The sequence below is a fragment of the Aspergillus melleus genome, assembly GCF_016097325.1.
Source record: "Aspergillus melleus strain CBS 546.65 chromosome Unknown contig5, whole genome shotgun sequence".
Lineage (NCBI taxonomy): Eukaryota > Fungi > Ascomycota > Eurotiomycetes > Eurotiales > Aspergillaceae > Aspergillus > Aspergillus melleus.
Window position 1 is genome coordinate 2,864,841 of NW_025763374.1, and position 128,603 is coordinate 2,993,443.

At 43.1% G+C, this 128,603-nt stretch overlaps 29 protein-coding genes and 1 non-coding gene across 30 annotated transcripts; 15 read left to right on the plus strand and 15 right to left on the minus strand.

Annotated features, from left to right (window-relative positions):
- Positions 1-15,258: 15,258 nt before the first annotated feature.
- On the minus strand, positions 15,259-16,187 carry LDX57_009352 (uncharacterized protein; the record flags this gene model as incomplete). Its single annotated transcript, XM_046091079.1, has 2 exons — positions 15,259-15,935; positions 16,097-16,187. 2 exons carry the CDS (start codon positions 16,185-16,187, stop codon positions 15,259-15,261), a joined length of 768 nt encoding a protein of 255 aa, XP_045947056.1.
- Positions 16,188-28,983: 12,796 nt separating this feature from the next.
- On the plus strand, positions 28,984-29,110 carry LDX57_009353. The gene has a single exon. It is a non-coding gene; the product is annotated as a tRNA-Tyr (tRNA).
- Positions 29,111-29,812: 702 nt separating this feature from the next.
- LDX57_009354 (uncharacterized protein) lies at positions 29,813-31,129 on the plus strand (the record flags this gene model as incomplete). Its single annotated transcript, XM_046091080.1, has 1 exon — positions 29,813-31,129. One exon carries the CDS (start codon positions 29,813-29,815, stop codon positions 31,127-31,129), a length of 1,317 nt encoding a protein of 438 aa, XP_045947057.1.
- A 181-nt stretch (positions 31,130-31,310) lies between these two features.
- LDX57_009355 (uncharacterized protein) lies at positions 31,311-32,255 on the minus strand (the record flags this gene model as incomplete). The annotated part of the gene is made up of 1 exon (XM_046091081.1): positions 31,311-32,255. One exon carries the CDS (start codon positions 32,253-32,255, stop codon positions 31,311-31,313), a length of 945 nt encoding a protein of 314 aa, XP_045947058.1.
- A 508-nt stretch (positions 32,256-32,763) lies between these two features.
- LDX57_009356 (uncharacterized protein) lies at positions 32,764-33,153 on the minus strand (the record flags this gene model as incomplete). Its single annotated transcript, XM_046091082.1, has 1 exon — positions 32,764-33,153. The coding sequence occupies one exon, from the start codon at positions 33,151-33,153 to the stop codon at positions 32,764-32,766; it is 390 nt and encodes a 129-aa protein (XP_045947059.1).
- A 353-nt stretch (positions 33,154-33,506) lies between these two features.
- Positions 33,507-35,116, minus strand: LDX57_009357 (uncharacterized protein; the record flags this gene model as incomplete). The annotated part of the gene is made up of 6 exons (XM_046091083.1): positions 33,507-33,906; positions 33,963-34,085; positions 34,162-34,287; positions 34,356-34,526; positions 34,599-35,016; positions 35,071-35,116. The coding sequence occupies 6 exons, from the start codon at positions 35,114-35,116 to the stop codon at positions 33,507-33,509; spliced, it is 1,284 nt and encodes a 427-aa protein (XP_045947060.1).
- A 426-nt stretch (positions 35,117-35,542) lies between these two features.
- LDX57_009358 (uncharacterized protein) lies at positions 35,543-37,879 on the minus strand (the record flags this gene model as incomplete). Its single annotated transcript, XM_046091084.1, has 6 exons — positions 35,543-36,119; positions 36,172-36,510; positions 36,563-36,733; positions 36,791-36,948; positions 37,052-37,657; positions 37,736-37,879. 6 exons carry the CDS (start codon positions 37,877-37,879, stop codon positions 35,543-35,545), a joined length of 1,995 nt encoding a protein of 664 aa, XP_045947061.1.
- Positions 37,880-41,054: 3,175 nt separating this feature from the next.
- On the minus strand, positions 41,055-41,513 carry LDX57_009359 (uncharacterized protein; the record flags this gene model as incomplete). The annotated part of the gene is made up of 1 exon (XM_046091085.1): positions 41,055-41,513. The coding sequence occupies one exon, from the start codon at positions 41,511-41,513 to the stop codon at positions 41,055-41,057; it is 459 nt and encodes a 152-aa protein (XP_045947062.1).
- A 287-nt stretch (positions 41,514-41,800) lies between these two features.
- On the minus strand, positions 41,801-42,781 carry LDX57_009360 (uncharacterized protein; the record flags this gene model as incomplete). The annotated part of the gene is made up of 4 exons (XM_046091086.1): positions 41,801-42,150; positions 42,199-42,484; positions 42,531-42,556; positions 42,613-42,781. 4 exons carry the CDS (start codon positions 42,779-42,781, stop codon positions 41,801-41,803), a joined length of 831 nt encoding a protein of 276 aa, XP_045947063.1.
- A 912-nt stretch (positions 42,782-43,693) lies between these two features.
- Positions 43,694-44,774, minus strand: LDX57_009361 (formate/nitrite transporter family protein; the record flags this gene model as incomplete). The annotated part of the gene is made up of 4 exons (XM_046091087.1): positions 43,694-43,851; positions 43,906-44,262; positions 44,331-44,451; positions 44,502-44,774. 4 exons carry the CDS (start codon positions 44,772-44,774, stop codon positions 43,694-43,696), a joined length of 909 nt encoding a protein of 302 aa, XP_045947064.1.
- A 2,145-nt stretch (positions 44,775-46,919) lies between these two features.
- Positions 46,920-48,175, plus strand: LDX57_009362 (uncharacterized protein; the record flags this gene model as incomplete). Its single annotated transcript, XM_046091088.1, has 2 exons — positions 46,920-48,024; positions 48,075-48,175. The coding sequence occupies 2 exons, from the start codon at positions 46,920-46,922 to the stop codon at positions 48,173-48,175; spliced, it is 1,206 nt and encodes a 401-aa protein (XP_045947065.1).
- Positions 48,176-49,238: 1,063 nt separating this feature from the next.
- On the plus strand, positions 49,239-50,290 carry LDX57_009363 (tyrosine-protein phosphatase; the record flags this gene model as incomplete). Its single annotated transcript, XM_046091089.1, has 3 exons — positions 49,239-49,628; positions 49,722-50,029; positions 50,143-50,290. 3 exons carry the CDS (start codon positions 49,239-49,241, stop codon positions 50,288-50,290), a joined length of 846 nt encoding a protein of 281 aa, XP_045947066.1.
- Positions 50,291-50,661: 371 nt separating this feature from the next.
- On the minus strand, positions 50,662-52,202 carry URG1_2 (Uracil-regulated protein 1; the record flags this gene model as incomplete). The annotated part of the gene is made up of 5 exons (XM_046091090.1): positions 50,662-50,667; positions 50,718-50,854; positions 50,903-51,047; positions 51,127-52,083; positions 52,143-52,202. 5 exons carry the CDS (start codon positions 52,200-52,202, stop codon positions 50,662-50,664), a joined length of 1,305 nt encoding a protein of 434 aa, XP_045947067.1.
- A 666-nt stretch (positions 52,203-52,868) lies between these two features.
- LDX57_009365 (URC4/urg3 family protein) lies at positions 52,869-54,314 on the minus strand (the record flags this gene model as incomplete). Its single annotated transcript, XM_046091091.1, has 4 exons — positions 52,869-53,491; positions 53,543-53,716; positions 53,774-54,101; positions 54,159-54,314. The coding sequence occupies 4 exons, from the start codon at positions 54,312-54,314 to the stop codon at positions 52,869-52,871; spliced, it is 1,281 nt and encodes a 426-aa protein (XP_045947068.1).
- Positions 54,315-54,666: 352 nt separating this feature from the next.
- LDX57_009366 (uncharacterized protein) lies at positions 54,667-55,452 on the plus strand (the record flags this gene model as incomplete). Its single annotated transcript, XM_046091092.1, has 2 exons — positions 54,667-55,183; positions 55,260-55,452. Exons 1-2 carry the CDS (start codon positions 54,768-54,770, stop codon positions 55,450-55,452), a joined length of 609 nt encoding a protein of 202 aa, XP_045947069.1. The 5' UTR covers positions 54,667-54,767.
- Positions 55,453-55,875: 423 nt separating this feature from the next.
- Positions 55,876-56,793, minus strand: LDX57_009367 (uracil phosphoribosyltransferase; the record flags this gene model as incomplete). The annotated part of the gene is made up of 5 exons (XM_046091093.1): positions 55,876-55,918; positions 55,988-56,192; positions 56,252-56,352; positions 56,411-56,558; positions 56,616-56,793. 5 exons carry the CDS (start codon positions 56,791-56,793, stop codon positions 55,876-55,878), a joined length of 675 nt encoding a protein of 224 aa, XP_045947070.1.
- Positions 56,794-57,671: 878 nt separating this feature from the next.
- Positions 57,672-59,702, plus strand: LDX57_009368 (uncharacterized protein; the record flags this gene model as incomplete). Its single annotated transcript, XM_046091094.1, has 7 exons — positions 57,672-58,016; positions 58,082-58,252; positions 58,309-58,470; positions 58,522-59,320; positions 59,370-59,471; positions 59,530-59,580; positions 59,626-59,702. The coding sequence occupies 7 exons, from the start codon at positions 57,672-57,674 to the stop codon at positions 59,700-59,702; spliced, it is 1,707 nt and encodes a 568-aa protein (XP_045947071.1).
- A 661-nt stretch (positions 59,703-60,363) lies between these two features.
- On the plus strand, positions 60,364-62,123 carry HXT5_3 (sugar porter family MFS transporter; the record flags this gene model as incomplete). Its single annotated transcript, XM_046091095.1, has 2 exons — positions 60,364-60,678; positions 60,732-62,123. 2 exons carry the CDS (start codon positions 60,364-60,366, stop codon positions 62,121-62,123), a joined length of 1,707 nt encoding a protein of 568 aa, XP_045947072.1.
- A 178-nt stretch (positions 62,124-62,301) lies between these two features.
- Positions 62,302-64,665, minus strand: LDX57_009370 (Zn(II)2Cys6 transcription factor). Its single transcript, XM_046091096.1, has 5 exons — positions 64,203-64,665; positions 63,863-64,146; positions 63,665-63,789; positions 62,670-63,610; positions 62,302-62,619 (listed from the first exon to the last, which is right to left on the minus strand). Exons 1-4 carry the CDS (start codon positions 64,492-64,494, stop codon positions 62,773-62,775), a joined length of 1,539 nt encoding a protein of 512 aa, XP_045947073.1. The 5' UTR covers positions 64,495-64,665; the 3' UTR covers positions 62,302-62,619; positions 62,670-62,772.
- A 614-nt stretch (positions 64,666-65,279) lies between these two features.
- Positions 65,280-67,246, plus strand: LDX57_009371 (uncharacterized protein). Its single transcript, XM_046091097.1, has 4 exons — positions 65,280-65,476; positions 65,534-65,684; positions 65,758-67,006; positions 67,065-67,246. The coding sequence occupies exons 1-4, from the start codon at positions 65,308-65,310 to the stop codon at positions 67,098-67,100; spliced, it is 1,605 nt and encodes a 534-aa protein (XP_045947074.1). The 5' UTR covers positions 65,280-65,307; the 3' UTR covers positions 67,101-67,246.
- Positions 67,247-71,623: 4,377 nt separating this feature from the next.
- LDX57_009372 (cytochrome P450) lies at positions 71,624-73,294 on the minus strand (the record flags this gene model as incomplete). Its single annotated transcript, XM_046091098.1, has 3 exons — positions 71,624-72,515; positions 72,590-73,039; positions 73,116-73,294. The coding sequence occupies 3 exons, from the start codon at positions 73,292-73,294 to the stop codon at positions 71,624-71,626; spliced, it is 1,521 nt and encodes a 506-aa protein (XP_045947075.1).
- Positions 73,295-74,543: 1,249 nt separating this feature from the next.
- Positions 74,544-76,290, plus strand: LDX57_009373 (cytochrome P450; the record flags this gene model as incomplete). The annotated part of the gene is made up of 3 exons (XM_046091099.1): positions 74,544-75,723; positions 75,792-75,980; positions 76,049-76,290. 3 exons carry the CDS (start codon positions 74,544-74,546, stop codon positions 76,288-76,290), a joined length of 1,611 nt encoding a protein of 536 aa, XP_045947076.1.
- Positions 76,291-77,618: 1,328 nt separating this feature from the next.
- On the minus strand, positions 77,619-79,123 carry LDX57_009374 (uncharacterized protein; the record flags this gene model as incomplete). The annotated part of the gene is made up of 3 exons (XM_046091100.1): positions 77,619-78,481; positions 78,647-78,974; positions 79,028-79,123. 3 exons carry the CDS (start codon positions 79,121-79,123, stop codon positions 77,619-77,621), a joined length of 1,287 nt encoding a protein of 428 aa, XP_045947077.1.
- A 779-nt stretch (positions 79,124-79,902) lies between these two features.
- LDX57_009375 (uncharacterized protein) lies at positions 79,903-81,261 on the plus strand. The gene has a single exon (XM_046091101.1). The coding sequence runs from the start codon at positions 80,386-80,388 to the stop codon at positions 81,106-81,108; it is 723 nt and encodes a 240-aa protein (XP_045947078.1). The 5' UTR covers positions 79,903-80,385; the 3' UTR covers positions 81,109-81,261.
- Positions 81,219-82,938, plus strand: LDX57_009376 (DSD1 family PLP-dependent enzyme). The gene has a single exon (XM_046091102.1). The coding sequence runs from the start codon at positions 81,707-81,709 to the stop codon at positions 82,808-82,810; it is 1,104 nt and encodes a 367-aa protein (XP_045947079.1). The 5' UTR covers positions 81,219-81,706; the 3' UTR covers positions 82,811-82,938.
- Positions 82,939-84,427: 1,489 nt separating this feature from the next.
- LDX57_009377 (uncharacterized protein) lies at positions 84,428-84,754 on the plus strand (the record flags this gene model as incomplete). Its single annotated transcript, XM_046091103.1, has 1 exon — positions 84,428-84,754. One exon carries the CDS (start codon positions 84,428-84,430, stop codon positions 84,752-84,754), a length of 327 nt encoding a protein of 108 aa, XP_045947080.1.
- Positions 84,755-85,282: 528 nt separating this feature from the next.
- Positions 85,283-86,278, plus strand: LDX57_009378 (uncharacterized protein; the record flags this gene model as incomplete). The annotated part of the gene is made up of 3 exons (XM_046091104.1): positions 85,283-85,625; positions 85,691-85,864; positions 85,923-86,278. The coding sequence occupies 3 exons, from the start codon at positions 85,283-85,285 to the stop codon at positions 86,276-86,278; spliced, it is 873 nt and encodes a 290-aa protein (XP_045947081.1).
- Positions 86,279-86,929: 651 nt separating this feature from the next.
- On the minus strand, positions 86,930-89,079 carry LDX57_009379 (threonine synthase THR4; the record flags this gene model as incomplete). Its single annotated transcript, XM_046091105.1, has 10 exons — positions 86,930-87,447; positions 87,496-87,659; positions 87,717-87,729; positions 87,800-88,055; positions 88,113-88,277; positions 88,330-88,370; positions 88,449-88,520; positions 88,576-88,792; positions 88,872-88,958; positions 89,014-89,079. The coding sequence occupies 10 exons, from the start codon at positions 89,077-89,079 to the stop codon at positions 86,930-86,932; spliced, it is 1,599 nt and encodes a 532-aa protein (XP_045947082.1).
- A 32,384-nt stretch (positions 89,080-121,463) lies between these two features.
- On the plus strand, positions 121,464-121,697 carry LDX57_009380 (uncharacterized protein; the record flags this gene model as incomplete). The annotated part of the gene is made up of 1 exon (XM_046091106.1): positions 121,464-121,697. The coding sequence occupies one exon, from the start codon at positions 121,464-121,466 to the stop codon at positions 121,695-121,697; it is 234 nt and encodes a 77-aa protein (XP_045947083.1).
- A 3,831-nt stretch (positions 121,698-125,528) lies between these two features.
- On the plus strand, positions 125,529-125,751 carry LDX57_009381 (uncharacterized protein; the record flags this gene model as incomplete). Its single annotated transcript, XM_046091107.1, has 2 exons — positions 125,529-125,657; positions 125,722-125,751. 2 exons carry the CDS (start codon positions 125,529-125,531, stop codon positions 125,749-125,751), a joined length of 159 nt encoding a protein of 52 aa, XP_045947084.1.
- Positions 125,752-128,603: the final 2,852 nt, after the last annotated feature.

Consider the following 128,603-nt stretch of genomic DNA (forward strand, 5'->3'; position numbering starts at 1 on the left):
TGTAAATTTATAAATTTAATGTTATATCTAATTTAAATGTGAATCATTGTGTCACAAATATTCATTTTTAAAAATATATTACTATTCGCGTTGCATTAAATCAATTGTTTGTTGAATTGGATTTTAAAAAAATTTGTTTCAATATTGATTATTTATCAATTATTATAAATGAAATTTTCATTAATTTAATTTTTAAGAATATTATTTGTTTACAAAATATTTATTTTTCAATTATTGTATAAAATATTAATAAATCTTTTTACAAATTGATTCGCATTATTATATTTGACATCTTCTTTTCAAATTTTTAATAAAATAAAATCATAAATTTCAAAAAATTTTTAATAATTGTTCATATCATTTTTAAATTCCGATTCAATATATTAATTAATATTAATATATTGATTTTTAACAAAGTCAATTTTGATTTCGCAAAATGTGTAACAATTATTTAAATCAATAATTTCACTTTTTTCATTTTCGTGAATATTAAACATAAATAAATTTTTAAAATATTTATTTATTTGATATAATGTGTTATTGTATTGATGAAATTTACAAACAAAATTTTTATGTATATCAAAAAAAAAATTTTATTTGACAAAAACTATTTGTTCGAATTCATTGGTGTTATTATATTAATATATATTTTGTAGCCGCGACGAATGGTTGATGAAAATGATGGATTGAATTAGTAGTAAGTAAGATGATTAATGAAGTTAAAGGGATTGCCAAGTCGGCCACGGTGAAGTGGGCGGCTGTTAGGAAAAACTATACCGATCTCAATTGCAATAGAGAAAACGACATAGATCATTTGCGCAATATATTGTTTCGTTGCGAGCTTTATGAGAGATGGATGCAATAAGATGATAGGTTTTCAAGCGCAACATTTTTGTGAATTAGATATAATGATGAAAATATTATAAACGAGATGATGATGTTCGACAGAATTCATGATGATGAAAGAAAATAAGAAATGAAATGAAATGGAATGAAATGAAATGAAATGGAATGAAATGAAATGAAATGGAATGAAATGAAATGAAATAAGATGAAATGATATAACGTTTTCAACCACCGAGCGGTCTAAACCCCCGAGCGGTCCGTTTTCTCCACCATTTTCTATCTAATTCAGAACTTCAACTTCGACGCGTCTTTTTTCCACCACTATCATCGGAAATGCATCTTTCTAAGGAGAGTCGAATTCAGATGGCAGTATCTGCCTCTAAATCAAAAAAAATTCGATCAAAAACGCGTACAGCAGACCTATTTAGTGTTTCAAAAACGACTTTACTGCGACGGCTTAATGGAATCAAATCACGATCGGAAACACGCGCTAATGGCCACAAACTGACCGAAATCGAAGAGCAATTGCTTTTAAAGCAATTACTAGATGCAGATAAGCGAGGGTTCTCAATTCGGCCCGAATTTCTGCGTGGAATGGCTTAGGTATTGCTTGATAATCGCTTACAAGGCATGTCTGCAGTCCTCGGAATCAACTGGTCTTATAAATTCGTTAAGCGTCATTCTGAGCTTCGTACGTGATATACTAGACGTATTATCTATCAGCGCGCAAAGCAGGAAGATCCAAAGGTTATAAAACCGTGGTTTGAGACTGTACAAGCAACTATTCAAGAACACGGCATACATGAAGACGATATCTGGAACTTCGACGAGACTGGCTTTGCAATGGGACTCTGCTCTATTTTAAAAGTGATTACTGCAGTTGAGCGAAGCGAGCGGCCGTGTAGAGTTATTTAGGGCAATCGTGAATGGGTCACAGTTATCGAGACAATCGGGTCAAAAGGCGTACATCTACCGCCAGTCATTATATTGAAAGCAAGCGTCCAACAGGCTGCCTGGTTCCAAGAACCTAAGCTTCCTCGCGACTGGTGGATTTCTACTAGTTAGAATGGCTGGACGATTGATGAAATAGGCCTTCTCTGGTTGAAAAATGTCTTTGAACCGCTTTCTAAGCGCTATATGACTGGTGCTAAGCGGTTACTTATTCTTGACGGCCATAGCAGCCATTTAACTGCTGAATTCGATAATTTCTGCAAGCAACATGCAATAATCTGTCTCTGCATGCCTGCTCATGCTTCGCATCTTCTTCAACCGCTTGATGTGGGTGTCTTTAGTCCGCTTAAGAAGGCGTACGGAAAGCTTTTTGAATATCGTATGAAAGTCGGCAACAATCATATTGATAAAGAAGACTTTCTATCGCTATATTCAGATGCACACAAGGAAGTCTTTACTTTATCTAATATCTGCAGCGGTTTTAGAGGAGCAGGGTTTAAGCTGTTTAATCTAGAGCATATCCTCTCTACGCTTATCTTTCAACTGCGTACGCCTACATCACCACTAGTTGAAGGCTCAATTTCCTCTGCTTTTCAGATTCCGCAGAATACTCGCCAGCTAGATTGAAAGGTTCGAAGTCTGCAGAACAGTTTTAATAGAAAGTGGCAGTTTTCTAGCAGTCTTATTGCACATATTCAACATTTTGAGAAAGCGGCGCAAATGGCAATGCAAACCCAGCTACTTTTAGAGCAAGAAATTAGGGCTATACGTGTTGAAAATGGACGACAACGCCAGAAAAAGGCAAGAAAACGTGCTGAAATAGGAAATGACCGTCTTCTTAATGTACAAGAAAGTGAAAATCGCGTTCAGCAGCTTAACACGCAGCTTAATGAGCAGTCTGCGGAATCTATTTCGGCGTCTCGTCGACGAGTTCCGCAACGTTGTAGTGGGTGTGGAACAATTGGATATATAATTCGGAATTGCCCTAGTAAATAGCTATTATTTCATGTATTTTAATTAATCAATTCTAATAGCGTTGGTGGTTTTAAAGGTCGATTTAGATGGGGGTGCGGAAGAAAACGGACCGCTCGGGGGTTTAGACCGCTCGGTGGTTGAAAACGTTAAAAAATCATGCAGATTGATTATGTAAGATGATGATTTGATGATAAAAAAATACGAGAAAATTGCGAGAGAAAGAGAAATAGATTAGTTAAATGATATTTTGTATTTAACAATGAGATTAAAAATGTTGAGATTATTTGTATAAATTTATTTGTTTTTTTTGACAGAATAATTATGTCATATAATGAAATATTATATGTAAAAGATTTGATTGTGTTTAATGTGAATGACGTGTCAATCAATAATATGTTTAATTTTGTAATGATTTTTTTGACAAGAACATTATCGTTTTTTATTTGGACAGAATTGGATCGATTATATTGACATTTGAAAAGATCAATATTGGATTATGTAAATTCGAGTTAAACGATAGAGAATATAAAATAAATATGAAATGTTTGAAACAATTTTAAACGATATATGAGATGATTGATTTATTTAATGATTTTGAATGAATTAATGTATTGTTGTAAGAAACGACAGTCAAAATGTTTTATTGTAAAAATTATGTAATTTTAATATAAACGAATGTAAATCTCATTATTATGATTGAGATCGAAAAATGAAATGTGACATTAATTTTATTGATATTTTATTTTGATTTTGACAAATTAAAGAATTTTTTCGATATTATGTTTTCACAAAAAGTCTTGTCAAACAAAAAAAACAAAGAAAGTTTTATGATTTTTGCAGATTGATATTGAATAAGATTTTTATATGAAAAGATATTAATAGCAATATTAAAAAATCCATTTATAATGCTCACAATGAATAATATAAATAAAGATTATTGTTTGTTTATGTTGGGATTGATTATCAAATGATGTTGTAATATGATTTTGATAATGTAGATTATGCATTTTGACTGATAATTAGTCTAAAGATAATAAATAGTGAAATAAAATTATTTAGTTTTTATATAAAAGAATATATTATTTTAAAACTAAAAAATAAAGAGTCGATCACAATCAATGATAAATTGTTTAAAAAATCTTTCATCATGAAAATATGAATAATTGATAATGACAATGTTTTATTGTTTAACATTTTAACAGACACGTTTTAAGATCATATTAATTCATTTGATAAATTTGTTGATAGACATAAAATATTTATTGTTGTTGTTAATACCGACAGATAGTTTAATAATAAAATTTATGATTATAATGAAGAATGATTTAAAATTGATATCGATCAATTGAAAATCGTTGTAAAATAAATGATTTTGAAATTTATTAATTAAATATATCAGGCAATGAAATATGTATTCGTTTAAAAAAGTTTTGTTACAATGAATGCAAAAATCGTTTAGAGTTGATAAATATTTATTGATTTTGTTATAATTGTTTTGATCGTGGATTATTTTAAAGAAATCAAAAATTAAGAATTGTGAGATATAAGATTGATATTTTTTGAAAATTTCATCAATATTATTCTCATTTTTAATGACATGATGTTTGATTATATAAATTATGTTATTTTGCATAATAAACGAGGGATTTTGAGTGCCGATAAACTAATTTTTAATAATAATAAAAATCTTAATTGCCCGGAAATTGTTTGAATAAATGATTTATATGCGAGTTTTGAGTTCGTCGAATAATTTGATTGTGGATGTGAAAATATAAACAAAGACTAACGAATTGAAAACGGAATCTTCAATTAAAAAAACGTTGATAAATCAAATCATTGTGAAGGAGTTTAGAACTAAAATTGAGTATAATGGAAATAATATCCGGCAAAGACAGAGCGATTTAGAGTAGCAATATGGAGGCAAAATTTTCGAGAGTGGCATAAAAACTTTAAAAGATAATTTGATGAGAACAAAAAGATATAAAGTTAGTTTTTGTTACGACACCAACACCAGTCACTTAGGTGAGGACGGCTACGCTTAGACCTCGGCATGGAACTTCCACGGGTAGGCATTTTGGTTCCAGACCCGTGGAACAGGTAGACGAGTCCTATCCATTATCCATGATCCCCCTACCCATTACCCACCATGGGTATCCCGTGGAGTACCCGTGAACTATTCAAAAATGCATAACTAACCCTTTTTGGACGTGCCAAGCCGCATAAAACTGCTTATTTTTTTGGTTAAAATATTGGTTTTAATATCTGTTCTGGTCACTCTTCAATGCATGATGCGATATAATCATAATATCTATGTAAATTAAATATTGAAGTTCGAAAACATTATCAGAAGTTTTAATAATAATGAAATATGTTTATTTTCAATCGATTATATATTAAAGTAAGGGTGGTTTTAGATGGTATTATGGGAAATGCCTTGTCGAATGTCTAAAATATATTTTGATATTTAAAAGAAGTAAGTGTATTTTTTTATAAAGACTATTTTTATTCCTTTATGTAGTCTTATATTAGTTAATTATATTAGAATATTGATAAATTGAATTGTATATTCTATTTTTATTTTTAAATTATCTTTTATTGACTTTATATGCCTATAATATGCGTGAAAGAGGCTTAAATTATTAAATCTTGTTGCGAATTGATGGGACTGAAGTATAAAAAAAATTGTTAAAATGAGACGGGTATTTTGTGGATTATCCACGAGATATTTATTTATTCGCGAGTAGTTCACGAAATATTTGTGAGTAATTCGTAAAACTTATCAATTAAAATAATTTATTATTGATATAGTGGATCATTTATTTGTATGTCATTATAATTCAGAATATCTAAAGTTTTTAAGTTTAAAATTATTAGTCGCAAAATTTATTGTGGTAAATATTTGTTTTATTATATGACTTTATATCATCGGTCTGGTCTCATTTTTTTTATTATAATGTCTCAATTCTTTCAGTTTTTTGATGTGTACGCATCATCTTTATATGATGTTGATAATCTAAATAGCCTTCAGATTATTCAATTAAATAACTTTATTTTTAATTTTTTGTTTAGTTAACAAGCGTCACAATTAATCGTTAATTTGATTTTCATTTATTTATTTATTTTCATTTTTATATCTCTTTTTTTCGAGCATGTCTGTTCTGATCGAATTTTAATATATTTTGTTCATTTTGACATGACAAAGAACGATTTTATGAATTAATAGTTTCAAATTGATTTTAAATAAAAAAAATAAATATGTTGAGATATTCGGCAACAATCTGATGTTTGAAAGCATTTTAATCAAGTGATTAAAGTCAATGATGGAATGTTGAAGATTATATATAAATGATGTAAGAAAATGTTTGATCATTTATAACAGTATGGAAATGACATTATAATAATGATCAAGCATTTAAAAGAGATTAAATGTTGTAATTAAAATAGATTTAATATTAGACAATTTTTTCAAAAAATAGTATTTTTTTATGTTATAAAAAATCATTTAATTAATATCTTTTTTTTTACTAGATCATATCTTCTTTAGATAGTCTTAATTTCACTCAAGAGATTTAAAAAATAAATTTACTCCGTTTTATCACTGATTCTCGGTTATTATTTTAAATCTTTGAATATTTCGACTTTCATCATTTAATTTATATGACTTTTTATGTCTTAGAATGTTTACAAATCTTATTTTCAAAAATAATTCGACGTCGATTTCAAGGCATTATCATCGAATATCAGAATAATGTTTTTTAGAAATTATCAAAGAATGAAAAATTATTAGTAATTTTAAATTATTGAACGTTTTTTTTCCAACAAATGTTTATGGCAGTTATTGGTTACTTTTTCAATAAAAATTGGAATTATTGAAAAATATTTTTTGGTTTTGAATTATTACATAAAACACATTCAGAGGTCAATCTTAATGTCGTTTTTTTTTTGAATTATTTTAGAAATATCAGATCACAAATAAAATATTTGCAATTATTATTAATAATGCATCAAACAATAGTATTATGTTATTAAATATTTAAAATTTTATTTAGTTTTTTAAAATTGACAATCATATTACAATTATCAAGATTTTTTGTTTCATTCACGTCATTCAATTCAATTTTAAACAGTTTTTTGAACAAATAAAAACAAATCTAAAAAATAATATAATTGAAATGTAGTGATCTGAAATACAAGATCAATTGATCCGTTTAAAATAATAAAAACAAAAAATCGTTAATATATTTAATAAAGTCAATCTATAGCTTTGATATAATGAAAATCTATTCACTTATTCAATTATATATAGATATAAGATTTAGCTATTTTCATCAACGCGAATCTTTAACGCTTAAAGCTATTTTGCAAATTTTAAATTACATTAACATCTTTTGTGTCAATTTAAAACGTTAGAACACGCTAAAATTCAATCTTTTTTATATTTTGACATATGAAATGTTTATAGTTTATGTTCGATGAGTTCTGTATTAAATATAAATATTTGTATTTGAAGCTTGATCAAGAACAATAACGTTAAATCAATTATTTTTTTTATATTATTCAATCTTTTTTTCAATTCATGAATGCGCTTTCAAAGACAAAGGATGTCATAATATATTTTATTTTTAATATCTATAACAAATTTTTTGATCATTTTGAAAGATCTATTAATTAATTTAAATATAAAAAAATAATTTGAAAAAAGATGATGCTAAGTGTGTTTTATACAGTGAAAACAAAGCTTTTTCAATATTATAACAAGTTAAATGACGTTTTTGACAATTTCTTTGTTATTGAAATAATACTTGCGCTGCAAAACAAATTCCAATTCTTTTCAAAAAAAGATTAAAATAATGAATAGCATGATCGATATTGTTAAAGTTTTATAAATTATTTTGAATTTTATAAATAATGTTCATTACAAAATCAGATATCATCAAAAATTCATATATTCATAACACAAATTTCAAAGTTTGATCTTGAACTAATATTTAAAAAATCTGAATTTTAACAAGCAAGTCTAACTGAACAGAATGAATTTACAAGATATTTTAACTTTGATCGATATTATTCTAGCTATTTATATACTTTATTAATGAATATTTAGATATTATTAACGAAATAATTATTCAGACATTCTAAAAAGATCATTAATATGAATTTTTTGCACTCACAAATCTCGCATGCAATATTCTCACAATTTTTGTTATAGATACAAACATTAAATGTCTTTTTAATTTTGTTCGAAATATTTATTATTATCATTGAGATTTATTAAAGTCCGAAACAATTCAAAAATTCATGATGTATAAATTCATAACACAATTCGAGATCGAAAATAAAAATCTTGTTTTTAAAAAAGATTATTTTACAAACGGAGAAATCGAGACAGAAAGAAAAAAAATCTTTAATTATTATAAAATATTGATTTTATTAATAATAATGAAAAAGAGAACACAAAAATCACACAATAACAGAATATTATTCAAAATCTTTTTCATAAAATTTCATTATTTGATAATGAAATTATAAATCTTTTCTCAGAGACTCAATAACGGATTTCAAATAAAAATCAGAAATGAAGACGAAATAATAATCAATTTATTGAATATTAGTTATAGAATTAATTCTATTTTAATTCATTTAATACCCGAGAAATCTTGAGTCTTGACTAATTAGTAGTTATATATAAAATACTTAAAATTATAACTCAAATATGCACAAAATATACAAGTCACGGATTTCCACCTATTTGCATTTTTTAACTACCCGTGGGTACTCAAAAACTACCCACGGGTATTACCCAGCTACCCACTACCCACACGCGGGTAGGCGAACCCTACCCATTACCCGCCAAGAAACGGGTAATGGGTACCCCATTTGGGTAGACCCGCGGGTAGCGTTGAAATCATTGATTTCAACGCTACCCCACAGACATTCGCAGTTTATTGTGAAATAGGATATAAACAAAAGTTAAAACATATTCACTCGATTGGTGTTAAAACATTAAAATTGATAAAAGAGCATACCGAGGTTTGAGATCTCGAAAGATTGGACTGAGGCAGCTGGAGGTTGACGGAAGAGGAGGGGCAATGGCGGGGTCTAACTTGAGTAGTCACATGATTTTGGGCATGCGTTTTGGTGACGCTTGCTCAGTATGCTGTGGAGCAGGAAAATTATGCTTCGAAAGAGTTTTTGGAGTTCACCAAAATTCACCTAGCAGAGTTGTATATAGCGAAATCTGCTCCTGTCTGCACGGCCACTGAATATATCTGCAACTATGGGGAAAGACAACTTTCCAGTACATCTCACGAGGTGGCTTGTGACTTAATGCTCCCACGGCAAGTCCATGCAACGTTCTTCTTGCACGACTTATTCTTCTTGTTAAGTGAGATCCGCAGAGCCTACTTGGTATGCTTGGAAGGTGAACAGTCGGGCCTGCAGACGATACTACTCGGTTTCATCCAAAGCTTCATTGAAATATTCCGAACCCTGATAAAGTGTCACGGTGCGAGCCCAAGGATGACTATCGCACCCATTAATGCGATCACATGACCATATCATCTTCTATCTGCCCGCCGTCTCAAAATCCTGTTGTAGTTCTTTAAACTACATTTTGTTTATCAATCTATATATAGTTTGATCTTATAACAATTGAATATCTAATATTTAAGAATTTGTTTATTTGTTTGTTTGTTTATCATCAATTTTATTATTTTTTGTCGGCTCATATCTTGACATTATATAATTTTTATTTATAAAATTAATGTTGATTCAATATGTTTAAAATTTCAAAATCTTCATTTTTGTTTAAAAATCTTGAACAATTCATTCAACATATTATTGAACACATTGAAAAATGATATTTATATTGTAAATAAATTTATAGATTTGTTATTAATATAAATGTCGAACAAATTTGTTTTCAAAAAAATATAATAACTGTTGTAATTGTTATTTTTTATCAGATTTAACAAAATGAAAATCTAAATTTTCGATTAATCGAAATTATAATTATTCAAAAGATCTCAATAAAAAAATGTGATTAGATCATTCAAACTATCATTTTTAAAGTTAATATTTTGGGTCAGATCTTTGAATTTGTTATTAAAAAATTTTCAATTGTTTTGATGAAAACATTTATGTTAATTAATTTTAAATCTTTTATTTTTATTTGTTTTTTCGAACGTTTATTCAATTTTAATAAATTTAAAAATATTAAATTAGACCTTCGCTATTTCGTTTTTTAAATTAAAAAAAATGATTATGAATCGTAATCATTTTCTGATCTTTAAAATTTGCATAATCTATGTTATTAATTATTTAAAAAAATTATCTTATGTTCAAATTTTATCGTATATCAAAGATGGACAATTAAACAATTATATTAATATTCTAAACATATTAAACAAGGTTTATAATGATCTCAATCGTGTTTATAGTGTTTATAATGTCTTTTTTGCTCTAAAATAAAGAAATTAAGATTTTTCCATTTTTTTCGTCGAATTCTAATATCTGATTATAAAAAATAAAATGATTAAAAACAATTTTGTAACATTATTAAAATATGTGATTAATCAAAAATTAAAAAATATATTATTTCATCATGAATTTCCCGTCGGTTTTTATATTAATTTTGTTACTTTTTTACAAAAATTAAAAAATTGTTAAATTCAATATGTTTGCATTTAGTTATAAAGATTTATATCGATTAAAAATCTGGAAAATTGATTATTTGTTGATTTTTTTAAGAATTTTTTGGGAAAGATTTTTTAAATATTTTTAAAAATTAATTAATTTTTTTTAATCTTGAATTTATAAATTTATTATTATTTCAATATTAATCATTTAATTTATTTAATTTTATTCGTTATAATTGTAAGAAATGTTTCCGATGTGATTTGAATAAATATTTAATTAAAGATTATTTCAAAACCAATAATCACATTTATTAGATTAATTATATTAATTATTCTGATGTTTCTTTCACAATTTGAAAAATCTTTATTTTTAATTCAAATTATTTCTGATTATCACAATCTAGAATATTTTATATTTATTAAATTTTTAAATTATTGTTAAATTTAATGATTCAAATTTTTTTTGTTTTAATTTTAAGATTATTTATTGGTTTAAAAAATATAAAATGAAATCCAATAATTTAATTAAAAAATTAAAAAATCTTTTTTTAAAAAAAAATGAATGTCTGTTATATCAAAATTAGATTATCTTAAAATGCAAAAATCTTAATTTGTTTAATCCGTTTAAATTAACAAATCTGTTCAAATCAAATACTTCATTTAATTTATTTAAATCAATCAGTTTGTTTTTTCGATCAAAATCAATATTAAAAGATTGATTTTAATCAAAATTATTAAAAAAAATTTTTGTTTCGATGGTTTTAATTATTTAATTTTGTCAAAAAATTAATTTTAAAAATAAACAAAATTTGCAATTATCATTTGAAATTTAAATTAATTTGAAAAACGTTTACAAAAAAGATGATTTAATTTATGAAATCTAGAAATTTTTAATTATGAAAAAAAATTATTATTTAAAAATCATTTTAATTGTTTGTGAGAGACAAAATAATTTTTTATTTTATGAAAATTATTTATGAATTTTAGATAACAAACAATTAACAGTCGATTTAATTCAATTAATTCATGATAAGTTTGCTTTTGAACATTTTAAAAAAAGTTGAATTTACAAACATTATTTCGAAAATATTATTAATTTAATATGTATTAATATGTGATTCAATAAATTTAAACTTGTTATATATGTTATTATATTATTTTATTGTGAAAAACAAAATAAAATATTTTAAAATCTTTATTAATATTTAAATATGTGTGGCAAAATGTGTTTATAGATTTTATTATTTATTTATTTAAAAATCAAAATTATAACATTATATTTGTGATGATAAATCAACTAATTAAAATAAAATATTTGATTTTATGTAATGTGATAATCAATATTTAAAATGTGACAATAATGTATATTTAATATATTTAAAAATTATATAATCTATTTTAAATTATTATATTAAACAAACGTTTTTAATTTGCCGTTAAATTTTAAAAATATTTAATCAAATATTTTAAAATAATGAATAAATTGTCAATCGCATATTATCTTAAAATCGATAATTAAATTGAATGTGTGAACATTATAATAAAACAATATTTATAGATTTATGTAAATTATTTACAAAATAATTGAAATGTTTGATTTTTGTTAGTTAAATTTATATTAAATAACATCTATTCAAATATTATCAAAATCATTTCATTTTTTGCAAATTATAATTTATATTTTTGCATAGACTTTGAATCGATATTTGTAAAAAATTATTATATATAAAATTAATTTATTATTTGAAACATTAAACAATTCATTATCAGAATACAAATTATTATTGAATTTATTTGCGTAAAAATGATAATTATTCAAATCTAATATATTAAATAGATGGATTGGAAACGTTATTGTATTAAAAAATTTAAAAAAATTAATTAATATAGTTAAATATTCAATATATCAAAATCTTACATTTCAGCAAAAAACTTGATTGGAATATGTTAAATTTATATCAAATTAAAAAAGTTATCAATCCGCATATTTATTGTTTACAATTATTATTTAATATGAAAATCCATTTTATATTTAATGTAAATTTGTTTATATTCATTAGTTAAAATTTTTTATTAAATCAAATCCAATCTCTTTCATTACATGTGGAAGTTGAAGAACTCGAAAAATGAAAAATAAAAAATATCTTTGATTTTTTTTAGAATTGTCAAAAATACAGCCGTTTTTGTTTGATATATATTGTAAAATGAATAAAATATTTAAAATATATAAAACAGATTGTTCGCAATTATTATCGCAAATATTTAAATAAATTTAGTTTTCATTGACTTTGACAGAATTCAATTATAGAAAAAAAACATATTATTATAATGCAAATTCAAAAATGATTATTGCATTCATTAATACGATTATATAATTGCATCATTTTTTATCTGTCTGTTGTCTCAAGATCTTGTTGTAGTTTTTGAGCTATGTCTTATCTATCAATTTGTATATAACTTGACTCTGTAGTAGTCGAGTATCTGGTATTCAGGAACCTGCCTGCCTGCCTGCCCGCTTGCCACCAGCTCTACCACCCCCCGCCGGCCCACACCTTGACATAAAGGAATGGTCATGTCCAAAGCTCGACCCGATCCAATTTGGACAAGAACTTGCGTTATATTCACTTTTAGGAGTGGTTACTATGCTTTTGGACCATTTACGGAATGGAAATTCGGATCTTCTGTTCATGATGATAAGCAAGAGCGGGATTCGTGCTGCAAGGAGCACTAGTACAGTACCAATAGTTTTGCTCGAAGCCCGCAGCTGGTAATCACCCTGGAGCCCAGTCTGTACCTCCCGGCAGCATAAATCTGGAAGATTCTGTTGGAGCGGTGATCGGTTGGCCTCAGTCTAGTCCCGATGTAGTTGACGCGTCACGTGATCCACAGTGGATCGCACCTAGTTAGTTGCACCTCGCTGAGCGAGCCTTCAATGCAATTCAGACATTCCATATATTTCTGGCTCCACCGTAGCCGTCAGATTCTTTTTTGTGTAGAAGAAGAATGGTCAAGAAGACTGTGAATGGCCGTTGTTGACAGCTTGCCAGATCCGACGAAGAGATGGAACCTTCCAGCCGATTCCACCAAGTTTGTATGGCTAGTACTAGCTGTCACGAAATGTATTATATTGTCACGGAACAGATACTGTATATATTACTGAGTATGACATCATTATCTATATATAAATTAAGTTCTGTTTTAGCGCCTTGGCACTAGGGTTTGGGAAGAAGCTTTGGTTTTACGGGGGTGAATGAGGTTTCGAATCTCAGTGTAGAATGTATGAAAAAGGGAGCTACTGCATTGTTGATTGGATATCAACCACATTTATTGGAGTGACAGCGGGGTAGCTTTCCAGCGCAAATCGGCCACCCTACGCGCATAACTAAGAATCGCAGGAGCGTTTCGTATTATTTCATATGCTGGGAGGAGAAAGTCAAGCTACCCCGCGTCTCTCAAGGAGAGCCTAAGGTATAAGAAACACGCCTCTTCCTAACTTTCACTGACTACTGCCTCGCAATGAAGACAACGCTTTTGAAAAAGTCAACGAATCAGAGTATGAGCCTAATATATACCTATATCTCTCTCTCGTTTATGAGGTCATGTCCATATTGATAGTTAAACCGAAATTCGTCTTACCCCAGCATCCCTGTCAGTACACCATGCCTTCATTGGATGGATACCCACAGCCCAGACTACGACCCAAACGGCTTCTGCGCCAGAGATTATTAGCCTTCGCTATTAAGGGCTTACAGAGTACACCACCAAGGGGGGCCTACATTTACTTACCCACATGGGTTGGAATAATTTCTTGCAAGAGACCTGGGGGATGCTAAGGTATTAGGAAATGCACGGACCTACGATCTTGGCATACCCCCGTGGGTAAGTTCACCGCCCAGTTTAGATCCTGGTATACTCATGGGGGTATGCCAAGATCGTAGGTCCGTGCATTTCCTAATACTTTAGCATCCCCCAGGTCTCTTGCAAGAAATTATTCCAACCCACCTAAACTCTCCACTATATCCAGAAACACCGATTCCACAAGACTTATGCCGTCCTATTGTTTATTGTACTGTATACGAATATATTACATGGGAGTGCAAAGCCAGCTTTATTATTGCCTTCTACTCTCTCCTTTATTTGGGCTTAGACGATAATAACCACAGGTAGCCTTTAGCCTCCCAAGAATTTACCGATGGTTCTGGGAGCGGCTCGGACCTTCCAGCAGGATAGAGTTTATTTTATTGGATCCCCGATCGGATTTTGAGATCACTATACATATTCTTCGGAGTAATTTAGTTCCTATATAATACGGTTAAATTCTCAGGAGGGTAGAGGCTAGCCGTGGGAGCTCAATTTGAGTTTTCATGAGCGAAAACACCCTCAAGAACTGAGCTGTATGCTCGAAACGGATCTTAGGTGCCGAATTATCAACAGCGAAGGTAAAAGTTCAGTAGTTCCTTAACTAGAGATGAACAAAGTCATCTATCTCAAGGCCTTTAATGGTATCGTTTAACCCACCGAAAAGCGCTATGAATGTGGAGTCAAGGCAATTGTGCCGGTATTTAGAACGACTCCATCCCGGACCGGACCACTCTGGCGACTTAAATGATAGCAGGCTTTGCACAAGGACTCTATATCCTAAGCCTGGGAAAGGAGCTGCGGGCCCTGGTGCAAGCAGAGCATTCAGCTGCATTTGCTTTGTCAGAGCTCCATACATGATTGAACTGCATTCAAAGCCACACCCTTTACTGCCGTTTTGGAGTTGATCACGTATATCTTGAAGTTGGAGAAGCAGGCCAGTGATCTCTTCCTGTCTTCGATCATACATGGACCCTGCAATTGAATTTAGCTAAGCATATTTGAGGATTCGTGTGCCCATACTTATGATATCATCGGGAATTGGGAGCCCGAGATTCTCAACCCAGTCGTTACTCTGTGACATGGCGATTGCGGTAACTTTTTCGAATTCTGTAGGGAGGCGGAAATACCAGGCAACCCATAACCAGAGTATCAGGTTCCTAGAATATGTTGAGGGGATAGTTTCATCTAAGCTGTTGATCCATGTAGACACTACAAGATCAATAGCTTCCCTACAATCGTAGTAGTCGGCCAAAACAGCAATTTTCGCGAGCATCTCAAGTGTAAGTTTTCGAGGTACGTCATAGGACTGGCAATGTATAATGCGAAGCATAACCAAGAGGGCCTCGGTATTCCAGCCTTGTGCAGTGATTTCAACTGAGCCTTCTTGTAGATAAGCGATGCCTTCTTTCCAACTACCAGTGAGTATCTTTTTAAAAACTGATGAGGCGAGTATTAAATGCTTCGCGGATACTTGGATGTGGATGCAATTTTCCTCCGGCTGTCCCGCTCTTTCGGAATCAGATTCTTTAGCAAATTCATGGGCAGGCTCTTCTGTGTGTCTATCAACGGGTGCATCAACGCGTTCTTCGGCAGCGGATCCTTCGGCAGCAGGCCCTTCGGCAGCAAGCCCTTCGGTAGTGGGTTCTTCAGCGGCAGGCTCTTCTACTGATGGTTGAGTAAGTACAGACAGATTCCTATTTTTTTTTCTCCTTCTGTTTGGGACTCCGCGTGCGCTCATCTCCCGAATTTTTAGTCTCTTTTGCGGGGAGTATGGATATCATCACTTAGTCCGGGAAGGGTAAGGGTGGAATCGTTGTTGGACATACCTTCACTCATGTCTGCAAAAGGAGCATTTGGGCTTCTCAATATTATGATAACCTCGCCGTTCGGGTCAATAATATGAGTTGCACGGTCCATGATAGTTGCGCGTTGCGGAATCTTAATGCTCAAAACTATCTTGCTTGATAAGGGTGCAAGAATGAAGATAAGTTTGGAGATAAGTACCTTGGTTTCCTTTTCCTGCGAGTGAGATGTGGTGGTCTTTGATTGGTATTGATGATGGCAGCCTTACACATACAACGTGGCCATCAGTGCATCAATTCGCAGTTGAATGCGGGGTGGCCGTGTCTAACATTAATTGGCTCGATTCGCTGTCAGTACATAACCAAAGGCTTTAGGCTGGATAAATTGTGCTTAATGTGAAGTCTACTAACAAACACATACATGCACAACATAGATGGCACAGCCGCTTCTAGGATATACAAGTTACTTCAAGGCCCGTACTCGTTTGACTACCTTTGAATCTCTTGGACAAAGCGACAAGCCTATATACCCTATACAAATAGATCCTTGTCAATCAGAAGTGGTTAACTGGAGGGAGGCTGCGTCACTTGATCCAACAGACTATTACTATACCGCTCGAGTCTAGACCTCGACAAAACCCGTCATGGGTCCAAGGTCAGGACCCAAACCCACGGGTCGGGTAAAAGGTCAGGACCCATACCAATTATCCGTCAACCCGTGGGTTTTTTTGGGTAATCCGTGGGTAAACCGCCAAGAACCCAAAAATACATAAAAGTGTATAAATAACTTATTTAAGAAGATATTAGCGATAATCAACTGATGATTCATCTATTTATGTACATAATATGTTATGTTTGCACTGTTTATAAACCCACGGGTACCCAAGAAAAACCCACGAGTCGAAGTATAGACCCAAAACCCAACCCGCGGGTTTTAGTGAGGGACCCAAAACGGGTAAACCGCGGGTTGTGTCGAGGTCTACTCGAGTCAGACCACTATCTGGCAAGAACCACAAGGCTTCAGTGTATCCGTGGCCATTATCTTGATTTATCGGCCGTGGCACTCAAAGATTGGTCTACGCGAGTAGTCAGCCTTGTTCCCATGTGTGTGAAGCGAGCTGAAGCGGGTTTTCTGTTATCTGTCGCTAGCCTTTACGCTCGATATTGGCAAAGATCACGAATTAACAGCCTTGTCCAGAAAGCCTTGGGGCTGTGTTATCAGAGATTACTTCGTGGTGTACGTTGATTGGCTTCTGTACTTGCAATAATGCAGTCATGTTACTGTCTTCTTTGGGCTCATTGCATAGTAGGCTGCAGAAATTATTGCGGTCGGCCCGAAAGCTTTGACGCAGAATCTTGGTGCGGAGGGTGATGATGTAATAATTTTCAACGGGGTTCATTATCCATGGGTTTACCCCGTTTCAACCTACGATATGTTTCCTAATTTCTTGGTATCCCTCTACCACAGGAAAATCATACTAGTATCAAATGGAACATCGGTTTTGGACTAGCACTACTCTGATTAACCAAAATACAGGCGCTAAATCAAGCTCGTAATCCGTAAGCGCGGACATGTGGGCGCCAAGGTGCTTACACTTTTTCTTTTCGAACGGGACAAGGAAAAAATATACAATTAATCCAAGAGCTTCAGGTGCAGGCAGAGGAACATAATATTCTGAAGTGTCCTAATATAGTCATCATATGCTCCAGCGACCGGTGAGAGTGGAAAACAAGATCATGTAACGTTGATGTCATAACTACAGTTCTTCCAGCTCTGTCTCTTGTACCGAGCCCAATATTCCATAGGGAGAATGGTACAAGGCCAACGCAGAGACGTCTACAATGTGATTTTTGTTGTCAAAACTCGCCGTCACAAGATTCCTAGCGCCTATTTGTTGTTCCTGATTGGCATAAAATTACTTGGCAGGGAGCGGGGAAGTTTGCTACAACAGTGATAACATTCCATAACATAGAACCATTATTATTTCGCTCTCTGATCTCCTTGGGCACAAAGACATGGACAGGACAATGGACCCGAGAAGAGAAAGAAATTCTGCTGAAGTTGTGATAACTATTGATGCAAATGACAATGATACGGATGCTGGCATTTTTTCTTTACAATGGGCTGCCAGTGGACATGGGTTACATCGCTCGAGGTAAGCACATGAATGTCCAAGAGAATGAGCGATTAGCTATCTAATGATTATCCCCAGCTATATTGGAGCCCTGTTACTTAATGTCGGCGCCTTCATACTTCCTGCGCTATACAGTACCTTGGTCAAGATCTGGATTGTTAACATCGACTTCTTCTTGGTAGTCATAATAGACGCCTATATCTATATTGGCACTATCACGGAGGTCCTCAACGAAGGTTTTCCACGCGCAGTCTGGGTGACTATTGCTGACAAATCCACGCGGACATATGAATCTCGTTTGGGACTTGCATATACTCTAATAGCGTTTCAGTCATTTCTAGGACTTGCCATGAGCATTATATTTATTGATGTTGCTACGGCATTCGCTGCGACCTTTGTCCCACGTGAGGTCCAAAAAGCTAGTATCACCTATGTCCGAATTAGTGCGTTCTCGGCTTTAAGTTCCGTCATTGAAGTTGCGACGTCGAATGCCACAAGGGCTTTGGACAAGCCAGATGTTTTTTTTTTGATAAGTTCCGTCAAGATTATGGTGAACATTGTGTTGGATCTATTATTGATATCCAAGTTCCATGTGGGCGGCTGGAACCCTAACCTCAATTTGCAGGCCGTGGTTCGTCTGACCTGTGAAATGATCGCGGCGCTCTCGGGTTTGTTTTATTTCTTTAGTTCTACTAAAAGGGCAAGTACCAGGCTTAGACATCTCTGGAGCGAGAATATGTTTAGTCTGTCTGTCCTGTTTACGCTTCTCAAGCCAGGTTCGATCGCCTTTATGGAGTTAGCCATTCGAAATACGTTTTATCTCTGGCTGGTGGCCGGGATCGTCGCTATGTCGGCAGATTACGCCACGGCCTGGGGTATTTTCACCACGATCAGATGGGGATTAGTTATGATACCGGTTCAGGCTTTAGAAACGACGTCATTAGCATTTGTCGGACATGCTTGGGCAGCATCTAGAATTGCTGGTGTGCAACGTGAGAAATGGAAGGTTTTTTTCAGTATGCTCTAATCCCTTGACGTGAACGACTGTTTTCCCCGAGATCCTCACCTTCTTTAATGGTGACACGACCAGCGTTTCTTGCCACTGCTATTGCAGTGGCTATTGAGATGCCACTTTGTATATTCCTTGCCATGTTTGGCTACAAATCATTTGCGTTCTATCTCAGTCAATCAGAGTTGGTAGCTAAAATCACAACACACATGTGGCAAACGATAGATTGGTGAGGACTGCAACAGCCCCCTTATGCAGACTCCAATATCTTACAAAGGTATATACAGGTGCTATGTACTATATGCGATATCCACTCAGCTGGCGACCATACTATTAGCTACCTGTCCACCGTGGTATCTAGGGCAGTCTCTCGCCTCTAACATTCTCTATGTTCTCCCTTGGGCTGTTGCCTGCCAAGTTGCCAAACTCGATCCTAACAATGCGTGGACTTACCATAGCCTGGCTTTTGGAGGAAGCTTAGTGTTTACCTTTGTAGAGCTCTGCCTTATTATTCCATTATGAGCTTGGAGGGTTCTATAGGTTCTTCTGTAAGTGTATATATTGTCGCGGACACGCTTTTCTGTATGGTCTTATTGAACAGTACACCACCATGATAAACTAAGATTTGCTTTAACTTGATGTGTGCTCTTTTCCAATCCCGTCGTTCCACATTCTATCTTGTATCCCTTCTTCTATATGGAGATGAGGTATTAAGGAAGAGATTAGGCTTAAGCCCTCTAGAAGGGTCTTATGTTATTTTATGGCCTTTAACTATAAGCAGCTGCTCTTAAATAAGCGGTGCTAATAGATTTCATACTGAGAGTCATACACCAGAAAGCCAGAAATCAAGTAGTAACGTCAGACCTTTAATCGATCTTATTAGAGTTTCGGCCCTGAAATATCCGTCTCAAAGCTGTGCCTCCTCGGGCTAGATGGTTGGCCTTTGCATACCAGGTAGTGCATCGCTCAGATAGACAATCTAGAAAAATTAGTTACTATATTAGAACTCCCTGTAGGAATCTTACCTAGCCAGCACCAATGCTAAATCCTCATTCGAGTTTGGACAATGACCAACTTTACACCCTTCACACAATTCACTATCGTGCGGACCTCTGCTCTGGCCAGAATAATCGGGCCGCCGTACCTCAAATCCATTCCATTTTTTGAGCTAGTAGGTCACTCTTTCTGCATAGCACCCGCTATCTAGGACGAGCCGACCAACGGTTCTGCAATTTCTGCATCGCTGGTGATACACACGCGCATTGTATCGCTGTTGGGAGTACATGCGAATTGTAATCGCTATCTTTTTGCTCGACCAATCACTGGAGTTATATCTCCTGTTTTGGCAGATGAATCGGCCCATGACGTTCGTGTCCCGTTCCTCAATGTTGGTTTCCTCATCATTGGCGTCAAAGAAGTCTATTTAAAGACCTTCCTCGTCTAACAGCTGTGCTACGTCGTCATGAAGCTTCGGGTGAAGCGACCACAATTTCGCAGCTTTGCGTCCCTTGCGTGGCATGTTGAATCTGGTTGCCGGTAGTGGGACTATAGGATGTCAAAAGATTGCACTGGAAGCACGGAGCATGGCCTTGGATGGGTTACGAACACTTTTCTGGGACAAGGTCTACCCCGCTTCAAAGCAGCAGCTGTACCGCCTGAGGACAACAAATCGCTGCCACAGCACGAGCTGATTGGTAGATATATTTCAGCACTAATTTCTCAGTTTTCGCTATATCTAAGCGCTGAGACCTATGGGCACTGAAGCATGTACTAAACCAACTGATTCAGCCAACAGTTAATCACACTCTTTCTGTAACCGGGCAAGGGAAGAAAACGAAATGAAAAGCTTCAGGTACAGGTAGTGGAACAAAAGTCTGACGTGTTTGTCTAATGTGGCCATATGCTTCTTAGCGAGAGTCGAAAACAAAATTAGACACTAACTGGTAGGATATCCATAATAGAAGCGATGTCAGCGCGACAAAGAAAGCTCTAACAGTCCATGGAGACAGCGCGGACGGCTCGGCGCTGCATTTTTGGTAGCACGTTGAATCTATTTGGCAAGGTTTTATTCCTTCGAAATACTTCAAACGATACGCAGGCTTATGAAGCGGTCCAAAAGGTCGTCTGATGCCACTTCGAGATGACGAGTGGGCAGACGTTGTGATGATCAAATGATATCACCTGGCACATAATTCCGAGGGTTGGTCTAGTTATATGCTGTGGAGTGATTAATTTACCTTATATTCAAGAGGGATGAGGATTGTAGTGAAGTATCTGGGGATTGGAGAGTACCTGGGGATTGGAGAGTGCCTGAGGTCGTCTAGTCCTTGGACCTGGCTTTCCCGGACAAACTTTTTTTTCGTATTCGTCCCCATTCGTCGTCCCTATTGCGATTCCACTATATACTCGGCCAACTAGACTCACAAGCGGGGATTCAATGGGTTTCCTAAGTACATTCTGTTGCGAAGGCTCTAAATAATCACGACAAATAGAGTACGCTCTAATGAAACAGCCACCAATCCAACAGTATCTCCACCAATTAACTTTAAAGAGATAAACACGTAAACGAAATGGGCAAGGACCTTCAACATTGGACAAGTATAACCCGACACTCATGTTCGAAGGCCATGGACATCCCCAGCATGCCTCCGCAGGTGCATCTCGTGCAGGACGGACAGATCGCAAAAATTACATTTCCGATCCATCAAATGTGATGATTTGAAATGCCTCTTCACTTCATTATAATCTGAATATACCTTGGGACATTGAAAATATGCGAATATTTGCTCCGCATTCGGGATATCTTTTCTGCCAGAGATATGTTCCCTCTTCGACGAAGCAGTTGGCGACGCATTAATCTTTATTTTGCGAGCTGGCAGAAATGAAACTACATCGTCATTATCGGACGACACAAAGCGCTTCCGTCGTCCCCGAAGGGGTCCACCCTCCCGAAAACCGCAATATTATATTTCAACAACAACAGCTTTGTTACGTCGTGTCCACTCGTTCTCTAATGAATCGATAATGGGCCAAGTGAAGAACGTCTCCACAAAAAAAATCTGCTCCGATGGCATTGCAAACTCTTTCTGTAATATCTCGCGCGCAGGCTCGTTACTAACAGTTCCACCAGTCAGCTGTCTTTCAATGTCAATTACCGCCTGTTTTCGACTGAAATCATGACATATTTTCTTCCGTTGTTTTTCCTGCAGACGTCAACGCAGATTGTGAACTTTACATTTCTGATCCTTCAACATCGCTCGCAATATTGGATCATTAGAACGGCCATCATACTGAAAGTCCAGCTCCAATTGTCAACGTATAGCTAATTACAATTCCGGATCCTTCTTCACCAATTCCCGATCAACATCACTCAAATATCATAGTCGCCGCCGATCAATCCAACGACTCATTCAGATCACAGCCTTAGAGAATTCCTTATCAGGATCGAAGCTACATATGATTTCCTGTAAGCCAGTATGTCGACGCGAACAATAATGTTTAATAAACGTTTTGCTGGTGACGTGGGCCATGATCACATTGCATTATACTTCACTGACAAAATCTGGACAAAAGACTTAGTCTACCTGCTATTGAGAGAAGAGAACTTTGGAGATTTATAGTTCATTTACCACTCTTGTTAAACAAATCATCTCCTCCGTATCAGAACTGATAAAAAAAAAATGATTGAAAAAATCGTATATCTCATTGGATGTCCTGAGCTGTGCATCGAATGTGTTTTCATTTATGAGCGTTTTTTACAAAATACGGGGCTGATCACAGATCACATCGATCTTCGAGAAGACATAATAATTATTTATCTCTTTTTTTAAGAGAAGTGGCATTTCCTGTCGGCCACTTTCAATAAATAGCCTCCGTAGGTCTTCCATCGAGGTCAAATGAGGCGCTTCAAACGCATAAACGTAAAATAATATACTAAAAAATAAAATGTGCGGGCTCAAGACAAGTGATACGCCGTAGACAATTTCAGATAGCGAAAACGTGTTTTTAATTAATCAGTCAGTTCGATTGAAGCAGACAAACCAGATAATGGATAGATATATGATATCGGGTGGCATCTACAGCTTCGACATGTCCAGGACGCTTTTCACAAACTAAGACTCGAGTTCTATCATCGGTATCGAAGGTTCTCCACACGGATCTTGTTGAAACGATAACTGTAAATGCTTGAACTAAAGATGAAGCATTGCCTGTTTTCGGTTGACGGTAAATAGCCCAATAATATTATATAAATACAAAGTAATCCGCTGAAATCTCAGATGAAATTGCTTTTCCCGGATTTGAAAAATTGTCTCATTGAATGGGATCATATCTTCGATGTACACTGAGGCACTTGCCCGCGGTTGTTTGTTAAGGCCACGCTTGTCGACCAAGTGCCTCATGCCTTGTACGTTTTCGTCAGAGCAAGCCTTAGGGGGATATAAAAAGATACAAACCGTGCGAACTGCCTCACCCATCTCTTTGCTCATCTCATGTTGAGTAACCCGTATGTAATAAATTCGAAAGTACTTCCAATCCGCCTCCAGTGCACTAGCCTTTGTATAACCTTTCTGACGGCAACCATCGGGACTATACTCCAGCTTCAGACACCAATTAAAAAATCGATGCATGTCATTAAGCGACGCCTCACGCAGTGCGTTCTCTGCATCCTCCCATTTTAGATCAGCGGACCGCTCCTTTGCTTTGATTTGGCAGAATCTGAGATAAGGAATGTCAATCAGTTGATAGTACCTTGCTGTAATCTTTCAACAAGATCCTAGTCACCTACCAAGCCTAACGCTCTTTTAATCGAAGTTTCAGTTTCTTCATATTGTTGGATCGGCCGTAGTCCTCCGACACCTGAGCCAGATCCTCATCCGTGTCATCATCTGGGAATTGGTATAGGACCTGATGGGCACGCTCCACATTCGATGTGTCTAGTTGTGACAGTTCTGTTCTAGTACTTGGATTTGACTTCTTCTCAACAATATTTCGATCAGCTAAAGAGAAACACTCCGACTCAGTAAAACCGGTCTCAGAGGAATCGGGCTCGAACGGTTTGTCACTGTCGATATCGATGAAAGAAGTACAAGAGGACTCGCTGGTAATTTGGTGATTGCTGACAATGGGTCTCCGACAACGATGCATGATCAGAAGATTATGCTGACCGTGGAAAGGAACTGCCGAAGGACTTGAGACGTTTTAATGCACGACTGAATAGATAGCACGGAGGCACAAGGAGAGGAAGAGCTCCGGGATGGTGGTTGAGTCGGAAAGAGAGGATGTCGAATGAAGACGGTTGGGGAGAGGATATTTATAGCCATGGCGGCTGGGTACTGGCCAGAGTGCAGCGGGCGGGGTGAAGGAGGCCATTTTCGGCGCCCTCGTAGGGGTGTAATGAGCGACGATGAAGCGATGAATGAGCCCTCAAGGAAGCCAAGATGTAAGCGCCCACACGATGGCAGCCTAAGGCAGAAACAGTGAATGAGTTGATGCGTGGTCGAAGGAGACGGGAGCGTGGCGGAAAGATATTGCTGAAAGGCAGCCATTTTCGGCGGCACGTGCCGCCGAAAATGGCAGCGAAATAGCAAACCGCAATTCTTAGATCGAAAAATTAAAATAAATAAAGTTTTTTGCAAATTTTTTAACAATTATTTTTTGAAGGCTGTCAATTTCTTTTTAATATGTTGTAGAGTGGGTCGAATGAAGATTTTTTTTAATTTTAGAATAGTAATGTGATTGTAATCTTAGTGTGATAATAATCTTTTTGTTTCTTTAAAAAAAATATTTACAAAATTTTTGAATTTTTCAAATAATTCAGATTTGGATATATTCCGTGTGTTTTTAATAACAAGATTAATTTGTTTTACCATTGTGATGTAGATTTAGTCTTTTTAATGAATGTATGCAATATAAATGTTAAATAATATTTGATAGATGTTTTTATGATATAAAGATATAAAGACTTTTAGATTTTTAAAACAGGTTTAGATTGAGATGTTATGTAATGTTTAAAATTTTTTAAAAATGTTTTGAGATGTTGCAATATTTCTGATAATATAAGTTAATAAATTGGAAGATATATTTGACAAAATTCATTTATAAATTATATAATTTAAATTATAGTAGATCAATTATTATCGGAAAATAAACAAATTGTATAATTAAAAATAAAATATTTTTCTCAATATGATTATGTATCTTTAGAATTATATATGTGTAATGAATAATCTTGTTAATTTTATTTTTTGTGTTGTTAAAATTCATTAATAGTTTAGATCTTTTTAGAGAATGTAGAATGAAATAATAAATTTTGATTTAATTATTATTCATTACATGGGATATGGAATAGTCGATATTCAATAAAATATAATTAATAATTTTGTTTTTATTTGGATTCAATGTTATAATAATAATCAATAAATTGTTTTTTTAGAATTTTTTTGATTGGAAACCCTTTAACAACAATTTTAAATATTTAATAAAATTGTATAGATTCATTTGTTTGATTGTGATTTAAATTAAATGGATTTTTTTAATTGTTTGTTTGAATTAAATAAATATAAACATTTAAATTGAAACTTTGTTCGGAGTTGAAAAATATGTAATGAAAATAATTAATATAAATTTTTGAAAATATAATAAAAAAAGAATATCAAAAAAGATAATTTCTGGAAAGAAAAGATTGCTTGTGAAATGTTAAAATAATTAGTATAATTGATTTAATAAATGCGATTATTAAATTTAAGATAGTTTTTAATTAAATGTTTATTCAAATCACATTAAAAACATTTTTTACGATTATAACGGATAAAATCACGCAAATTGAATGATTGATATCGAAATAATAATAAATTTATAAATTCGAGATCAAAAAAATTGATTAATTTTTAAAAATGTTTGGAAAAATCTTTTGTAAAAAATTTTTAAAAAAATCGATAAATGATTGGTTTTTTAGATTTTTAATTCATAATTGGATATAGGCGTATTAGATCCGGCAATTTTTTAATTTTTGTAAAAAAGTGACAAAGTTAATGTAGAAATCAATAAAAGATTTGTGATAAAATAATATATTTTTTAATTTTTGATTAATTACATGTTTTAATAATGTTGCGAGATTGTTTTCAATCATCTTGTTTTTTATAATCAGATATTGAAACTCGACAAAAAAGATGGAAAATTCTTAATTTTTTTGTTTTAAAACAAAAAAATGTTATAGACATTATAAACATGATTGAGATTGTTGTAGGTTTTATTTAATATATTTAAGATATTGATATAATTGTTTATTTGACAGATTCTATTTTTGATATACAATAAAATTTAAATATAAAAATAATTCTTTTAAACGATTGATAATATAGGTTATGTAAGTTTCAAAAATTGAAAAATGATTATGGTTTATAATCATTTTTTTTTAATTTGAGAAGCAAAACAATAAAAGTTTAATTTAATATTTTCAAATTTATTAAAGTTGGATAGACATTCGGAAAGACAAATAAAGATAGAAAATCTAAAATTAATTGATGTAGATATTTTTATCGGAACAATTAAAGATTTTTTAATAATAGATTTAAAGATCTGATTCGAGATGTTAATTCCAAAAATAATAGTTTGAATGATTTGATTACATTTTTTTATTAAAATTTTTTGAATAATTGTGATTTTGATTAATTGAGAATTCAGATTTTCATTTTATTAGATCTAATAAAAGACAACAGTTACAATAGTTATTATATTTTTTTAAAAATGGATTTGTTCGATGTTTGCATTAATAACAAATCTATAAATTTGTTTATAATATAAATATCATTTTTCAATATATTCGACAACATGTTGAATGAATTGTTTGAGATCTTTAAACAAAATTGAAAATTTTGGGATTTTAGATATGTCGAATCAACATTAATTCTATAAATAAAAATTATGTAATGTCAAGATGTGGACCGACGGAAGATAATAAAGCTGATGATAAATGAATAGATAAACAGACAGATTTTTAAATATCAGATATTCGATTATTACAGAGTCAAATTATATACAGATTAATAGACAAAATGTAGTTCGAAAAGCTACAACAAGATCTTAAGACGGCAGGCAAATAAGAGATGGTACGGTCATGTGATCGCACTAGTGGGTGCGATAATCATCCTTGGGCTCGCACTGTGACAAATATTGTCATTTTATTTAAATCCAAAATCTTTTTAATGACCGTTTTGATTAATTAAAATTATTTTATTTTATTAATAATTTGTTTTCAAAAGATTATAAAAATAAATTTTGTTAAAATTATTATTCAAATTTTAAATGATAATTATTTTACAAATTTTGTGATTCATAAGTCTGTAAATGCAAACGCAAAATTTTTTCATTTATTATAAATCATTTATAACAATTTACAAAAATTTTCATTTTTATAAAATTTTTAAAATGTTCGTTTGTCATAAATTCAAAAACTTATTCAATTTATTATTATAAATTTGATTTTAACATTTCAAAATAATCATTAATATAAAATTAATTAATGTTTTTGTTAATTAATATAATAAATAACATTATTTGATTAAATATTATTCATTTTATTTATTTGAATCGTTGTCAAAAATTCATAAATCTATTGGTAATAAATTGATTTTAATTATTTTTTTATATGATTAAATAAAAAGATTTTAAAATTTTCAAGAATAATATTCAAAATGTTTAATAAATGCAATAAATATCAAATGTTTTATATATTTTTTTAGAATATATTTTCATATATAAAAATCTGATTTTTTCATTTTAAAATGTATAAAATTTATTTTTAAAATAGTGTTCAAGATTTTAAATAAAAATCATATATTAATAAAGATTTTTATTTTTGTATATAATCAATTTTTTTATTTTGAAATCTTTTTTTATTATTTTTTTATTTATTTTTTTTGAATAAATATACAATCATGATTCACAATATTTAAATTATATTAGATTTTGTTGTCATTCTGACAGAATTTTAAAATTTAATTAAATATTTTTAAATTTTAAAAAGTTATTTTGATTTATCAATTCGTTTTAAAAATAATCAAATAAATGTTGTTAATTGTTATTGATATAAAAAAAAGATTTGATTGTAAATTAAATAAAAAAATTTTGATACATAAAACATTTTTATTTATTATATATTTGTTTATTTGATGTCATTTTGAAATATAAAAATAAAATGATTAAAATTTATAAAAAAAGATTTTGCAAAAAATGGATTTTTATTCAAATATTTAATTTTTTTAATTAAAAATATTCAATATATTAATATGATTTTGAATATATCACAATTCAAATATAAAAACAAATACAAATACAACAAAAGAAAAAATGTTTATTGATTAAAAATATTAATTGTTTGATTTTTTGAACGATTAATCGATCGAATCATTATATAAAGAAGATATATAATTATCGATTCTATTATTTAAATCATTTGGTTATGTTATCGCTAAGCTGGCCAAGTTGCAGAGACCTCGGAGGCTTCGGCATTGCCGTTCTGAAGGCCTCCGGTGACAATAGAAAGCTTTCACTAGACAATTGATAGATCTTTCTATTTATGTTCTATGAGTAGGCTCTTTGCGTTCTTATATATAGTTTTTATTTAATTAGTAAGATTGATTAATTAATTCAATCATTTTTTATTTTTTTCTGTCTATATATGCAAATGTCAAATATCGTTAATAATTAGTCTAATTTTGTAGTTGTAACTAATAAATTACATTTTTCTTTTCATTTTCAACCAGAATGCCCGGCTAGCTCAATCGGTAGAGCGTAAGACTGTAAGTCTTCTGATTCCCCTTCCACACCTCCAGTACTGACCTCTTCCTCCTTAGTCTAATCTTAAGGTCGCAAGTTCGATCCTTGCGTCGGGCTTTTTTTGCTCATCTTCTTTTTTAATATATCGCTAGCTTTACATGTTAATCTTCTAAATGGTATCCACAATCTAGCGGCCCTACATTTCGATCAAGAATAAGCCCATTGTTAAATCCCGTAGGCCTTTAGATGTTATACATCTAGAACATATTAAAATATCCTTACACGTCGTCCTCGCCACACATCCGCTATGCCCAAAGTCAAGGCAGCAAAAGGCAAGCCAGCGAAGGTCGAGGTGAGTGACCACGTTCTCAATTTTGTTTCTGTTATTCTCCTTTTTATGTTCATTGATATTCACCGAGTCCTTCGGCTTCCTGCTGACTGGCCCACATGTCACGGTCGGTGGCAGGTGCGCTTCTACCACCTTCCGCTTTCGGTTTATGCCATTGAACCGGAACGTTTAACCGTTAGACTATCAAAAGACCAGAATACCAAGTCAACAGACTTGGCTGCGCATCGCTCTATATAGTGGATTTCTTCGTGGTCGTTCTTCAGTTCGTCACACCACAGAAGCAACAGAAAAGACGGCAGTCTTTGCGTCTCAAGGCCAAAGAAACCTCGAACTCGTCTCCGGCGTCGCCCTGAGAGAAAGCAACCAACCCGGGAGAATCAATCAACGACAACACGTCGGAACAACCAGCTGCCAACTCTTCTACTCCGCCCGAGCCCAGGAACAATATCACTCCCGCCGAGTGGCGGCGCATGCTTTACAATGACCGCGGAGACCCCGACATCCAATCGAATGGGCTACGCCTCTATGACCATCCCAAGTTCAAAGGATGCGCTTGGGTCTCCGGCATCCTGGACCCTCCTTACTCAGGTCTGTGCGGTTGGAAACTCTACGCAGATGACGATATTGAACTGCATTTCAATTTCATCTTCGAAGAACTCTGGAACTGGGTGTATGACTACGCGGGTGAGCCACTTGAGGTCGTCGAGCCCCGGCTGTCGGCGGCTGATAAGCAGCTCATCGTCGATAGTCTGGGTTCCTATTGTCGACCAAAATATCGCGACTGGGATAGTCTGGTGGATGCCCTGTCTCCCCTTTGTCGCCAGCGATTGCCGACCATCCTGGCGGAATGTCTCCTGAACAAAGCCATGTTCGATAACTTTGTTAAGCATCCGTTCTTTTACCTGATGGAGCCTGGATACGAGGGCTTCGAGGTAGATGGCGTCCCGACGGCGTTTGGGGAGGAGCTGTTGAGCTTCTGGAAAAGATTGACAAAAGGTATGTGGTTTGAACTTGTGCGTTCTTTCTTCCTCCTCTTTCTCCTCTTCCTCCTCTTCCTCAATTTTATACTGTCCAACTCAAGTGCCTCAACCGAGACTAATAAACCTCAAATTACCCACCATATGCGCACTTTGACCACGCGTCTCCTGAATGGTTTCGACGTCTGGGATGAGAACGAGGATGACTCGATCGGCATCCAAAGCCGCATGCTCCGCAAGTCAGCGGCCAAACACGTCGCCGCGTCGCTCCTGGACAAATCCAGCGCGTTGAGCCTGCTGATACGTCCATACGAACGAGAGGACGAGGTCGCAAACACCACGAGCCAGCATGAGAAGAAGAGCAAGAAGAACAAGAAGAAGAAGACAGAGAAGCAGCATCAACAGCCCCCACCTGGCATACCACACGACGGGCGCTTTGAGCGTCTGGTCACTTTATTCCGAGAGGCAGGCGAGCGGGCCACCTGTTTATTCACCCAGCAGCATTTCTATTACTGCATAGAAGACTGCGTCGAGGACCTGGGTCCCTTTGACGGGCCGGTCACGGGGAGGGAGGATCCTGGGAAGGCCACCGACCAGGGGAACGTAAAGATGATGGCGCATACATATTCGCGAGAGGACTATCCGGACGGCGTGCTAAATGGGCGCTGGCCGGTTCTGATGGTTCGGCCGATGATTGCGGCAGCTGAGACTAATGAGTATCGTCATTATCAGTTGCAGGAGATGGTGACGCAGAATTTGTGTCGGTCGATTGTCGTTCTGGATAAGCATGAGCCGATCTCGTTTAAGTAGACTAAGTAGTGGGATTGTTATCTGTGGCTATATCTTTTTGGATCTTTAGTATTAGAATTGTGGATGCGTAGGCAGTTCCTTGGCCCCTAGTTAATCTACGGCTTACTAGTTACATACAACTGCTTTGGACAATAAAAACAATCAACCCCAGATGTTCAGACCAACCAAAACCCACTAACATTTAATCAGAATCCTCCCACAGGTGATTCTCCCAACCCCTCCCATCATCCTCCGTCACCACCACCCACATCACCCTCTGCGCCACCTTCATCTCCCGTTTCTCAACCCGTTCCAACCCCCTCTGACTCTGCGCCAATTTCCTAGTCACCCGCTTCTCCCTCTCCTTGTCAATCTTCTCCCTTTTCTTCTCCCACTTCCGCATCTCCTTCTCCATATCCTCCTGCACAATCAACCGGCCCTGCATCGACTCCCCCAGCGGGCCCTGCAGCCGTTCCCGCGCCCGCGCTCGGATCTCGCCCTGCGCCGTCTCCACCTCCGCTAATTTCGTGTCAAGCTCGCGGGAGGCTTCTTCGGCCTCGAGGGCTAGTTTTGTGGCTTTGTCGCGCTTGCCGCTGAAGAGGGCGTTTTGGCGGGAGGCGAAGGCGCGGGATTGGCTTTCGGAGGCTCGTTTTAGCCAGTTCTCCGACAACGGCAGGTCGGCTGTGAATTCGAGGGGTTGGACGTAGCCGGTTAGGGCGGACATGCGCCGGAGCTGGGGGTCATTCCTATCGTCGTTGGATTCCTGGGTGGGTTGTTGTTTGGTCGTTTCGTCGAAGCCTGGGTGTGTGCTTGAAGACGGAGGATAGGGTGGTAGGGGTGAGGATGGTGATGGTGATGGTGATGGTGATGGTGGATAGCCCTCCTCTTTCTCACCCTTACCCTTACCCTTACCCTTACCTTTACCTTTACCTTCAACACCCTCTCCATCATCAAGAGGATCATCCTTGTCGTCAAAAACCTCCTCCCCTTCCCCATCCCTCTTCTTCCGTCCACCCCCAACATCAAACACCTCCCCGGGAACCCCCACCACCTCCATCATCTTCCTCGTCTTGAGCACCTGCACGCGCAACCCCCGCGGCACAAATAACTCCTCATTCGCGAGCCTCAGGTACGCCTGCGTCCGCATCTGCGAGAGCTTAATCGACCCATACTCGGTGGCCACTTGCACGCCCAGCGCAGCGAGCTGGACTTCCAGCAACGGCACGAAGCCGAAGATGCTGGTCGTGGCGCTGGCGGCTTGCAGGTAGGGATGGGCGAGCCAGACGGCGTTGAGGCCATCGATGAAGGCGAGGAAGTCGGTGGGGGAGATGGTGCCGTTCTGGTAGGAGGTGTTGGGGCCTTGGTAGGTGGTGCTGGTGGCGTTGTAGGTGGCTGTTGTGGTGGCTAGGGCGGGTGGGTAGGCGCGTGCGAAGGGGCGGTAGATTGTGCCGTGGAGGGTGTGCGATGTTTCTATCTTGCTGTTAGGGAGGGTGTGGTGCGTTGGGGTCCCGGATGTGGGTATATGGGGTAGGTAGATGAGATGGAAGGGAGTATGCAATGGTACAAGACAGTGGATGGACGGTTCATCACATCTACTAAACCACTACTCCTCATAATAAAGTAGAGTAGTAAATAGTAATAGACAAAATGTGGGGTTAAGGAACAACCCTAACCAAACAACCCCATCCAGTACCGTCTAGTAGATAAATGTGGAGAAAAAACATACGCGGAATAACACACGGCAACTTCCTCTCCCCGGGCCCATCCTCAATCTGATTCCGAATCAACGTAGGCGGTTCCGGATGCTCACTATACGCCGGCAGCGGAGGCGGGTCGAACGGTGAATGCGCATACGTGAACCCAGGAAACCCATCCTGCGTGGTATGCGTCGGGCCCGGCACAGGCGAGTGGGCGGAATAATCATACAGGTGTTTTTCATCAGTGGGGTGGGATTGGGACTGGGACTGGGCCTGCGTGGACGGGGTACGGGATGGCCGTGGTGGTAATGGCGGTCTGTAGCTTTCCTTTAGGTCTTTTTCGTCCATGATGAGAGCTGCTGAGGACTGGTTCGGGGGGATATATCTAGAGGCTAGAGGGCTGAAGGATGGGAACTGATAATTGATAGGGAGAGATTTTTGGATGTTTGTTTGGTTTGCGTCGCGAGGGCGGGGGAGATTACAATTAAGGTTGATGACTCAGCGGGGTTATTTTCTGGTTTTCTTTTGGGAGGTTTATTTGTCGATCTATTATTATACCTTGGTCGAGATATGCCTAGCTAGTACTTGTTTAGAAATGATTGGATAGGGTTGGCTTCACATATTTGCAAATACAATATACATATAAATGATATCAAATATACACAAGAAATCAAAGCGAATCAACCTGCCTCGGGACAGATCTAACCCCTATCAGCCGTATACGGAGGAGGTGGATCGTGCACCACTTCTGCCTCTCCCGGTCCCTGTCCAGGACCTTCTCTTTGCTGTCCCGTTGCAAACGTAGTCAACTCCACCTCCGAGGGAGTCTTCTTCTTCGTCACCCGTTTCTTCTTCCAGAAGAAAATCCCCCCAACGACGATTCCCAGTCCAACAACCCCCACTACGACTCCAATAGCTATCTTCGCCTTAGTAGCTAGCCCTCCCGATGGCTTCTCGTATGTCGATTTGCATCCCAGACTATATTTGCTATGAGGTTCGATTGATGTTTCGTTAATTCGATCGACGACCCTATCACAGTCGAGCGGGAGGTCGGATTCGATTCGCAACGTTTCGAACTTTTCGAGGTTGGGCATGGAGACACTAGGCTTGTTAGTTCCTTAAATGGATGGAGTATGTTACGTGCGAAGACGACCCACTCTTCAATCTGTCCTTCAAGAATGACATTATGGCTTTCGGTGGCTGGTAGGGTAACATTGAGAGGATAGCTGGACCTGATTTTCATGATACCGGCGACGTCTTGAAGGCGGGGCATAGAGAGTCTGCAGGGGTCAGTCATTTGACGATAATAGTGTACATACACATGAGAAGAGGGAAGACAGTATGGGGCCTGCGTACCCTGTGATACGACCCTCTAGATCGAGCCAATCGTCGCAGTGTGTCAAGTGCGGAAAATGGAATTGTACAGACGTGTTTGCCGAGTGGACGGATAATTCCGCAGTGGATAACTTGGGCGCGATGAGCCTAATCCAATGCATTAGCATTGCGCAGTGGATGTGCTTAGAATAAGGGTAAGCAAGGCAAGGACTCACTCGGATACATCTCCCGCGATAAGCACCTCCTGCGCGACTTCAAGATTTGGCAGAGAAACCTCCATTGCGCGCCGTGGACCCGGTCCCTTATAAGAAAAGCCCTTGCTACACACCTCTTGGTTGCAGATGTTTAAACCACGGGTGACATTCTGCAGTGAGTCGAAGCTTACTCTGGTATTGGTCAGCGACCACGGATCGGTTTGGTTGCCAGAGAACGGGAGATAGGTGGATTCAAATACATACTTGGAATAATTACCCCGCAGGAAAAGGCGATCCGCCTTCTTCAGTCCGCTGAAATCCAACTTCGCATGATCGATGTACTGTTTAAGATGCATAGACCGTAGATATTCGAGCTTCGGAAGGGATATTCTCTCCAGCGTGTTGGCTAGGGACCCCACCTGTATGTCGCTTTGCATGTACTGAAGGTCCGGTAGGTCGATAACCGTCACATTAGGCGTCGGTTTGAAATCCCACCAATCCAGCATGATTTCTCCTGTGATGTTGGTAATGTTGGGCAGAATGAACGGGCCGGTAAAATTGGTTGCTATCATGAGGGCACCGATCATGGTCGTGCAGGAGGAAGACAGGGCATCGATGTAGCGTTGGTCGGTGACGTTGAACCAACTAAGTTCATTAGGAGGAGTGCATTCTTGCGACTGGACTACAATTCATGGTTAATATGAAGCAACAGTTGGAAGATCAAGGAGCATGGTACCTCCATGAAGCAGGCCCAGAAATGGGAGCAGGGGCCACAAGTTCATCTTAACATCTATGATCATCAATCACACCTCGACACCGCACAGGTTCCTGAAGATCTCTTCCCCAGAAAAAGAAAGGGATCATCAGGTGGGTAACAGACCCCTATTAAACGGGTTGCCACATCGCCCGCGCTAGTCTAGCCTTGTGGAAGTGTGTTGCCCGGAAGATAGCACAGGCCACGGGGCGTGATAGGTAGGCGCTTGCCCCAAACTAGGGCGAGACTAGGGCGCCGCCAAGGACACCAATTCCACCAATTCTCCCTGAAGGTGCCAATACTGTAACATGGCTGCTAGCCAACCCGAGCCGAAGTTTCTATTTGGTTTTTCTCTTTAGCGGAGGGCCCAGTCCTAGTCGACGCTGCGCCGTAAGACTGGCCCGCTACAGGTGGCACTGGTCGCAGTATGTAATGTGGAAAATGTATGAAATCATTACTCATTATCTTCTTTCTCGTGCTTGTCGTTTAATCCCAACTGGTCCCATTTCTCCAAAAACATATCCATGGCAACATCAGGCTGCCGCGCCGGACCCTGCTCAATCACCGACGAAAAATGCGGGTAGAAGCTGCTGAATCCGTGCGCGTCGTTATTTCGCCAGCTCTGGCTTGCAAAATCCGTGAACAGCGCTCCCGTCTCCGCGGGTAAGGTCACCTGCTGCTGATTCGCCGACAACTGGATCATGCGCAGGATCCCCTTGGCTAGCGCGAAGCGCCGGGAGAACGACCGCGCCACGATGCACAGTTCGACGAACGCGGTGCGGTTCTCGGGCTCGTCCAGCGCTTCGAGGAGTGTGAAGAGACCGATGCTGATCCATTGTATTGTTGACGGGGCCATGCGATCGATGCCCCATTTATCACGGTGGATGCTGAGTAGGTAGGATATTCGACGGGCGGTCGAGATGCAGATAGTACGCGCGCGGTCGGCCATATCGGGGTCGAGGTCGGGACGTGTCTTGAAATTTGAACGTAAGAAACCGAAGATTTGCATTACTGTCGTGTGGTAGAAAAGACTGAGGCTGTGAGCTGCTGTTCATGGTTCAAAAATTGAAATGATGGACTTACTGGATGCTCAGGATGTGTGGTACTGTGGCGTTGTCGGCATCTAAGCACTCGGGCAGATTGGCGTGCCAGCCCTGAAGTTGCCGGTACGTGTCGTTGACAAAGTGCGTGACCGAAAAATCGGGCGATCGGTCCTCCACATTATGAAAAGCTTGGCTAATTCCAATATTGATGCAATTAAGATCGCACCATCGGTCGAAGACGCAGTTGTGGTGGCCGGGCACCGGTTCGGCATCTCTCGGGTATGGCGACCAGACATCGCGAGGATCGTGTTCGATGGAAACGCGAGGACGGCGTGGAGGGCTCACGTCGATATGTTTCATCAACGACACGGCAGCGGTACTTTCAGGTGTTGTTAGCCACGTCAATGAACCGGATGGACGGAAGAACGTACGCGGCTATGCAAAAGGCCCCCCACAGTGTATGACTTACCACCGTCTCCAACTCCCGTGCGGATTCACTGTTGGTCGGTCGAAGTGGATGGGCGGCAGCGTATTCGGTAGCTGATCGCGTCGCTAGATCCAGGTACATCCACCCCATACGGTCTTTTCCCATCAAAGTCATGCTACCCCATGGTTAGTCACGTTAGACAACAACCGTGTCAAGATTCCATTTGACCCACCGGATAAAGAGAATCAAAAGTCCCTGAATGGTCGGCAATGACGCAGCACCGTCCTCCTCTTCCTCCTCTAGCAGCCGTCGAGCCTCGTCGTAAAACTGTGTGCCTCGCGAAAGGGGGTCTCCCGGGACGGTATACACCTCGGCGTAATCGGAGTAGTACTGAGCGCTCAAATGATCAACACACAGCTCACCGGACCGAACGGTGTCGGTGCAGAGCGGGAAAGAGAAAGAAAGAAAAGGCGACATGTCTATGTCAACGTACACTGGCCTCTGAAAGAATGACGTTCACCAGAAAGGGTGAGCAGAATCGGCAGTCCAGGCTGCCGGCCTGCATGTCGCGTACGAACGCGTCCTTGTCCATCCAGTGGAAGAACGGATAGGTCCAGGTCAACCACAACGACACCAAATGTGACACCAGGTCGTCATCGTCGGTCAATTTCGTCCACGGTTTGGCCGGCACACGATAGGTAGGGATGTCGGTGAGTCGTCGAACGTCCAGCATTCGCCGGCCGTTTCGATGGCTGGCTTTCGGCTCCTCGTTCATCTCTGCCTCCTGTTGAGATAAATGCGTTTGGAATTCACGGAGTTCAGGGGATCCTTCGATCTCGGACTGGGAGAATTCCTGCTTCAGGAAGACCTGGAGCTCGCCGAAGGACGCGTTGCTGCGGATCAGGTTCAGCAGCTGGGCAATGCGGGTGCTCTGGCTTTCTCGCAGGGCGTTGACCAGACGCACCAGGACGTCGGAGGCTAGCTCGAGTCGGTCGAGTTTACGCTTCATGGCGAATTTGCGGCGCATATCGGCCATCTCGTCGACGTGGCATTCGATGCCATTTGCCACACAATGTTCGCAGGGCGGATCTCCTCGACACTAGAACGGTGGCAAGGTCAGTCTTGGAAACCAAAGCAGCAAAACGGCAGGGGATGAGGAAGAAGAATGCCCACTGACTTTCAACTTCTTCTGTTTACATGCCCTACAGGCAGTTGTCTTGTGCTTCCTACTGGGCACTACATCGTCGGGGGAGTTGGACTTGTTAGGGGGGATGGGGAACGGAGCGAGCGGACGCGAGGACGATGACTGTGAATCGGACATGTAGAGCAACAAAGAAGTAGGGGGGCTCACATCAACGCCATCACTTTGGCGGGACCCGTGATCTTTTATAGGAAGGAAAGCGTGGCCCTATTTTGGAATTTTGAATTTTGAATTTTTTTTATTTTTTTGGGGTTGGTGTGAAATATGATAGTAGTGAAAGGGACATTCTAAAAGTAGCAGTAGTTGCTCCGAGAGAAGGCCTTAGGTACTCCGTCCTAAGGTAAGCCAGGGAAGAGGTACCTACTCCGTACGTTCTCCCGTGCCGACAAGAAACGAAAAAAGGATGGAAAGCGACTTGGGCGGAAAAAGGTTCAGAGGGCGAGGCATCGATCAAATCCAATCACTACTGAGAGAGTGGATCCCGGCTTTCCATTCTGGGTCCGCCTGCAGATCGACCCACTCAATTCCGCTGGCCGGCTAAGACCTCCAGCCAATGACTTGGATGGCGCTTACCCGTCACGGACAGGGGCGGTCGGTCTAGGCCACGCATTGGCTGATTCCGCCACGCTAAGCGGGCTAGCAGGGTTCCAGAATCTGTCGGACCAGACATCCCATTGGGTCAGGGCGAGTGTGTTCGTCCAGCGGTCGAAAATTTGAAATCAATTAAATCATAATTACGGAGTCCGTCCTGAATACATCATACTGCGTTCGTTCACACGGCTATCAATGTCGGAACCACCTGGAAATCGGAAGTGTCTACCTACGGAGTAGGTAGTCCGTCCTGCGGATCTCTTCCGCCAGATTTGCATCCTTGGTCAAGCCTCATGCAACCTGGTCCGGTTGTCTTGCCCGGGTTGCGACGCATGCACTAACTTTTGACCACCAACCAGAGGTACATACCACCAAGCCATTTGCTACCCCGCGGAAATACATCACCCAGGGATTTTCATTGGACGGTGATCCTGCCAACACCCTGTCGAGTCAGTGACTGGACTGAGACTGCGATGTTTGCTCCGGTCGAATCCATGGATTGAAGACAAGGGACTCGGTAAATCCGACTCGGCTCGAGCAGTTGTCCGCCGTACCCTCCTATCCAATAAGCCTTAGCGACGTTCTGCGTCTTAGTCTGGCCGAGAGGGGGAGGCAGTTAGGGTTTGTCGGATGCAAGGATGTGGCAATGGTATCGTATCAAATGTCAACTGGACTATAAACTATAAAGTCTATCACCGGCGCCGACTCAACGTGGCCCGTGGCCTGTGTATCCTCGAGAACAGACACATTGCATGAACTAGCCGGTCTTAGTCACGGCTTAAACTTAATCTTGTCCCGGTGGTGGGTGAGACAAAGTGCGACGAGGCGTGGCTTGACACGCGCAGTGGCTGTCGGTGCTACTGTACACAGTACAGACATAAAGTCACGTATTACATGAAGTACATTCTGGATGACCAGGCTCTAGACCCGGCCAAGACATTCTGTGCGACCACAGTTACATGACCTGGGATCGCGTGATTGAAATAGATTATCATGGAAAGCCATCGTCTGCAAGCAAACAAAGAGACGAAACTCAGACATGCATGCATTGGCTCTGGATACTTCGGCCTCGGGATATGACACCTTTAGGGTTCAGGGATCTGGGATGTTAGCCCCTGCATGGCATGCCCCGGTGGTGCGCCTTAAGGTAGTACAACACTACAGTCCCTGGGGGCTTCCGCGGTTGCCGACTATGCTAATGACCCGATTCGTTTGGCTGTGCAGCACTAGCGAGGCACTGTGAGACACTTTGAGGCCCATCTATACGGTGGGCTGGCGCTATAATTAACCGAGAGAACCTAGAGTGTCTATCCTTCATACTTTCGCATGACGGGGAATACATAGAAAAAAACTAGTCCATGTTCAGTTGGAAGAATATACGCGCGCAAGGTCTAGGATCATACAATTCACATTCTTAGATGATACTACGGTGTCGCAAACATGAGCACGGCCATAGTGACGGCACCTATGCCCGTGTGTGCGTCGTCTGATCCGTGATAATAACAGCCAGTAGAAATACGATAGATTGAGTCTATCTCTAGTCCGTAAATGCTGATATTTCATGGTATGCTGGCCATATCCGCAGGCCTAGACCATAATCCCTGTTTCATTAACATCAGACTATCCATGGGTTACCCGAGAAATGGGTCAATTTCCGCCCAACTTCCTCGCCTACCCCTCTCCCCACCTCCAATCACCCACACCGTACCCATCCCGGTGCCTAGAATAGCAAACACCGATGCAACACACCCCTGCCTCAGCCTCGTACTATCCCAACACAGTAACGAGGGAAGCAGGGATTTTGTCCAGGGAAGGTACAGTGACAGTATGACACTTTCTGACACCTGGGGAGGGGGGATCTCCATATGGCGCACTAGCTGTACGTTGACTTGATTGGCATGTTTGCGTTTGTGGGTTTATTTGAGGGATTTACTAGATAACCAAGTACTGTGTATGCTTCATTCAAAGAATTCTCTCAATCTCTGTATGATTAGATCCCCGCACAAGTTGTGGTCCAGTGACCAACACGGTAAAGACCGGTCAATCGATTCTTTGTTTGCTTCTCTCCCATGACATCCTTGGCATGTCTTCGGCCGGATGTCCCAGGCATTCATGGGTTGGTCGATGCAGGCATAGCTAGTGTTATGATTGGACGGTTCAATCCAACTAGTTTAGAGGATCCAGAGAATGGCTGTAGAGGGAAATGAGGCCTCCAGCTTTCTGGACTGAGCCTATACGGTGGGGGTTCGAAAATGGTACAATGCATGGCAGATAGTCTCAGACATCCAGGCTTCCACAATATGTACAACTCTTATTTGACTAGCAACTCAATAGACGGAACAATAGGGATGGTCGAGCTATTGATGGGTGTCTGGCCTATTGAGGGTTTAATTTGATCTGGTATTGGGCTTTTTCATGTGTAACAAGCATGGAAGACGCACGTAATTTGTGACACTGTTGGGCAGTCTGGGGTAGGAAGAGGTCCCATTTTCACATGCTTCCTATGGGGCAAAGCCACTGCGACTACCAAGATCAAGAAGGAAACGTATGGACTGATTTTATTTCCGAACGAGGTTCAGGGTCGGCGACTGGAAAAACAAAGAAAGAACTTTTAATGGCGTTGGTTTAGGAGCTCCCGCCTCAGGCACCTATTTCTTAGGCTATACCGTCGGTATGACACAACCCAACCCCAACCACGCACCCCTCACAAGACATACCTGAAAAACGGATTCTGCTTATCCGTCAAATCCTGAAATGCCAACTTATCCCTCAAACTCTCATCCACATCCATCGCATCCCTCCTCCGATTCTCCCTCCACAGCACCACATACAACGCCGTCGCCGCCGCAATGGTGATACAATAGCAAATGATCAGCCCCTGCCATAGCTCCGGATAATGCTGATCGACCGTCTTGCTATTCACCAGCTGCGGCCCGATGATGTTACCCACCGTGTAGGCCACGAACACCGTCGCCGCCATGATGGTCTTCTTCGTGGCGCCGGCTACGTTGCTGGCGCCCAGCGTGATGATCAGGCTGACGACGGGTCCGAAGAAGCCCGTGATTGCGTACCCGGCTACCGGCGTGGCGGGTTGATAGCCCCAGGTGGATTTCCAGATCATAATGCAGCCGGCGATGACGGGGAGACAACAGGCGATGAGCATTGGGATACGGGTGTTGGGGATGCGGGACGAGATGTACCCGCAGAGGGGGATGAAGATGACGCAGACGGCGCCGACGGGGAATTGAAAGAGGATAGAATCGAGGGTGTCGAAGCCGAAGGTCGACACGATGAGGGGGCCGAAGCCGGAGATGGCGCCGTTGATGGTATATCTATGATTGTTAGGACGGGAAGCAGTTGGGCAAAGGTGAGAGGAAAGACGTACGCAGCGGCCATCATGATCGCTACAAGGTAGACCTTCACGTCCAAGAAAGCCTCTTTGATCTGATCCTATTTGATCTGCTGGCAGCGGACTCCTGTTTGGCCCTTTCGGAGTCGTTCGACGGCTACCACGCGCTCTTCTGGGGTCAAGAACCAGGCGGAAACGGGCGAGTTGGGCATCATGCAGCACCAAAGACCGAAGAGGAAGGTCAAGGCTCCCGCAAAAATGTAAATGTATTGCCATCGCGTCAACGAGCCCGAGGTGATCTGCCCGAATGCGTAGTTCAGCGCTCCTCCAATGATGGTGAACCATCCGGTGCCGGAGAACCACCACGCCTGACGCATGGCTTGCTCTTGCTGGGTATAGTACCCGCTGACGATGGTCATGAAACCAGTTGGCACGACGCTTTCAACGAATCCTACTCCTCGTTAGACATGTCCCGCCCAGTTTGGGGTTTGTTTCGTACCGAGGAAAAACCGCTGAACAAACAGGCCCTGCCAGGTTGTCACGCCTGCAGTAGCCGCACATGTGATGGCCCACAGCATAACAATCGGTCCGAAGACATATCGGATTTGGAATCGCTGGAGAATGAACGTCATCGGGTACAGACCCGCTAGCATACCGAAGTAAAAGATCGAGGTTGCCCAGCTGAGACGCGATGTATCTTTGGAAGGCGGCGAGGTGGAGTTATCCACCACTATCAGGGCCAGATCGGTCGTCATCCCGAATAAAGATGCACTTCCCAGAATAGCCTAACCAGTTAGACAAGTTGATGAGATCTAAGAGAACGCAGCTAACCTTATCCCAGTATACAAATCCATACCCTATTTACCGGTTAGCAATTGGGTACCATGGTCGAGTAGAATCAGCGAAAGCTTACCGATCAACATCGCCGGCATAAAGAACAAATCAATCTTGCGCAGCACACGCTTTTCTACAGCCGGATCAATTTCCCGCGCCTCGTCGCTCACCACCTCCAGCGCCTCATCCTTCTCGGCTGCGATGCCATCGGACGCGTGTTCGGCTGTTGCGCTAGGGACCTGGATCATTGTAAGAGCTTTCTAGGAGTGTCGGACAACAATCGCCATCAAAGGTCAGATCAGAATCTGAGAATATGTGCAAGGCAGACACTGAAGATATTGCCACTATTACTAGTCAATAAAAAAAATTCTCATGTAGAAATCCTTGAAGCGCCGGTGAACGTTACTCCGTAATTTCTTAGATTGGCGGAGAAACTTGCCGCTTGGGATTTGGCGGGGCCCCATTCCTACTCTTCCCGACATCGGATGGAGACAATTTCATATGGAGTCAAGACAGTATTTTCGAGGATTTCGCACACATTGATGGGTCTCAGAGGTTAGATTGTATGTTCCATCGTGATGTAATGAATGTATGGGACAGTTTAATGTCCGGATCTCTTATGGTCACGCTTTCAAAATGAGTTGAACATAGAATTATATAATCTCATCGGCTAGGCAGCTCAAATCATCGTTCAAACATCAACGATAGTTTCGGCTATCTAATATCAGCTTTTAATTGATTGTAATGAGTGAGAAAGCGAGGGAAAAAAAAAAGAAAAGAAAAAAGGGGGGGGGGGGAAGGGGAAGTATATCATGGCAGATAAAGCCCATATCCATATTCAGCGTTGCACTTGGAACATAACAGTCATGCGCTGAGCCGGAAGCAGTTTAAAAACCAGCGAGAGGGCCAGGGAAGCATCCGCAGTTCACAAGTATTGCCGCTGATTTGGCCGTCTGTCGTGCAAATTTCACTGCCTCAGCGTCGTCGGTTACCGTGGGTCATATTCATCGCACCGGGCCTGTTTTTAGTGGTCCTTGAAACGTTTAAGATTGACGTAGAAGCAATTTTGAGTAGAATGGCAAGCTGACTCTCATGGTCTGTTGATATTATCTGCAAGAATCAAGGATATCAAAATCTAGACAATCACCGGAGACAATCAACTATCGACCCTCCCCACTACTACTACCCCCAGAGGCCTCCAGGTCTTCTTTCCCCCTTGGAGCGAAGCTGCTCACTTCGGACTTATCCTGTCCCTTCCGAAGACCAGTAAGCGCGATGGTCTCGTCTTTGAGCAGGTACATATACCAGTAATATGTCGCTGAGTCTCGCATTAGCATATCCATCGTCCACCCCAGCACGAGACGGTACTCACCAACAAACAATCCACCACCCACAATGTTCCCTAGAAGGGTCGGAATTATCCCTTTCCAGATATACAGCCCCACAGTCAACTCAGGAGCCTTCAACCAGATCGCCATCGGAATGAAAGTCATGTTGGCAACGACGTGGTCGAATCCTAGCGATACAAAGGCGAAGATGGGCAGCCAGATTCCGATGATCTTAGAAGATAGTTCTCTTCCTTGGAGGCCGAGGAAGCAGCCTAGACATACTAGCCAGTTACAGCCGATGCCCCGGAGGAAGATCATGTGAAAGTCCGGGGTGAGTTGCTTTTTGTTGGCCATGGTGATGACTTGGGATTTGTAGGGTTCGGCGGAGAAGGCGTTTCCGTCTGCGTTAGAATTGGTGTCAGCATGCAGAGAAGTGAGCTGGGATTGATATACAGGGCGAAATACATACAGCCGAAGATGATAGCAACGATGAATAATGACCCAGCGAGGTTTCCCCAGAAAGTGACGAACCAATGTAGGAGCATTTTGAGCCAGGAGATTCGGCGTTGAAGAGCGGCTACTGTGGTATACTGCAACGGATTAGCGATGTTCATGACATAAATTGGGTTACGAAACGAACCATAAAAGAACCCGTGCATAGATCCGCTCCTGTCAAGACGATTATGACGAGCCCATACGGGAAGACCAATGCCCCGATGGTCCGGATGAGTCCTGGGGCATTCTCCTGGTACCACGACGCAGTGTTGGTACTCAACACCGTACCACATGCGAAGGCAAGTAGACAACCGGCGGAGAAAGCGCTGAAAAATACTTTATCAAGGCGCATATTACCTTTGGTGGCTCCTGCGCGGGAGACCAGCTCGGCCACTTCCGCGGGAGTGTAGGCGTCCATGGTCGTGGGAATAAATGAGCAGTGACGGTAGACGACGGAGAGACCAACACAGGGTGTACCAGGAAGAATAAGTATTATATGAAGTGCCAATCTCCGTGATGAGATAATATAAGATGATATACTCAACCTTGAGCGCCAAGATCTGGACAATGATCGCCAAGCGTCCCAGGGTGGCCAATCAGCAAGGGAGCCTGCTTATCGCGGATCGACAGACATTCCTTTAGCTCCAGGAATGGGCGAGTCATTGCATCTGCTGTTATCGTGGAGACTCTGTCCGCGGAAGTGCTTCAACCTGGGCAATCAGCATCCAATGCCGAGCTAGGGATAAGGGCCTGACTGTGGGATTATTGTCTAGGGGTGGTACGGCAGTATGCTAGTTCATGCTGTATCTCTCGTCAGAGTAGATCCAGGCCGATCACTTGAATATTGGGAAGATTGGGCGGAGTGCTGAAGTCATAATCTCATATCACATGCGGTCGATCCATGTATTATCATGTACCCCGTCACGCAGATGGCGTTGTCGGTGAGAGCTTGTCTTGGGTATGGCTGAACGAACCGTTGGGTGGTTCGTCATTGAGCATTGCTCATTGGTGACGGTCATTGCGACGACGTACTCCATGCATTGCCTTGAGGAAGCACTAGGTTAGGTATCATCTCAAGAGGAAGGACATTGGCCATGCCCTGATCGACTCCCCTCACTCGCGAGGGAAATTGTGCCGACTGCCGCAGCCGCAGTAACCAAGTTGATCTGGCCCTACAGGGTTGGACAGGAAATTTTAATGCGACAACTGATACTCGTTCGAGAAAAGATGGGCTTTAAACCTGACCGCTGCTAAAATCGCCAACGATGATTCCAACGTTCCTAGGTAAACTCCTACGTCATGTGTAGTACAGCCAAGCCGTTCGGCATGCCGATGTGTAGCATCCCCCCGGGGATAAGTAAGCTGGAATTGATCTTCGGTCGGAAGACTCGAACTAATGATCGCCATATGGATCGTCACACCAGGTTGGCTTCCAGGTCCAATCCTACGTAGTTAGGCACTGAATCCACCCCTGTGGCCGACTTGTCCTGGAGTGCTGACCTCGTTCGTCTTGGCAGCATGCACAACCATGCTATAGATTGGCGTGTGCTTTTAGATAAACTTCTTGCATTTAGGATTGAACCAAATAGGTTCGACGTGTCGGCCTAATGAGCGCTCTACATCATGATCATATCAGCCGCCTGTTTGATTTGTCTCGTTCTTTCGGTCATCTGGTTGAACCGATAGCTTCTGAGTCAATGCGACTGCACATCCACAATTGGACTTCACATGTTTTATTGATGCTAGCTTCCCCTCATTCAATATCTGCAGAGCCGTCTCCATCATCACTTGGCACTAAAACCGGATGTACGTGGTCTCGAACTCTGTGGAAGAACGTCTTATCTCAGGTGCCGAGATCTATAAAAACATTGCCGTCGACAGGTAAAATGTCGGCTAAAGGCAGGATATTTTGTTTGGAAAATTAGACCAGTAACATTCCAGGTTCGCCACTCCTAAACTAACACTTTAATTAGATCAAAAGTTCCCGTGACGTGCTTTCGCTGAAGAGATTGACCTATCTGCGCACAGCCGAGGATGATTATCTGATCAGACCGGATGAGCCGAGGGATCTTTTGGCGCTGGTCTGACATCTTATATGCCCCCCACCATGGGTTGTCCCCCACCGATGATATTCTCATCTTATATCTTTGTCTCTCTGTACAGTCTGTCGGTATTTGCTCAATTGTCAAAAGGATCGCCGAACCCCTAGCCTAGCCACCATGGTCGATCATGATTTGGCAAAGACCCTCTCGGCGCGTTATTATGTGCCGGGGCGCATTTTGTCAAATATCGAGGCTCAAGCTGGGCAGGATCCGCAGTTAGGGAATCAAAGTTGTGAAAGCTTTGTTTCCACTCGATCGGCATCTACAGTTGCTACTTCTAATCGCGTGAGTAAGCGTGGGAGGCCGAGGATGTCACCAGCGACAGAGGCAGCGTCTCATGTATGTACGTCCTTGCTGTATTAGATGAGACTATAATGAGCCAGCAAGACGCTAAATAGAACAAGGATCGTCGCACTCAAGTTCGGCACGCACAACGAACATACCGACAGAAAAAAGAAACAATGTTCCGAGACATGAAGAACCGGGTCTCCGAGCTGCAAGACACCGTTGATCGGATATCTGCCTCCCTCTCCGACTTCCACGAGATGGCTATCCAATCAGACCTTCACGTAACCCATCCGTACCTCTTTGAAAAGCTCAATGAGACGATCACTCAGGTTCAGCATGGAGCTGAGATTGGAGACCGCAATTGGGTCCACACCGAGCACACTCAACACGAACGAAGCAACCCATTCTATCCCACCGCAACAACAACAACCAGCGCCCTCGACCCATTCACATTCGGCTACATGATCAGTCCCGACGAGCAACAAGACCCAAGATCTCGTCACCCAACAATATCCCACGACAAGCAGCGCCCCGTCCGATTCACCCACTCTCTATACTCGTACCATTTACGACAGATCGAAAAGCCCCTGTCCGGAAGCAGTACACAAACGCACAGTTTCCACGAAACCGACTTCTCAAGGCGCCTGCAGCGCTACTGCCTCGAATACACCTGGCGCATCTTCGTCGATCCCAACGCCAACCCCCAGGAGTTCTACCGAGTATTCAGACTCGTTCCCTGCATCCGGTACAGCGACAAAATGCGCCCTTATCTGCAATGTCTCGTTCGTTCGGGGTCCCATGAATCGCTGGATATTGCCGCCGCGCCGTTCTACTGTATCGGGGGCGCGGGCACGCATTACCCCCGGCGACTGAACGGGGAGCCGGTTTATCCTGAGAATATGCGACTACCGAGGAGGATACTGAGCATATTGCCGCATTCGGGTGCAAAGGATGATATGGTGGACGCGTCGATTGACGATAGAGATACTCTGCTAAAGGCACTGGGGCTGCATGGTATATGGCTGGACTGTCATGATGTCCAGGGGTATTTGGAAGAGAAGGGGTTGGCGCTGGACGGTCCTTCGTGTGTCTATGCGTCTGGCTCGGGTGTCGCTACCTCCGAAGTATCCCATCCTAGGGTCGATCGTTCCGTGATGGATGTGGATGCGCAGAGCGAGGATATGGTGCCTATTAAGAAATTTCATGGCCGCGATGAGGAAAATCCAGGTAAATCCAGCAACGGCGATTTCACTTTAAATGTCGAAGAATTCTTCCACTGTGAGTATAGCTACAGAATCGTACATGTGCACACATGCTAATATGAACAGCACTTCTGAAAAACATGATCATCCTAGGTAGGGCGCCAGGCTTCCGACTAATCGACGTGGAAACGGCTTTCAAGTCGACTGTGAAACTGTCGTCTAAATGAAATTTCCGTTATGATTTCTGCAGTTGAATATTCAATGCCACTATTGCTGTATATAAGATGCATCCAGTTCTTCCAACACACGTCATATAGCCTAGAAACTTCTGTGCCTCAAAGCCTGTGCTCGTGCCTTCCAGGCAAAACACTAACTAGGAACAAGTAATGACAGTTGGTTTTTCATGGAACCAGGCTCTTTTGACTCCTGGAAAATACCTCATCACCCAAGGTTCCAGGGTTTTCTTGACCCCGAAAAGTCAACTTATGACATCTCTCAGCCCTCTGGGAACCGTTCCCCGATACTTTAATTGACTGATTTCCCGGGAAGATTGACAGAGAAATTTTCTGGCGCTCTTCTTCCCTTCCTGCAGGCCCGAGCCCCTAATAGAACAAGAAAGATACATAAAGAGAAAGAAAAAAGAAAACCATCCCTCATACCTCTACAGACAGCCATACGGCTCAATATACACCTCCCAGGTCCCTCCAAGAATCTCGCACGAACTATTTGTGATTCTCGCCGAATCATACCCAACATCTCAGCAACATACATCTACCTCCACCTCAACAATATGGCATCCCTCTGGGTACTTCGCGAGATCGCCTTCTTCTGGGGTTGTTGTTTTCTAGTTTCTATGCTCTTTCTTCTTTACTGAAATCATTTGTGTGCTGGGAAGTGATGGGCTTTTCTCTATTTCTTGGTTCTCCAGGGAGCTCAGAGCATCTGTGTGGATTCGTTTTTCGGGATAGAAGATGGAGGATTGTACTTCTTAGCAGTACTTATCCATAGGGAACCGAGGTAGATGCTATATTAATCAAATGGTAGCTTCGGGATCCTGTGTTCATATCCTACCTAAATAGACAGCTACCTGCTACACATACACGTATGTGGCGCATCCAACCGGTTCCTGACAGGTTTTGAGCCCGGGGTATGTGCTACGTGACCTCTTTCGGGATACTATGAGTACTTTGGGATACTATATAATATATATCAACCGAATTGCATCCTCAGAGATACAAGCCCTGGTATGACAAATCCCACTCAAGATACTTCCTCCCAACTAAGCTCATTATGAAACCATCCGTCACTTCCAAACTAGATCTCCTCCTTCCCAATAAGCTCCTCGACTACCCATCCCCCTCATCATCCCGCCTCCTCAATGTGCCCGGTGTGCATAATCTACGTGACCTCGGCGGTCTACCAACCCGTTTTGGTCGCATCAAACGAGGAAAGGTCTTCCGTAGCGCTCAGCCAGGCACCATCACGCCCGCCGGAGCACAAGCTCTACGAAGTCTAGGTATCAAGACGATCTTTGATCTTCGCTCCAAAGGAGAAGCCGAGGCCCTTGACCCTTCGTTGCGGGTCAAACAGGTAAACGGTATACGGAGGGTAGCGGTGCCTGTGTTTGCTCGACATGGTAGTTCAAGATCTAGGATCAAGAGCTATGCAATGGGGGAGACTGTATGCTTCGCCCAACCCACATCCTCCCCTCCTCTCTTTCTTCATCGTGCGTTGCAATGCGGTAGCAGAATTATAACAACTGAATATCACCAGGGCTTCCGAAAAAAATACCGCGATATCCTAACCTCCGGCGGTCTCGCATTCCGTCCCGTACTGCAGGATATCCGTGACAATGGCTCCTCCGGATGTCTATTCCACTGTACCTTGGGACGAGACAGAACGGGGATCCTGTCGGCAGTGATACTGGCTCTTGTAGGCGTGGATGACGCGACGATTGAGCTGGATTACTGTTTGTCGGATCAGGGATTGGCGGACTGGCGGCCTGCTTTGAGGGGGATTGTGCTCAGGATGGAGCCGGGGCTGTTTGGAGTGGGGGAGGTGGAGAACATCTTGAGCGTTAGGTACGTATCATTTTGCTCCTTTCTTTCTTTCTTTCTTTCTTCCTTTTGGGTCTGGGAGCTGAGGCGAGATTGTTTTCTGAAACTCGCGCTATGAGCAGGGCTGACTTATATAGAGCATTGAGGTTGACAGATACATTGGGGTTCATGAGGCGGAGGTACGGTAGCGTCGAGGGGTATGTGAGGAGCTGTTGTGGGTTGGACGAGGGTGATATTGAAGCCATTAGGGGGAATCTTCTTGAGAAGAGCGGGATCTCATTTTGAGTGGTTAGTTGTCACGGATTGAAGTACTTGCCATCCTTTCGAGACAATTCTCTATCCGATGGAAACACGAAGATGAGCTTCGATCTACATTTAGCTCCCCTGGACCCTCTCGCACACATAGGTCAAGTGAGCCAGCCAATTATAACGTCCAGAGAACCTAGATGTCAGAAATAGCGAAAGTCCACTCTGGTATGTTGGGCCAATAGAATGGAGATTGGAACGAGTTGGCACGACCCGCAGAGCATCAGTCACGCGGCTATATTTGCAGTCATAAGATAAGGATCTAGGTTCAAATTTGTATCAAGTACACATTCATGCAAATCAATAATCATTCCGCTCAATTGTTTTCCTTCTCCACACTAAGAGTGTTTCTAGTGCTAGAGTACAGTTAGCCACCCGGATCTCCTACAACGACAGAGATACTCACAGTAATATCCTCCCACGCATCCCATCCACGACCCTTGACTTGTTTCAAGTCCTCCTCGGTAAACTGCTTCCCGGTCGTGAAGTACCCCGAATGAATCTTTGCGTCAATCTCTACCCTCGAATCCTCGGGAATCATTTCTACTGGCGCGTCAGTACCATTCCAAATATGAATCATATACAACTCACCATCAGGGATCGGAATTCTCTCCAGGATGGGGATTCCCTGCTCCACAATAGCATCGTGCTTCATATTCGACATGGAGAGCATGCGATCCACCTTCGTAATGCCCAACCAATGCAAGATGTCTGGCATGAGGGCTTGGAATCGCATCTAATCCTCATTAGATATGTCTGACCGAAATTGTCCTGAAAGGACAGGGAACGGAAAGGAGGGGAGGAAGGGGCCTTACATCCTTCGTGCCAGCAATATTCTCCGTGCGCTGGAAATACTGATCCGCCGTATCACCACCTCGTTTTCGCGAGTTATAAACCAAATACTTAACCACCTCACCCAACGCGCGCCCTTCTTTCCGGAAGTATATCACCACCCCTGAGCCGCCGTTCTGCGCCTCCTTGATCGCTTCCTCGATCCCAAATACAAGATACGGTCGACACGTACAGATATCGGACTGGAACACATCCGACCCGTTACATTCATCATGAATCCGCAATGCCAGACGAATATTCGGATCCGATACCCTCTCCGGTGGCCCGAAGATGTACACCGTCAGTCCGCCAATTGGGGGCAAGAACACCTTCATATCCGGACGGGTGATAAGCTCGGGGTAGTTTCCACCTGTGTGCTCGAACAGGGCTCGTCGAAGAAGCACCTCGTCAACGCCAAACCGCGCCGCCACACCCGGTAGATACCAGACTGGCTCCACGGCTACCTTTGTCACTCGCACGTCGCCCTGCCCGTTCAACACGATATTCCCGTCGATCGGGAGTCGACCGATCTTAATAGCTTCGCTGATCTCGGAGACACGCATTGTAGCCCGCGTCACGGCGATGGTTGGCCGCACGTCCAAGCCCGACTCGATGTGGGAGGAATAGTGTTTGACGATATCGTGGCCGAAGGGGTCCATGGAGACGATCTTGGTCTTATCGCCCCATGCGGCCTGCGCGGGGAAGTTGAACGTCGGCTGCGTGTTGAGGAAGTTCGGTCGAAAGTCTGGATCAAGTGCCCCCGAGGCGATGGCCAGCGCACCGTAGATCGCGTAGCTGCCGCCGTGAGCGCCGATCGCGTTGCGTTTGCTGATGGTGCTTTTGGATCGCGAGACGATGACAGGTCCGCGTGAGGCCGGTGTCGAGGCGCCCCAGTTTAGGGGGATCGGGTTCGCGACGCTTTGGTTGGGGTAGGTTGTGAGCTGGGAATGTTAGTAGCTAGTTGGGTTGAGGAGGAAAGGGAGATGTGTGGATGGCATACGACGATGCGGTTGGAATAGTGCTCCATTACCGACTTGGTCGGGTTTGTTGTGCCTGTCATTTTGAGGTTTGGGGAGGATAGAGTGGGAGTAGACGATAGAATACGAGTGCACAAGATGAAGTAACACAGAACTACTCTTTTCTACTTGATGGACATCTGTATTATATACCTAAACGTCCCTACGGTCGGTCTCATCCAAATTAGCAGACAGAGTGATAAGCCTTGCGTGCAATCTGGACGGAGGTTGCGGATGCGCCGGACACCTATCAGCTGTCATCGTGCCCTAGTGTAGTCCGGAGATTAGCTGGCGAGCTATCGGCTGTGCCAGTGCAACATAAGCAACACGGGGAGGAGATCCTTGGTAGATAAAGCTACTGCGGTCGAATGAGGGGAGATAAGAGCTGCGGTGCGGGTTATCTTGGCTTATCTTCGGTGGTATCTCATCTAATCTTATCTTATCTCTGCTTGGCTGGTCTCTATATATGGGTCAAGGACAAAGTGGTTTCACGAAATTGAAGAATGATTGCTGGCTACATGTTTTTGTTGGAGCTTTCTATGGTGACAGGGCTTGGAGTCAGGGTACGAGCATTGCAGATAGGGAACATGCTAGAATATCAGGGCTACGTTTTTATATAGCTTGGCTCTTCGAGAGGGCTAAATCCAGAATGAATTCAATTGATCTGTCCTGCTCACAGCCCGAGACGTAGCTGCACGGGAGTTCGCCATTTAAAACAATGTACCATCGCCAGAGTTTAGAATCGGACTACACTTACTCTCCGGCCTCTTCGCAGCGGCCAACTCCCTTCCGGCTTTCCAAGATCCTGCCTCCAGTATCTGCGGCAGAGTCAACTTGGTCTCACCGAACCGACCACTCGCTAAGATGCGTCTATGCAACACGTCAAGAAGAGCGACCGTCATTGCACGCCACTCAACAATCTCATCATCCATAACTTTATAACAAGGCAGATTGGTCCCGGAGGTCTTCAACCCTCGCTGCAACGTATCGGGCTTCAATGTAAGGACACCCATATCCACGAACAACCCTCCATTTCGGTACTCCGGTAATCCAGTACCTAGCTCGGCATTGGTCCATTTGACAGACAGGAGGCGTTGGAACGGGACCATTAGCGAGTATGCCAGCCACTGAGTGAGTTTGTGGAATGGCTGTATGTTGCCCGTATTAGATTTGCAGGGGTTGTATGAGAGTACTTTCAAAGGCCATGCGTCTCCAATAGGGTTTCCATCAATGCGGGTCCGGTCGGATGGCCAGATTGGGATCAAAGTGGTTTGCAGGGCGTCCCAGAGCTGAGTGTAGTCGATGGTCTCTATGCTTTGAGATTTCAGGTAGTCTACGTAGTGTTAGGCAAAGCGTAACTCATGCATTAAGAAACGACACTTACCAACAAGCCTTCCTGGACGGCCCTCCGGACCATAGATATTTGACAGTTTTCGGAGGGAGGATCCCAGTTGTTGAATGATCTCGGCCCTCGCGTTAACCCCTACTAGAGGGTTGTCGCCATTGACTTGGAAACCACGAGACAGCTCTTCCGCAGTGATGTTCTGCAATGCCTCCCCTAGTCGAAACTGCGTCAGCCCCCTATGTAATAAGTGCCGAGGTCGGATACGCTTACCATGCACCACATCCTTACGCGAAGAACCCTTGTTTGCAAAAACCCCATCCAAAAACATATAAAGTGAGGCAACAGCAATGCCCTCACTTCTGTTATATACCTGTCCAGATTTCTCCTCGCGGAAGCGCCAGTGATCTCCGGCGCCGGCGTCCAAGAGAACCGATACGAAGAACAGGTCAACTAGGCTTCGTACTTTCTCTGCATTGTCGTATCCCTGTGAGTCCCATCGCTCGATCAACTCTGCGATCCTAGGTACTCCACCGACGTCGAAATGCTGCCAGCGACCGTGAGGGGGGATCTGGTCGTACTTGTCCGGTCCGAAGTCTCTCTTTACGGAGGAATGTGTTAGTAGAGTTCCATGTCCTTAGTAGGATGGAGTACTCACCTCGATAATATCCATCACATACTCGGCGGTTGCGTCTAGTTTCTCTGGATGATAGTCAAAATGGTTGAGTTTGCCTTGCTCCGCATTCTGGAAGACGATTTGCGCTCGTTCTCGGACGGCCTTCAGGCTAAGGAGATACTTGATTGTGTCTGACATGGTGGGTAGCTTGAATGTTGACAATGTGAATATTTCCCAGATACAGCCGAAACAGAAGAAAGCTTCGTAAGGTAGAGGAGAGGTTGACAACGCACCCAGAATGAGGGGTTGGATGCAGGTCAAGAGCAGGTGATTTGGTACGCGGCGAGCTGCAGGTGCCAAGCCCTTCCCGTTTAGGTCTTTGGGCTGTCTCCGAGGCTTATCGCCGGGGAGGGCTGATAGGGCTATCTTATCTGATGGGCTTGGAGTAATCTATAGCGTGAGATAGTCCGGCGATATCATGTCAAGTCCTGGTTATACCGAGTGTCCATAGTAACGGCTTCGTCCTATATCAACTCTGATACCTGTCCCAGTCATCGAACACCCATCTCCCAATAACATTTCTCTCCACCATCTATCCCACCCTTACCACTTCACATCCCAGCAGCACATACTAGCAAACCAGCCGCCAAAATGGCCATTTCCCACCTCTCCAGCGTCCACACAATCCAAGATCCCACATTTACCACCCTCCTCGACCAGCTGCGCGACCGTACCCTCACCCCCTCAAACGTCCGAGCCCTAGTACACGAAGCCGCCTCCACAATCGCCCAAAACATCACCCTCAAGGCCCCCGCCAACGAAACACTCGCAATCATCGTGGTCCTACGCTCCGGTCTGGCCATGTTCGAGGGCTTCATGAAGAACGTCCCCGAGGACGTCACAACGGCCGTCTATCACATGGGTATCTTTCGTGATGAATCGTCCCTGCAGCCCGTCGAGTACTATAACAAGTTGCCCATGAAACCGGCGCATATTAAACAGGCAATTGTGTTGGATCCGTTGATTGCAACTGGGGGTACGGCGGGCGCGGTGGTGGATATTTTGAAGTTAGTAATCTCCCTTTTCCATTTTCTTGTTCGTATCCTTGTTTTGTGTGGAGAAGCTAATTGTTCGGCATGGTAGGGAGTGGGGAATTGACAAGGTTACGTTCTTGTCGTTGTTATCGACGCCTGTTGGGCTGGATCGTGCTGCGAAAGTGTGGCCTGAGTCGACGGAGTTTGTGGTTGGTGCTGTTGACCCGGGTTTAGATGATAAGGGGTATATTGAGCCGGGAGTGGGGGACATTGGAGATAGGTTGTTTGGAACGGGATTTTAAGAGGGCCGGTATATGTTTCTTGATAGCAGATACCACTTGAATATGGCGCTTTAAGTGCTCGAAGCTGACAAGTTAGTTAAGAAACGTAGCATGTAGTCTTTCCTACACTATCTGCAAAGGCTTTGGCAATAGTTACAATAAAGGTGACCCTTTGATAGACGTGGATAATTAGAGAAACATCTCAGTTGCCAGGTCCAAAGTTATTCAACGCTTCAACGCCACCTTGTTTTACTACAAGTTCAATTATGTCTTGAACAAAACTCATAAGATTGGAGATAAGTGGCATGTCATTTAGCAGCCTATTCTGGTATGTATATGTTCAAGATGTGTAATTTAAGCACCAAAGCCAGATAGTCAAAACCAAACGCCAACACAGTCAAAATAGACGACATCAAAAGCTACCACCCAGCCAAACAGAAAACACTAAGTACCATAATACCGGTCTCCAAAGTCACCCACTCCAGGACTAATATAACTTCACAGAGCACAGTCAGCAAACAGAACAGCTAAAACCAACCGACAGGAGAACACTCACTTCTCAGCAGTAAGGTCCGAGTCCACGGCCGCCGACACAATTCTCAATTCAGGAAAGGTCGTCGACACAACATCAAGTCCTTTCTTCGAGGCTACCACATTGACGAGAACAATAGAATTTTCAGGCACGTCGTGGTCTTTCAGTGTCTGGACGGCTTTAATGACTGAACCCCCAGTTGCAAGCATTGGTTCCAGGAGTAGCACCACTGATTCATTAGCTCTACAGCAAAACGTACATGTGTCTAGATATAGGCGGTAGACTTACCATTATCTTTGATATGCCGTGGTAGCTTTGAATAGTACAGCTGTGCTTTACTTGTTTGCTCGTCTCGTTGGATTAGAATGTGTCCGAAGCTCAATGGGCCCCTAGATATCGAGATTCCTTAGCATGGTGTATAGCTAAGCAGTTGGGAGAAAGACCAACATCCATGTATTCCGCAGCGCATGCTCCATGCTAGCGCCTGCCCGGAGTACGCTCACTCCACATACGTCCTTGGTATGTCGAATTCCCATATAGGTCGCCCCTGTAGGCGTCTTTATGGTTTGAGGCTCCGACGGAACATGAGTGAGTGCTATCTCTGTTAGTGTAATCTAGATCGACAATTGGACAGACATTGTACAGTACATACCCAAAGTGATAAGCCGTTGGGCAATTCTGTCGACGGCAGAACAGAAGTCGCGGTGCGATGTGCTTGCGTCTCGGATTTTGGTCATCAGACTGAGAAGAGGTGCATCTTGCTCGAGTTGGGTGATTCGATTGATCGGTGGTAGTTGTTCCGTGGGAGTTACGCCATTGGATTGTTCCATCGTTATTGGCGGAAGTTGATTAGGTGTTAGACTGGAGGGTTTGAGAGCACTATCGGAACTGAGGCACTAGAAGGAGACAGGACTTAAAGTCGCTACTTTCCGAGGGAAGTCAGTGTTTTAGAGCGTCGAGGTAGAGACAACTGCTGAAACCTGTCTTTCGTATATCTGCACGATGCTGTTCAACGGTAGGTGCCGATTAGATGGCGCTGATAAGATATGATCACCCACGGACCGATTAAGCTTATCGCAGTGCATCAGCTGCTTTTTGATAGAGGCTCCAGCAGTGACTTGTTATCGGACACTGCCGCACGTTAGAGGTTTATCAGTGAGGGAGGTGCCATGTACTCCTCAGGTTCTTTGTATTCAGATGCTTCGCAGCCACCCCCTCACGGGAATATGTTTCCCCGCAATTGGGTTATGCAGGAGGTAAAGGGTCATGTGCTGAGTGATCTTTGTCTATCTTGCTATATTTGACAGTATTTCCATGAGATCATACAGACAGGAGTACGCTAGAGTAGGATTCATATTTTCCAGGATGATGTGCTCCTTCAGCTGGTAGTCCTTCGATACCCCCACCTTGAGTGTTATGATGTATATACCTAGGTCACTAACCACCCAAAGTCATTGAAACCCCTGAACCTCTATTTCAATGGAGTTTCAAAATGACAGTAATAACTAAATAACCATGTGTCCTCCTTAATGGTATCATCACCAACACAAGATGCTGGTATCCAGCCTTATCACCCTTACGTAAGAGACCCCCACACCTTATCAGTCTTCCCCGCAAAAAGGGGACCGAGGCGATAAGGCATAACCTCGCAATCAACAATCATGAAGATAGCCATCTCCCTGCTCAATTTTGCGCGCGATAGCTGACCATGCCAAAAGCACCGGTGACTTCTTCCAGACGCGTTAGATTCACGCCTTTTGCTAGCAGTGTATCGCCTAGCAGTGGTGAGGATAGTAGTGCGCCAGTTGCAGCTTCAGGCCATGTGCGGCGCCGATCGGACGATGGGCGCGATAGATCGAGTCGATCGAGAGCGGAATCTAATCATGAGATTGACCCCGTGATTGAGATTGAAGATCTAGAGGACTACGAGAATGAACGACGATCTCCGGATTTGGAAGAGTCTCCGCCCCCGCCTCCTACGGTAACGCATTTGTTTATCAATAATAAGCGTGTAATGTCGAGGGCGAAGAATTGGGGGAGTGTTTTGGACCCGGTATACATGACTCTCCTGCGATATTGCTTATTAAATTGGGTTGATAATAATGATATGAAATGTAGGTGTCGCAGCGATTGCTGTGCAGAGTGCCGACAAGCACACTTTTCGAGGTCCAGAGTGCAGTCGATGCCGCGGAGGATGCGCAGCCAGAATGGGCAGCGCTGGGATTTCAAACGAGAAGAGAACATCTTCTGAGGCTAATTGATGTGCTGAGAGAAATGTCTCCTGAGATTGTGCGAGACTTGATCCTTTTTCGGGGAGAAAGCAACAAGGTTAACTCCTGTTCCAGGTAACCTGCCTATCTCGAGAAGTAGGCAAAACGCTGGCGGATGCAGACGCAGAGGTCTTCCGGGGATTAGACTGTATCCACGCCGCATGTTCAGTTGGCCCTGAGATGGCGGGCATGTACCTCAACGACGTCACCTTGCTGCAAACCTTCTATGAGCCGATCGTGAGTCTCCTATCCATTAACCTCACATCCCTAAAACTGACCGAGGATCAGGGAGTCTGCGTGACGATCACCCCCTTCACCTTCCCGTTCATGATCCCTCTCTGGTCACTCCCGTATGCGCTGATAACGGGAAACACGACCATCCTCAAACCATCTGAACGAGCACCAACCACTTCATCGCTTCTTGCAGAGGCTTTCCTCAGAACTGGATTCCCGCCCGGTGTCTTCAATGTTCTCCACGGCGGCCCATCAACAGCAATTCAGCTAATCAACCAACCCTCTGTCCAAGCTATCAACTTTGTTGGCTCTGAAACCGCAGCTAAGCAAGTGCACGATACTGCCAGATCTCTCGGGAAACGCGTCCAGGCCGAATGTGGCGGGAAGAATCACGGCGTGGTCCTCGAAGACGCAAATATGATGCCAACCCTGTTTGCGATCGCGGGAAGTGCATTTGGCGCTGCAGGTCAGCGGTGCATGGCTTTGAGTGTCGCTGTTTTTGTGGGGAGCACTAGAGAATGGATTCCGAAATTGACCGAGTTGGCGAAGTCGATGGTTGTTGGTTGTGGAGGGGATCAGGAATCGAAGATCGGGCCGTTAATCGACCAGGCGGCCAAGAAGCGAGTAGATGCAATCATCCAGCGGGCAGTTGAGGAGAGGGCCACGGTTTTGCTGGACGGCCGAGATGTGCAAGTGCCGGATTATCCGGATGGCAATTTCATGGGTCCGACGATTCTCACTGGAGTGGAGACATATATGGAGTGCTATCAGATGGAGATATTTGGACCGGTGCTGATATGCATGGAGGTTGATACGCTGGATGAAGCTATTGAACTGATCAATCACAATAAATGTAAGTGTGCTTCCCTCGATGCGGTGAAATCCGTTGACTGAGAGAACAGATGGAAATGGATGCTCTATCTTCACGACGAGTGGAAAACATGCCAATACGTTCCAGCGAAGGGTCAATGTCGGCCAGATTGGGGTTAATATCCCGTTGATAGGTACGTGACTGACGAAAAATGGTTATGTTGCTTATAGTTCAATGTACTAAGTTGCTAGCGCCATATGGAACCGCCGTCCGCACAAGCAATAAGGACTCTTTCCTCGGTGGTAAGTAGTATCATCCCTGCAGCGACCACGCTAATGTAATATTAGATCGCCATGCTCCTGGTAAAGCATACTGGCCTTTTTTTACTGCAACGAAAACCGTGTCCTCAAGGTGGGATCAATAAAGTGGGTATCATTCTGTCAAGCATAGCGTGGCCGTGTGCTTTTTATTCCCTGTCGATATCCTTCAACCCCGTCCAGCCATTTGGGGATAGCTCTAATGGCAGCAAGATCCCAACAATCATAAATCCTCTTAGAACATGTTCCAGCCCAGGATGAACCTGTATAACCTGATCAGCTCACCGCATCTTTTCTCCACTTGTGCTTCCACAACCGTCCACCAACTAGAATTCCTACATATCGCCGCACCAACTGTCATGTTACACCCACGCCCTGCGTACCATTCAAATTGACCACCTACAAAATATCGAAGTCATGACGACAGTCTCGTATCCCGAACCTGGACCGACGTCACCCTGGCAGCTGACCTAAATGGAACAGGCAACCGGGGATCCCGGAGTGTGGGGGAGGTGTGCTATCCAGACAAACCCGGGGATAAAGTTCGGTACCGAGTCGCCATCCCCGGATTGATCCATGATCCAGACCGCGTGGTGGCACGTCGTACAATTCGACGCCACATGCGACAGTGTTTGCCCATCGATGGCATCATCGTCTTCGGGGGAAGCATTTAAGGCCGGACATGGTCTACTCTTGGGTGAGATTGGATTGGATGTTCTTTTTCATGCTGGTTAACCAGTCATCCCTGTAACTGACCGACTCGAAGAAATGAAGTTTTCAAGATCCAAAGGCCCCCGGATCAAGCCGGATGCTCATTTCCAGGATCAAATCCCCCCCGACCATGTCGCGCCTATCCCCGGCACTGAAAGGGAGGAGGTCGTCGATGGGCGCATTCCATTACTCACCTGGCGCTCCTTTCTCATGGGTATCTTTGTCTCCATGGGCGGTTTCTGCTTCGGCTATGATACCGGTCAAATCTCTGGATTTCTTGAGATGAAGAATTTCCTGCAGCGATATGGGCAGCTCGGATCGGATGGGACCTATTATTTTTCGAACGTGAGATCGGGACTGATAGTCGCTTTGGTATGACTACCTCCCTGATCTGCCTTCTTACAAGCTGATACTGACGGACGAAGCTCTCCATCGGCACCCTCATCGGAGCCCTCATCGCTGCCCCTATTGCCGATCGCATCGGTCGCAAATGGTCCATCACCGGCTGGTGCGGCATGCTCTGCATCGGCATCACCGTCCAGATTTCCAGCCCCTCGGGAAAATGGTATCAAGTCGCTATGGGCCGCTGGGTCGCCGGACTCGGGGTCGGCGCGCTCTCCCTGCTAGTACCTATGTACCAAGCTGAGTCGGGACCGCGACACATCCGAGGGTCCCTGGTCAGCACCTACCAGCTCTTCATCACGCTGGGCATCTTCGTCGCCAACTGCATCAACTTCGGCACCGAGGACCACAACAACACTGGCTCCTGGCGCATCCCCATGGGCGTCACCTACATCTGGGCCATCATCCTGGGCGTCGGCATGGCCTTCTTCCCCGAAAGCCCCCGCTACGACTACCGCCACGGCAAAGTCGACCGCGCCATCCGCACGCTCTCCAATATGTACGGGGTCCCTCGGAACCACCGCGCCCTACGTCTCGAATTCGAGGAGATCCGTCAAAAGTACGAGGAGGAAGTCCAGCGCGGCAAAGTCACCTGGATGCACCTCTTCCGGGCGCCTCGCATGGCCTACCGCGTCGCCGTCGGCGTCGCCCTACAAGCCCTCCAACAGCTCACCGGCGCCAACTACTTCTTCTACTACGGCACCACCATCTTCCGCGGCGCCGGCATCCAGAACTCCTACGTCACGCAGATGATCCTCGGCGGCGTTAACTTCGGGTGTACGTTTCTAGGCCTCTACTTGATCGAGAACTATGGTCGTCGTCGCTCGCTTATCGCCGGCGCCTTGTGGATGTTCGTCTGCTTCATGGTATTTGCCTCTGTCGGCCACTTCCTGCTCGACCGTGACAACCCCGAGTCGACGAAGACCCCCGGTGTGGTCATGGTCGTCTTCGCGTGTCTCTTCATCCTCGGCTTCGCGTCTACCTGGGGTCCCTTCATCTGGACCATCATCGCAGAACTATATCCGAGTGAGTATCGCGCGCGCGCAATGTCCCTAGCCACGGCGTCGAACTGGCTCTGGAACTTCCTACTGGCGTTCTTCACCCCTTTTATCACCAGTGCGATCGACTTCCGGCTCGGGTATGTCTTTGCTGGGTGTTTGTTCCTGGCGGCTGCGTTGGTTTATGTGGCTGTTATTGAGGGGAAGGGGCGTACGCTGGAGGAGATTGATACGATGTATGTGATGAAGGTGAAGCCGTGGAAGAGCTCGAAGTTTGTGTTTCCGGTTGATGAGTCGAGTGAGAGGGAGAGGGGTGGTAGTTCGTGGGAGAAGGAGTCTGAAGCTGTGGAGGGGAGGGCAGCTCATGTGTCAGACTTGAATGGGAGGGGAGGGCCCGGAGGGGAGTTTAGGGTGTAATGTAGGACTAGGTGTATATTATTGGTCTTTCTGTTGGCTTTGGGCTTGATGTATTATATGAGTTACTTTTTTGGATCGTGAATAGGCATTCATTTGTATCTTTACCATAGGGCTGCTCTAAATTCTATACATACAGAATACAATTGTCTGTCTGCTTGATTATGTGCGCTTCTTGCTAGGGTTAATATCCATGTGGTATTGTATAGATGCTGTCTAGAGCTATCTGGGAGCGGTTGACCTTGAACCTATGAAGCTCTGCGACAAGTGCCTACAATCATTCTGGAATACTGATCGAATTTCCCAAATTCCCAAGACGAATCTGGGTAGCACGCTGGAGGTGTGTATCCTGTGTAAAGCTCAGCCCTCAGAGATATGGGAGAGCGATTCACCTTCGACTAGGCCAAAGCGAATGGATGGAAAAGCCCAGAGTTGTACGCGTCGGCGCTGGTAATTCAGCAACAGTGATGCTGAGCGACACATATCGATTTCAGTTTGACTGTAGGACTGATAAGCATGGGGATCATGTGGCTCGGCAGGTCAGCTCACCTCTATCAGTTCTATGTCACGACCAACTCGTGCGTTGAGTAGCTGGTGAATTGTTACTTCCCACCGGTTGGTGGCGTTTATGTATTCAATCCTGGTTGCACCATCATGGTACCATTTCAATGTCCAATTTATCTTCCATCGACAGTGGGAGACTTTCATCCGTCGAGTAGTCCGGGTAGTCCGGATACCAAGAAGGTATATGCGGCGGAGCTTCATGGGTACTGCTTGGCGAGACACACATCATGACATCTGGCGAGACTGGCTGACTCGTCGTATTCAAAACCGTATCCCAATGAGGCCGGAATATATCTTCTCCCTGCATTGTTTCCAGCCACAGAATGCTCTTGATACGCACAAAAGCGTCATTCCAGTGGCGGATGGTTATCTGAGCAGCTAGTGTCCTTGCCCTGCTCGTGAACCATTGGTAGTGGGATGTACCAGTTGAAGCGACCATCCCGATTGCAAGAAACCATGTGTCTAGTGAGTCATTATGCCCACAATTCATCAGGTCGAGTTGCTTGAGATTATGCATGAATCGGGTAACGATCATGTTCAATATGACGGCATGCGAGTAGTATAATGGCCCCTGAATGGTGAACATATACAGCACAGTTGCGTAGCGAATACACTCGGTGATTGGTGAAGATGACTGGGACATTGTCGGATCCGGCACCGAGAGAAGGAGTCGGTGTACAACGAAGCATGTAAGGTCATGAAGTCGCGGGGAGGGCAACGGCGTTTGCTGCGCCCGCTGGAAGGCATTGCGAAGGCGGATGAAAACGTTACTAACGGCATACTCGACCTCAATGCTGCCGAGGTCGGATAAATCATAACAGGCAGTTGACTCCAGCTGCCATTCCGGGATGGTGGGTATGCCATTGCCAGTGCCGAAATCATCCTGCGTGTCGAACTGAGGGTTGCCTGTGACAATCATCGATACCCTTTGCGGATGTAAGCGCTCAACGCAATTCAAAGGATCCATGGACCCCACTTACCAGCTCACCATTCTGGCAGTCAGCGGACTGGTTTGCCGTACCGAGTTGATGCCACCTCTCATTTCAATCAGCCTTTTGACACCGTCGACATGCATCTCGCTAACTTTGATATTGCCTTTTCCGAACTGGGTGAGTGGGATCAGCACGATAGCTCGGTAGAACAGGGAATATGGGACCATTAGCGCGGGTTGATCTCACTTCGATAGCCGCCAAGGTAATGACAGAATTCATCGTGCCGTCTTGTACAGCGAGAGATGGATTTTGTACTTTGCGTCGGAGCAAAGCCACGGAGTCGGCGTTGAGAATCTCGGAGGCTTGAAAGCCCTTCTGCGCCAATAGCTCTTCATCAAGACATGCCGTCTGCAATGAGACGTGGAATAGCGCCGGATCGCCCAGAGCGAGGGGCCACCAAGAGATGAGAAATGGATTAGAGGTAGGGTTGAGATCCAGGGGATAGTATTGAAATGCGATCTTATGAACAACTGGAAGCAATTATGTAAGCCTCGCTCGATAACAAAGAACGACTACGGTTACCTACAGCTATGGATGAGACGTTGGACGCGCTCCCGGGGAAGTCTCGTCTGCGGATACGAATCAAAGGGATCCAGGGACCCAAATTGATAGGTAATGAGAGCGCCGAGGCCCTCGACAGGTCCTAAAGATCCGGGATTCCCCCGCCCGGGAGGTGCCGGCGGCGCCGTCAAGGGTTCGTTCGCATAGATGCACTTGACTTGACGCTTTTCGCAGCGAGAGCAACGCGGCGTGCGCAAGTCGCAACTATGTTTGGCTTTGGCACATGCGGCACAGGATCGACGGAGCGTTTGGCGCATCTCTGGGGGCACACAGCAGGAGGGACGAAGTCCTCTAAGGCGAAGTCGGTAAGAAGTGCAACAATCAAAGAAGGAAGAATGTTTGGTGGAGACCCCGGCTGACTGACAGCCTGAACCGTCAGGCGCGTAATCAGAGCCGCGCCAAGACTTCTGCCCTGTTACCTAAGCAGATCCACTTGTCTTCCATCCTTCTGGCCCGATCGATTTCTTTGCAATTTATCCGGGTCGATGCATGTCTCTAGGGGATATACCTACAGTGATCGCTGTCAACAGAGTGATATAGATAGCGATCGATCTTCCAGTTCAGTCAAGGGGCTTTCCGTTAAACTACTGTGGGAGAATTGGTGCATGATGCGTCACTACGGGCCAGTTGCTGATCCGGTGGAATCCCTCAGATTGAATTGGCTGACTGGACAAATGCTTATAGCTCCACAGGCACCGGAATGATTGCAAAGCCTCTCGTCTCATCTGCTCAGCGTGGGATGATAATTCATAAGAAAAGGGGCCGTCGATTCCTTTCGATGCCCGGTTATACTGCGGCCGCGTCGAATGGCGAGATCCGGCCAGACTCCACCGGCCCAAAGAGGACTAGTCCCCGATGCCTCCTCGATGCGGCATCCGTGCGTCGCATTCGGAGTCTAGTCCTAATCAGGCAGTCCCTATACAGGCATCCATCTTCTTTGGTTAGCGGATCGTTCCGGCCGTTTATGCGCTTCTCCTGGTTGATTTAAGCAGCTCGTCAATTACCTTTCCCTCCTCCTAACATGTTGCGCAACTCTACTTTCTGTTCGTCAGGACCTCAAGGACTTCACCATGGACGCTGAACTCGTCAATGCCACTTTCAGCTCACAGCAAGAGCTGCCACAGGCCGGCGCTTTCACCACTTCTCCGCTGAAAGACGCCGTGCCAGAGTTTCTTCTGGGTTGGTCAACCTGGCAGTATGTGGTGACATTTTTGCTGGGCGTGGTGGTTTACGATCAAGGTAATCGATTAGCATTGTGAAGTATACCGTCAATGCAGTTGGCTAATAGGCCTCTAGTCATGTACCTCAAGCGAAAGGGCTCAATCGCTGGACCGACGTTCAAGATCCCGCTCATGGGCCCATTTATCCAAGCCCTTCATCCAAAATTCGAGGCATATCTGGCACAGTGGGCGAGCGGGCCTCTCAGCTGTGTGTCGGTCTTCCACAAGTATGTGTCTCGTCCATTGGTTATCCGACTGAAGGAGATCGAAGGGTCTTTTACTTACGCGCCAGCATTGTAGGTTTGTCGTCCTCGCCTCCGACCGTGATATTGCCCACAAGGTCTTCAAATCACCCGCTTATGCCGAACCCTGCATTGTGCCTATCGCCAAAGACCTCCTTGGCCACAAATCATGGGTTTTCCTCCAGGGTAAAGCCCATGCCGAGTACCGAAGAGGATTGACGCCTCTGTTTACCAACAAGGCCATCTCCACCTACCTTCCAGTGCAAGAAAAGGTGCTGGGAGATTATTTCAACAAGTTCGTTGCTGCCAGCGAGGCGAACCAGGGACGGCCAATGGCGTTCATGACCATGTTCCGCGAGATCAATTGTGCGCTTTCTTGCCGTACCTTCTTCGGCGATTATATCTCGCAAAGCGCTGTCAAGAAGATTGCCGACGACTTCTACCTTGCCACCGCCGCGATGGAGTTGGTCAACGTCCCTCTGTCAATGTATATTCCGTTCACCAAGACCTGGTTGGGCAAGCGGACGGCTGACGCTGTTCATGTCGAGTTTGCCAAATGTGCCGCTGCTTGCAAAGTCAACATGGCAAAGAGTGCTACACCTACGTGCGTCGTGGATCACTGGGTGCTTCACATGATGGAGTCAGAACGCTATCGTGAAAGAACGGCAGCGGGTGAGACGGGATTGGAGAAGCCTACGAACATGATCCGGGAGTTCACCAACGAAGAAATCTCTGAGACTCTGTTCACCTTCCTGTTCGCTTCCCAAGATGCCTCCAGCAGTGCCACTACGTGGTTGTTCCAGATCCTCGCTCAACGGCCCGATGTGCTCAACCGACTGCGAGAGGAGAATCTGGCTGCGCGGGGTGGTGACAAGAACAAACCCTTCGATCTTCCCATGCTGGAGTCGCTCACCTACACGGCCGCCGTCATCAAAGAGCTCCTTCGCCACAGACCTCCCGTTATCTTCGTTCCCTATCTGGCAACGAAGAACTTCCCTGTCACGCCTGACTATACCGTTCCCAAGGGCTCTATGATCATCCCGTCCTGCTACCCCGCTCTCCACGATCCGGAAGCCTATCCCGATCCGAATGTTTTCAACCCTGATCGCTGGATCACCGGTGACGCCGAGTCCAAGACCAAGAACTGGCTCGTTTTTGGTGCGGGTCCGCATGACTGCCTTGCCAGAAGATACGTGCCGCTCTCCATGGCCGGTATGATTGGCAAGGCGGCGTTGGAACTTGATTGGGAGCATCACCCCACGCCCCTCTCAGAGGAGATTCGGGTGTTTGCTACCCTATTTCCAATGGTCAGTATATATCTTCTCCATTCCCCTGCTGCCCGGCATGTGCTGATATATAATTCAGGATGGCTGCAATTTGGTTTTCAAGAAACGATCATAGATGTGCGAATTTGCGTGCTTGGGCTAGACTGGCGGAGTAGGGGCCAAGCGATCCTGTAGAATACCAGCATGATATCATGCATAATGTTAATACTTATTTTGATACCAGGCGTTTCCGACAATCCATCTCGCAAGTCAAGTCAGGATATATACTTAACTTCGTGATCCTGTAGCCCGCACGATCTATTTCGTCTGCGTCCTTTTTAGTAGTCAGTCAGTGCACGTGAGGTCACCTGTTCCTCCTAACCCTTGCTGCAGTTGTTTGTAAATATTGCGATATTCATAATCGTTATAGCTTCATAAATTAACATTAGCAGCAACCATACCCTTTTAGCATGTCTGTAGAGTGACTGCTGTGCTGGGAGTGTGCCCGGCCCTAAGGCCTGCTGTCCTATCTACCTAACCTAGTCTTATTCACACCTTCCAACGCCAACAAATAGGATCCAAAGCGAGAAGAGAAAGACAACCCAGAAAACAAAATGAGTGTACAACTGGCTAGTTAAGAAAGACAAACAAGTGGACAACAGCTTCCTGGCATTCTTGCGTGATAACAGGTAAGAGACATATTTGAGTCAGTGGCCAATCAAGTGCCCCATTAGCTAGGAAAATCATGTACTATCAGTCTTCTATCTTAATACACGTTATTTGACCCTATCCCTGGTAACTCGTCATTGAATAGCAGGCGTGTGTACTTTCTCTAAAGTGCCTGGATTTCTCTAGTAGTCAGGAAGTTCGCCACTCTCTAGCTTCACATATCTTTCAGTTGGTCTAAAACACTCGCCATATCCCGCCCGGTAGAGTGTGCGAGATTAGCAAAATGTTCTTTAAACCAGGATTAGATATCGGCCTTGTGAGAAACAAAAAATATGATCCCAAACTTACCGTCGGGACTCGGGAGTACCATCGAGAGTAATTTCATGCATCTTCCCACTCAAAAACAATGTAGCGGGGCTAGCCTCTGACGTTGTTTGGGGCAGGATGCCTCTTGGGACATAGAGGCGAGGGTAGCCAGACAAATCTAATGTTCAAAATATCAGAACTAACTAACGTAAACCACAAGCGAGTCGCGAATCTGAGCGAGCCGCGAATTTGTATTCCCATACAAAATGGCGCTTTTGAACTCGGGATATCTCAGCCATTTCTATGTCGTATAAGATACTATTTAAAACTAGAATTATATGACACTATTTAACGATAATGTACTAAATTTTAATCTATTTATTAGGCTAATTGTCCAGGTATTATAAATTACACTGTATTATAAAGCTGGTTATGTATTAAAGACTCCCATAGGTTTCTTTATTATATAAAAAAGATATTATACTACTTACCTATATAATACTTCAGGTCTTTAATATATTTTTTTAGAATAGAGGTATGGTGGAGATACTCCAAGTTGAAAAGTGCCAAATTGTATGGGAATACAAATTCGCGGCTCGCTCAGATTCGCGACTCGCTTGTGGTTTACGTTAGTTATTCTTTATGGTATTACATAATGGATTCAACTTAACGTAATCCACAAGCGAGCTGCGAATCTAAGCGAGCTGCGAATTTTCAATCAAAACTCCACCCTCTTTATTCAACGCGTCATATCTTCAACACCAAATACAACATGCCTCCTTCTAAAGAATCACGTATTCAAATGGCTGTTTCAGCTTATCGAAAGGGCCAAATTAAATCGGTATTACGCGCTGCGCAGGTTTTTGCGATCTCTGAAAGTACCCTACGCAATCGACTCAACGGTGCAACACCACGATCAGAAACACGCGCCAATAATCATAAACTTACTCAGTTTGAAGAAGAAACGATTCTTAAGCAATTATTAGATGCAGATATGCGAGGATTTCCAATGCGGCCCGAATTCTTACGCGAAATAGCAGGAATCCTACTTCGCGCGCGTCTTCGAAATCCTACAGCAAATGTTGGTTCTAACTGGCCATATAATTTCACCAAACGTCATCCTCAACTACGTACACGATATAATAGACGAATTACATATCAACGTGCAAAACAAGAAGATCCAAAGGTTATAATACCATGGTTTCAACTGGTCCACAAGACTATCCAAGAACACGGCATACACGAGAACGATATCTGGAATTTTGATGAAACTGGCTTTGCAATGGGGCTCTGCTCAACTGCTAAAGTAATTACCGCAGTGGAGCGTAGTGAGCGACCACGCAGGGTTATTCAGAGTAATTGTGAATGGATTACAATCATCGAAACAGTCAGCTCAAACGGCGTACATATACCACCCATTCTTATACTGAAAGGGACCCAACAACAAGCTGCTTGGTTCCAAGAACCTAAGCTTGCTGGAGACTGGTGGATTGCAACAAGTCAAAATGGCTGGACTACCGATGAAATAGGTCTTCTTTGGCTAAAAAATGTCTTTGAACCCTCTTCCAGGCGTTATATGACTGGTGCAAAACGCCTACTCATTCTGGATGGCCATAGTAGTCATTTGACTGCTAAATTCGACGATTTTTGCAAACAAAATGCAATAATATGTCTTTGCATGCCTGCCCACGCTTCACACCTTCTTCAACCGCTTGATGTGGGTGTTTTTGGCCCGCTTAAACGCGCATATGGAAAGCTGCTTGAGGGACGTATGATTGCGGGTAATAACCATATTGATAAAGAAGACTTTTTATCACTTTATCCAGACGCCCGGGCTCAAGTCTTTACTCCTACGAATATCTGCAGTGGCTTTGCAGGAGCAGGACTTAAACCACTTGATCAAGAACGAGTTCTTTCGAAGCTTACCTTTCGACTACATACACCTACACCTGCACCGTCACTAGTTGAAGGATCAATTTCCTCTGCTTTCCAGACTCCACAGAATACTCGCCAGCTAGATCGAGAGATACGCAGCTTACAGAACAGCCTTAGTGCTAAACGAAAGCTTTCTAGTAGCCCAATTGCTCATATTCAACATCTTGAAAAGGCTGCTCAAATGGCGATGCAAACCAACCTTCTTTTACAGCAAGAAATCAAGTCTCTACGAGCCGAAAACGAGCGAAAATACAAAAAGAAAGCAAGAAGACGTGCTCTACTAGGAGAGAATACTCTTTTATCTGTACAAGAAGGCCAAAATCGCGTTCAGCAGCTGGATATGCAGTTTAATGAGCAGTCTGAGGAACCTACTCCGGTGCCTCGTCGACGAGCTCCTGCCCGCTGTAGTGGCTGTGGAATAGTAGGACATACTATACGAAATTGTCCTAGTAAATAGCTACTTTTTCATATATTTATTTAGTCAAATCTAATGGAGTTAGTGGTTAAATAGCTTCAAGTAGTGGTTGCATTGATTGAAAATTCGCAGCTCGCTTAGATTCGCAGCTCGCTTGTGGATTACGTTACCAAACCCAAAGAATCCAGGTTTATGGAAAAACATAAGTTTGCACTTGTCATCAATACTAGCCGCAGACGAGCCGGGACTTGCAGCACTGAGAGCCCTTCCAACTTCTGGATAAATCAAGACATAGGCTTCACCTGGGTCTCCGATGATGATAGGGATCTTTCTTGTGATCAACTTCCCTCGAGCATCGTAGTTAGAGAAATCTGTAGTGATGCGATGAAAGTGCCGAGTAACAGAAATTTGGCAACAATAGTTGGGCGAGCGCCGGAACACGAAACGATTCATGAATCCTTGTTGATCTGAGTAGTGAGTATGTTTTATTGTTCTAGATGACAATAAAAAGTAATTGTGCTGTATCTTGATACACATGAAGGTCGCAGTTACAAGCTAGAGAGTGATGACAAGTGCGCTTAGGCCCGTATCGGAACGGATATATACACCGGAGTTAAGATGGTGATGGCTCAAGTAATTCATGCTGGAATATCTCTTTTCCTGGGAATTGGCAGTTATGGATCAAGACTTTTCAAGGTAGCTATTTCAACTGAGCTATTTCAAACAGCCATTAGAGTTGATTGTATTGATTTTCTAGTTGCTGCTGCTCTTCGCACCTTCGTTCCATTCTCAGTACTCAAGCCCAGAGAAAGAAGGAAGGGCTGAAAAACCATCATACCCTAGCCATGGCCATTTCAGATACCACACTCTCGCTCACTCATCATGGTTGTACATAACTAAGCCAATTTCACCGCTCAAGCGCTCACAATATGTTAGAAAAACAACCTAGCTTGTACCCTACTAAAGACATGGAAACTCCGAACCCCGACAAGAAAAATATTAGGTTGGTCGTGTCGCAACAAATGTGATACTGGAAAACAATCATGGACCTGCGCTGATTGCCTAAAGTTTGGAGGAGTAGGGAACGATGTCTGCGCGTATCTCCTACTCCACACATCGAGACTCGTCAGCCCCCGCTTCCCTCGGGAGTTTCAATACATCCACTAATCTGTCATGCTGTAATAATGGCGAGTTGTGCTTACACCGTAGCGCGAAGGCTGTGCTCGGGAGAGACTTTCCAAATACTTACACCGGTGTACGGCTCAGTGGCTAATCCTATGATTGGTAATGGCAGGATGAGACATGACGACAGGTTTTGATTGATTTGGTCAGCATCATCCCGAAGCTAGAGGAACACGACTTTGACTTGGCGACATATGCAATACCCACTTCCCGACCCACTGATCTCTCACGCTGACATGCATTTGAACGTCCTTCTTCGGATTTAATACCGTGACCGGATCGTTGAAATCTAATGCCGGATCCTTCTCCCAAGCGCCACTCACAGGCCGTAGATCGGCTCGCATCGCCAGGAGAGCTACCAGAATCAAGATCTCTGTTGCAGCAAATTGCCTAGCAGGACACAAATGTGGCGGCGCACCCCATGCCAGAAAGTCACTGCCGGCATGCTTTTCTGCATTCATGAATCGAGACGGGTCGAATTCTCGCGCCGACGGGCCCCAGATAGTCTCGTTTGAATGGATCGAATGCCCTGGCATCTGAAGATAGTTTCCTTTCTTGAGGAGATATTTGCCATCGAGTAGGGTATCTTTCATCACTCTGCGAATGGCGGCGTGGATGTGTCGAATGCGCTGGGTTTCTTGGAAGACCGAAAGGAGAAGTGGACACTTGGACTTCAGAGCACCGACGTCCAGCGCATATCCATCGTCCTGTTTGATGATAGCTTGGGCTTCTAGTTCATGACGAACGTCGCGAAGCAGCTCGTCCCGCGAGAACAGTTCCCAGATGGTCCAGTAGAATGTCGGCACGGTGTTGCTCAACATTCCAATCGGCAGGGTGGCTTGTTGCTTGATGCAGTCGGCCTCTGAAATACCGGCTTCTTGTAGGACGCGCCAGCGCTCTTTGAAAAGGAACGATGCGTCTGCAGGGACATTCTTGCAGTATTTTACATGTGCGTCGAAGACCTTTTGACGAGCGGCATACCCCTTTCCGAGAATATCGAAATTCAGCCCCGAAATGTGTGCAGAGAGATGAGCGTGCCACATCCTATGATTCAGAGCCGGCATTGTTAGCAAAGCTCTGCCTGTACAGTCCAAGGCATTGGCAGAGGGGAAGTTTACCAAAATGCTTTTTCGACTTCAATGTCAACAAAAGGGTGCTCTGTTCCGTACACCCCACAGCTCGATGCCTGGGAAATAGCATGTCGCGCCCATTCCAGGAGCTTGATCTGATGTATTCCCGCATCTTCCACCTTCAACGGCTCAAGCAAGGCGTCGATATCTACCAGCGCCCTTTTCCCCATTCTTTCATTTTGTTCATCAAGATGTGGACCCGGAGCCAAACTCAGTTTCATGGCGTGGCTGAAATTAGTGACCAAATGCGGACCGCCAAAGATCTCTTTCGTCTCGTCGCTTGCGTCTCCCCATCGCCGTGCCACATGTTGGATGAGCGGTCGGAAAGAGAGCGTCTTCGATTGCCGTTGAATGGCTGGTAACAGTCGTGTTGAGACGCTTGTGTAGAGCTTGAAATTCAATATGCCCAAGGTGAATATTTCCTGGTCGGTGGCAGTCCTTTGAGTGAATGGTTAGCAACGGTAAGACGACTTTTCTGTCGACGATATCTGTCACAGCATGCGCTGGCTCATACCTCAACTGGCTATGGTATGACGGGCCACTGTTTATCAGTCCAAGTATATGTCCGATCAGCGGCACCTTAGGTCGGAGTCGTACGGGCTCTCGAGAATCATCTCTAATGCTAAACAGGTATTCGGCCGCATAGGCAAACAACACCACGCCTAGCACTCCGTAGGCGAATACCTGGATCATTCTGCTGGTGAACCACGGGCAAAAAGAAAAATGGCCGAGCCTTTCATCATATCCGGGAAGTCAATAGACACATCAACCATACATGTATAAACGGCCAAGTCATTGTTAGCAAGTCATGGTAAGACCTAGCAACGAATTACCAGCTGTATACGTACTAGGTTCTAGACTAGCACGCGGCACATGGGAATTGAACTCCGAACCCGAGCTGGGAAATTCTCCCGACGAGAAAAGCCAGCCTCAATTCCCGATAGATCCGAGTCCCGCCTTCTTGGTCCAGGTAAGACGAAGGATGAGCTACATCGGAGTAGCGTGGCTTCCATGCACTCCAATCTGACAGGATGTTGACCAACCGTTATCGAGGAGAGAAATATGAATCCTGCAGTCATCCATGTTGTCAGCACTAGAGACTGTCCAATCAATCTCGGCCAAGCACAACCTACATCTCCGTGTCGAAGCTGCTCCGACGTGTGTCCAGTCATCGTTGCGCACAGACCTGCTAGCCTGATGCCGTGGCCAGGGTTGAAGAGGTAAATTCAACTGACCCGGCTTTGTGTATACGGGTTGAAGCAGACCAACGTTACACTGCACTTTTATACTCGTGGTATTGTCCACATGACCCACTCGAGTATGACATGTATATGTTTGAAGGTTATCTGATACTTTCTAACTTCCTATGGTGAGGGCTAGATGTCTTCTATAGGCTGAGGCGGCAGCCGACCCGGGAAGCGAAAGTTACTTACCTGCTTTTCTATCTAAAATGTGGTAAGTCTTACCGCACTTGCTGCAAGCCTGCTGCCTACTCCAACTTTGCTGATACACGTCTCAAAAGTCTGAGTTATCTCTAGTCTATCAATGGCCGAAAATACCGCAGTGGGGTGTTGAAAGTCTCGCACCCCGCGCGATCCTTCGTGGATAATCCTGTAGACAGACACGTAATGGGCACTGGGCTGAAGCTCGTAAGCCCTACTTCTCTCAAGCATACCTACCTTTGCTAAGATGGAGCCATTAATCGTTAGCATGTGGGCTTCGGAGACAGAGGGATGAGCCGCTTGCCATGTTCTTGACGGACTCCGAAGCACGTAAGACCGATGAAACATAGACACTTGACCCATGTGAGCGTCGCGTCCGAGATAAGAGCCTGATGGACATATTTGGGTATAAAGCTGTCAGCCGCCTCGAGGGTAGATCCGAGTCAAGATCGTGTTGACACATCTGAGCAGTGTCTGCAAGATCGTGATATTGAGCAGCCATGGCTCTCGTCAACCTCACCACGAGCGCTTTTAGCCTCCTCAATCAAACAGAGACCCTGGGGACTGATGCTCCCGGGTTCCAGCCCCAGTTCTCAGCACCGGCTTCCACTCTGACTGCTTTTGCGGGTATTGCGGTTATCTGGTGGTATTTGATCACCGTACAGAGGAAGAAACACCCCAACATCTATGGAAATTATGACTTCGACGCCCCAATCATTGGGTACAAATACAATATTCCCGCACGACTGCAGTTTTTCCTCAATGGTCCTGCCATGATCAAGGAAGGGTACGAGAAGTACAAGGACACTTTCTTCAAGGTCTCCGGCAATGACCTTCTCATTGTCCCTAACAAATATCTTGCCGAGCTGGCAAGCATGCCGCCCGAGAAGCTGAGCCTCAACACGGCTATTGTGGATGCGTTCCAGCGCCTCCACTCCATCACTGCCGTCATCACCGATCACAGCCTGCAATCACGCATGCTAATGACCCGGTTGACACCTAAGCTCGGCGTGCATGTGCCTCTTGTTCAGGACCAGTTCCGCAAATACTTGCCCTCCGAGCTACCAGCGACCGAGAAGGAATGGACTAGCATGAACGCCTTGCACCTAGCACGACGTATGGTCCACCGCGGTGTGGCTACGCAGTTCGTCACCGAGCTTGCCGAAGACGAGGAGTACCTCTCCACTGCCATTGCGTACTCTGAATACGGTTTCAGGCACAACTTCATGCTCCGGGTATTCCCCGACTGGGCCAAGCCTGTTGTTGCGCAGTTCCTCCCTACGAGCTGGGGGGTGGATCGGGCTCTCAAGAAGGCCAAGCGCATGGTCATCCCCATTATCCACGAGCGCCGGCGCCGGGAGCGTGAGGATCCCACGTATGAGAAGCCCGAGGACTTCCTTCAGAATCTTCTAGACGGAGGAAAGGAAATCGAAGACGACGACGAGACAACCGTGCAGCGGTTGATGGTTACTTATCTGGGATCCGGTCCGTCGACCATCATTGCCGTGGCACAGGTTCTATTCGACCTTTGCGCTCATCCGGAATACGTGGAGCCGTTGAGGCAGGAGGCGTTGGAGATCCTTGCCCAGGAAGGTGGATATACGAAAAAAGCTTTGGCCGATATGAAGCAAATGGATAGTTTTATGCGGGAGTCGCAGAGGTTGAGTCCTCCTACCTTACGTGAGTGCAACCCTTCCTTCAAATTGTCCTTGTTATTGTCATCTGAATGAAGCTTACTTATTGTTTAGTCGGATTCAACGCTATCGTCCGCCAACCGGTGACACTACATGACGGCGTCGTCCTCCCCGAGGGCGCCCATATCCAAATGGCAACTTACGCTATCGGTATTGACCCGGAACGAGTCCCAGATGCAGACAGGTTTGACGGTCTGCGTCAATTTAACAACAGAAAACGTCCCGGGGAGAGTAACTGGCATCGTATGTCCCCAGCTCTCTCATCCTCAAACCCTCTGAACCAGGAGACCCACTAACTGCGAGCAATCTAGAATTCACAACCACCAGCGAGAACAACCTACACTTCGGCCACGGCAAGATCGTATGTCCGGGGCGCTTCTTTGCTGATCATTCGATGAAGATGATCGTTAGCAATATCTTGCTGAGGTATCATCTTCGCTTTGTGGGAGGGTCGACGCAACGGCCGTCGAACTCAAGTATGTATGATGTTGTTATTCCAGATTTGAGTACGTGTGTGGAGTTTAAGGTGAGGGAGGATGCGCGTGCTTTCTAGGCTATCTGTCTCTACATGATAATTCTTTTGTGATTCTCACTCCAATAAAATACTTGATAGCATTGCATAAAGGTGATGAATAAACTAGACGGAATGATTATACAACGAGGACGCGAAATGTTCCAAATTCACTACCTTTTTCTTTTCTTCATTATCGCTTTGGCTTTAGTTTGAAAAATACTGCCTTTTGGAAGGCTCCAGTCGTCAGCCTGTGCTTTTCATTTACTGTCCTGACTTTCAATCTTCATTCACCTTGACTATCAACCTATAGGCACTTGTCATTAATGGCTTGCTTCTCGCAGTAGTCACGGTACAGCAACCACCATCCCCTACAATTCCTCCCTCGACTTCGCTTTGATCTACTCTCTCCCATCTACATCCACTTCTTCCCTCTACACACGTTCTTACCGAACTCCAGCAAAATGATCAAAATTCCCAAATCCACCGCAAGCCGCAAACCCATCCCACTCCCCCTTGCTCGACGTCCTGGAAGAGCAAGCATCTTTCCTAAAATAAAACGCCTCCCTCATCGTCGTGGTACGTATCCCCAAATACCTGCGTGAAGCCAGTACATAATTGCTACATATCTTGATTGATTGCTCTTCTCACTAACCACAGCACTGCAGTTCGGTTTCCTAAAATTCAACGGCGATTCAAGACCAGCGCATTCGACCAAAAGCGGAGCAAGATAACCAACTTCTCAAAGACGACGTGCCCTTCTATGTAGGTGATTGTACAGGGCATGTAGTCAAAGCACCTTCAGGGTATGTCTCCATCCTCCTAACTCTGCCTCTGGTTTGGGGATATACGGGGTTGGAGCTAATATGATATGTGCCGTAGTTTTGCAGAGCACGAGAAGAACAGCATTGTGGCTGATGCAGATAGTTACTTAGCTCAATCTCTATCAAGTTACTGTAATGCAGAATGAGTTAGGATTTGGGCTTGAGAGGGAATGGAAAGATAAGTTCGAGGGTTTTTCTAACGGGTCAAGGTGTCTTGGGGTTTCTTCTTAGTTAACAGGGAGATTGACGAAGCAGGGACTTTTCTTAACATGGTATGATCTTCTTTTTCATTGTTACATTCTATCGTTATTTGCTCGATAAATTCTTTCGATGAACAGCAGTCATGAGTGTTGGTCCAACGGAGTCTTCCTGTCAGCTACGGGTGGTAAATTGGATCCTGATGTGTGGCCATCACGTCTTTCTTAGCTGCACGAATTCAAGACATGCCTTTGGTGTTGGTTTCTGTAGAGTTAACGAGGACGGAGGAACTGTATCATATGAAAGGGGGAGAAAGGTTTGCTGACTGAGAAAAACCTTCACTTTGTATCATTCATCATACGGCCATGCCTTTTCCCATGCAACTTTGTCCTGCTCAGAACTGGCGAGAGGAGCAACTATCTCAGCCTTAGCTTGGCTCATAAGCATTTTCACTTGGTCATATTGGCCAGGCGAGACAACCCCCTTCTCAGGCCATAAATTACCCAACGACTGTTTCACGCTCCGCATTAGTTCCATAGCCCTAATTGTGCCAACGACATCCTCTTCAATCGAGTTAGCCTCGTCAGCGGAAAATCTGATCGGTATCGGCGGGTTTCCTGCGGCCTGGACACCTGGCAAACATTGCCACTCTTCTTCTAATTCGAGCATCCTAGATTGATACAGCGCCTCTCCGTCGACCAAGATATTGTGAGCAAACAACATCATCTCAAAACTGGAGGTCTGTCGACATCCCATGGCTCTAAATAGTCTCTCGTTGTTGGCACATGTGAACCGTCGATATAACGCGCTGAGTGACATGTTCATATACAGGCTCTGGGCTTCTGCTTGCTCTGCGGGATCGAGTTGATCAAAGTTTTCGGGGAATGGCGGCGGATCCAATCCTTCGACAACTGGACCATCATAGTCGAGGAAATATGGCTGACGGGCTTGTTCAAAGAGTGGTAGCAGTTCACTCGACTGCCAGTCAATAATACCTAGTACTTCCCATGGCTTTTCGGGGTTTACAGATATATTCTCGCCGTGGAGGTCGGGGTGCCACAATACAGCACATGAGATTGAATGGTCCAAAGGAGAAAGAAACTTCACCAGACGTAGATAATTCTGAAGAGCGGCAGCCTTTTTCGCACGGGAAGGGTTATATGGCCGGGACCGTATAGGGCCAAAGGCGACCGGGGTAGTTGGGCCATATTCTGTACGCAACTGATCTCACGATGTCCGACTGCTAGTTTGTATTGCTCAACACTGTCCCCTGGAACGGACATAAGTAAGTCATCCCAATAGGCTTTCATGAGGCTTCCTACATGGGCCTCGGTCAAATTCTAGTGCGATCCGCCCATCGTCAAGAAATTCTCTACCTGTTGAATGGCCGACAGCAAAGAAATGCTCCTTGATTTGGGATCCATCCTCTTTCGTGAGAATGCATCCATCGGCATTAGGCAAATCGGATGAATAGTATAGACTCCCATATTCGGCAAATGCTGTTGACATCCAAGCTCTTTGGTATCTTGAGATTGATTTCACGACTCCAAATCTCTGCTTGATGTCTAAGCTTGCCCATATTTTATCCAGTGGGACACCTGCAACCTTCTCCATTATGATGTATTCCGCGCCAAAGGGGTTCTCTGTTGCCTTGGAACTCCAAGCTAGCACTCTAGGCACGGGGGTACCTAGGCAATTTCTAGCCTAAGGGACTACATTAGGATACAAAGAGGCGATAGGGGTTTTAAACGACTTACAAAGTCCATTGTGGCCACTTCACTAGCGGTGGTATTGTGAGCCCGCCCAGCGTTGGGATTTGGTACTTTACCAACTACCTGCGTGCCATCTTGCATTGTGAACAGAAAGGTCTTATTGAACATTCCATCGGGAAATTTCTCAACACGGGCGCATTGCGTGAGCGTACAGCCGACCGACTCAGCAGCACGCTTTGCAGTTCATTCATATTGAAGCTGACATGACGAATGGCCATCTCGTGAGCTTCATTAGCAAGAAAGCGGCCTCTTGTATAGCGAAAAAAGTCGGGGTTCGTGTGCCAATCTGTATGGAGTGTCTGATCCACCTTCATCCTTGATTTGCCGTCAGAAGGCGATATATGGATCCTTTTTTGCTTGGCTAAACCCGAAGCACATCTTCGAATCATGGTATGAACGTCTGTTGAGACCTTTAAACATACGATAGCAATGAAGAAACCAGCAAGACATTGGTGGAAGTTAGGATACTGTAACATGAAAAAAGATATATAATTGTTGTTTGGGGCTTCCAAGCTGGACTCAGCGACGCAATCGTATTTGCAGGCCCGTATCGTAAGCTAGACGGGATGTATGGAAGAATCCTTCCAAGCAAGACGTCTCGGATGTTGGTTATCGCAAGCCTTACTCTTTTCGGTTGGCAGATCTCCACCAGCCGCGAAAATCATATTGTCAGAGCAGGTGAGGCAGGACGGGATCGGAGGAGAGCCCGTCGAGGTCACCTGAATCAGCCGGCAGGACGGCCTCCGGATTCCGAGGCGGCCGTCCAGGTCCGGGGGCCAAAAGTCACGTGTAGGCAGACACCCGGGCCCGAGTGGAGACATCCGAGCGATGCCGTCATCGGCCAGGGATCTGCCGGTCAGCATCCATTCAGCTATTTAACATGTAAAGAGCCTCGTTCGGTTTTGCCTGGCATCAATCACAGTTTCCTCTTCTTTCAAACAGAAATAGGCTGATTTAGCTTTACACATATTTTACACCACAGCTCGATCCCACAATGGCGAAACTTGACCAAGTCCGCGCCTCCAATGCCGCTATCAACTCTCAGAGACCCGAGCTGGTGGCTGTCTTTGTAGGCGCGACCAGCGGCATCGGTGAAGGGACAGCCAAGGAGCTCGCCAACACGGTCAAGAAACCCACTATTCATCTCATCGGACGTAACGAAGCCACCGGATCCAAAATTTTGGATGAATTGAAGGCCGCGAATCCCGAGGGTTCTTTCCATTTCATCAAATCCGACGTGTCGTTACTCAAGAACGTTGACAAGGCTTGCGCCGAGATCAAGGAGAAGGAGGAGTCAATTGACCTGTTGTTCATGAGTACGGGCTATATGGGCTTTTCTAAGAATGGTACATCCTTCTTCCATTTCCACCCTTAGGTACCTCGCCGTGCTAACGAAAATCAACCTTAAAGATACATCCGAAGGCCTCGAAAACAACCACGCTCTCCGCTTCTACTCGCGTATGCGCTTCATCTATAACCTGCTTCCTCTCCTCCGCGCCTCGAAGGGTCCCGCCCGCGTGATCTCCGTCCTCGGCGGCGGGCAAGAAGGCACCATTTCGGAAGACAACCTCGATTTGCAAAAGAAATGGACGTTCCTGAATTCTCTCACCTACGCGTCGACTATGAACTCGCTAGCTGTCGAGCACCTTGCTGCCCAGAACCCCTCCATTAGCTTCATCCACATGTTTCCCGGTGTCGTGCGCACGCCGCTGATGAGCAGCACATTTGGGAACCTGGCTGGCTCGATTATGGGGTTCTTGTCGGCGCCGATCTCGATGACGCCTCAGGAGAGTGGGCAGCGAAATCTCTATATGGCGACGTCGGCCGCATATCCGGCAGCGAAGACGGAGGGTCAGACGAGCACTGGTGTGCCTCTTGTCGGTGGAGTGGGTGTGTCCAAGGGGTCGACAGGCAGCGTTGGCGGAGGCTCGTACATTTTGAACTATGATGGCAGCGATGCTACGAATCGGAAGGTCATGGACGGGTATCGCGAGAAGCAGTTCCCGGCGAAGATTTGGGAACATACGTTGGCGACGTTCGCGAAGGCGTTGGATCCGGCTCATTAAATTTTCCTATGTTTCTTTCGAGGTGCTCGCAAGTATATCCTTATCTAATCACCAAAATATAACTAACTAGAAATACTAATTATATTGAAATGACGTCATGTTGGGCTACTCAATTTCGATATGTGTACCTGGATTTTCAGGCACCAGAGTCTTCGCCCCTGCATTTTTATGTCTTTCATTTAGTGCTTGGATTTGTGCCATTATTGAGTCTCTAGGGGAGCATAGGGTAGAGCTAGTCCCTATTCTGCATGTCGATGGGTGGGACTCTTATCTTTCAACCCCGCATTTGTCCCGGTGATCACGGGATACAACGTGACTGATAGACGAGATCAAATAACTAGTGTGGGGGGGTAAAGATGGTGCGGGGGCTTGACTTGACTCCCCGATACCACGACCCCATATCTGCATGCAACGGTATGAAGGGACATTGTTGATCCTTGATGTTACCCCTTGATTCGGTTCCATAAATAGCCAACAGAGCCCCTGGTTCAGGGATCCGACTCACATACGCAGAGCACACCACGAATCTGATACATTATTTCCTCAATCTACACTGTATAACCAGATCCCAGCCTCCGACATCGCAGCACCGACCAACATGTATTCCCCTACAGTCGGTACCCGGGTCGAGGACCTCGATACGCCATCCATGATCGTGGATCTAGACCTCGCCGAAGCCAACCTCAAGAAGCTCATGGACCAGCTTCTTCCCACCGGACTGAACATTCGCCCTCATCTGAAAACAAGCAAGAGCGCCATCGTGGCCAAGAAGATGGTCCAGGCGGGCGCAAAAGGAGGCTGCGTCGCGAAAGTGAGCGAAGCTGAAGCCATTGCCGCGGCCGGGTTTGATGATCTCCTGATTACCTGCGAGATAGTCGGTGCGGCGAAAGTGAAGAGGCTGGTGGAGTTGTTTCGCAAGCACCGATCCATCCGCATCGTTGTGGATAGTGAAGTCGGTGCGACCGCTATCAACGACGCCTTGGCCAGCTCGGGCATCGACGATCCCATCACTGTTCTAATCGATCTAGACGTAGGGCTACACCGAACGGGCGTGAAGCCTGGAGACGCAGCTCTGGCCCTGGCGCGACATGTGAGCGGTCTGAAGCATTTGAAGCTGATCGGTGTGCAAGGTTATGAGGGCCATCTGCAGCATCTGCACGATAAGGAAGATCGGAAAACGCAATGTCTCGAATCGATGGCTATTTTGACCGGCACTGCGGATGTGCTGCGCAACGCAGGCCATCACATCGAAGTCGTCACTACCGGTGGAACAGGCACGGCTGAGTTCTGCGCCACCGTACCGGGCGTGACGGAGTTACAGCCAGGGTCGTTCATCTTCATGGATACGGATTACCGAAACGCCGTGGGAAGCTTTTACTCGAACAGTCTGACCATTCTCTCAACCGTTGTCAGCAAGCAGGGACCACGGGCTGTGACAATTGATACCGGGCTGAAGTCGTTGACAACAGATAGCGGGCTGGCGGAGTGCAAGGATTCTCGGTACGAGTATGGGGTTTTGGGCGATGAGCATGGCTCTCTGACATGGGAGGTTGGCACGCCGGATCTTTCGGTGGGAGATCGTGTGGAAATGGTCCCAAGCCATATTGATCCGACGGTGAATCTGCATGACTTCTATTATGCCCATCGCGGTGGCGTTGTTAAGGAGATTTGGCCGGTCGATTCCAGAGGGAAGGTTCAATAGTGCGCTTGCACATCCTTGGGCTTGACACTCCATATCACCATATCAAAGGAAGCTGAAGATTACCTGGGCCGCCAATTAGGAAATCCTACACATGAACAAGTCACAGACTGCCTCAGGCATGTCGATTCAAATGAAACTATTCTATATAAACATATCATCTAGACACGTGCCGGATTTCTTTTGTACTGGTACTGTTATGGCCGCAGACAATCCCTTCCTTCCTTTACCTCCTTATCATCCCATCTTGGTCATTTTTTCATCACTAAAGGGCCCTCTAATTGAATGACTTGTGTTTAATGATACGACTACGACTTAGGTGGTGAAATCGGACGGAAATGAATTGATTATGGCCCTATTTAGGAGGGTAAAGATTGAAAGCAAGGCAGCAAGGCAACCATATTCGTGAGTCAAGCAAAGGCCTTAGTGCTCTAATTGGAAATTATGTCTTATCCTGGCAAACATCTAATGAATGTGACAGATGTTCAGACAAATTCGATGTTTCTTGGTTCCATCGATTCAGTCTTCCAATATAGCAGTGCCTTGAGAAAGAGATTCCATAACAAGATTCTGTACATATCGACCAAGTTATCGCCCTACATGGCATAAGGACGCAGCAAGAAGCCTGTCGAGATGATCCCTGTCTTCTGTTGAAATGTTTTGAGAAAAAAAGTGCAGGGGCTGGGTACTCGAATCAACGGCGGTCATACATGGTGACAGCCCCCACTGCGGTGGATGGGCATTCCGTCCGGGATCCACTTCCTCAATGCCGCAGCCAAACAGACCCCCAAGATCGGCACTTTTAATAAATTAAGGGTCACCACTGCTTGCCGACAGCCCTTGGACGGATCATCGTTTGACAGAGCGACATTTTACTTTTGGGGGTTGAGTGGCCCGGACATATGGAATACCCTCACTGCCCTATCCATTGACTGCGAGTGACGGTGCGGTTCTATGGCTTCCCAGTGATACTAAGTAATAGGTGCGCGAGAACCTCATAGTTGTCACTGCAGGGTATGACTCTACCTAGATTCGAGAAGATTCTAGCCTAGGGCCGGGCTAGTGTACGCAATGTAGAGGAATATGGCGCAGATCACCGTTGCAGTCAGGGCATTCCAACGAAAGGCCTAGATCGGCCGTCCAACAGATGAGGGCCCTCATCACGGCCCTCGCAGAGACATTCAATTGGCCTGGTTCACAGTCTACCCCTCGATGCTGCAGGTTGTAGCTCTCATTGACCGGATACAATCCACTCTATCCACATACGGAGCAGTCACCACCACCCCGACGCTCGCTACCCACGGGCTACGACCCGTAAAGAGTAACTTCTTCTACAAGTGAGTTTGATCTAGTGTTGCTGTTGGCCAATGCGATCAATGCCAATGGGTGTCATATAATCCAGACATCCCGTCTTGTCAGTCCTCTCTTGAGGTTTTCACCCTTCACTCAGTCATTCCTTATCCCTTATTTCCAACTAATTGATTGTCACTCGTTTCAGACCCTAGTCACTCGTTTATATCCTAACCAGCAAGCAGATCTTGCGTCCACGCTCGTTTTCAACTATTACTAATATTTTTGTCCCCTCCCCCGCCATTGCGCGCCTTCTCGACCAGCGCCTGAATGGTGCTTTTGTCTACCCTTGAGATTCCACCTGCAGCTCCTGCTGCTTGTATGACAACATCGTCAAGGACCGAATCCCCACCAATAATATTACCAACCTTCGACCCCAAACCTGCCCCTCAAGTTCATTATGACTTAGAGGCCGGTCCTGAAGCTGACCTTTTGTCACCTGGCCGCCGTTTGTCTCCACGTCCAACTTTCCTCGACGGCTGCTTTAGTCCCAAAGATGGCCAATCCACCTTGAAGCGCCAGGGCTCTAGCGACGTTGTTCGCTATTTTGTAGGCTCTTTGTCTTCCTTTTTCTGGGTCAAATGGACGCAGGTCTAACTAGAGATTTCAGCATGGCCCCCGCGATTTGGATAAGCACACTAAATGGCCCGTTTTCCTGCGACTGCATGGTAGTGTGTTGCCAAAACTGATCATCCCGCTTTCGTTCATTGCCATCTGGTCGACAGTCGTTACGCTGGTTTGCAAATACGTCTACGATCGTGAGATTTCTCGTTTCTTGTACCGCAACATGGTGCTAACTGAGCTCAGTCGGGATTGATAACATCTTGCTTACCGTCACCGGTCTTGTCGTTGGACTATCTCTGTCATTCCAAAGTTCAACGGCTTACGAGAGGTATGACTCCTGTATTCCTCTCGAGAGGTAAGCAGCTAAGCTGAAATAGATGGGCCGACGGACGAAAATACTGGTCTCTTCTGCATCAAGCCTCGCGCAACCTCGCTCGTACTATCTGGATCTGCACTGCCGAGCGCGAAGGCGAAGAAGGGAAGGAAGATATTCTTGACAAACTGTATGTCTCTATCCATTCAACCGACACCTTTTACTTACTTCGACTATCTAGGTCTGCGATGAACCTGATCCTCGCATTCGCCGTCGCTCTCAAGCATAAACTTCGCTTCGAACCCGACATCGGCTACGACGATCTCGCAGGATTAGTAGGCCACCTCGACACCTTTGCCAAAGAAGCGCATGATCGTCAGCGTCTTGTGCCTCCCCAAAAGTCCTTTTGGAAATCAGCGGGCGAGTACCTGTCATTGTCAATCGCAGAGTCCGATCCCCGGAAACATGTCAAACGATCCAAGAAGCCCCTTGGTCATCTTCCGTTGGAGATTTTAAACCATCTGTCTGTGTATGTCAATCGGTGGATTGCGCGCGACGCGCTTAGTTTCAATGTATACCAGACGCAAGCGAGTATGTATAGCCCATCCATTTACAATGCCTACGCCCAATACTACCCATGGTCTAACACAAAACAGTCAACAGCCTCGCCAGTCTAAGCGAAGTCGTCACCGGTACCGAACGCGTCCTCGACACGCCCCTCCCAACAGCGTATACGATTTCCATCGCCCAAATCACCTGGATCTACGTCCTTGTTCTTCCTTTCCAGCTCTACGACTCCCTCTCATGGGTGACAATCCCCGGATCAATAGGTCTGTCCCTCCCTTCATTCCTCTTCACAAATATACAACCCCTAACCCCACCCTCCAGCGGCCGCATACATCATCCTCGGCCTCTCCGCCATTGGCCGCGAAATCGAGAACCCATTCGGCGACGACGTCAATGACCTCCCCCTGGACACGTACTGCCGTCGCATCGCCCAAGAACTCGACACCATCACCGCTATGCCCCCGCCCAGCGTCGACGACTTCGGTAGCCGCGACGAGAACCTCGTTTTCTTTCCCCATAGCACCGCTGGATATCCGGAGTGGAAAGAGCGCAGTTTTCATGATATAAGGTCGATGCTAAGGACGAGGGTCATGGCGAATGCACATTCTCCGTTGAATACGCCGAATTCGTCGACTATATTTGGGGATAGTAGGCAGTGTTTGAGTCCCGGGGTTTGAGGTTTTGGTTTCTTGAGGTGGATGGGCCTTGCCTGCTTGCATTGGCTTGTTGGTTTGGTTCGTAAGTTGTGTTTTGATTATTGCTTTTCCGTGTCCTTCTTTCTCTCTTCCTTGGCTTTTCTCCTTTCCTTTCATCTAGAGAAGGAATTGGGTTCATTGCTTCCCTCTGCTTTTTATTTTTGCTTGTTTGTCTGCTTGCTTAAGCAGGTCATCTCGTCACTCATTAATAACCCTTCTATTATTTCCTTTGTTTGCGATTGAGATTGAGATTGGATCATTGGTTGAAACCTCTAGTGTGTTTCGAGTGTTGCTGTTTGTACTGTACCTTCGAGTGATGGTTTATCTGCTATCTGTGTGATTTGGTTTCTCCTTGACTGTTAGATAGAACTTCTTTGGATATTATATAACTACTTGAGTGAGGATTCGACTTTGGGTATTAATCTCCTACTGCGTAAAGCCCAATTAGACTGTGCAATTGATTATCGTTCATAGAGATTGGGTGCTAAGTAAGAATCAGTTTTATATAATGCCAAAACGCATCTCAATATTCCAGATAAATCTCAGGTATTTTAGGACTCTTCGTTGATGTACATTGACCATTTATCACATCCCTCTTGTCTAAACACGAAACACGTAAAGAGCTCTAGGTATCTAAGACTGATTCTCCTCTTCCTTCAGCTCCTTCTGGACCTGGGCTTTGATGATCTCCCGCACGGCCTCCCACGAGTTCTCCACCTGCGTCACGCGAGACTCCTTCTGCAAGAGCGCCTTCAACTCATCCGGCAGCACCTGCGAATCAAAGTCAAAGCCAGCCTCATCCTTCAAGGCCGTGGCGACCGCGTCGGAGAACTTGGCCGGGTGGGCGGTAGAGAGCGAGATGTGATGTGTGGCGCCCGTGCGAGCAATCGATCGGTGGGCAGCCGTGATACCCACCGAGGTGTGCGGATCAAGCACGTACTTGGTCTCTTGGTAGCATGATTTGATGGTCGCCGAGGTCTCGTCGTTGCTGACACGATCACTCTCGAAGATCTGGCGACCGTTTGTCAACATGTCCTGGTGGATGGGGCCGAAGCCGCCGGAGGATTTCAACGACTGGTACCAGGACACGATGTCCTCGCTAGCTTGCTTCTTGCTGGCTCGGCTGTCTGCGCCGTTCGCCAAGGCGTGTTCTGTCGATGGTTAGGGGTGGTTAGATATTTGAGGATTGGGTTGCGTACCCTTTGACAGGAACCACAGTAGTCTCTCGAAGTTGCTGGACACCAGAATGTCCATGGCTGGGCTGAGAGTCTCCTTGCAGGCGTCGGGCTTGCCGGCCTCCTTCTCCTCAGCGGGGTGCTTCTCGTAACGACCGGTCGTCCAAAATCTGTGCAGAATATCGTTTCTTCGAGAAGGTTAGCCGCACTGTATTGGGCTAGTATTTGCATTGAAGTTGACTTACTCGTTCGTCGCGACTACAAACAGGCAAGACTCACATATTAGTCTCGGATAAAGTGACAGTTAAAAGGTAGAAGAGCAACTTACCAACCAGCTTATCCACGGGAAGACCCATCTTGTGGGCAAAGTAACCGGCGAGGATGTTTCCAAAGTTTCCGGTGGGAGTCACAAATCGGACCTTGTCGCCAACCTTGAACGAAGGCGACTTCTTCGCAAGCTGGAAATACGAGAAGTAGTAGAACACGATCTGGGCGAGAATTCTCGAGAAGTTGATGGAGTTGACAGCGCCCAATTTCAGGTGCTCGTTTGCGTCGGCATCGCCAAACAGCGCCTTGACAATGTCCTGTTAGGATTGTTAGATTCAAGATATATTCTTTTTGGATCGCCACCCGGAGCATACTTGGCAGTCGTCGAATGTCCCGGTAACGGCCAAGTTGTGGACATTCGCTTCCGTGCAAGTGGTCATCTGCACTTCTTGAATGGGACTGATACGGCCCTTGGGATGCAAGATAGTGACCGTTACATCCTTCTTGCCTCGGAGACCGTAGATCGCGGCGGAACCAGTCTAGTTGCCAGTTAATACCTTCGCTAGATCGCGCAAGGCCAGAGAAACTTACATCACCGCTCGTAGCACCAACAACAGTCAAATGGTGCTTGTCTACTCCCGTGTCAGTTCAATTCACACCAAACCCAGGGAAGCCATGGACATCTGGCTGATTGTCTTGCGCTGCCGCACCTTTTGTTTGTTTTCCCTGGTTCTTTCGCACGAGTAGATATTCAAAAAGGTTTCCCAAGAATTGCAAAGCGCCTGAAGCCGTCAGCTAAGTAGCCCCAAAAAGTATCCAACCCAAGTATAACCGTACAATCCTTGAAAGAGTAGCTGGGTCCGTGGAAGAGTTCGAGGAGGTAGAGGTTATCGTTCTGCAGGTGAACCAACGGGGTGATGTCTTCGGCACGGAACGTTGAATAACTCCGATCAATGATGCCTTTCAAGTCTTCAGTGGGAATTTCGGAGGGCGAGATGTAGAGACTGAAGATCTTCAGCGCGAGATCGGCGTAGCTGAGATCCTTCCAGCTTTGCTATAACTTGCTATTAGTCTTCACATCTCCGCGGAGAGACCTATCATGAAGGCCTTCAAGATCACGCCAATCTGCATACCCAATTATCTGCGCTCGGAACCTCATGCGGCAGGAAAAGTCCACCGTCCGCAGCCAGTCCCTTCAGGACCACAGTCTCGAAAGATAGCTTGTCGCAAGTTAGCACCTTATCGCCAATCGGTCGCATATAGAGTGAATCGCACGTCATAGTCACCGCCTCGGGTGGAGAGGTATTTCTGCGACTCAGTCGGAGCCCCGTTGGTCGTCATGATGTCCCAATGGCAGCGCTTGCTCTGTCGCTCGCTCGTCCGATAACACTAAGCACTGGAAGAAGTAATTCGACTTTCTGCCCCTCCCGACGTCGGCGAGATTTCGTCCCGCCATCGGCCTGGAAAATCTATCTCCCCGTCAATCACGGGTGACTCATAAGCCACGTGACTTTGCCACTACAGCAGGTATCGGGGACGGTCTTCTCTGTTCTTAACCATTTCCTATTCAATTGGACGGATTCTTGAGAAAAGGGCTTCCATACGTTCTTGACCGTCTAATATACAGTGTTGTGTCCTTGCATGTTGTCGCCACGTCGATGTAGTCTGGTTAGGTGTAGACTTCATCAGAGCCCACGAAAGCCCAAGCCCAACCCAACCCAGCCCACAAATGGGCTGGGCTTTGGGCCAGGTTTTAGGGCCCATAATGGGCTATGGGCTGAGCCCAGGGGCCCACGGCCATTAGATGGGGCCCAAATGGGCCCCCAAACTAGGCTAAACAGTGCAAACATGCTCCGATCTCATGACTGCATAATTTATGCATTTTTTAGCTGTAATATTGAGTATTTCTCTTACATTATTTCTCTTGAAAAGCAATCATTGACTCGTTGTAATGTCTACTTCGCCTGGTTATATCTTATATTCTTACTTGCTGAAGCGGTCAGCGTGCAGAGATTAGTTATTAAGATACTATTTAAAAAGCAGTAATTCAATATATTAATGATACTCAAACTCATCATCCTCCCTATTCTTCCTCTTTCTGAATCTTCCTGAAGCTCGTGTTTGTGTGATATTCTCTGGTAACTCAGGCTCTGTATGGCTCTGTATCACTGCTACTTCTTCATCTTCTTGCTCCTCAGTGTCACTAATCGGCCCTATCTCAACCTCCTCTAAATTCTCATCCTTCTCTTCCTTTGCTGCCTCGATCTCGTAGATAGAGAAGAATTCCTTGAGAAATTCTGCCTCTTGGTCTTCGAGATCAAATCTTGATGTACAAAGAAACATCATAATCTCCTCAATTGTCTCAGACTTCATCCGACCGCGGCGGTAATGACAGATATCTCGAGCAGTATTGAAAAGTCGTTCAACACCAGCACCTGTTGCTGGAATAGAGAGAATATCCCGTGCAAGGGCTGCAATAGCTGGAAATCGATATTCATTATCTCTCCAGAATTGAAGGGGCTCCATATCAATAGTGTCTTCAAGGATATTAGTATATGATTAAGAAAAATAACGTGTTTAACATACCACTATTAAGATATTGAGTCATTTCATCCCTCACTGGCTTTGGCTGTGGTTTGTGCTCATTCAACATCTTTTTAAGCCTTGAGCTTGGTCTGGCTGTGGTAAGGGGAGTAGCAGAGCCTTGAATAGTAGAGAGACGTTCTTGATAAGGAATCAGAGCTTCTTGGAAAGATATCCGGTAAAGTTCACGCCATTGTTTATCCCAGTCATCAGATAGGAAGAATTGGAACTTGTTATCAGGGGCAAGCATTGTGCTAATCGCATAGATATGTGGTTTAACTCTATCTGTCTGCGAGTAGTACTCATCAAGCTTTGATCGACCAGCTTCAAGAGAATCAAGCATCTGTTTTTTCCATGGAACACACTTCCGCCGGAGCTGCTTCATTAGTTTTTCAAGATGCTCAAAGAGCGCATTATAGATCTTGAAGACGAGGTGTATTGTAATCTCTCGAGTCTTTGATAGCTCAGTTGTATAGAGAAAGAACGGCTCAGTAATATAGAGAAGATAGTCGATTTGGCGCCACTCCTCATTATTTGGTACCATCTCTTCGCAATCATAGTCCGCACAAAATTGTGTAAAGATATCGCGGAGTCGTTTCGCGCGACGGAGCATGAGAAAGGTTGAATTCCATCGAGTTCTTACATCTTGGATTGGTGAAAGCTTGAGACCGTCTGTTTGGAGACTGTTGAATGCCTCCCGGCGTGAAGGGCTTCCGTGGATATAAATTGCCAGAGAGCGGACCTTGTTCAAGGTATAAGAGACCTCATGCTTCTGGTGCTGTGTATTTGCCTTGGTTGAAGATGACAGCCGATCAGTCCACTTTGTTTCTGTAGTATTGTTTTGTGGAACTGCTCTGAGACGGTCAAGAAGCTGGTTCAGGCTAAGTTGGATAACATGAGCAAGACAAGGAGTTCGGATAATATTAACATCATTAGATAAAGCCTGCTGGAGGGAATCAGCCAGTGTTTTGTTATTTGATGCATTATCACTGGTTAATCCAAAGACCTGATCTTGAATCTGATGACTATTCAGTGTTTCAAGAACAACACTGCTCATGTTTAAACCAGTATGTGCTCCATGAAGAGGTTTAAAGCCAAGAAGTACTTCCCGATATACCCAATCAGCATCAATAAAGTAGCCAGTTATAGCTAGAAATGCCTGGGAAAATGGAGATGTCCAACTGTCAAGCGCAATTGATATCTTTGAACCTGAAGGAAGCATCCTAAGGACCCTTTGTTGCCGGTCTTTGACTAGCACTTCTAGCCGACGACGGATCGTCATTGCAGATGGGATTTGTGGCATATTGGGTGCATTGTGGGCCATCTTAATCAAGCTTATAAATGTTGGATGCTCGATTAGATAAAAGGGAAGCCGATTAATTGTAAGAAATGATAAAATCTTTTCCTCCCAGGCTGGTTGTGAGAAAGGAACGTCAGTCGGAGCAGATTCCTAGTAGAATAATTAACTATTAGTTAAAGAAGTATAGTAATAGAATATTAGATATACCCTTTTTTGTAGGAATTTTATGATTTCATCCTTCTGTCTGTTCTCAAACCGTTGGCACGCAGCGGTCTTTAGGTGCCTTGTCATTGTTGATAAGCCATGACGCCCTTCCTTCCCTTTAATGTCCTTTTTCGTAGAGTAAGGATGTTCAAGGATTTGGCTGCAGCGTTTACACATGACCTTTGGGGCGCCGTCTATACTAGAAGCGACCTGATCATATTGCTTCCAAATATCTGAAAGATGGTTTGAGTCCCAATGTATCTTGCTTTTAGACCCATAATCAGTTTGTAACCACCAGTCTACCCATTCACTATGAGTCATTTCGTTGTAAAGCACATATGCCTTTCTTCGATCAGGCCCGACGCGTTCAAGAGAGGATGGAATTGTAAGAGGAATAGCTGGTCGAATAAATGAAGACGCCGAAGGATCAAGGGCATCAAATGGATGCTGGCTGCCAGATGGAGTAGCTGCGTAATTTGAAGAAGTCAGAAACGTTAGATTATCTATCTCTGCATCATAAAGAGATGATGCAAAGTCAGATTGCTGGCTTTGGGACATGATAAAGTAAGTATACAACACATAAATAAAGAAAAAAAGAAGGGTAAAGGAGATAGATACATGACTAGAAGAAGGATTTCTAATAATTTGATTTACTTAGCTGTTGATAGTAAGTCACACAAACAAGCCTACATATCACAAGTGAAGTGTATTTGGCCCAACGAGGCCCAACGAGGCCCAACAAAGCCCATCAGGGCCCATGAATAGCCCAGGAAACCCCACAAAGAGCCCACGAAAGCCCACGAAAGCCCACGAATAGCCCACGAAAGCCCACGAATAGCCCACGAAAGCCCACGAAAGCCCACGAACAGCCCACGAAAGCCCACGAACAGCCCACTGATAGCCCATTCCCAGCCCAACTTGGTTTTAGATACCCTCAAAATATTTTCATCCGGTCAGATATATAGATAGAATACTGATACAAAGAGCTAAATTCCTTCAAATTCACTTCTTTATACTGTCGTTTATGATTAGAATTCTAAAATAGAGAAAATGAGCTTTCATTTCGTGTAGAGAATAAACAAATCAGAATAAGCAGAAGTAACTTCTTTTTTACTTTTTCTCTTGTCAAGAAGATACACACACCCTTTTATATTTGAAATATATATCTAGACAAGTTTACATTAACTCCATCCACGAACCACCCGTACACCACCATAACAATCGGAATATAGGATTTTTATAAGTAAATAGCTTAAAATAAGCTTTACTTTCTTTAATTCGAAGAGGATTTCCTAGAATTTCCTACTGCTTTAGGCAAGGTTACAAAGAAGTTCAGTCGACAAACTGGAACAGATGTAAAAAACAGTATTTTATTTTGATTATTTAGCAGCTTTATGAACGCCAAGACCAAGATTTTATGCAAAATTGGGCTTTTGCGGGGGCCCATTGGGGGCCCATCGTGGGCCTGATGGTTGGGCTTGGGCCTGAAATCTGGGCCATCAGCCCACAGTGGGTTGGGCCATGGGCCCAAGAGTTAGGCCCATTTGTGGGCTCTGATGAAGTCTAGTTAGGTGTATCCTACGGGATTTAGCCCTAATTCCCGATGTCCGCCTTAGAATGCTAAATAGAAGAAACAGAAAGTGGATTGTGCATTGCCTATAAAGTTCAATTTTCCATACTTCAATGGATTGGTGCTCTACTGGGGCTGGTAGACTGAGTGGAAATTTTTGTCTTCTGAATTAGGAGCTTTGTATAAGGACCTTGGGCCTTTGGAGTGTTTGCGATAGGTGTGAAAGGTGACAATGGCTAAGACACGGTGTCGCGAAAAGTGAGAATTCAAGAATAAGATTAATATTGTAGATTAACGTTGAAAAAGCCAACATGATTTTTTTGCAAAAATAGATTTTATATATATGATAATTTAATTCGCAATTGAGTCATCTGTAAATGATTTTTTAATTAAATATATATTGTGAAAGTTTTACAATTATTTTTTTTTAAAAAATTTTGGTCTTTCAAGATCAATTCGCGAATTTTTAATTCACAATTGTAAATTTTGTAACTTTTTTTTTGCTAACAATTTTTAAAAATTTTTTCGCGAAAATCAAAAATCTAATGAAAAAAATGTATAATTTCGCAATAAAAAAAAGATATTGTTTATAATTTGATAATTATTTTTTGCAATTTTTTGTGCATCAATTGAATTTAATTTTTGTGAAAAAATAATCAACATTTTACAATATTTGTTGATCATTTATGTCACGGTGCAGATCTTGATGCCTGAGGCATCTTCTAACTATGGCCCGGAAGGCCATATTATCCGTTCCGAGATCTGCATATCTTCCCGCTTGCTTAAAGATCCTGTTGTAGCTCTTCGAGCTACGTCTTGTCTATCAGCCTGTATATAGCTTGACCCTGTAACAATTCAGAAATACTATGAGCTATTAGCCTACCTGCCTGCCTGCCATCAGCTCTATCACTCCCGCCAGCCCGCACCTTGACACTACATAGCTCCCATCTTTAGAACTGGTGTCCGCCCGAAAATGACAGCTATCCCGAATCCCCCGTCTTTCCCGAACAACCCAAAAAAACTAACCCAGCATGTTGCTGAACATGTCTCAAAATGATATAGCTATTGCAAAAAGATTCACTCTTATGCAGTAGATGCCGGCCAGAACTTCAGTAAAAAAGAATTACTGCTAGCTTTTCAGACTAAACAATCCTAGCAAAAGGAAATGAAGATGACCCATCAGCTGGCTGAAGCCATAAGTGCCTGCAATATGATCCTTAAAGAAAGAGATCAAGCTATAAAAGAACAAAATCAGGCTATTCAGATAGTTATACCGATAATTAACACTCTGGCCCAGATTCCTGAATCATTCGTTGAAAAATCCCCAATCATTTCAGCGGAAACGTTTACATCAATTAATCCCGGATCTTCTGTCTCTGTTTATCTTTCTGAACGCCTGTCCGATCCCGATAAATTTGAAGATATCCGATCAGATCTTCGTCGTTTTATTTTCCAGATTAAGAAAAAAATGACTGTTAACCGCGACCGTTTTCCGACATTTCAAACCCGCATGGCCTACGTTTCTAATCGTTTGAAGGAGCTGCCCTATGTCCAGGTCTTATCATATATCAAAGACGGGATCTGCCAATTGAATGACTATATCGATATCTTGGAGATATTGGATCGAGCTTATAATGATCTAAATCGCGTCCGTAATGCCCAAACTGCTCTTTATAGTCTACAGCAAAAGAATCAGGAGTTTTCTGTTTTTTTTGCTGAATTTCAACGTCTTGTTATGGAGAAAAAAATCGCTGAAAATGGTTTCTCTATGTTTTTTGAAAAAGCTGTAAATCAAAAATTAAAAGACATGATGATGTATCAAAAACTTCTTACTGGCAATTATATCGATTTTGCTATTTTTTTATAAAAACTCGAAAACCGCCGCAAACAATATACCCGAAATCAGCCTTGAAAACCGACTTCCGATATTTAAAGCTCCTCGCGCCGTTTTATCACCGAAAACCTCAGAAGCTTGCTTTGAAACGTCATTGCTGAAACATCTAAACCCGTTTTAATTATCTCTGATCCCGATATTATAAACCTCTCTTCCACACATCGCCCGCCCCCTAAACCCCGTGGTTCAACCCGCAGAGAGCGAAATGAATGCTTCCGTTGCGGCTCTAACCAACACCTTATTAGAGACTGCCCCGAGCTCGATAATCGCACTTACCAGATCAACTATACTGCCCGTCCTGCCTCGCCCTCTAGGACTGCTTCGCCCTCTAAAAGATGATCACCTGCCTCTGTACCGCATCCTATGTCCCAAAACCCGCCTATATCTTCTCCAATTCAGGCCCTCCAGCCCCGCGCTATGCTCCAGCCCGAACGATTATATTCCCCAGATCCAAGCGAACAGTTAAAAGGAATCAATCTGGTTTAAATCGCAGCCAGGCGGATCTTCCCGCGCGAGTATATCGAATATCTGAAGCTGCTATTAAAAGACTTTCAATCGAAGAAGAATTCTGAAAAACTGATTTATTGATTATCTTTATTACCCTGAATCCCGGACAGGGCGAAATCGCCACCTACACTATGTTTGACATTGGCTGTTTTATATCTCATGTTATGGATAAGAACTGGGCCGAAGCCCACCACTTGATCTTATACCTCTTGAACAAGTCTAAGTCTATAGTGGGTTTTGATGGCCGTGAGAACGAAGCTGGCGTTATTATTCACTATACCCGCATGATCCTAAAGACCCATAATCACGTCGAAAAGGATGTTCCATTTTTAATTACTCAACTAGCACATTTTCCTGTTATTATTGATTTATCATGGCTAAAGATTCATAATCCTCGCATGAGCTTTGCAGAACATACTTTTCAATTTTCTAATCCATACTGTTAGAAACATTGCAATATTTCAGCCCGACCTGCTAAGATCCGAGCCCTGTATGATGTCTCTGCCCGAGTCAAACCCACGAACCTGAAGGCTCTCGAATCTCTGAGAAACCGAGACTTCCAAATAGTCTCATTAATTGTCTGCGCTGCATACACCCGCAGGGGAGATAAAGTCTATGCTTTAACAGTTGAATAAATTGATGAAGCAGTTCAGATTATTTTTAAGCTATCTGAATCTGAGCTTCCAAATGAATTTAAAGACTTTGCAGATATCTTTTTTTCAAAAAAAGCGAAGAAATTTCCCCCATATCGAGATTACGACCATACGATTATCCTTGAATCAAAAAAAAGATTTCTGTTTGAGCCACTTTACGATATGTTCCGAAAGGAACTCTCAGCACTCCGAAAATGATTGTTAAAGAATCTAAAAAAAGGATTTATTCGTTCAAGTTCTTCGCCTGCTGCATCTCTAATCCTGTTCGTGAAAAAATCAGACGGAGGTCTGCGCTTCTGTGTCGACTATCGAATCTTAAATGCAATTATTATCAAAGATCGATATCCGCTATCCCTTGTAAAAGAGATCCTAAACAATCTCAAAGGCATGCGTTACTTTACCAAGATCGATATTATTAGCGCGTTTAACAATCTCTGTGTTAAAAATGAACAGGAATGGTTAACTATCTTTCGAACCCGTTTAGGCCTATATGAGTCTCTAATGATGCCCTTTGGACTGACAGGGGTTCCCGGAACATTCCAGCGATATATAAACGATATCTTGCGAAACTACTTTGATGTTTTCTGTACTGTTTACTTGGACGATATTCTAATTTATAGTCGCATCCATTTCAAACATATAAAGCATGTCCGTCTAGTCCTCCAAAAGTTACGAAACGCTGGTTTGTATGCAAAGTTCTTTAAATGCGAATTTGCAGTTTTCGAAACTAAATTTTTGGGTCTGATTATCGACCAGGAAGGCATCCGGATGAATCTCGCAAAAGTTGACACAGTTGTTAATTGGCCCACCTTTACTTGTGTAACAGATGTATAAACGTTTCTGAGATTTAGCAATTTCTATTGTCGATTTATTAAAGATTTTTTAAAACTTACTGCCCCGCTTGTTGCCCTGATTCGAAAAAATGCCCCATGGGAATGGACGTCTACTTGTTAAAAAGCTTTAAATAATCTAAAGAGAGCTTTCATTGATGTCCCGATCTTGCAATCATTTGATTGGATTCGTGACATTATCTTGGAAACTGATACTTTTGATTATATATTTGTTGGAGTCCTATCTCAATACAAAGATGACGAAATATTACATTTTATTGTGTTCTTTTCAAAGAAACACTCTCCGGCTGAATGCAATTATGAGATTTATAACAAAAAATTATTCACTATTGTTCAATATTTCAAAGAATGACACTCCGAGCTCAAAGAGACTCCTTTATCCATCCAAATTATTTCTGATTATCGCAATCTAAAATATTTTATGTCGACAAAGCTCTTGAACTGTCGTCAAGCCCGTTGATCCGAATTTTTGTCTCGTTTTAACTTTAAAATTGTTTATCGATCTGAAAAATACGGAATAAAATCTGATAGCCTGATCAAAAGATCAGAAGATCTTTTTAAAGAAGAAGATAAACGTTTATTACATTAAAGCCAAACTGTTCTAAAACGTGAAAATCTTAATCTGTCTAATCTGATTGAACGAACCAGCCCGCTCGAATCGATCAGCTCGCTTGAATCAATCAATCAATCTGAATCAACTAGTCCATCTGAATCAACAAGCCCGTCTGAACCAGTTAACTCACTTGAGAATCTCAAAATCTCGCACATAGATGAGATTCTTGGTCGATTAGTCTCTATTACTAGAATCCGAATTCGAAGAATTGTTACTTTTGAAGATAAACAAAGCCTGCAACTATTCTCTGAGATACAATCCCGTCTACGTGAAGTCTATAAAAAAGATAAAGAAATCCGAGATGTTTTAAAAATCTTGATTACAAATAAAGATCATTACTCAAAAATCACTCTGACCGCCTGCAAGCAAAGAGGTAATCTTCTATTCTACAAGAATTGTCTATGGATTTCTGACGATAACCAGCTAAAAACAGATCTAATCTATCTGATCCATGACAAACCTGCGTCCGGACATCCAAAAAGAGCTCGAATGTACGAACTTTTGTTTTGAGATTATTACTGACTCAACATATATAAATATGTGATTTAATGGACAATAAATTGCTACATTTGCTGTTGCATAATCTTGTCCCGTGAAGCGAAACAAGATATCCTAAAGCCTTTACCTGTATCTGAACGCGTCTGGAAAGATATTTCTATGGATTTTATCACGCATCTGTCTGAGAGCGAGAGCTACAACGTGATCTTAGTTATTGTGGATTGTTTAACTAAGATAAAACATCTGATCCCATGCAATTCAACTGTTAATGCCCCAGCTGTAGCCGCGATATACGTGCAGCATGTATGGAAATTACATGAATTATTCCAGTCGATCCTGTCCGATAGAGATTCTCAATTTATTGCTCAATTCTGGAAACATTTAATCAAACGTCTAAATATTATCAGCAAATTATCAACTGCCTATCATTCTGAGACCGACGATCAGACTAAATGTGTAAATGCCATATTAGAACAATATCTGCGAACTTATGTGAATTATCTGCAAGATGATTGGAGTACCTGGCTTCTCTTGACTAAATTTGCCCTAAATGCCACGCATTCTGAATCTATCAAGATAATCCCCTTTTTTGCAAATTACAGATTCCACCCCCGTATGAGATTTGAACCAATATTTATCAAAAATCATCGTGATCACAATCGATCCGCTGTTCGAGATGCAAAACAATTTATTACCCGAATGCAAGCTATTACAGAATTTGCTTGTGCAGAAATGTTATCAACTCAGATCTGTTACGTTGAACAAGCTGATAAACGATGCCGTTCTGCCCGAAAATTCAAAAAAGATCAGTTAGTATAATTAGATGCTCGCCATATCAAAACTTTACGATCTAGCAAAAAGCTGGATTAGAATACCTTAAGCCCATATCGTATTGAAAAAGTTATTAGCTCGCACATTTACCGCCTGAAACTCCCGCCCAGCATAAAGATACACTCTGTATTTAATGTTAGCCTACTTATCCCTGTCTGCCCAAAATCCCTGCCTGGCCAACACCATTCTCTGTCACCGCATGTGAAAGTCAATGGACTGAAGGAATGGGAAGTCGAAAATATCCTTGATTCGTTTTGAAACCGCCGCGGCCGTAATTGCCGCCTGATCTATGTTGTCAAATGGATCGGATATATGGATCTTACTGCTGAGCCTGTTGAATACCTTGAACACATAGAACAGATTGTTTAGAACTATCACCGCCGATATTCTGATAAGCCTGGTCCCTTTCGGCTTCACGGAGCTCGGCCATAGGAGAGGGACGTACTATCACAGTGCAGATTTTGATGTTTGAGACATCTTCTAACTATGGCCCGAAAGACCATATTATCCGTTCCGAGATCTGCATATCTTCTCGCTTGTTTGAAGATCCTGTTATAGCTCTTCGAGCTACGTCTTGTCTATCAGCCTGTATATAGCTTGATCCTGTAGCAATTCAGAGATACTGTGAGCTATTAGCCTACCTGCCTGCCTGCCATCAGCTCTATCACCCCCGCCAGCCCGCACCTTGACAATTTAATGGTATTGAGATTTTTCACAAAAAAATTATATAAAAATTTAATTTTTAATTATTAAATAATGTTCGATTTTATTTTTTTATAATATGCGATAATTGTTGATTATTTTAAATATTTAATTTTTTTTATTTGTTTTTTTTTTCACGAGCATTTTTTCGCTCGAATTTTTTTGTTGCGATATTTTAAAATGTTATTAAAAATTGTTTTTTTCACAAACATTTTTAACACACAATTAACAATATTTTACAATAAATAATTATTGTTAATTAATTGTTGTCAATTAATTGTTTTTTTTATAAAAAAATATTTTTTGTTTTTTTTTAACTATTTTCATCATTGACAAAATAAATGTTTTTAATATTATTTTTTATTAATTTTTATTTGTTTTTATCATTTTCGACATCAAAATATACATTTTATATGTTTTAAAATTATATATTGCATATGATTTTTGTTTGTCTTTTTTTGTTGTATTATTTTGCGTGTTTTTATGATTTTAATTTGTTTTGTTTAACATAGATTAATTATTGTGAATTAAAAAATTTCTTTATAAATCATAATAATCAATTTTTACAAAATTTTATATAATTTTTGTATTTATAAATTATAAACATTTATATGTTTTTTTAATTGTTTGCATGTTTTTTAATCTTTTGTTCATTTGTTGAATTATGTTGCGTTTTTTTTTTATAATTTTGTTTTTTTTTTGTTTAAATAAAAAATATTTGTTTTATTTTCAATTATCGCAAATCCAATTGTTTTTTTTTGAAATTCTTTTTGTTTTTCGCAAAAAAAAATGATATAAATGTTTTTTTTATTTGGATTTTGCGAGATTTTTGACTAATTTGATTTAAATCTTTTTTACAAAAAAAAATGTTTTTTTTATTATCGATTTTATTATTTTCATTATTATTATTATTATTGTTTTTATCATATTTGTTGTGATTGTCATGTTTTTTACTTTTTGGATTGTTGTTTTTGTTCATTTTGTGTGAATTTGAGATTGTTATTTTTATTTGAATAATATTTTGTTTTATTTTATTATTTTACGGGCGATTATTGCAAAATCTTTTTTTATTTTTTTTTAAATATTTTTAAAGAGATTTGAAATAAATCGATTTTATTGATTATAATGTATAAAAAATAGATTTTGATTTATTTTATTGAATTATTTTTTATAATTTGATTTTGTTAAATTATGCAATATAATTTTGTTGTAATTTGCCTTTAGGGGCCGCCGCGTCCGGAAACGGCCTCGCCCAACCCGGCACTGCCGCCCCTCACCGCCCGGCCCCGTGCCGCTATAAAGCCTGCTGCCCATGACCTCGCGTACTTGTAACGTCCTGTTTTACAACTACCCGTCGCTGAATCCGATCTTAGCCGTCTCTTCGGCGGCGCTGTTTTCTGTTTCTTTCAGCCCATCCATCCTGCGATCGGACAGTCATCTACCTTCATCGCCCGCCTGCATGCTGAGACCTTAGTCCAGACTGGCGCCGGTAGACCTCGCCACGACCCGCGGGTCTACCCAAACGGGGTACCCATTACCCGTTTCTTGGCGGGTAATGGGTAGGGTTCGCCTACCCGCGTGTGGGTAGTGGGTAGCTGAGTAATACCCGTGGGTAGTTTTTGGGTACCCGTGGGTAATTAAACAATGCAAACAAATAGAAACCCGTGACTTGCATATTTTATGCATATTCGAGCTGTAATTTTAAGTATTTTATATACAATTATTAACTAGTCAAGACTCAAGATTTCTCGGATATTAAATGAATTAAAACAAAATTAATTTTATAACTAATATTCAATAAACTGATCATCATCTTGTCTTCACTTCCGATTTTTATTTGAAATCCGCTATTGAATCTCTGGAAGGAAATTTGTAACTTCATTGTCAGATAATGAAACTTCATGAGAAAAGTCTTGAATAATATTCTGTTTTTGCGTGATCTTTATATCCTTTTCTTCATTGTCATTAATAAAATCAATATCTTATAATAATTGAAGATTTTTTTTTTCCTTCTCTGCCTCGATTTCTCCGTTTGTGAAATAATCTTTCTTGAAAGCAAGATTTTCATCTTTGATCTCGAATTGTGTTATAAATCTATATATTATAAACTTCTGAATTGTTTCAGATCTCAATAAATCTCGACAATAATGACAGACATTTCGAGCAAAATTAAAAAGACGTTCAACGCCTGCATCTGTAGCAAGAATTGTGAAAACATTGCATGCGAGGCTTGCGAATGCAGAAAATTCACGTTAATAATCTTTCCAAAATGCCCGAATGGTTATTCCGCTAATAGTATCTAAATATTCATTAATAAGACATATAAATGACTAGGATAATATTAATCAGAATCAAGATACTTCATAAGTTCGTCCCACTCAGCTAAATTTGCTTGTTAAGATTCAAACTCTCGGAACATCCGTTCAAGATCAAATTCTGAGATTTGCGTCGTGGATATATAAATTTTTGATAATGTCTGATTCTGTAATAGATGCTGCTTATAAAGCTCAAAATAATTTACGAAATTCTGACAATATCAATCACGTCATTTGTTGTCTCAATATTTTTTTGAAAAAAACTGGAATTTATTTTACGGCACAAATATTATTTCAATAACAAAAAGATCGCCAAAAACGTCATCTATCTTGCTATAATATTGAAAAAGCTTCGTCTTCGCTGCATAAAGCGCACTTAGCATTATCTTCTTCCAAACCATCTTTTTATGTCTAAGCTGATTGATAGATCTTTCAAGATAATCAAAAAGCTTGTTATAGATACTAAAAATAAGATGTATTATGACATCCTTTGTCTTTGAAAGTGCATTCGTAAATTGAAAGAAAGATTGAATAATATAAAAAAGATAATCAATCTGACATCATTGCTTTTGATCAAATTTCAAATGCGAATGTCTATATTTAATGTAGAACTCATCAAACATAGACTATAAACGTTTCGCACGTCAGAATATAAAAAAGGTCGAGTTCCAGCGTGTCCTAACGTCTTGAATTGGCACAAAGGATGTTGATGTAGTTTGAAACTTGCAGAATAGTTCTAGGCGTTGAGAGCTCGCGTTGATGAAAATAGCTAAGTTCTGTATTTATATATAATTGAATAAGTAAATAGGCTCTCATTATATTAAAGCTATAGATTGATCTTGTTAAGTGTATCAACGATCTCTCGTTTTTGCTGTTTTAAACGGATTAATTGATTTTGTATTTTAGACCACTGCATTTCAGCTGTGTCATTTTTCAGATTTGCTTTCATTTGCCCGAGAAGTTGCTTAAGACTGAGTTGAATGACGTGGGCGAGGCAGGAAACCTTGATGATTGTAATGCGATCGTCAATTTCAAGAGATTGAATAAAATCCTGGATATTTGACAACATAATACTATTGTTTGATACATTATCGATAATAATTGCAAATATTTTATTTGTAATCTGATGTTTCTAAAATAATTTAAGAAGAACGGCGCTAAAATTGGCCTCTGAGTGTGTTTCATATAATGATTCAAAATCAAGAAGTATTTTTCGATAGTTTCAGTCCTCGTCGAAGAAATAGTCAATAACTGCTATAAACGCTTATTGGAAGGGAAACATTCAGCAATCTAGAACTATTAATAGTTTTTTATCCTTTGATAACTTCTGAAAAACATTATCCTGACATTCGATGATAATGTTTTGAAATCGATATCGAATTGTTTTTGAAAATGAGATTTGTAAACATTTTAAAATACAAAAGGCCATATAAATTAAATGATGAAAGTCGAAATGTTCGAAGATTTGGAATAATAGTCGAAAATCAATAATGAAACGGAATAAACTTGCTTTCCAGATCTCTTGAGTGAAATTAAGGCTATCTAAAAAAGATATGGTCTAGTAAAAAAAAAGATATTAATTAAATGATTTTTTATAATATAAAAGAATACTACTTCTTGAAGAAATTGTTTAATATTAGATCTATTTTGGTTACGACATCCAATTCTTTTTAAATGCTTGATCATTGCTGTAGTGCCATTTCCATGCTACTGTGGATGATCAAGCACTTTCTTATATTGTTTACACATGACCTTCGGTGCTCCATCGTTAGCTTTAATAACTTAATCGAAGTGCTTCCAAACGTCAGACTGCTGCCGAGCATTTCAATGTATTTATTTTTTTTGTCTGAAGTCAGTCTGAAGTTACCAGCTTATAAAATTGTTTTTTGTCATGTCGAAATAAACAAGATATGCCGAAATTCGGTCAAGACAGATATGCTCGAAAGAGGGAGGTATAGAGGCGGGAATAGGTAGATGAGTGAAATCTGAATTAATGATTAATTGTGACGCTTATTAATTAAACGAAAGATTGAAAGTGAAGTCGTCTGGTTGAATAATTTGAAGGCTATCTGGATTGTCAGCATTATATAAAGATGATGCGTACGCGTCAGAAAACTGGGAGAATTGAGACATTATAATAAGAGAAACGAAGCCAGACCGGTGATGTAGAGTTATATAATAAAATAAGTATTTACCGCAGTAAATTTTGCGACTGATAATTTTAGACTTGAGGACTCTAGATACCCTGAACTATAATGATATACGAATAAATGATCCATTATATTAATGATAAGCTATTCTAATTGGTGAGTTCTACAGGTTACTCGCGGGTATCCCGTGGATTACCCGCGGGGTATCTATCTACCCGCGGATAGTCCACGGGGTATTCGTTTCACTTTAACAATTTTTTTCATGCTGAAGTCCTATCGATTTTCGACAAGATCTAATAGTTTAAGTCTCTTTCATGCATATTATAGGCATATAAGATCAATAGAAGGGTAATTTAAAGATAAAAACAGAATGTACAATTTAATTTATCAATGTTCTGATGTAATTAACTAATATAAAATTATATAAGGAGATAAAGATAGTCTTTATAAGAAAATACACTTACTTCTCTCGAGTATCAAAATATATTTTAGACACTTGACAAGATATTTCCCATAATATCATCTAGAACCATCTCTATTTTAGTATATAATCAATTAAAAATAAACACATTCTACTATTATTGGAGCTTCTGATAATGTTTTCGAACTTCGATACTTAATTTACGTAGATATTGTGGTTATATCGCGTCATGAACTGAAGGGTGACCAGAACAGGTATTAAAACCAGTATTTTGACCAGGAGAGTAAGCAGTTTTATGCGGCTTGGCACGTCCAAAAAGGGTTAGTTATGCATTTTTGGGTAGTTCACGGGTACTCCGCGGGGTACCCATGGTGGGTAGTGGGTAGGGGGGTCATGGGTAATGGGTAGGACTCGTCTACCTGTTCCACGGGTCTGGAACCAAAATGCCTACCCGTGGAAGTTCCATGCCGAGGTCTAGGCGCCGGGCTGGCTGTTGAATGATCTCTACGTTACAAATCTCGTGCGTCCTATATTGGCGGTTGTCTTCTCGTTACAATCGGTTTCTGCCGTCCTTCTAACGCTAAAAAGACAATCCTAGCGTGATTTCTGGCGTCATTTTCTCAGGAGATGATCCGAACAGAACATCCTGACTGCAGGGTCAGCTATGTTTTTCATTAGTTAGAGAGCATTCCATCTTGCCGCCAGAATATATTGAGGCTGTGTTTTACAGCTGGTGTCGGAAAATAGAGATACGTCTCAATTTTGGTCAATCTTGGAACCGGGAACCAGGTTACAATGCGCGATTTGATCATGATTATATCCGCTTGGTCGTTTTTTCGATATCCGCGTTCAGTCAGTCTTACTCTGCTTCTAGTTGATTGGATCTCATTTCGTTGGAGCAGTTGTCGAAGATCAGATTCGTCATTTGTTGATGAGGCAGCGAAACATCGGTTTTCTGTACTTCTTGCAGGTGTGCTCTCTAGACGGGCTCCGCCGGAGGCTGATAATACTATTGAAAGACTGGAATGAAGTTGCAGCCATGCTAATTTCTGTGCTTTTTTGGTTTTGAAAAGGGATTTTCTAAAAAGTTGGCAAGTGGACTTCTGCATAATCACAAAGTTAACTTGCAATCTGCTCACTCGTCTCGGTATACCTATCACATCTATCTGAAGGCTATGTCGGCGGCCAGTGGAGCCAGCCCACTTTCTCTTTCTTTGACATTTTTTGGAGCAGAATGGACAGGATTCTAGTTCGGAGTTCCCCAATCTAGACGATCTGAGCGATCTTTTTTTGAGGCGCTGTTAGATAGCCTAATAAAATGGAAGTTCGCTATCCGACGTCCGATCATGTTGCATCGCCATTTTAAGCGAAACAAAATAGTCACATTTTTGGTCCCATCCCCATCTAAGCCAAATAACTAATTCTGTCGTTTTCTCAATTTGGTCATGCTCTGCTTAATGGCTTAATTATGATGTAGTGGCTGCTTGTATGTCATCTAACAGTTGACCGCGAAATATGCCCTTTCGTATTCAAGTTGGGATTCGCACGGAAATTTCCTCATCTGTTTGTGATATCAGCCGGAGGGTATCTTTAGCCGGTTTACATCTGGGCGTGTCTTCAAAATTTACCCACGCGAATGTGGAAGTAACAATATGGCTTTATCTGGTTGGCTGCGCAACGTGATCAAGCGGAATATGTACGATCACGCAATTTAGCACTTGGCCATTTTTGATATTGGAGTCGGTGAGATGCCTGCGCGCAGTTTATTTGATATTGATCCATAGCAATTTGGATGGGGGTGCGATTAGTTGGCCTTCCGTCTGCATACTTAAAGATGCGAGTTCCCATTCCAATCTTCTTGAGCATGACAATTTCATTGAATTTTTTATTATATCTGTTTTCTTTTGTCAAATCTACAAGACCATACAGCATGAGCGCCTTTCTTTTTTACAAGTCTGATTTCAATCCATTTCGTTTCTCTAGGAAGGAGCGGTTCAGCCTGCATTTAACGTCGAATTTTACGTCTGCGTCCAGCGATGGACAGGCAGATGAGGATTGCTTAAACAGGAACAGGATAGTGGCTTCCGACAATATTTCTTTTCGTACAAGTGACTTTATTTGCGATAATGAGGCACGCGATCGTTCTTCTAGTTCGGTTTGCATCTCACTCGAAAAACACTGATGTCCTGGAGTAGAGCGCTAATACCGTGCAGACGCCCAATACACATGGGCAAGCATCTTTGATATGTGCGGTATGCAATTGAATGGACTCGATTCCTTTGCGAGTCTTTCTCTTCCGCCGGTCATATACAACGCCTATGGCTCGGATGTCTCGGAACAAGGGTTTCATTTGCGCGAAGATAGTCATTTCTCGTTTGACGAGATTGATCATTGTCAACATCTCAGTTCCAGGGAACTATCATCTGTTACGCATGCCAGTTTACTGTTAAGGGAAGGGTCCGTTTCTACAATCGAGTAAAATTTTTGCCTTGAAGGAAACATCGATAATATCGAAGGTCCGGCTTCCCTCTCCGACATTGAGAAAGAACTGGAGCCTCTACTGGATTTGGGTAACGGTTCAAGGTCTTTATCTACCTTTTTATAGCCGTCATATGAAACGTAATCTCGTGATTGTTCTCTGGCATGTGGAATCCAAGAAAGCACCAACAGAAACACCATGGATCTTAGTCTCTCCACGGATAGAGTCTTCATTACACAGCATTATTTGAGCCTGGATGAGCCGCAGCAGAAAATGGATGATCTAATGCAACTAGATTGTCCGTTCGAATGTAAGTCTAAAAGCGAATTTTTGCTTAACCTTCATTTTTACCAAAATCGCATGCTAACCATCGAGTTGAATGTAAAGAGTCTTTAGAAGATTCGGAGCACGTCAGGCCTACGTACAATTCGTTAGTCGAAGACTCAGCACCAGCTGAATTAGAGTCAGAGATGGGGAGCATGTGGTTTGAAAATCAGAACCTAATGCTGAACAATGGCCCGTCATCGCCCGATATTCCTTGCGAGGGATTTTTTATTATAAATGATACCGACGACGATCTATTGGATCAAATCCCTGAAGAGTATTGATATGTCGATCCACGCTCCACAGTCCATCAGGATATTATGGTCGAAATTCAGTCGTCTACAACAGTCAGGAAAGGAACAAATAGTGCTCATATCACAAGGCTAGATCGATATGATTGTTCGGAATCCTTTGGTCATGCATGTTCAGAACAAAACATATGCCACGAGATCATCTCTGATGAAGTTCCAGAAAAGTTTACGTTACATAATTTTGCTCAAGGTGTTGAAACAGAGTCTGACACAGATCTAGAGACGGATCAAATTGAGCGTATTGCTTTATCAAGCCATATGCAATCAATTGATCGTTTCAATGTAACAGAATCCATTTTACACTTTCATCGAGCGCGGAACAAGTCAGTCGTATTTTTGCATGTGGAAATACGAAATCCAAAGAAAGTCGATAAAAACAGTGTATCATCAAGATTTATTTTTCAATGTGATGGCTCTCATTCGGAAGACATCAATCCGATTTCATATCTCAATTCTCATTATCTGTGGTGTTTAAGCGGGACAACATTATTTATCAATATCCGCAAAGCTGAACGTTTTCCAATCACTGTGGATTATTCCGTTTTTTGGGTGGTTGATGGTTAATTGTTTCAGATCTTGACATTGTCTCAGGGAAATATTGAATCGCATTCTGCGAAGGGACCAATATGGGATTCGGAACCATCAAACTATTCTGTTGAAAATCGAAAGAAATCTAGCCGAATGCGGTTCTCTGCAAAGCGTGGACCATTGTCGCCTATTGAGAAGTGAAAGCTCGTTGCATTACGGGACAATGATTATACGTGGAATGAGATCGCCACTCGTTTTCTGTAGAGGAAAAAGGGCATTTTACAAAGCATTTATTACAACCAAATGAAGAATACCAGAGACCGGATTACTTTAGTCGATGAGGATTTGAGACGTTGTCACTCAACAAGCATCAGCCGACATAGTATATTGAGTGGTAAATCAGAGAATCCCAGTATTTCTGACAGGGCACAATCAGAGCTGATTAGCCATCCGCGATATTCTTTTCGACCCAGGCGTGGTCCGCGATTCTGAAGATACATATTGTCAATTGGAACTGTATTCATTAAAATTCCGAAGGCACATTGATTAATAAACAGTAGCCGTAAAACCCTATTAATTAGTGACCATCAACGCTCGTTGAATAACGAAGCTCATTATAAGCATTCAAAAACCCCCTCAAGAAGCTGGCTGTCGGAATTTAAACGTCTTAAAGCATTCGGAAAGTCTTGTTCTTTTGACATGATTGTTTCTGCGATTTCCATGTACCGTTGAACCTCAACTGGGCCGAAATCGTACAAATTTCTTCGACGCTCTTGTATATTTTGTAAGTTTCCTTTTGTCGTTGAGGCGCGAAGTTTTCGGTTTTTGAATGATAATAATAACAATGCCACATCAGGCGCATCAAATCCTTTGAAGCATGTTTTGACAATCTCAACTGTTTTTTGTATGTCGAGCTTGGTTGTTGTGTGTTCAATGAACCATCCTGTACGAAGAGACCCAGCACAATTTGTTCATAAACTCACCGCAGCAGGATCCGTAAATTCAGGATAAAGTTTATGTAACCCTGTTTCAATGAGCTGTGCTAAGGACATCACACTTGACCGTCCAATATGATGCAAAACTTTTTGAAACAGATACTCGTCATTGTCGTAGTATGTGTTATCTAGGCGAAAACTAAAAAATCTTCGTGTTTCTCTGTCAAGGTTTGGAATTTCACGATACGCTCGTAATAACGACTTGTCCTTAGCGAATTGCTCACATGGAAACTGTCTTGTGTCGATCATGCATATTTCAACCTCAGTGGGCGCATAGTGACGTAAATAGCGTCTCCAGATCGCGTATTGGATCACAAACAGTAGAGAACTACTCCACGACATTAGATTATCAACATTTTCCCCTCCAAAACATGATTTAGTCAAATGACTATATAGCATTTGTGTTATTTCCTTGCTCGTTCTCGAGAGGAGATCGACTCTGTTGCGCCGTGATATTGTGAAAATGCTTTCAGCCGAAGCTACGATATGGTGGTCATTTTTGTTAGAGCTTTCAGAATCGAACGCTCTAAACAAATATCGCAGGACATCTGCAAGACTGCAATAAGGCTGATGGCTTGCTGGCGAATAAAACAGTGTAGGTCCATTGAGACATTCACTTAGTGTCAAAACCCAAAATCTGATCCATTCTTTCCTTTGTTGTTCCTTCTTATCATATTTACGCTCGCATTGTGCACGAAAGGCCTTGGCATAGTCATCATCGACATTTAAGCGATTTTCATGCTCGTAATATTTCTCGCTCTCAAAGTCGGGGTCATAAGGTCATTCAAGGCTAGCTTCGCTCAGGGAAATAAAGTAGTTATCCGAATGTAAGGTCCCAGAGATGTGAAGAGTCTGAACATAACACATCTTTAAAGTTTTCAATAGAACGTTGTTGTCATCGCTGGCGTTATCAAGCACATCGCGAGCGATGTTCTTTAATTTGTCAGTAAAATGCGATAGCATTTGCTGAATCAGTGTCTCTGGATCAGCAAGTGAATAAATATAAGCAATGATGTAGTGTTCGGTTGCATTGCTGAATGCCTTTGTGGCATTTGTAAGAGCAGTGACTCTTCTTCTCAGGGAGCTTAGTTTCACAGTGCTCTGGTCGTTAGGTGTATGTGTGTCTTCAATCAAGGCTTTGACTTGTTGTGCGTGTGTTGAAGTAGTTTCGCAAGATTGTATCAGCGTTTGAACTGCCTCCACGAGAGACTGATGTGTGATGTTTGAGTCGTTAGAAAATGGCGCAGTCAGTTCAGTCATCTTATTATTAAGGCATAATCCTTCGATTGAATCGACAAGACTGGGGAGCTGCTTCGCCATGATTTTGGAATGAAGAGCAACTTAAACAGATGTTAAAGAAATTGGAAGCGGTAATTCGATTTTTAAGAACTGGATTAAAAAATGGAATACAAAATAGCGCTGGTGGAAGATGGAGTATGCAGTCGTCTCAGACTGACGCTTATCAGTCATTGCCCCTCCTTGTAATGACTAATGCGGCCCTCTAGTGGCGAAGAGCAGGTGAAAAGCGAAATTTGTTCCGAAGATTTATGTAGATGATCAAGCTAACTGCTTTGAAACGATGAATAACGGGGAGAGATAATTGTTTGTCCGACCTTAATATTTAGATGCATCGATTTACGATGGCTTCGAAACAAGGCGTTGTATGTATCAATCCGTTGTCACACCGTCATGCTTCAAATATGTACCGTTTATAATAGCATAAATATTGTCAATTCGGATTACTATCACGAAATTTCGGCCAATTCCCGAAGGCACATTCATATTAAAATAGTAAATCGAATGTAGCGCTATTATTCCAATTATCTTTAATTCATTGGTTTACAGACGCATGGACGTAATTGTCAGTTATGATATATTTAGACAGAAATTTGAAACCGCCTCCGAAGAATAGCTGCTACGGCGATGTCCAACGCCACGTCAGACCATTCCAACAAAAGCAAAACTACGATTAGATACCTGTTACAGTTGCTTGCATTAGCATATGCACTTTGAACAGGAGAAGGCTGACAATTCACGGGCGAACGAATATAACTAGCATATGATAGCAGTCCATTTCCAATATGGACCTTGGATTCCCACACTTGCCTAAACACAGTCTGCGTCCAAATGAAAGGAGGAAAGAAAAAGAAATACTCCCGCCCTTCAAAAGAATTATTCGACTATTCATTTATTGAGTTTACAGGGCCGGCTGTAAACGACGAATTTGTTTTGAAAATGAAAGAACTTATTTCCAGGTAAGAAGCTTGGGCAAGCCTTCTAGGCTTCTATATCAACTAATGATTCTTTGGATAGTTATTATTTCAATTCTAAATACAGCGATTTATGTATTATTTGTGGAAGCGAAAGCTTCCTGGCTCATCAGAATATTGTTTGTGTTTAGTCAAAGTATTTTGAGATTGCCTGCGGGGGGCCATTCGAGATATGTCCAGTCTTTCTCTGTTGTCGGGCTCAGTAAAGTCTCAAGGAATATTAATTAGATGATAGGAGCGTAATGGAGAAGTAAGGCTTGACAAGCAAGACCCAACGTTCGTCAGAAAGATGTTAGAATTCCTTTACACTGGCGATTATATCTATGAAATTCAAACACATTCAAACATTAATCTTCAGCTAGTATCACAGTCAGAAGAGCTTCTAGAATCACAAGCACAATTCAGTTCCGTAAATGCACAAATCGGCCCTTTTGTTTTTCATGTCCAAATGTATGTCCAGGGAGATTATTTCCAAATTCACAGTCTGAAGACAAAAACAAAGCAATACTTTTAAAATTCTTTTATAAAATCTCTTATTCAAGAGTCGTTTGCCTCTGCTATCATTAAGATGTACAGTTCAATAAAGGATAGTGATCGTGGATTCAGAAATGTTATTATCCAGATGACAAGAGACAATCTAGCAACGTTGAGAACCAAGGTGAATCTTATATTAGATAACAATCTTCTTGAAATTGTCCCGGACTTCATGTCAGAGATCTGTCTTTCTGTTTTGGACAAATGTGCCGAACACGACACAAGATATGGGTATTATTAAGATTCTCATTATTTTATATTTTAATAGTCTATCTTTCATTGTTCAAGCTCATCTTTGATCGCTACAACGTGTACGGTAAACTTTTAGCGTAGAGATGAATTCCAAATGTTCATAAAAACAATTTATAACTGCATCAAAGACTGTCTGTGTCAAAGGTCAATAGAGAAACATCTGTATTCGATTATCTTCTGAGATTTATCATGAGGTCCTTCATTTAATAGCTTCCGTGATAAACTGCATGATGTGATCGTGTTTTTTTGATTGATGAAAAGTTTTGTTCGTAGTTCGTGCACCAATAATGATAGTCAGTATCATGTTGTCGAAAACCTGTCTCATTCATGAACGACTTATTGCAATCACTGTAGTAGAAATCACGATTTTGCGGAATTTTTCTCGGACGTGAATTTGATTGCAGATTAATTGTCGGCAGGTTGATTTGTTTATTGCTGACAAGATGCTCGTTCAGATTTCGCGACTATTTTAGACAGAGACGAATAAGTCTACCATAGTTCTTGTTCTAATTGAAGCATCTTTTTTATCATCAAAACCGAGAAATCGTGTGTAAACGTGGCAAATGTTTTTAAAACATTATGAAATAGTTGCTGGTGTTGAAGAGCGGATAAATGCTGAATGGCAGATCTTGACAAAATGTCGCGTAATTCCGAGTGGAGAGGGCTATTTGACCCGTAGACGTACCGAACTGTATCGATAAATTCCGGATAATTCCAATTTGACTGAAAGTGAGATTGTAATTTTTGTTTAGAAAATTTCATCAATTCTTCAATCCAATACTTATCAGCGAGAGAGTAAATTGCTGCATTTATCCGTGCCTTGCTTTTTTCGGCAATGAAGCTTGTGGCTGCACTGGTTTCATCCGCATTATCTATAGTTGATGTTTCGCTTAACTCTGTTGATTCGTTTTACTCAAAAGCGTCTTCAGTTGATTCCGTAATGAATCATCGTTCATAAGTGTCGTCATAGACAGCACAATAAAGATAATCAAACATCTTCGCAACGATGAGTGAGTTATCTTCGAAGATAATCTTTCTTGATTTGGTTTCCTGTAATTTATAAGATGGATTCCCGATGTGAGCTGCTTTTTTGTATCTGGAATTGATCATTTATTGCCTTTTCAAAGAAACTCGACTGTGGACACACAATGCAGCTATGCATTTTAAAGACGGACGACTCGCAGAGAATTGTGAGATCCGAATAGATGTTATCTTTTCGAATACTTCATCATGTTAATTGCTATTCAAAATACCAACGAGCATCTAGACTTATTTTGATAAAAGGATCCGTAGAGATTCAAAATCATTGGCCATCTCGAATCAACATTTGACAGTATTGATATCAAAATCGGAGAATATACGAGGTTTTAAACCAGCGTCTGATATGATGCCATTCCGCTCAAAGCGGGGTCATTTAATATATGCAGAGTTGCTCGACAAGCTGCAATCGTTCTTGGTAGCGGGTCTAGACTATCATCTATATTTTTGCTCTACAGCGCAGGAAATTATAATTAGAAAACCTTCGTGGTGCTACTTTGAACAGTATGGAATACGGCTTTCGTAATCAGACACGAATAAGCAGCCTTTTTATTGTTGCGAATTTTGGTTTCGAATGAGAGAATAACACATAATTGCTTCTACTTAAGGACACGTCAATATTGGGGACTATTGCGAAGTCTATATCTAGAGAATCAATACATGTTAGATGTTTGTGAATTTATCATGTATTTGTCATTTTCAGTCGGCTGGCTTTTGTCCACATATCCATCCGTCAGAGCTATATGCACCTCATCAAGCCACTATTAGATGACGAAAATTTCATCCAGAATTAACAGTGCAGGTATTAGAGTGTTTCATTCAGCGTTATCAAGAAGTGTCGGCAGAATGGTGATACCTCTAGCAGAAGTTCTTGAAATTCTTTGCTGTTTAGGAAGAACTTTTCATGGTATGTCATAAAATGAACCATTAAAACTCGAATAACATTGATATTATGACGATCTCCTTGATTGTCTCGGAAGATGTATCGTATTAGTATGGTAATATCTCCCACTCGTTCTTCGTGAAGAGGGAATTCATAAAGCATATGTAATAACTTATAGATGTAAATGTCGCGTAATTCCTTCATCTCGTATTGAGCGGCAAAATGGTTGAGACGGGCATGGGCAAAGAGAGCCTCACTGTAGTCTCATTTATAAGAATATTGATGTTTGTTTCCATTGCACGGGAGAGCGGGTTGGGGATCTATTTCTTTCACTATATAATCCGAAAATTGTTGGACGGATTGCAAACTCTCAAAAATATTTCTTTTACAGTTGCTAGCATTGTAAGATTCAGCATGTAGGCTTTTTTTATTGAAGAACGGAGGGGCAATGTCGTGTGGTAAAGGAACAGAATAATCTTTCGTGTAGAGATATTCATCGACATAAACAAAGATATTTTCAATGGGATCGGAAATCCATATCGATTTCTCTGTCGAATCGATATTGGAGTCATCAGTATCTTGATTATTTGCCTCTGAAAATCCGGCAAGTAGCCCAGAGTGGAGGTATAGCATCTTACGGCTCGGGTCGATTTGGATGCCGATGAGCTTCGAATTGAAGATACTGCAATAATGTTAGTTTAAAAGACAATTTGGAATACAACATCTCCAATCTGAGGTCTAATTTTGCCATCTTTGACTAAGAATGGAATAAAACGAAAGCGCACTTTAACTGGATTATGGATTCTTCTTGAAAGCGCTCGGGAGATCGCACTTTGAAAAACTTAGACGACAGAAGCAAAAGCAAATAATCCAGGAAATACTATTGGAGGGCAATGTGAAAAGCGAGAAACTGTATTCACTGGGACATCAGAGCCTTTATATTTATAGATTCTACGGCAATTCGCTTATCACATCTCGCTGAGGTGGGTAGGAAACATCTCGCTGAGGTAGGCTCAATAAGGAAAATTTTAGCTGCGGTTCGCCTCAGGCCGACCCGGGATGTATCCGCACCTGGTGTTGGCCAAGCTTGCCCGTAGTGAACCTTGCATACCATAAAGGAGCCATCCTCAGCAAACCTATTGTCGCGACCCAACTGAGATATACTACTTTCACATACCATTCGGAGGTCTTTGTCGTAAAAGGTGGCCCCGCAATTTCTGGCGTCTTCCTTCATCAGTCGCTCTACAACACTCGGATCGGATAAATCCAGATCTAATTGGTGGATCTTTTTCTATTCACCATCCTCGTCTCAAGCCTTGAAGACAATCGTGACAGGAGTTTTTGGCGTCTTTCGCGAAGACTCTTGTGTGATGTCCGTCCGAGGGGCACGCGCAACGAACCGTGGAGTGAGTATTTTGCAGTTTCGCCCTTGAATTGTACGACTTGTTTCGGCCACTGCAGTTGATTTTGGACTCGGGGCGTTGAAACCACTTTTTTTTTTTTTTGTCTGGGTTTATTTGATGATTACTTTTGCAGTCGCTCGGGGTTCCCAGCCTCATCTTGTGGAGACGTTATAATAAATAGTTGTCAAGGCTAGAATGTAGAATTACATAGAAAGCATGAAGGGCTAAGAAGGGAAACCGACCGCTAGGATCACGAGTATTGGCTAAAGCGACCACAGCAGGGAGGGCAGGAGTTCTTCTAGCGATTTGCCGGATTCTGCAACCTGGTTCGGAGACATGGCCGGTCGTATGGCGTGTGATTTATGGCCATTAGAGCTTTCGATCCACAAAGGGCACAGATTCACGGAGCGCGGACCACTATTAACACGGATTCCCACCTGTGTAATTCAATTCACTTTTATTTATCTATTTTTTCTAAATATGGAATTATAAGTCTCAGATGACAACAAGTTTGCCTCAGCACGTATCTACCGAATTATCTTCTGTTTCTTGAGTCTACGCGTAATATCCGCTTTCGTCTGGTTGAACCTTGTCTATGATCTCAGCATGATGGCATCAACCGCATTTAATTCACTATGTTAGCTCTATAGATTCAGACCATTGAAATATCCAGACAAGTTAACGTCCTGAAGCTCACTGGTTTTACAACATGCAACAACAAATTGATCTGTATCTTGAGTCTCATAAAAAGGTTCTTAATTGGACCAAGGAGTTGGAATTTCTGGGTTATCTTCTCCTAGAAATAGTGGACCCGCATGGCCTCGAAGAAAGAGGATTTTATTGTCACCAGGCGGCGGATCTCCCGGCAATTGTCGATACTCTTCGATGTGCTTGCTACCAGCCAGACAGCAGGCTTCGAGGTGTATTAGACAAAAAAGACTCGAAATATTTTGGAGGCTTACTTTTGAGATCGAAGCAAATACGTAATGTGATGGCTCATCATATTGCGTTAAGTGAAGAGAGAATGTTGATCCTGCAAGAAACAAAACAGGAGCTTGACCGTCAACTCCAGTCTGTTATAAGTCAAGCCGCATTAAAATATAACATCCACCAGGTACATAAGCTCAGAATCCATGTTTAGCAAACGCGAAGACTACAATCTGATTTCCTTTTCCAACCAATATCAGGTTAATTGGTATCCCGACGATATTGAATCCAGCGGAACAGCGGAACATCGGACTGAAATTATTGCCTTGGACAGTGAACCGCTACTTTACCAGCGCCAGCAAATCCTAGGGATTGCAGCAGGGCGGTCAACTAGGTCGAAAAAAAAGAAACGGAAGCGAAATGCAACAGAAGAAAGCCGAGCAGAACATTGGAAAGCTTTCGAGGCGTCTTTAAGACGTAAGCTCGATAGAATGCAGAAAGAGAAAGCACGAATAATCGAGAGCAAAGCCCGAAAGCTTCAAAAATTGGAGCAAGAATATCGTCGAAGGCGACAGGCGAGGCTGAACCAAATCAATCGGATTCTGCGTATGATGGAAGATGAAGATCGAGATCAAAAAGCTCAACGCAGTATGATTATTGGCGAACTGTCAGGTGTCAATATTAGCATGGATGCACTTTTTATGCTTATTCTCCTAGCCATGAGCTCTCCATTTTGGCTTCTTGGTTTGGGAATTCGCAGAATTGGGTTGTGGGGCATGAGGTAAGGCGGGGGAGAGATTCATCCACATTTAATGCGCGGCTTTGGAAACAACAGCCTGTTCAGTAATAAACATTTATAATAATAAACGTTTTGACTGCTTCGTTTGCCTTCCAGCAACTCCTACCTGGGGGTGTAAGCATTTTAAGACCGCAAACGACGCGATGACCCGATGCCGTGAGGCCGGAACTAGCACAGACCGCGACCGCTCACTTACCGGTCGGACTTCTGCATGCGGGAGCTATCTCCACTGAATAATGTCCTTTCCAGCAGGAGTGATTAACAAGGAAAGCCTGAATGCGTTTTGTTCTACAGGTTGTACTGCATTGGTCTTATTGGTCTATTTGGTGCTGAGGGTGATAGATTATAAATAATCATGTCGTCCTTCTGCGTAGTTAACGCTTGCCAGGAAAACAAACATTTCCTTCTGACTTCCCAATGACGCAGACCCAACAACTTGCAGATAGCACGTTAGAAGAAGCCGTGTCATGGCTTTCTCTAAGCGAAGCATCGCCTCATACCCAATTCGAAGTTCCCAGACAGCTTGAAGACCTCGTACAGGATGTCCTGCGTCCCTACCTGGATAGTCGCCAAAGAATAACCCGCCTGGAGGCTGATGACCCGTATTTTCAACCAGCACGAGAACTGTGGAGAAGAAAAGGCTGGGGAGGTGAAGGCCTATCCAACTTCATAGGTTTACTTTGTGGGATCCTGAATTTCCCGGCTATCCTGTTGCTCAATCCAAGCGATTGGGATCATCTTCCATGAGATGATATGATACGAAAATCACCTACGTTGCGCTGGCTGCAGCAGATTCTAGAACCTCTGGGCTTAACATTACGCGATATTATCATCATCGATCTCTTTCCTTTACTTACGAACAAGAGGATGGATGCCATGGAAGCCCAAGAAAAACAACACGTAACGGACGAATTGTTCAATCTTACGATCGACTTCCTTCGCCGCTTCAAACCGCCAGTCATCATTTCTTGTCAGTGTGCAACCAAGGGATCGCACCCTCGGTGGGGTATTGTCAACCATCCCCTTGCTTCAGAACTATGCTCTTCAGTTAACGGTGCACGCCATCGGGAAGTAGCATCCATGTCTGTGGATGGACACTGTATTCTTGTTGTACAAGGGTTCCACCCAATGGTCATAGAATACGAACAACACCCGATAACTCGCTCAGATTATAACCGAATCCTCCGCCACATCCTTGAGACGGTTTATCGACCCTGTGAAGAATGGAGAAACCGGCGTCGCCAAGAATGTGAGACAAATTTACATTCGGCCGCGGAAGAAGTCAGGTCTACCATGACAGCGTTTTTGGCCAGCATTGCAGAATATCGTCGACTTCAGCGGCAAGCAGGTACTTTTGGGATTGGTGTTAATCAGATAGGGAGCCAGCCAGTGTCCCACTGGGCAGGGCTGAGAGAACATATTCGTTCGTTTGTTGCTAATATGTTTCAAGAGGGTTAGGTTGTACGGTGACATTAAGTTTAGTTGGACAAAATAGCTTCTGGGCCCTGACTTAGCATGATAGACTTATTTTGTTAACATAACCTTGTATTAATTTGTATGTGTGTTTTGTCTATTCAATATTGGGGTTTTTGCCTAGTTTCCCGTATTTCATTGCGGTGCGCATTAGCTGTTATCCTTGAATTAGGTGGTGTCGAATTTTGTTTGGTCTAAACCAGATCTGTTTAGCGATGTCTTTATTTTGTGGTGAAATCGAATGCACTGCTTGCACGTTATGGAACTGCGTTAGAAGTATACTATAAGTGGGAAGGAAAACCGGCCGCTTAGATCATGGGTACTTGCTTGCATTACGCGTTCAGGGTAGAGCGGACAGTACTTCCTCTACCCGGGATTTTGCAACCTAGTTCGGAGGCATGACCGGTCGTATGCAGTATGATTCATGGCCACGAGAGCTTCCGATCCACAAAGGGCACAGATTCACGGTCGGGGGACGCAGGCGGCCATCAGTCCTCTGTCTCAGCACCGACTAGGTCAGAGGCGCCATGATGCGGGGCCAATGTCTGAGGCATCTATATCTGTGACCCGGGTGCGAGATTCATAGACAGAAGCCTAATGGCCTAAGATCCAGGACCCCAGCCGTCGAGCTTCAAACCGTCCAGATATTGAGACCGTGATCTCAGTACCTGCTTGGTCTCACAGCCGCCGACCTGCGTTCACTGCTAGTATAAGACATCTTTAGTCGTTGAACTACGCGTGGAAGACATTACGGGATTACCGATCGCGTTCTCAGCCATGATAGATTTTACTCTATAGCAAGCAGCCTATCATACCCCCGAGTCTTGCAATCCCTCATCGAATAACCTTGCGACTGAAGCTATCCGCTGTCGGGTCACATGGAGTTCCTTCCCAAAACTCATAAGGACAGTATATGTTCTATCATCGATTGCCGCACGAACACACTGGTTAACGCTGACCTTTCGGAGGATACAATCATAAAAACGTGCATTCTTACCCTCCACTCGCGCATACCGATCGGCGATTTTTTGAGCTTCATGTGGATTTGAGATATTAACCGATATCGTGTCTAACTTTCTCCATTTCTTGCGCTGGTAAGCTCGGAAAATGATGACGACATTCCTGCCAGCTGGAATAGCATTTAAATTCGTTCCTAAGCCGACCATTTGCCCAATAATTGATACAGAAGATAAGACTTGCTGAACCACTTCATTTATACCCGACAGCATCTGCTCGTTCCCATCTTGCGGTCCAATTGAATGTAACCTTTTCGTTTGGTTCGATGATACCAAACCTGCGTTAGAGATCTGTGATTTGATGCAAATTTTCTCAACTTCATTTTCTAAAGCTCGGAGCCGCTTGACACCACATAGCTTCATTTGTGAAACTTCTACTGTGTGATTTCGTTCCGCCCACGCACGGAAATCAATTTGAATGATGATCTTTGAGGCTCGCCGTGTCCGTGTGATCTTTCTATCGCTGACAATTTTATCCATCTGCATTTGTCCAATACCGGATGGAAAAATAGCCTTGAACTGTCGCTGCTTAACTTTATCCCGTGTTGCTTTGATGCCCAATGATCGGGACGGGCGTTCATGGCGCGCGGCAGTCTTGGAAATTTATCAGCTTTACGCAGGCGGCGTGACTTCGTGAATCTCAAATTTTGGATTGATTTCTGTGAAATGATTGAACTGATCGTTTGCACTACTGCTGATTTCAATGGTCTCGATTTAAAACAAGTGGATGAGTTCTGGACCGTCTAACCTTGTTAACACTTCAAACAGATGTAGTTGATTGTCGGCATCCTCTTCAAAGAGCGCTCTCTCTGCCGCCGCTCATTGATCTCATTCTTTCCGAACTCGCTCTGGATCCGCTGTGGATCCTCTTTGCTCTTGTTGAACAAGACCCAAAGCTTTCTCAGCCGACTTCGTAGCCATTGATGAGATTCCTTGATTACTCTGGCTGGGGATTCTGAATAACTTTTCCGATGCCAGAGCGGCATGCTCCCTGTGATCAGCTGGCCCAACAGACATAGCCGCGGTGAACGGATGGTCATCCGGCTGCACATCTGGCACCGCTTCCCCGGTTATATGTAGCGCCTGCGCCGGTAATATAGGGGCTGGATTACTAGCTTCAAGATTCCACCCTAGTTCATCGCTTATGGCGGCGTCAAGAATGCCTAAGCGATTGATGTCTCGATAATTGGGCTTTATCTTCAGTCAAGATTTTCTCAATCCGGCAGATTTGGACGATCGCAACTATTGTCGCTCTGTATCATCGTTATCCGACCTGCTCGCGCTTTGACGCCATCTAGCAATCATAATAGGCAGATCTAGCTGAGTGACACGCTGTGGATTATGAGCGGATGCGCCACGATCATCTGATGACAATGGATTATCCTGCTGTTGTAGCTGAGCATGCGCGATTTCTCGCTGCTGAGCCACTCGGGCCTCTTCGACGTGAGCGTCCCGGGCAGCTTCACCTGGACCTTCGGTCAACTGATCGCGCTCATGTATATCTTCGCTGCCTACCAGATTCTGTCTCACTTCGCCCTGCAGCAGTCCATCAAGGGGCTTTCCTATATTAACAGCGGTGATTCCCTGAGCATCAGTTGCATCATTAGGTTGTATTTGACTTCCATTGTCATCTAGTGAATTTGACTGCGTTGCGATGTCCCCTTCGGTTTCTTGTAGCACTTCTCGCCCAGATCTACTTTCGCGCTCTTCTGTCAGGCGTTTCTGTTCGACGGCTGTTTCTCTGGTCTCATGCTGCTGTCGTTCACTCTCAACTGGTTCGGTCTCACGCTGAAGATTCTCTTGTCTAGTTTGTTCGACAGCAGCTTGGTCAGCTTCGCGCTGAAACTGTTCTTGCTTTCTTTTTACATTTCCATCTTCAATGCTTCTTGTTAATACTGATCCATTTTTCCACGGGCCTTGTTCTTGATCAGTGTTGATCTGCATTGTCTCCGTCGGTTTCTCTTCTATTTGTAGCGGCTCTACCTCGGAGATTTCTGAAAATGCTCCCTCTGTATCATGCTGAACCTGCACGGAACGTTCATCCTCGGAATTAAACTGAAAACCGTCTGATATAGAAGCTCTTGATCTTTCTGGGACAACTATTATTGCCATAGTTGCATCATTCATGGCGCTGCTCTCACTGGCGGGAGAATTTCGGAAGGAGAGCCCTCAAAGAATGGCTGGCGCTTCTTCTGTCTCATGTTTTTCTCGCAGCTCTTGCCGTCTCCTCCGTCTTTCTTCCCGTCTTTGCTCCCGTCTATAGCGACATTGCGCCCAACGGATCTCTCGCATCTGAGCACGGCTTGTGAATTGTTTCTCACGACCATTACGTGTTTGCAATTCCACTGTTACCTGAATCCCGTCATGCATCGAATGGCCCTCATCTGAAAAAAATAATGGTGAAAATCATTCCGGAAAGAGCTCTTGCGAATGTCGCTCCAATGTTCTCAAGCCTGTGTTGGACATAGGGAGTCTATCGAAGAAGGCAAAATAAACAGATTGTCTTATATAAAATGAAGACACATGTCGCTGCAACGACAATACCGTGTGTAACTGATCAAAAAAAAGACGCGGCCGATCCAGTCGCTGAGCTTGTATCAAAAAAGGCTCGCAACGATTTTTCAAACTCACTGCTCTGCTAGCAATAAGCTCTATTGCTGGCTCATTCTCATTGAGGATCGCATGAAAGAAAACTTCCACAACACGGTCGATAAGAGCCTCAAATGAGCTGCTGTCATAATGATAGCAATCAATTCTTCGAGCTCTCAACAGAATAACCCACGCGATTTGCCGGTCCGAAGATTGCTTTAAAATGTCTTCGATTTGTTTCGAATGAAATCCAAGTTGTCGGGCGAATGCGACCAAGTCATAGATAACATTCTCATCTGTCGTCACACGTGTAGATTTAGCCTTAACAACGTGACTTTGTTCTTCTTTAACTATCTCCGGATACCATCGCATGACATACATTCAAATTTGGCGGTAGTCACTCTCTCGCTGTTCCGCCGAGTTGTCAGACTATCTGCAAAAAACCGTTTCCATATTTGTATTTGGCAATCCTCGTTGGCGCTACGGAATCGAAAGCTGTGTCCTAATGCTTTCTGTATTGTGAGACACTGCTTGATGAGAACAACCAGCCGCTTCACAACGTCCGCACAGGCATTGAGATAGGATATATCGCGGAAAAAAGTATGAAGGGATGAAATAACTGTGTCGCAATCCTCGCAAGACCTCAACCTATGCCAAATGGAGAGACGTTCGGGCTCACTGAACTCCGAGAAGACCTCGCCGCTAACGATCAGGCCTTTGACGGCTTTCCTATCCGCTTCGGATGCCTTTGGGGCGTGTCGCTGCAGACTGTCCATCATATGAAGATCGATTTTGGCCATTTTTGTGAAATCATGATCCACAAGCGTGGCCCAGAATCTCTTTATATGCTTGAGATAGTGCACGATCTCCTACATGATGTTGGTAATAGCCACAGGTAGCAGGTAGTTGGGGGGAACCAACCTCATCACACTTCAATGCTAGCACCTTATTCAAGGAGCCAAGACTCATCCCGTTCCATAATCCTGGTATCGCGAGTAATCCATCGAACGCCGCACAGAGGTCAACATTATCCGGGGAGGATATGAGCTGTCGCAGGCGCTTGGCTTTATTATCCGACAAACGAGACCACCATCGTTTCTGGAAGCAGACATTATGCTCGTGCTGGTACTGACGGATCTTGCGGTATATTTCACCATCGCTCGGCTGTTTCTCGTTTGCGTACTCGTCTACGAAAGCATTTTGCAAGATCGGGCTGATATCTATGAGAAAGTTAGAGGAAGCCGCCGTATCTAAACGCACGCAGGACAAACCATCCAGATAAATATCTACAGTTCATCACCGTTCCGTGGGTGGCAGCGTCTCTTCGCCTGCCTTGAGTCTGTGTTGACCGTGGAGGCATCGAATCTGGCCAGCGGCGAAATGAAGATGCGGGTATTGCGTGGGGCTGTTAGTCATCAAATCCCCGCTTGTGATTCCTGCGGCCCGAAGTGCCCTTCTCAGATGCCGCCTAGAGACAATGGCAGTTACATGATTTCGAATATCCAGTCGTCGACATGCATCCTTACGAAATATCTCAGAGATCCGGTCCACATTTTTTTGATCAACTTTGATATTAACAGAAGGATGGAAGAAAATTTGGTCCAAGTTTATCTTAGCTGTTCCCTGATATTTCAGTTGTCGTTCGGTGGTCAAGTGCCGTTCAGCATCAGTAAATAGAAAAGACTCCATATCTGTAGTCACTAAAATGTATTCAAACAAAAAGGAAAGTAAGGCGGAATTAAGGAAAGATGGAATCTTCTCACTCAATATATATACGCCATCCTCTGCTGGGAAGCAATCAAAAAATCTCATTTTTGGCATAGGACATGCTCTCTTCGCTGAGGAGCCTATACCGCTGAGGCTACCACTTCGCTGAGGCGGTTTTAGCTTGACTTTAAAAACATTGGGCCATTCCCTCCTTTAAAACCAATTACCTAGGCCTCCTTTTTGTTTGTGCCATTAAGAACTTCCATTAATACTCCCATAATACCTCTCGTTGCAAACATGAATCGCAAAGACAAACACTTTACTCAGATATTTTTCCAAAGCGTTCTAGCTGACGGACAACATACGACTGACTCATCCATTTCTACATCCGATGAGCCTCATAAGCCAGATAATCACGTTTCGGCAATATCGAGGGGCAAAAGAAAAGAGAGGTCTGCGCACGACCTTCCGAAAAAATCCCTTAAAGGTCCACCAAAAGATCTCCTACTCCCCAATATTGCTGAAGAAGGTGACTCGGTTGCCCAATCACTAATTCTGCGGAACGAGTCTCCCTGGGATGCATTAACACCGATCTTTATCTGTGATCTAGCAGGGTCTGTATCTATTGCCGTGCATCGCACCCGTCCTTCTCGTGTATTCGCTGTGCGCGCATACCCCGAGCGCAGCCGAGATAGAATATTGAAGATATTAAAAACAGTCCAACATCCTAACGTCATATCCACCAAAGACATATACAAACACGGTGAGGCATTATATTCTATTGGTGCCGACCTCCCTCTCACTCTGGATAACCTTGTTGCCTACGACCGCTTCCCAAATGAGCTTCAATTAGCCTCTATCCTAGCGCAGGTAATGTTACGCTGCTTGGCCCTTGCTCCCAATCATCAAAATTGCTAACTGGATGGAGGTCCTCAACGGGCTATCATATCTACTGGCTAATGGCTGGGAGCATCAAGCCATTGAGTGCTCCAACATTCTTCTGGGACTCGACGGGCTCATTCAAATTGGTAGGGAGCAATCCCATAGCACCGATTTCATGGCATGTAGCTAACAACTTGGACAGCGGCTCTTGAGCACTGTATAGAGCATCGGCCAGGCCAATCCCAATCCCGTTCTCTTAGTGCCCTGACCACTGTGACCACCCTGCTCATGCAGAAATACGTCAAGGCTGACGGTGCGATCGAGATCGACAACGTGGACCGTTGGTCGGTCGGGTCTGAACCAGTGGAGTTCCTGTCTGCTACTGCGTCTGTCGTGACCATTGAAGAATTGAAACTTGTAAGTAAATATTATTATCGAAAGCTTTTCAACCTCTCACAACCAATTTAGCATCCACTCATAGCCAAGAGCCATTGGTCTCCTGGTGAATTAATTGGGCTCGCCCGTCTTTCCTTGATCTCGACACATACATTCATAGCAAGCACTTAAGTCTGTACTTAGAATCAGAGAACATTCCTGTCCCAATCTTTCCTAGTACTTTGTTTATCAGTTATTTTCTTTGTCTCCGGTACCATTGTTCCATAGTTGTGAACTTGGCTAATATATTTTGACGGAGTTAATTGTTTTGAACACTCGATGTAAAACAAAGGACGAGCTTTGTAAAGAAGCAGACTATTCATCCTAATCATCCACACGACGGTAGATAAAGCGGAGCAAATGCCTAAGCACTACATTCCCACTACGTGAGTCGTCCAGGGTGTTGTGAAAGATTTTGCGAGTCTTCGAATATTCACGTAACTTTGCTAGACTCTCGAATTGTCGAAAACCTCATCGTTCCTGCCACCACGAGCTTGTGACTGTTGTTGCACCAAGCCATGCCTAGGAGTCATTAACACGAAAAAGACGCCTTTTAAATTTTAACCAGTATTAATGTACTCTATATCTTGCAAAGCACATATATATATATGAAGGTAGATGATGAAAGCCGACCACAGATAAGGAACGATGAAATGGGCGTCAAAAGAGCATATAGTTAATCACTTGAGTTGGGGTGGAGTGCTGAGATGTTCTGTTTTCACGTTCACTAATAGGGCGGTTACCGTATTTGATCACCTGACGACCAGCCCCACCTGACGAACAATTTCACCGACATTTCTAACATTTTCAAAGAGCCATATCTCAACCAATATGGCTCCAATTGATGAAGCGATTGCAGAATTAGAATCTTTGACGCTTGAAAAACGATCTAGTTTTTTTTATAGCAAAAAAGTACAGTGTTAATCGAATAACTCTTATCAGACGGTTTCGCGATGTCCAACATTCAAAAAATGAGCAATATCAAGAACAGCGATTTCTCAATGATCGTCAATCGAAAGTGCTCATTTCTAATATCAATCGATTAAGCGAGAAAGGTTTTTATATATTGTACGAAATGTTACGCAATCTCGCTCACGAAATTAGCGGAAATCGATCCGGAAAACAGTGGCCAAACCGTTTCTTGAAGTGATACAGTAACGATCTTATTTCTCACTATACAACAAGAATCGATTTATTTCGAAAAAGGATCGATTCAACATGAAAATACGCATTGTATTTTGAACTTTTAATTCGCAAAATACAACAATACGATATACAGCAAGAAGATATCTACAATATGAATGAAAAGGACTTCTTGATCAGAGTGTTTAGTAAAACGAAAAAAATCTGTTTTAAGCAATTATTTGAATAGAATGACTTACAACAATAGTTTTAGAATAATAATCGCGAGTGGATTATTACAATTACTTGTATTTGCGCGAATGGGATCTCGCTATCTTTAGATCTTATATATCAAAGCGTCTCTTCAAAGCTTCAAGATATGTGGCTTCAAGATTTCGATCCTTCTTTCCATCCTTGTTTCTTTGCATCTTCATTTTTAGGATAGACGAATGATGAACTCGAATACGCATGACTGCAAGATGTATTTGATCGAAAGATCAAAGATAAAGCAAGAAGACATTGAAAACTTCTTATTCTTAATAATCACAGATTTCATGTCAATATGAAGTTTTTCGACTACTGCAAAACGAATAAGATCCTTTTGATGACTTATCTGCTTCATTTTATACATTCACTGCAACCACTTGACGTCGAAATTTTTGGACCTTTATTTACAGCGTATAATACGGAATTAAAACAATTTCTTCATCAATCTCAAAGTCTTTGTCATATCACAAAAAGAGACTTTTTTCACCTCTTTTGACCGTCATGAAAAAAGGCTTTATCATCTGACAATATTGATTTTTCGTGGAAAAATGTAGGCATTTGATCATTGAATCTTGAGATCATTTTATCACAATTTAATCAAAAGAACGATAGCCGGCCTTCATCTAATGACTCATTTCGTTCAATGGTAGGTGCAGAGGATTGAAAAAAGATTGAAAGGCTTCTTAAACATGCAATTACCGATTTATACAATCAAAAAAACAAAAAAATTAAATTTTACGATATATCATCTGTTTACGGAAAATATCATTCTAAAATTATGTTACCAAGACTTTGAAGAGATTCTTTTTCAAGAGAAAAAGAAACGCCAGCGAGACAAATCTTTTTTTTCTGAATTACGGGCCTCTGAGAACAGCTATGCAGTGTTTTATTTTCCCCGCAAGATTCAGCAGGCCCGTGATCTTCAAACAAAAAAAGATGAAGCTTTACAACTTGCTAAGACTTCAAAAAAGAAAAAAAGACTTTGCAAACAGCGCGAGAAAGAAAAAAAAGAGGCTTTTAATTGAAGAGCACAAGCGAATTCGCATTTCAAATAAAGAAATTCGACTTCGTGAGACGGAAAAAAAGAAACGTAAAAAACAAAATGATCAGCTCGCTAAACAGGCTGACATACAACTTCAAAATGGCTTCAATTCGATTCAACAAAGCAAAAGTAAGCCTCTTAACACTCCGCGGGCAAAAAATTCAAATAATATCACTCCTGTAGGCGCTAAGGTCATTGAACAGGCTCCTCCAACGCTCAACCGCCAAAACAAGCAAATACGTCTCCCACAGCGCTTTCGCGATTAAAAAAAAAGTATATAGCTTCAATTTCATATATATTTCGCTCCGCTCAAAACGTTCTATATAATTCGAAACATAAGTGGCTGTACGACTTCAATTCCTACGTGGACGCGGAGTTGAAAAACGTTCGTCAGGTGGGGATGTTCGTCAGGTGATCAGGTACGGTAGTGTCTTGGTTTTGGGCATCAGGCGACGAACCATCCTTGCTATAAGACACGACATTAACGAGTTTCCTGG

What these genes read in the sequence shown, in the direction of transcription:
- LDX57_009370 (XM_046091096.1), bottom strand. Translation starts at nt 64,494, where the DNA reads ATGCGCCAAACGCTCCGTCGATCCTGTGCCGCATGTGCCAAAGCCAAA. An exon ending in CCAACGTCTCATCCATAGCT is followed by an intron (nt 64,147 to 64,202) that starts GTAGGTAACCGT and finishes AATTGCTTCCAG; the next exon opens with TTGTTCATAAGATCGCATTT. An exon ending in TTACCTTGGCGGCTATCGAA is followed by an intron (nt 63,790 to 63,862) that starts GTGAGATCAACC and finishes CCACTCACCCAG; the next exon opens with TTCGGAAAAGGCAATATCAA.
- LDX57_009371 (XM_046091097.1), top strand. Translation starts at nt 65,308, where the DNA reads ATGGACGCTGAACTCGTCAATGCCACTTTCAGCTCACAGCAAGAGCTG. An exon ending in CGTGGTGGTTTACGATCAAG is followed by an intron (nt 65,477 to 65,533) that starts GTAATCGATTAG and finishes ATAGGCCTCTAG; the next exon opens with TCATGTACCTCAAGCGAAAG. An exon ending in TGTGTGTCGGTCTTCCACAA is followed by an intron (nt 65,685 to 65,757) that starts GTATGTGTCTCG and finishes CCAGCATTGTAG; the next exon opens with GTTTGTCGTCCTCGCCTCCG.
- LDX57_009375 (XM_046091101.1), top strand. Translation starts at nt 80,386, where the DNA reads ATGGTACATCCTTCTTCCATTTCCACCCTTAGGTACCTCGCCGTGCTA.
- LDX57_009376 (XM_046091102.1), top strand. Translation starts at nt 81,707, where the DNA reads ATGTATTCCCCTACAGTCGGTACCCGGGTCGAGGACCTCGATACGCCA.